Below are 144,179 nucleotides of genomic sequence, written 5' to 3' on the forward strand. Positions count from 1 at the left end.
CTATCATACCCTCTAGTTACAGGAGCCCAACGCTTAACTTCTTAACTATTCCACTCCTACTAGACTGTATGTTAACCACATATTTTATGTCCACACTAAATTAATGCTAAGAAATCAAAGATAAACAAACAAATAAAAATGATTACGAGAACATCTTTAAAAAGTGATCAAAGAGCTTCTTGGTACAAGACCAATGATATGAAACACACAAATACATTTTTACCATACTCTCAATGACCTTACCTGAGGGAAAAAACAGCTCATTATTCAACCAAAGAATGTTTTGAATGTGAGTTGTACTAGATTTTTGAATATGTTTTATTAGATAAGAACTTGTTCTAAATTTATAATGTAAGTGTATAACTGGAAACACTAAACATTGTCATGTGAATCGTCTAAAGTTTCTCTCATTTAAATTTCTACTTGAGAGTTCTACTTTTAAATGAGAAAACCCAATTCATATGTTCAGGGGCTAATGATTCCATTTGTAAAAAATCTCTTGTTTTTATTGCTTCTTCCTCTGCTTGCTTCTCCTCCTTCTCTTCCTCCTCCCCCTCGCCTTCTTCTTCTTCTTTCTTAACCTTTATACTCAGTATAATTTATGTCTAAAGGTAGGAAGAAGAAGTCATAAACCTCAAGCCAGCTCCATCCATTTCACTTTTTTCTAGCTACTTGGGTAGATATTACGATTACCTGTTTCATATAAGGCTTGGAGACCATCTGAAGGTGTAATTCTATGGAGCATATTTGTCTACTGTCCAAAAAATGGAGAACTTTCAATATCTTCCATTTGGAGTTGGCTTTCAGCTAGCTACATAAGAACCATTGCTTAAAGGACAAGAACTACAAATCCCAAATATATACATGTCCTGAAGTCTAATAAATCCACCTCACATGGCTTTTCTCCATCACAAGATTTCAAATGGCAGGTCGTAATTCAAGAGTTTCCATCTTCCTTTTAAGAACTATCCTCTGAAACCCACTTTTGGGCACTGCCCCCAGGAGAAGCAAAATGTAAAACATAAGCTGTTCAAATCGTATCAGGATCAAAATGTGTGTTCATGCTACAAGTTATGACAAAAATAACTACTACTTTAAAACTAGAATTGGGGTGCCTGGGTGGCGCAGTCGGTTAAGCGTCCGACTTCAGCCAGGTCACGATCTCGCGGCCCGTGAGTTCAAGCCCCGCGTCAGGCTCTGGGCTGATGGCTCGGAGCCTGGAGCCTGTTTCTGATTCTGTGTCTCCCTCTCTCTCTGCCCCTCCCCCGTTCATGCTCTGTCTCTCTCTGTCCCAAAAATAAATAAAAAACGTTGAAAAAATAAATAAAACTAGAATGCATGTATTGGTAGCGTACCAATTACAATGTCTTCTGCTATAAACAACAGAAAACACAACTCTAACTAACTCAAACACAAAGAAGAACACCATCATACACAACAGGAAGCCAAGGAGGTGGGTAGATTTCAAGGGTAACTTAGCAGGTACCTCCAGCTTCGTCAGTCTCTCTCCTCTGTCCTTTTATGACGGCTTATTCCCGGGCTGGTAGGAGCATGATTCTATTAGCTGGGATCACACATCCACACACCAAAGGAAGAATGAGCGTCTCTGCCTGTAGTTCTTTCTTTCTCCAGGATGAGAGAACTTTATCCAGAAGCCCTCAGAAATTCTTCCAGTATCGCAGGGGCCCGTGGTAAAGCACGTTTTTTTCCGGTACTAATCTGTCACCTGGGAAAGGCTTATTATTTTTTTTTTTTTTTTTTTTTTGCTCAAGTCTGGATCCCTGAACCAAAAATGAGAAGGTTTTCTGTTAGTGTTTAGCTGTCTTAGCAATACTATAAATGTGGCCTGACATCAGGTTAATACCTATAAAAAGGAAAACTTGGCCGTTCGGGTCCCTCCTTCCAAATTGCCACTCTCCTCCAACCTACTTGGGGTTTTTTCACTTTCCATAGACTTCAGGTAGCTGTTTACTGTAGTTTTATGGTTTGACTTATGTCCCTCCCCCCCAAAAATTCATATGTTGAAGTCCTAACCTCTAATAGCTCAGAATGTGACATCATTTGGATATAACTAGTTAAGACAAGGTCATACTGGAGTTGGGGATGGGGGGGGACCACTATCCCAAAGTGACTTGTACCCTTATAAAAAGGGGAAATTTGAACACAGACATACGCCCAGGGACAAGACCATGTGAATATGAAGGCAGAGGCCAGGATGATGCTTTTACCAACCAAGGAACCGACAGCAAACTCAGAGACAGTCTGGGAACAGATCCTCCCTTACATCCCGCAGAAGGAACCAGCCCTGCTGATACCTTGTTCTCAGACCTGTAGCCTCCAAGATGGTAAAACTGTAAATGTCTGCTGTTCAAGCCACCCAATTTGTGGTACTTCTTAAAGGCCGCCCCAGCAAAGCAACACACATACTATGCCCAGTGTTTATACAGGGAGGTCATCAGATTACTCCCCCAGACCAGGGATGAAACTGTCTTACTTAGAACAAGTTAATGTTTTCTCTACGCTTCTAGTTTTCTTCTCTGCAAAATAGGGGCTATGACAATATGTACCTCATAGCAGTGGTGGGAAACTGAACTAAGCTGATATGCATAAAGCATAGAGAACAGTACATGAAACACGGATGCTCTCAACAGTTACTAGCTATTCTTGGCCTGCACCCATCGGACTATAATCCAGGCTCCGACAGAGGCACTCTAGGTGAGTCACCAAACAGAACAATCTAAACTGTGGCCCTTCTGAGGCTGACATCGTAGCGAAAGGATGCAGACAATAAAACAAATAAGCAAATTATGTAATGCATGGGCCAGTACTAAGTTCCACATGCAGAAAGGAAGCAGAGAATGAGGAGAGGGAGGGCTGGGGTTGGACATGGCAGCTGTTGATAGGCTGGCCCAGAGAGGCATCCCTGGAGGAGGTAAGAGCCTGAGCCAGCACACCAGGCAGACAGAGAAGCAAGTGCAATTGCCCTGTGGTAGGAGCCAGCCTGGAGTACTCAAAGAGCAAGAAGGCCTGTGCGGCTACAGCAGGATGAGCTGGGACGGCGTGGGAGAGGAGGTCACAGATGTAACAGAGGACCGGTGTACGTGTCCCAGGAGGGCTTTTGCTTGCACCCTGAATAACATGGCAAGTCATTGGAGGTTTTGAGCACAGGAATGACATGATCTGACATACATTTTATAGGATCACCCTGGCCACTAGGTGAGAGTAGATTTGAGGAAGAAGAGATCAGAGAGACTAGTAAGGATGCTGTTTCCAGAGTCCAGTCTAGAGATCACACTGGCTCTGACCAGAGTTGGTCAGTGGAGGAGGTAAAACGTAGATAGTCTCTAGATGCTTTGACAAGAGAAGTGCCAAGTTATCCTGATGGATTGAATGTGATATTTGAATGAAAGAGAGGAGTGAAGAATTGCTCTGAGGTTCAGTCCTGAGCAACATTAACCAAATAAGGAACAGACTTTGGAGCAATGGGTTGGGGAAGGAGAGAGTGAAGTTGTTATTACCATTGTCTTATCTCTTACCTTTAGCAATTTTGCCATGATTATTGTTAGAATGACCAAAGTAGTTGCTACTATTGTCCTTCCTCTTCCTGTTACTATTATTGCTGTTGTTACTGTTAGAATTTGTTACTTTTTTGCTGTTATCCTTCCTCTTCCTGTTACTCTTATTGCCATTTTTATTGTTAGAATGAATGAAGTTGTTACTGTGGTCCTTCCTCGTCCCCTTACTATTACTTCAGTTATTGTTATTAAAGTGAGAGGTGGCTTAACCCACACTGTCCTGTTTAGTCTCAGTCCCGTCTCCAATGGCACCTTCTTTTTTCCTTATAGGTAACAAGCCACTTTGGGGTCAGCACATCACATCCAGCTGCCCCTTTTTCCTGCTGAAATCTGGTCCCAAAGGGAAGTCAGTGGACACAGAGTGTGCCCCCCTCTCCTGGGAACATGACCTCATCTCACCCCTGTTCCTCCCATCACACCTTCCCTCTCAATCTCCCAGGACAGTCTTTGTGAAAGGAAATCCCTGCCTTTTCTTCCTTTGGAAATTCCACTGCCCTTTGCTTTTTCTCATTTTAGCCATTTTTCTTCCGCTTTTTCCATTTTCCATTAATCCTTCCCCACACACGGTCCTGGCTGTTCTCGCTCATGAATTCTGCTGTAACCCCTCAGTAAATCTGAATAAATTCTGTGATTCATCTTCCCAGCTTTTCCCTTCCCTCTGGCTGTCAATTCAAGCTCTTGCCCCAGGAATTGTTGCTTGGTGTCTCTGAGTGATAGTTTGCTCCTGTGTCAAATAAAGGAATTAACTAGATCATCTGTAAAGAGCCTATCAGTTGTAACTTCTGAACACCCCGACTCGGTGTTTTTCCTGTGTGGCAAGTTCTCCTTTCTAACTCATCTTCACAGCCTGCCTTTCATACTCTGTTTCCAAGGTCCTAACCACATTTTTTTTTTCATCGTTATTTCACCCACACCTTAAGTTGGTCAAAAAAGGTTTATTTTTCTAGATATTTCCTAATATTACACACAAAATATTTGAGGGACAATGATTCAAGCTTAAAGACGCAAACTTATTTGGACATTTCTTAACCATGAGTGAGATTTTGCTTTTCTTTAAGAAATCTGTGACTGGAAAGTTTGGTTAATGCCAGTGACAAGCAGTTAATGGCACAGTTTCTGCTTTGATTTTCTGTGACACACTTTTGAGGTTTTCATCCTCACTTCTTTGTGGTGCCCTCACCTTTGTCTTCCTTTTGTTCTGTAACTGCCGATTTTCATCAACGACCGAAAAAGTAAGAGTGACAAGGAAAAAACAATTTAGCTCAGCTGACTGTTTCTTCTACAAATAGGGAAACACAGTGTGTTCTCCTGGATTTCAGATTAAATTAATAAAAAATTTTAATCCTATAAACAGAGGTCAAAGCTTATTATTTTGAGAGAGACAGAAAGACAGAGAGAGAGAGAGAGAATCCCAAGCAGGCTCTGCACTCAGCACGGAACCTGATGTGAGGGTCAAACTCATGAACCATGAGATCATGACCTGATCTGAACTCACGAACTGTGATATCACGACCTGAGCTGAAATCAAGAATCTGACGCTTAACCGACTGAGCCACCCACGTGCCCCAATCAGAGGTCATTTTTAATGCTTTTATTTAGCAAAATTCCAGGTGATTTTGAAATACATCAGACATCCATTTATTGAGGACAAGAGAGGTTATTCTAAAACATTCTTTAATAGCACTAAACTGATTTTGCCTATCAGGAGAAAAAGGAAGAAAATCCATCCATGGGGTCTTTCTATAGTGGTGGTTACATAGCTGAACTTCTTAGGCATTAAAGAAATTCTCACACACATGTACACACACACATAATTAGAAATATTCCATTTTTAAGACTGAGTTTTACACAACACATTATGATCATAAATGGGTTACTTGGATACAATAGTTATCTCTAGTTATTTTTAGCAAGGTAGCTAGATTTCATAATACTCAATCCTGCCTTATAAATTTAACTTTGTAAACTTGCAGGAGAAATGTGAGCTGTCTGGCCTTCTCTGACAAATCAAAAGTCATCCCGCGAGTCCCACAGTGAGGACACCCCTCCCTCCTCTGAACTCCAGGGGACTTACCCATGTGTCCCCCATACGTCCTAATTCACAGTCTCTCATATCTATCAATAAATAATTATGGAAGAAAAAAAGGAGCAGAAAAATAAACAGGCATTGTAACTTAATAGAAAAAGCACAGGCATTGAATCAGACAAACCAAGCTTTGTATTTCATTTCCTCTATTTATTCACCGTGTGATGCTGGGCAGTTGATTTAACTATCTGAGCCTTCGTTTCCTCATCTATGTATCAGAAGTAACGAACCGCCCTCATAGGGTACTGTGAAGGTTAAATTAAAATTGTAAAGCACCTGGCACACACGAGGCACCCAATAAAAGTTACTTCTCCTTTCCCCTATTCTGGCATATCATTCGTGGTTCGACCCTGCAGTGTGGTTGACTGAACACACGGCTGTTTCTGTGCCGTGACCTTTCCGAAGGCAAAGTCTTGTTAATCTTTGTATTTCCTACAGAACCTAGGGTAGTGAGCTAGATATCCTGGAGGCACAGTTAACCACGTATTGTTTTAAACTGAGGGCTGAAACAGGATGGCTCCTAAACTGTGCAACAATTATTCATGGATTGGGGCTCTTTTGGTAGGACAGCTCCCCTCTTGAGCGATGGCTCCGGCCACTTGGGTGTTGAGACAGCCCATCATATTTCAAATTAGGTTGCCCAAAACATAACCACTTTCCTAAATTCTCTGGCAACTAATCAGAATGATGTTCCATTTCTCACTGTAGACACTGCTGCAGAAAAACTGACCCTATTCTGAGAGAAACAGAATCCACTATACTGTGCTGAAAAGACAAGTTGTGTTGAAAGCACTGAGTCACCTCAACGTGGGTTTTAAACACCAGCTGGCCCCCGACTAGCCCTCAGACCTCGGGCAAGCCATCAATGCTCCTTGAGCCTCAACTAAAACAAGGAGACAGACAATAACTCTCCTTTGGTTGTCACACAGGGCTGTGGGTAGAGAAGAAAGGTGATTCCCTAGAACCAACTTGAACAACTGTGAAGCAGGATGCCAACACGAAGTCTAGAAAGCCATCACTTTTCAGTCAGTGTGAGCTCTTCCTTCGTCACAGCCCAGGCCTCTCCCCCTATTCCCTTCTCTGGCAACTGACCAGCTCTCATTTTATCATTTCAATTCAGTTGAGCAGGAAAGCGATGCACCTGTGTGTGTGTATGTGTGTATGTGTGTGTGTGTATGTATGTATCAACACACAAGTGATCAAATCTACAATCCTGCCTGTCACATTACAATGCAGCAAGTAGATGTGGTCATTAATTCGCACAACAAATCCAGCAACTGTAAAGCAAAGGGCTGGTCTGCAGGCAGGCAGCAGGAACTTGATGCGTTACTTTTCTGTCTGATGCTAGAACACTGCACAGCGCAATTGCTTGTGGCTTTTTCTCATGTGTCAGTCACAATTTCCACTGTAAAACATTTCAAAGAAAATACAGTCCAACCAAAGCATAATAGAAAGTCAGCCCCAGACTAGAGGGGGCGGGTTGTGGGAAAAGCCAAGTGACCAGTCTTGTTAGTTCTGATGGAATCTTCGTTTCTAGGTCTTTCCACTGACGTCACCTAAGGAAACTGGGTTCCTAAGGACATCGGGAGGGTGGGGAGGCAGATGGGCCATCTACACACTACACACGGAAGAACGAACCTTCCCAAATTTCTGAAAAAAATCTTCTTCTGCTCGGGCCAATGCGTCTTCATCAATGTACACAGCCGGCCTTTTGGCCATGAGGAAGTACTGCACCTTCCTCAGATTCCAGCCCAGCACGTACTGGAGCCAGCCGCACACGGCCGCGGTGGACCGGCCGACCCCGGCGTTGCAGTGAACGTACACGGTGTGTCCATTCTCGAGCAGTGCGTGGAGGAGACAGACAGCCTGAGGCAGCATCTGTACTCGGCCTGGGATTGAGAAAGCACAGCACATACACATGAATAACGAACCCCAATATCGCCACTAATAATAAGTCCTGCAGCGCCTGGTGAAATCAGTGCCATGCAGAGAGAGGCGGGGACGTTAGAGCTGGCTCCATTCCTTTGTTTTGACGGAGAAGGTGAGACGATATCAAAGCCCGCTAATGATAAAGCAGAAAGAGCCCTCCAGAGGCAACGGATCAGCTCTGAACCTTCACTTGCTTTTGCTTTGAGTGACTTCTGCATCGGCGCAACTTTCCTCTCAAAGAACAGTTAACCACTGTCTATAGTCAGAAGAATGGATTTTTACATCTATCAGATTGGCTTGTACAGATTGGGCAGAGATTTAGAGGATTTCACCTGGACTTTCTTTAATCCAAATGGATCTTCGGGATAAATGCAAAACACAGAATTAATCCATGTTCGTCAAAGGAGTCAATCTTCTTCACTCAATATATGCTAATTTTCATTTGGCCAATGAGATGCTAACATTAATTGATACACATGTGATAAACGATCATTCATTTGTTCCCTCATGAACCAGTGAGTATTGAAATGATTCCATTTCTCCTTTGCTGTGCAACTGTGATTATAGTTATTATCACCTCGTGACTATTATTTTGATTACAGGTGATCAAATGTCTTCTCTTTTACACACTGAAAGGATAGGCAATGGTCTGCTCAGGCCTGCTGGACTGTCTTATCTCATGAGAGGCAGGAGCCCCCTAAAGTCATCAAACTCCTAGATGCCTGGAGTTTCTTTTGCACACAGGTTCTCAGAGCAAAGACAGTGAATTTGCAGCCGGGGCGGGGGGGTGGGGGGGCGGTGGATGATGGTCACTATAAATTATTTCAAAGGGGAATGAAAGAAGGAAACTATACGGATTACCTAACTTGGATTATGTGCCTGTGACTTGGCACCTTCTAGCTACTCTGTGTTCTCGAAGTCACAGGGGCACAATGGCGCTTCTCGAAGTCACAGGGGCACAATGGCGCTTCACGTTGCTACCCCCCTGGATAACTGGATAGGTGGGGGAAACTCCCCCCTCAAATGATTTCAATACAGATCCTCATGGAGGCCTGGAATTCCATGGTGGAGTGGAGCTGCGAGGTCATGAGAACCACTGAAGTAAGTTTAGACTTCCCTCTTTAGATGTCCTCTTTTAAAATGCAAGCGCCCCTTAAGAGGCCAACACAACACATGGGAATCAGGGGTCAGCATCTCAGAAGAACAGATAGATGTTACAAGACCCCATCATGGTTTGAAGGCCCTCTCACTTGCCCCTCCGTCTGGGGTGGGTCCACCTTAGCCTCAGGCTCACCTTGCTCTGAGACAGGAGCAGAAACATCTACATGGAAGCCAGTACAATATTCTACGTTTGCTGCTGGCATTCTATTCATCGCTTTCCAAGGCATCTAAAGCTACAGGTCCCACACAGCAGTTTAGGGCCATTTCTGACTGGAATGTCTTTAGTCAGGGCACCCTTCGCAGTTCCTCAGGCTCCAACTCCTCCTACTGCCTGTTGCCATACGTTCGTGCTCCCTGCCTGATCGCCGAGGGCGTCTGAGGTGGGGACACACCAGCTCCTCTGTGCCACTTGAGTTTGCAGGTCCAAACCCAGCCATCAACTGTAACCGATTTGCACTTCCTCACTAGGCTGTGGGGTACTCTGAGGTTAGAGCTGGGGGGGCATCCCATACAGGCAGCTGCTCATGGCACTTCCCCAGAGGCAGTCACATATCACTGGAGATGGAAAGATGCAAAATGTCATACGCACCAGAGAGCTGTCTCATTGCGTGCCTCAGGGAGAGTACTGTGTACTTGACTTACCATGTGAGCTGGGAGATCAGAAGAGGCAAAACTTCCAAAATATGCTTGAGCAGCCCTGCCAACAAGGGTGAGGCCTGCCCACGTGCAAGGCTTTTGTTCTACGGAAGGGGTGTTAGAGGTGTAGCCCAAGTAATACTGGCTGGGAAGGGAATGACCATACAGCAAACTGTGAAGCCGGGCTCTTCCTGCTCCTGCCACAGCTGGCATCACGTGCCAAGCTCCCTGTTACAGCCGCCTCTCCAGCTACCGTGTACTTTGCCAGGAGATGAGCTGAAAACAAATTTATTTTCTTGAAATACAGCTGACATACGATGTTAGTTTCAGGGGTACAACCCAGTAACTGGACAATTCTATATTACATGCTATGCTCAGCACAATAGGTGTAGTTACCATCTGTCACCACACAATATCATAAGATTACTGACTAGGGGAGCCTGGGGTGGCTCAGTCGGTTAAGCATCCGACTTTGGCTCAGGTTCTGAACTCACAGTTCGTGAGTTCAAGCCCTGCATCGGGCTCTGTGCTGACAGCTCAGAGCCTGGAGCCTGCTTCAGATTCTGTGTCTCCCTCTCTCTCTGCCCCTCCCCTGCTCACACTATCTCTCTCTCTTTCTCTCTTTCTTTCTCTTTCTCTCTTTCTTTCTCTCTCTCTTTCCCTCTCAAAAATAGATAGGTTTAAAAAAAATTAATAAAAAAATATAGCCTTGAGAATTATTATTAACATGGATTTTCATTCAGTGTCCAGTGTCCAAATAGTGACCATGTGCTGTAGGAGCTTCTGGAGTCAGAACCCCAGCCCCTGTGTTCAGCTTACACAGCATCGGTGCCACCAACCTGCCCGAGCCCAGGTTCACATGGACCCATCAGGATCCCTTCCCCCAGCGCACTCTCTGGCCAGAGATTCCCGGAGGAAGGGTCTGCATCAAATGGCCCAAATAAGGCAGTATCTCTCCCTTTCCTTTTTATCTGTAAAAGGTTCTTCAAGAGGCATGCATACAGCTTAGAAGTTGAAAAGGGAAATGTGTGAGTTTGGAATTTTGTGACCTCGGACATGTAGTCCTGGAAAGTAAGTGGCAGCTGCCATCGGGAAGCTCCAGAAGGCCCCCCGTTTAATTGCCGGTTTCACCCTGCAGTGGTCTTCTCCTAGAATCACTTAGCCACCTCACTTAAGAACTGCCACACAAATATTTCAATAACATAACAAAAAACTAAATAAGAAGAAAGGACAGCAGACAAGGACCTGGTCCAGGATGTCCACCTGTCTCGGCCTGGCCTCCACCGGAGCTCTCACTTATATTGATGTCTAGGGACTACAAATCAGTCTACTTTGATTAATGACAGCCAACATCTACCTGCCCCTTCTACCTGCCAAGTGCTGTTCTAAGCACTGTGCATGCAATAGTTCATTTACAATCACCTTTTAACAACTATGAAGTTGGTGCTATTATTATCCTCCATTTATACCTGAGGGAACTGAGACGAGGAGATTTGCCCAAGGTGACCATTCAAACCCAGCCAGCACAACTCCAGAGCCTCTGGTCTTAACCACTATACTACTGCCCTTCCCTAACCTGCCTGGTCTGTGGTACTTGCTGGCCCCCATGCTGTCAGTCTGAATTCTCAGCCTCTGACCCCGACCTACCTGGTTACACTGTTGCTCCTAACCCAGGTGAGAGCAACATCCTCGCTGGGGGTTAGGCCTTCTGCCCTACAGGAGCTTTCTGTGCCCAATGGGCCATATCCCTCGATTACAAAACCCATTCTAGGAGCCTGAGCTAATGCAAAACCCACCAAGGAATAAAAAGAGGGTGTCCATAATCAGAGCTTGCACAATAAACCGGTGTCAACAAGGGCCTCTAATTTTTCATGTTTCATATACTTCGGTTCCATATAGAAGTTAATTAGATAAGAAGTTTCCATGCATACAAATGATAATACCTAAAGGCAAGAGAGAAATCCAGATTTTTTATAGCAAGTATTCCAAATTTTAACTGTTGGCAACTAAGTTGAAAATTTTAAACCCTGTGCAGGTCTAACAAAACATTTAACTGTCTGTGGTTCTTACTTTGGAATTTAAAACAGGCCTTGGCTCTCAGTGGATGCTCAAGAAGCATTCATTAAGTGCATGAATAAAAAATAAAATGAAACAAAATCCAATAATACTAATTAGATCTGAGACACTACCAGACCCCTCTAATCTAACTTGTGGTCCACACCTCCTCTAGGCTAATCCGACTCTGTAATGATTAAAAGCTTCTTGAAAGCATGCAGTGAGCAAACAAAGATTGGGAGAAAGGGGACAAGGGCTTGAAATCAGGGAGAAGAGTGGAAAAGGCCCTGAAGATGCCCTTTACCTAAGGTTGACCTTGAAAGAAATTACTTCTGGAACATCTCTCAGCCTTTCCAACACATACACACACACACACACACACACACACACACACACACACACACACTCACTCCCTCCCTTCCTTTTTTACTCCAGGCAGATTTATGGCAGGATATGTGATTATTTTATTTGAGCATATCTCCTTTTTCACCTTTGCAGTGTAATATAGATAAGGTCCGTACTGTCTAGTACATCCTCTGGTAGAAAACTAAGAACTTGGGACTAAAAAATATAGTCCCAACTTTGTGATTTTCAAAGCACTTTCATATCAATCATCTTATTCTATTGTTATAAACCTATGAGGCAGAAATGATTACCCCATTTTCCAAATGCAGGAGCTAGCCTGCTTGATATCACAAAGCTCCGTGGTGGCAACAAGGCCCAAGCCCAAGGTGTTGTGGCCCCAAGGTCAGTGACCGCCTCATGGCAGGGCTGCACACACAGGGTAGCGTTGGACAGAACTGTCCAAACAAAGGGGCAGCTGGGGACTCTGGGAAGCACATTAAGTCGTTTGGGAGGCAAGGGCAGACCATTTGTTATCACCAGCACTGCACTGATAGAGGTCAAAACACAATCGGAGTACTTCCTATGTGAAAGAAAACTGAATTTTAATGAACAGACTTGGGTTTTTTTTCAGGTGACTGCTAGATTTGGGAGCTTTTCATGTCTCAGGTGAAAGACACAAACCAATTTTTTTTAAGAAAAGAAAAGAAAAATCCTAACTAACTCCTCTACATATGACAAAATGTACAAGAGTAAGGATCGATAGTACAATTGATTGTAACAGGCCTGTGACAACCAGTGGTGACAGTCAGGCCTAACACACTGTCTTCTTTCTCAGACTTTATCTGACAGCATTATGCTACAGCTCAAAACACTTCCAGATGGATTTTTCTCTAGAGTTCTAAAAATATTCAGCTAAATTAACCTATATGTTCATTGTGCTAATATTGTGAGCCACACAGATTAATCTATTGGTCCAAACCTCCCCTGCGACTCTGGAATGGTCATTAACCCTTTGATTACTCCCCCAGTTATGCTGAGCCAAAGAAAGCCTTCATTTAACCTTCAGAGTTTGCCAAGTGGGAGCTTTCATTCGCTGTCATTGGTGTTGCCAAACTGCCTCAGTGTAGAAGGTGTTCCCCTGTTGTGGTGGGGATGGGGACCTGGTGACCCTGTGACCCCCCAAAAGAATTTAACACAACTACAGTGGGCCTTTGGGGGTGGAGTTTTCCCTTAGGCTTCTGCATACCCCAAACTATCGAGCAAACACCTATTAGTCACCAGGGCCCTCGGGTAATCAATGCCTGGAATGGAACGGGACGGGGCTACAGTTAGCAGCTCAGCTACTCCAAGCTTGTCTCACGTTACACTCCCAACGGGTAACAATGCTATGAAATCAGAATCAAAGCAGCAAGAATCAGAACGCTCTCTGGAAGCTACAGGCACGTGGTCCTTACAATCTTCTCTGTTTTGAAACCAGAAACACAAAGCACTTTCGTATCAATCATCTTATTCTATTGTTATCGTCTTGTAAGGCAGAAACTATTACCCTATTTTCCAAATGCAGGAACTAGCTTGCTCGATATCACACAGCTACTCAGGGGCTTTCATTCTGCTGTCACCAGTGTTTGTCAAACTGCCCTGGGGTGGAAGGCACTCCACTGTTGTGGCGGGGATGGGGGCCTGGTGACTGCGTGACCCCCACAAAAGATTTTAACACAACTATAGTGGGCCTAGATTCAATGTGCAAGCAAAGTTATTTTGTTTCCTTGAAAAACAGCACAGCTCTAATGGCTCAATCAAGTTTCTTTGGACCAGCATTACCACCAAGAGTAACCAAACAATCTCCTCTTCAGGAAGAAAAATTACACCTCATCCCGAGTGATGGTTCAGTCCAGCCCGGCCATGAGAACCACCTGAGATTCATAAAAAGCCAAGGCAGGCGACAGCCAGGTTCCCAAGTATCCTCAAGGTCTTCTGTCCCCACCTACATCCTGGACTGTTGACTCTGGGGAGACAAGCCATCTCCCTGGCAAATGGTCTTTGTCTAACTCCAGGTCATCATGAGCACAGGGGACTGAAAGTCCACATGAGCACCCAGGGAGTAGTGTCGTAGCGCTGTGTCTGCAGCCATGATCCAAGTCTGACTGCCTGTGTTGAAATCCAGGCTGTGTGTCTTTCTCTATGACCTTGGCCACATTACTTAACATTTTCGTACCTGTCTCTTCTTCTACAAAATGGAGATAACTACATATGCCTGGAGTCTTGTCAGAATTATATGAGTTGGGCACGAAACTGCTTAGGAGAGTGTCTGATACGTTATGTACTTTGGGGGGAAGAGGACTGAGGGTGGAGATATTTCCTGGCTAGGCATCCCTGCCTTCCTTCTTTCCCCCAGAATAGCAGTTCACCAAAGTCCCTTGCCAATGCCATTCCCACAGCCCTCTGCTGCCCCCTGCTGACAGCCGGTTGAACTAGTAGTGTAACTTGGTTCTCTCAGCTTCACTTCCCCTCATTCCTTTCCCAGAGAGAATCTTACTCTACTGCCATGCTGAAATACAGAGCATTCCTGTAAAATGCCATGCCTTAGGCCTTGACTTACACTGTTTCATCCACCTGGCATGCCCTTCCTCCCTCTCCATCAACCTGTCAAAGCCACGCCCACCTCAAATGCCATGACATTGATATAGCCTCCCTGTGCTTTTCTCCCCACCTCATAACCCATGAGGAACATGTGACTCATTACTCGCATCACATTCTTCTCTGCATTGTAATTAGTTTTGAGCTTGTCTTATCACCTCTTGCCATTAGATCAAAACTATGCCTTCTGTCTCTCTCATTTTCCCAGCAGCACGCATATCCTGACCCCTCTTCACAAAGACATGCTCAGCCAGTACTTGTGCAGTAACTACAGCCTCACCATTGCCACCCTGCCCCCAACTGTGTCATCCCTCATTATCTCTCACTTCAACTATCGCAGTAACCTCCTAACTGGTGTCCCCAGATCCACTGAGAGCCCACCTCCATCTTCTGTCCACTGGGCAAACCGCACTTCTGAAGGGGAAAAAAAAAAAAAAGGTGATCTTGGCACTAGCCCAGTCTCCCACCCTTTCAACTGCTTCTTACTGCTTTTAGGAGACAGTCTAAAATCCTTATTGTGGCCCAAATCTGCAAGATCCTCTTCCTTCATTCCCTGACCTGCAGCCATACTGGGCTTCTTTTAGAACATTCTATGTTCTTCTGCAGCAGAGACTTCCTAAGCTGCCCCCTCTTGCTGGAAGCCTCTTTCCCACCTCACCCCCAGCAACCCCATCCTTCGATCTAGCTCAAACATACCTAGGAAAACCTTCCTTGACCCTCTTCCTACATCTGATTTGACTGTGCATATGCTCTCACAGCAGTATCTTTCTAACACAAGTTTCATCGTATTTGTGAATTTCTGTTCGTGGTTATTTGATTAATATGTGTCTTCCCTTTAGGACTATAAGGTCTATGGGGACAGGAGCTATGCCTGCTTTTCCTCACCACTGTGTTCCCAGCTGCCGGCATAATGCCACACATACATCAGGCACACAACAGACATATAGTTAATGAATAAACAAATCAAAGGAGCCATGTTAAACAGAATCTTGGCCAAATTATCAAAATATGTCAAATCTATTAAACCTAAAACCTTATAGTCATTCCATTTCTATCACTCATATTTAAGTCACTCAATTATAGACATAAAGGTAGGTGGGTAGGTAGATAGGTAGGTAGATAGATGATAGATAGATAGATAGATAGATAGATAGATAGATAAGACAGACATACAGACAGACAGACAGCAATGGCTTCTCTGAAACACTTCAACAAGAAGCCAGAAAGATTTTTCTGATGCTTACCTTCAGTGCTCATATCTGGGGTCGGCATCCAGATGTAGACCAAGCCTTCTTCCTTATATAGCTTAATCATGGTGTCTGGAGTCATGGGTTCCGGGTAGCGGTTACAGCCTGAGGAATTCTGTACAATATCCCATTCAGTCTGGAAATTCATTACAGCCGTAATCCCCAATTCGTGCTTCAGTTTGATGGTTACATGCTCCACTTGACGAGGGCAGCTACCCAGCCAGATATTTGGAAGAATTCTAATGAGAATACATAGAGGCAACTATTATTATTGTTACTGTTATGGTTTGAGGTCTGAGGAGCTACAGAAAATATGTGGTAATAAAATGCAATTAACCTTTAAATCTGACACAGGAAAATCTGCATTAACAATATTAGATGTTGTAACAATATTATTGATATAATAATATTATTATTGGAAGAAAAAATACCGTAATGTTGTTTTTAAGGAAACAAACAATTCAATTAACTAAAATGCTAGGAAATAGGCAATAGCAAGACAAATCCAGCAACATATTAAAATAAGTCCACCAAGTTGTATTTATTCCTTGATTGTATATGTGGTTCAACATTTGGAAACTCATCCACATATTTCAAACACTAATAAGTTAAAGGCAAAACTCCCATGATTATGGGAGTAAATCCTGTAAAACATTTACAAAAATCAGCCATCATTCCTGTTTAAAACTCTGCGTAAAAATTTCAAATAGTAAGAGAACTTTTAAACACCAGAAACTAACAAACAATAGTCTTCTTTTAAACAAAATCAAAGTCAAGATTATATCTATTAGTACCCAACGTTGTCTTACATGTTTCACCTAATGCTACAAGTTAAGAAGAAATATAACTATCTGTAAAAAATCAAAAAAGAAAAAGAAAATGTCATTATTTTTCAACTATGTTTCCATATCTAAATATCCCAAAGTCTAGATTCTACCCTCAAAGTTTCTGAGTCAGTAGATCTGGGTTGAGAGTCCAAGAATTTGGACTTCTCTAACAAGTTCCCAAGCAATCCTGATGCTTCTAGTTCAGGGCAAAACTTTGAGAATCACTCACTCCTTAAAAGACTCAATTACAAAGCTATACAAAATATTACAGGTATTAAGATATATGGATTAAGGAGAATGTACCAAAATCAAACAGCTTTTCTGTGTGCCAGCAGTAGCCAGGTAGAAATGGGGAAGTGGACGGGTGCCTGGGTGGCTGTGGCTCAGTCGTCTGACTTCAGCTCAGGTCATGATCACTCAGTTTGAGAGTCTGAGCCCCATTTTGGACTGGCTTCTATCAGCACAAAGTCCACTTGGGATCCTCTATCCCACACTCTCTCTGTGCCTCAAAAATAGACATTAAAAAAAAACAGAGGCGTGCCTGGGTGGCTCAGTCGGTTAAGTGGCCGACTTCAGCTCAGGACATGACCTCACGTTTTGTGGGTTTGAGTCCCATACTGGGCTCTGTGCTGACAGCGCAAAGCCTGGAGCCTGCTTCGGATTCTGTGTCTTCCTGTCTCTCTGCCCTATCCCCCACTAGCGCTCTCTCTCTCTCTCTCGCTCTCTCTCTCTCTCAAAAAACAATTTTACGTTCATTTGTTAATAAACAATAAAAAAAAGAAATGAGGAGGTAGAGGTGAATCTCATTCAAAAATAAAAGCAAAATTATAAAACAACTAGGCAGACATTTAACCAGAAAGATTTATGAAACTTTATTGGACATTAAGAAAAAAGACAATGAATAAATAGATATACTGTGATATTATAATAATATATATTTGGTCTTCATCGCAGTTTCTGGCACAGTTTCCTGAGTGATGAGAGCCATAAGGTGTCTTTTGCTGTGTTAATGAAGTAACTTCTGGATAGCACCTAAGGATGGCCTGGTTGACCAGGGGAACCAACTTTGTGATTAGAGGGACTGAACCTGAAGTCCCACCCCTCGGCTTCCAGGAAGAGAGAGGGCTAGAGGTTGAGCCAATCATCAGTGGCCAATGATTTAATCAATTATCCCTAGATAATGAAGCTTCCATAAAACCCAGGATTCCAAGGTCAGGATTCCAAGAACTTCCAGGTTGGTGACACAGAAAGAGTGGGGCTCCCAGAGAAGGTCTGGAAGCTCCAAGCCATCTCCCACATTCCTTGCCCTGTGCGTCTATTCCATCCATCTGTTCCTGAATTATATCCTCTTAAAGTAAGCCAGTAACCTAGTGAAACATTTCCTGAGTCTGTGAACTGCTCTAGAAAATTAATCAAACCCAAAAAAAGGAAGGGGTCATAGTACCTGTGATTTATAACCAGTCAGAAGCACAGGTAACAACCTGGGCTTGCAACTGACATCTGAAGTGGAGAGTGGGGGACAGTCTTCTAGGACTGAAATCTTAACTTGGGAATCTGATGATACTTCCAGGTAGATAGTATCAGAGTCAGGTCGAATTGTAGGACCCCAAGTTGGTGCCCAGAAAATTGATGACTGTATGGGGAAATCTCCTCACATCATACACATTGAAATTGGGTCCCAGAACCCAAAAGAAATGCCATGCAAATATCATAAAAATGCAAATATTTTCCAAATCAATATATAACTTTAATGAACACTATTATAATTTATTGTGTGTGGTATATATTGTCTTCCACACTAATTATTTCACACGTGTACATTCTCTCCTGAAATAATGGGTAAATACTCTATTTCAACTTTATTTGAATCACGTCACCTAGAACTTTACTAGGTTCAATATGAAGCATTCAGACAACAGTTTATAAATGATGATGGTACATATCACTTGATGCTCACCAGTGCTCCCAGTTATCCTCTTTCAAGTATGGAGGGCTAAATTTCTTCTCTGCCTGAAAGTTAGAGCCATCTGACTTGCTTTTGTCAATAATAAGTGAGCTGAAGTAATACCTGTACCTTCCAGAAGGACATATGTAGGACCTCATGCACAGGTCTCCATGCTCTATCTTTCCCTGCAGCAATGGTCATGAAAACATGTGTGGATAGTGAACTGCTAGAAGACTGAAGTGGTCTAGAATGCTAACTAAGCTCAGGAGGCCAGCTGCCCTGGAGAGCCAGTGGCTTGTTGATTTAAGCCAATTTTGCCATTGTTTGTTACCACAGCATAACCTGACTTGTTCTAACTCAATGCCTAAATAATTAATCCATTAAAGCCCCTGATGTGCAGGAAAGAAATAGAGCAGAGGGACTACACTTTTATTTAGCTACTTTCTAGCTTAAAGCAATCCTTCTCTGTTGGGGAAAATTTTGTTTCCCAAGGGATATTTGGCCACAATTATGGAGATATTTTAGATTATGACACTGGGTGGTGTTAATGGTACCTATTAGATTGAAAGTGGGGATGTTGCCAAACATCCTATAATGCATAGGGTAGCCCGCACAACAAAGAATTAGCAAATCCAAAACATCAATAATGCTGTGATTAAGAAGCCTTGGGCTGGGGGAATAAAAATGGAACTGACCTCCTTACTATGGGAGGGAAGAAAGGGAACCTGGGACAGGGAATAAGACCAACATATCTGACACAGAGTTTGTGGCTCATCAGTTATGCCATTCTGATAATACGATATTCCACGTCATATTTTAAAATATGTATGTATGTGCATAAAGAGAGAGAGTTAGAGAATGAGCAAAAGTCTAATAGTACAGAGTCGAACAGCACTAAACATTTTAAGTGTGGTGTAATGGAAAGGGCATGAAACATAAGCCAGAAACAATGCCAATCATAGCATGATATTTTTTTTAATGTTATTTATTTTTTTAAATTTTTTTTTTCAACGTTTTTATTTTTTTATTTTTGGGACAGAGAGAGACAGAGCATGAACGGGGGTGGGGCAGAGAGAGAGGGAGACACAGAATCGGAAACAGGCTCCAGGCTCCGAGCCATCAGCCCAGAGCCTGACGCGGGGCTCGAACTCATGGACCGCAAGATCGTGACCTGGCTGAAGTCGGACGCTTAACCGACTGCGCCACCCAGGCGCCCCTAATGTTATTTATTTTTGAGAGAAAGAGAGCAAGCAGAGGAGGGGTAGAGAGAGTGGGGGTGGACAGAAGATCCGAAGCAGGCTCTGTGCTGACAGCAGCGAGCCCAATGTGGGGCTCGAACTCGTGAACCGCGAGATCATGACCTGAGCCAAAGTTGGATACTTAACCAACTGAGTCACCCAGGTGACCCCATAGCAAGATAATTTTAAAAGCACTTGGTAATAACTGTGTGACATCAGGGAAAGTTACTTCTCATCTCTAAGCCTTTGGCTGATCATCTTTAAAATGGGTCTAAAAATAACTAATTCATGGGAAGAAAATGCAATGTAATAAGGTATTTGAACAGGACTGATACTAGTGTATGTGCAATAAATCAAGTGGCATTAATGTCTAGTTGTTATAATTTACTTATTTTAGTAATTTACTTTGTATTGTCATGACTATTCAGATAATTTCCCATTGTTCTGTGTATCCTTCATTTGAATGCTGCAGAGTTTGGAATATTCACTCTATTTTCTTAGATGAAATCCAGCTTGTTTTTGTGGGGTTTTTTCCTTATGGCTGTTGCTATTGTAATTGTTAATGTTAATAAGAAGCCAATTGACTAATCCTCAAATATGGGTATTATCCATCCTCACTGAAAATATCTCACAATATCTAGCATCATCTAAAACTTGAATCCTACTTACACTCCAGAAGATAAACCAATTTTTTATTGCTACTTGGGCTCTAACAGGATCTATTCGAGAGACAGTCATAAAGTGGCTGTGGAGTGAGGCCTATGAGTCTGTGGAATTTTTTTTTCAAGAAATTGACTAGGTTATATATATTACATATACAGCCAGATTCCAAAACCACTAGCCTGGCAGATACCAATAAACATGCAGAAGTTTAGTACAGAGATCTCAACACCTTTTAATAGCAGCAAAAAATATGGCAATGAGAGGGAATGAAGTGCTCAGCCCTACACATGCATATGAAAATTAAGTCTGTGCCTTTCTCCAAAAATACTTTCAAGACTATGGGGCACCTGGGTGACTCAATCGGTTAAGCATCTGACTGTTGGTTTGGGCTCAGGTCATGATCTCAAAGTTCATGAGTTCAAGCCCCACATTGGGCTTCAAGCTGACAGAGCAGAGCCTGTTTGGGATTCTCTCCCTCGCTCTCTGCCCCTCTCTTGCTCATTCTCTCTGTCTCTCTCTCAAAATAAATAAATAAAAACTTGAAAAATTAAAAAAAAATACTTCCAAGACTAAAAATGATTCCTAGACATATTGAGGAATGGGAAACTGTTAGGAGAGTGTAGCTACAAGGATATGTGTCTATGTTTAATGTGTAGTATCTTCTAAAAAGTCAAAACTAAATCTTCTTCTGAGTCATGACAAGTATTTAATATAGTTATATTTCTAAGAATAAACTTTTGCAGAAAAAAAAGTTTTATTAATGGGAGTCTTGACTATTGCCACCCTTATTCAACCAAATTGTATTTAAATCAAATCCATCCCATTAATATTGCAACTTAACTAAAGACCAGAGGTGGGGGGACAGGGGATGGATGGATGGATGGCTGACATTCTGGAACCTTACTTTGTTGGACTGCAAATCAAAATCAATTTCATCCATTTGGGTGAATGTGGACCTGTGGTTCCAGGTAATCACATCACAAAACTACACCGTTCGCTTCACCTGTCAGGCTGGGGCCTGTGTTACAACAGCAACTGAAGCGTATGAATGAACCAGTGCCCGCTTGCTGTACCTCAGCTGTCAGTGAACGGAGGCCTTGTTGGCAATGATGAGTGCATCAGACAGAATGAGCATCCAAGCACTTTGCAAAATAAATACCACCGGGCATTGACAGGAGGAGGGGGCATGGGATAAACAGAAGATATCAGCAAAAAAAAAAAAAAAAAAAAAAAAAGCCAGTTATATGGACACCACATCACAAGTTCCATCACTAATGGCCTTGAAAAATGGCAGAATAACCTTTTCCTGAAGGTGAAAATTAGCATTATATTTTGTCCATAAGAAAAAAAAAAGTTAGGAAACATAGAAATCATGCAATCAATGAATGAACATAGGATTTGTTTATCTCTTATCACACTAAGAGACCACCACTGTTGAAGACAGTGCCCAGTTCCTAGCCGTACAAACACAACACCATTTTAAAGAGGAAGAAAATGGATTTTGCTGAGGTTCTTTATAAAACCCAGCTAAGGATTTAAAAGCAAAAAAAAAAAAAAAAAAAGATTAGCACATTTCCTAAGTTGGATAATTTTGCTGCATTTACCTTATTTAATATTTTATGGGCAATTCAATGTTAAATTAAAATGTGATCTGGCTTTTAAATAATACTTGAGAAAAAAAAAAGTCTATCAGTCCTATCATTTAGATCTCATTAGTGGGAAAGCAAGAGAAACGTTAAAATCAACCTCCAGTAAGCTCCAAGCTTCATTAGCACATGTAACTCCTGCTGAAAATCTGTCCTCTGTGTCAACTGCTATGTTATTAATACCAAACTTCTACCCAAAAAAGGGTGCTTCTAATACACTTCAGTTAAGGCTAAATGACTGCGCAAAGACAAGTTTCAACTTAGAGAGTGATGCTAACTAATTTCTTTATTAAAATAGTTTTATTGGGGCGCCTGGGTGGTGCAGTCGGTTAAGCGTCCGACTTCAGCCAGGTCACGATCTCGCGGTCCGTGAGTTCGAGCCCCGCGTCAGGCTCTGGGCTGATGGCTCAGAGCCTGGAGCCTGTTTCCGATTCTGTGTCTCCCTCTCTCTCTGCCCCTCCCCTGTTCATGCTCTGTCTCTCTCTGTCCCAAAAATAAAAAAATAAAATAAAATAAAATAAAATAGTTTTATTATAGTTTGCTTACAGGTTATAGACTACAGTATGTAGATAGCACATTCTAATTTCTACAGGTAGTTAGTTTCTTAGATTTGGGGGAGGGGGGGTGTGCTTGAGTTTAAAGCCACATGAAGCAAATATTTTTGACATATGTTCTTTTTATTTTCTATATAAAAATGACATATAATTAATTATTAAGGTCTGTTATGGGTTGAATTGTATTTCCTCTAAATTTCTAACCCCAGCACCTCTTCTTACTTGGAGATAGGATCTCTACAGGGCAATCAAGTTAAAATGAAGCCCTTAGGGTGGGCTCTAATCCAACATGACTGTTGTTCGTATAAGAAGGGGAGATTTGGACACAGACACGTACAGAGGAAAGATGATGTGAACATAAAAGAAGACAGTCATCTACAAGGCAAGGAGAGAGGCCTGGAACACATTCTTCCCTTGCAGCCCTCAGAATGAGTCAACCCTGTAGATACCTTGATCCTGAACTCCTGGCCTCCAGAACTGAGATAGTAATTTTCTGTTGTTTAAAAGCCACCCAGTTTGTGGCACTTTGTCAGACCAGCCCCAGGAAACTAATACAAAGTCTGAACATTCCAATTTAAAATATATACGTTCAATCATCCAGATTCTTCAAATATCCATATATCAAGTATGCTTAAAGTAAAACATTTTAATAGATTTTTTCAGTTTTCATCCTGATCTCTGAAAGTCTAAATTAACTTTTGATTGTGGCATTCCAATCGTCCTCTCATACACAATACTACTCATCCACATTCCTTAACTCATGTCCTTCAGTCCATCACTTGAGCACCTCCAGCATGGCAGACAAGATCATCAGGCCCCTGTTGGGCTATTTTGGCTTACTTCTTTCATGAATTCATTCTGTTTGTTTGTTTGCTTGTTCTCATTTTCTGAGAGAGAGAGAGAGAGAGAGAGAGAGAGAACACACATGTACATGCAAGTGGGAAAGGGGCAGAGGGAGGAGAGAGAGAATCTTAAACAGGCTCTGCGAACCCAACGCGGGGCTCAGTCTCACAACCATGAGATGGTAACCTGAGCCAAAATCAAGAGTCAGATGCCTGACCAACTGAGTCACCCTGGCGCCCTTGGGTTTCCTTCTTGATCTAATAACTCAGTTCTGAAGTTCTGAGATATCCAGTTTTGGTAACTACAATATAGTCTTGGGCCCCTTTGCTTGGCTTTCAGAAACTGGACCTCAATGGAGACTCACCTGAAATATGTAAGAGCACAGTCTTCAGACTCACAAATTCTTAACCTTGAGTCCAAGAGACTTTGGCTTTCTGAGTTTTGAGAATTTGTCGCCCTGAAATTTGGTTTATAGACCATATCAATAGATTACAGTGGTAAATAAGACAACTGGCATACTTCATTTTCTTAAAGTCAGTCACACGGTAACACAAAGATTGAGACAAATAACTAGGCTAAGCAGCCTCAGTTGGTTACTGTGATACAAATCTCAACAAAATGTTCTATTAAAATATCCTCTTGGCATGTTAATTTTGTTTCCAATATTGAGCACTCCTTGAAAGAGTAAAGTGTCACATTTAATACTTTTTCACATAATGAACTTGAAGGGATTTGTTTAAAATTAATCACTTGCATAATGAACGAGGAACCACTGAAGATCAAAGAAGTAATTAAAAATTAAACATAAGATTTTTTTTAAGATTGTTCTAAAGTCATTCTATCTATTCAACAAATATGTAATGATGCTTGCTTTTTGCTGGGAACTTAATAAATTGTGAGCAAGACAGTACACCCTCATCTGAGCCTACATTCTTTGAGAAAGACAGGCAATTAGCAAATAAATATACAAAATGTATACAATTAATCTGTAATGCGCTACTGAGGACATAAACAGGGAGTTAAAATGGAGGATCATGGGAAAGTTAGACAGTCAGGAAGGCCCTCCCTGAAAAGGTGGCATTAAAACCGAGACCTGATGTGGAAAAAGGAGTGAGACATTTAATGGTCTTATGGTGAGAAGGAGGTATACCTTAGGAACTGACAAGAATCTGGAGACATGGAGTGAGGTGAACAAGAAGGGACTATGGCATGAGATACACTGAGAAGACCATGCCAGGCCTTACTGCTGTGCTAGGGAATTTGTATAACAAAACAAAAGCAATAGAAAAGCAGTGAAGGATTTTTAAGTAGAGGAGTTACACGGACTTATGTCAGCATTTTTAAAGGATGACTCCACCTGTTATGGAGAAAATGGATTGGGCAGAAGATAGAGCAGAAACTATAGAGGAAGAGGGAGGACTTTTGGGATAGTGATGGCCTGGAACACAGCGGTGCAGATAGAGAAAAGTGGATTAACTCAAAATGTACTTTAGCAGTGGAACCAGCAGAACTTGCACATTAACCAGATGAAATAGTTGAGGGGAAGGAAAAATTCAAAAATGACTCCAAATTTACTAATGTGATATCCTAAGCTACAGTTGCTTAACCAGGTCTGCCTTCAGTGAAGCCTACAGCTCTCAGTTTGTGTATTATGTATTTTTACAAGTTTCAGATTAACCAACATTTCACCAGGCATCATGCTAATGGCACCCACATGCCTAAAAGCTTGATGATATCAAACTATTCAAACTTCCTTTCAGTGTTCCACTCAAATCTTTATTCCCATTATAAAAGTGTTAATAACATAGGGTTTTTATTGATGTGAGAACTTTGTACACAGAATAAGTTAAATCAACTAGATTTAACTCATATGAAAGAAATATCCATGTACACAAAGTGGTACACAGGAAACTGATGTATCTACTCAATCAATTCACTAAAGATATTTTTAAAATTTATTTTTTATACCTGTGGGTCTTTATTTCAGCTCTAGAACAAATAAAAATGAATTTAGGAAACATGACAATCAAAAAATGAAAAAAATCATGATTTTTCTTTTTTTATGGTAATTCTTCTTCATTGCCAACCAGTCATTTGAGTGATTAAAATAGGAGTTTCTAGGGGCGCCTGGGTGGCGCAGTCGGTTAAGCGTCCGACTTCAGCCAGGTCACGATCTCGCGGTCCGTGAGTTCGAGCCCCGCGTCGGGCTCTGGGCTGATGGCTCGGAGCCTGGAGCCTGTTTCCGATTCTGTGTCTCCCTCTCTCTCTGCCCCTCCCCCGTTCATGCTCTGTCTCTCTCTGTCCCAAAAATAAATAAACGTTGAAAAAAAAAATTAAAAAAAAATAAAAATAAAAATAAAAAAAAATAAAATAGGAGTTTCTAGTGAGAAAAACAATTCTGTTCAGTACTGTCAGCACAACAGATGTTTCCATTGTAAATTTCTTTTTTCTTTAAGATTTTATTTTTAAATATCCTCTATACCCTGTATGGAAACCAATTTGACAATAAATTTCATATTTAAAAAAATAATAATAAAATAAAATATAAATAAATAAATATCCTCTACACCCAACATGGGGCTCAAACTTATAACCCCAAGATCAAGAGTTGCACACTCTACTGACTGAGCCAGCCAGGTGCCTCTCATTATAAATCTCTTGACAAAAAAATAAAAAAATTAAAAGATGAGATTATTCATCTAGACCAGTGATTTTCAAATATTAATGTGGAGACAAATCACCTAGGGATCACCTTAAGAGGCAGATAAGGATTCAGTCAAATCTGGGTTAGAGCCTAATATTCTGCACTTTCACAGACTCCCCTGTAGTACCAAGGCTGTTGGCCCTTGGAACACACTTTGAGTAGCCAGGAGTACTCTAACAATGGTGTTGACTCTAAAAGTATTATTTTATTAAACGTTACAACAGTTCACTACATTTCAGTACTCAGTACTTCAGTATTTAGGAACTCTGTTAAGTAAATGAAGTAAGATCCTTGTGCTAGAGCAAACAGAAAGACAAGCATTTTATCTCTATTACTGATGCTAATATTAGAGGCCTGATATCAACCATGCAGGGAGGCTGCTATTTTTAAAAAATTTCTCCTAATTACAGAACACTTTAAAATCTCTTTAGCCCTTTTTCTTGATTTTCCAGTGAAGAGCCTGCAGGAAGCCAAATGACTATCTTACATAACAATCTTGCTTGGCTCTAAGACATTCCTCCTTTCTACAGCACTCATTGGCTTCTTGAGAGTGACCTAAAATTCCCTTTTGTGTTATCTTTTAAAAATGCAGTTGGAGATTTTTTACATATAGATGCTGAAAACTGGGGAAATTTCACATAAGGCTTGAATATTACAGGGGAACTAAGGGATTTAAATGGTGGAAAACTCTAATGCAATTAGCAGTGTTGCAGACAAGGGTGTCAGAAACTAGATAAGGTTCCAGAAAGACAAACAATGAACATCTCCCCTTCCCTATTTGATGTGAGTTCTTACGATGGTAAGAACAGAGGAGAGATGTCAAACTATTAATATTCCAATATTGAGACCTACAAAATCCCTGAGAAGCTTTGCTTCTTTCTTTCAGCCTGGAGTCAGGGCACATGGTATATTTCCCAGTGTATAGAGAGAAGACATGATAGGCAATAAACCCTCCTAAGGATGAGCAGATCAAAAAGCCCTCTGTTTTTAGTTACCTGCGGGTCCTGAGGCTCCACAGATATGGGAAAAGAGGCCAGGTATCAGTGATACTTCATCTCCTTGTTATTCCTAAGAAAGGTCTTAAAGAGTCAGACATGCAGTCTAATACAATTCTCAGGGAGGAGAAGTACCACTTATACCCAAACCAAAACTGTCATATTTAAATTGGTAATCTTTAATAACTCTACTCGTTATGAGAGTGCATTCAGTTACGTGGTGCTCTTACTTGCAGCTAATTTGTTCTGGCAAGACCTTCACAATACAGTTTTATTTAAGACCATCCATTCCACCGAGTATTTTATTAATTGAAGTGCTTAATTGGTAGAAATTGGCCTTAATTTTCCATGTTTCATAGCCCAGGACATTGTCGTCTCCACCTTGTGCTACGCAAGCACTTGGGTTTCTTTCAAGACTTTTGAAGATATTTATTCTGCATTCATAACTGGACTTAAGCGTGTGGAGAAATGTTTGGATCTCCAACTTTTGAAATATATCTGATATCTAAAGCGTACGTCCCTTAAACAATATGAACCCATAGACTTCTATTAATAATATTCAGTCTGGTGTCAAAGAGCCAATTCCTATCAAGTCCCATCTAGCACAACTGATATTCACAGAGAGAGTTTAGTGTGTTTCTATCTCAGGTCTATCGCTGTTCAAGATTACATCCCCAGGTGGTCCCATGTATCCTATTAATCACTTCCATTACCACACATACTCTCAGTGTATTCTTACTATGCTTCTGTCTCCTTCACAAACTCTGTATCCTCTACAAGCCTTTCAAGTGTAAATGTTTCTCAGAGTTTCAGAATGTAACTCATCTCCCTAATATACATTGCCATCTATAACTGACATCTACATGCTGGTAAATTCCAAAACCATTGCCTCCAGCTCAGACCTCAATGCTCTGCTGGAATTCTCCAGTCAATGTCCCATAACTATCAACTGAACTCATCTTCACTATCTTCCACTCTTTGCTCCCTACCCACAAACCTAATTTTCCACTGTCATTCTTCATCTCTGTAAATTATCCCACAGCTTCCCAGTCATCTAAGCCAGGTAACTTTACTTAATTCTTCTCTCTTCCCCTTCTTATAGTCATTAATCCATATAAGTCAATCTCTTAAACAGCTGTAGAATCTGTCCCCTATTCTACATTATTATTGCTTCCCTTCAGATCTTAACACTTAAGAAGTGAATTATACGAACAGCCTCCCACGTGACCTCCCAGTCTCTTTCCTTCCACAATGTAGCTAGAGTCATCTTTATAAAACACAAATCTGATCATGTGACTCCCCTGCCTAAAATAGGGAAGTGACTACCCATCACTTTCATGCAGTCTATAAGTCTTTGGCCTGATCTTTGGAATCTGATCCCCACACATATCACTGATTCCACATCCCCATGTGAACCCCACCCTCCAACTTAGGAGAGACATTTGCAATTTTCCTGACTGCTCAGTACTCTTCCCTGCTGCTTAACCTGCTACTCTTCCTCTGGAAATGCATTTTCATGGCTCATCTTAAGCCTATTCAGTCTTCTCTGATCTCCCATGGTCTCACTTAGGTCTTCCTTCTTTGTGTCCCCAAAACATAAACAATCACACACCTTCATTTTGAGCTCTGTCCTCTCTCACTCTGAGATGTTGGTTTTACTGAGCATTTCCTCCTCTGTACTGTGAGCTCCTTAAGAACAAGAATGATCTTATTGATATCATATTCCCATAACTGAACAGTGTATCCAGTACATTGTTAGCACTTAAAGCAAATAGGTGACTGAACAAATAAATGAATAAGTGAATGAACAACTATAGAAATGTCTACCTTTTCATGATATTTGGTTCACTCAACTACGTGAGGATTCATTCAACTATCATAAACTGAACATCATTTCTATGACTTGCAAAACTGTGGTGAAGATATTTTCAGCTGTATTATCCCAAAGATATATGTATTAAATTATTGGTTGAAATTAGTCCAAAATTAACAATTTTCTCTGTGAGTGTGGACGCTGTTTTTATCCAGAATATAAAATTATGTCCTTAGCATGTTTTACTTTTTTGCCTTAACTGCCAGAAAACTTAAAGATAAATTTAATGTTTCACAGTAGTAATTTGACCATCTCAAATCCTGGGAATTTCAACCCCATCACTTTCACACAGTCTATAAGTCTGAATTTTGATCTCCAGATGGTCCACTGCTATGCTAAATTCCTCTAATATACATGCTTTCTTTTCTGAAGTTTTCTATCATAAACAATTATAATATATTTAAGTTGCTGAAGGAAAGTGGCAAAACGTAATCCTCCAAAATACATGATTCTTCTACAAGTCCCAGGCATTAAACAAACACATAAAAGGTAGAGATCAGCCTCTATTTGAGCCATACTGACTTACAGCAACCAATCAGAGTCAGTCTATCCTGCAGCTATGCATGTCAAACCAAAGGCTCCACTCACATAAAACTGATTGAATATTATAGCTGCCAGAACAATCAATCTGCAATAATAAAGTTCCACTCATGCTTGCAATGTGGTCACATTTTTATTAATTATAACCCATGGCCCACATAAGTTTTATTTCATTCCATGTAGTATTTTAAATGTTAGCTGTTAATGTAGGTGTACAATTTATCAGACAATAACAAATGTGACTCTAGACCAGTGATTTGCAACCCTGGATACAGACATCTTTAGAAATACTTAAGCCAGATCCGCAATCAAAACAGAATTTCTAAAGCAGTGGAGTGGGGCTCAGCATCATTTTTTCCAAGCAGCCCAAGTGATTCTGATGTGCATTGAGCCTTGGGAATACTGATTTAGAGCCTGAGAGAGGGATGTGAGTTGGAGATAAAGATCTGTCATCTTCCCCTTGATAGAGGATTGCCTATCCCATTTTTTTAAAGTGACAATAATTCTATCTTTTAAAAATCAAACTGTAAATTCACCCCACTGAAATGGGACTAGTTATAAAAACCTGAGTTAGAAAAAGGAAATTAGAGATGATTACTCATTTTTAAAAGGACTTTTTTATCTTTACAAAGGATTAATTTAAACATTTCTTCCAGTGAAGGGCAGTGATTTAACTGATCTGTAGACTTATCTCAGTTACTAATTATGCTTGTGACCCTTGCAAAGTCACTGAATCTCTCCAGACCTCACTGAGAGAACTGGATTAAAGAAGCACCTTCCCAGCTCACACGGTACCTCACACAGGTGTCTACATGTTATGTAGAGGCACAGGGTGGCCCAGGCCACAGACCCTGGAGCCAGGCTGCCTAACTTTGAATCCCAGCTCCACTAATTACGGCACCTTTGGCAGATTATTACCCTTCCAGTGCCTCAGTTTCATCGACTATAACATGACATTAATAATAACTCTACATCTCACAGGGAGATTAAATGAAATAATATATGTAAGAGCACTGGTAAAGCATTAGTTACCATTCCTGTTACTAATGTTACACTCCTGAAAAAAGTCAGGACCTTTAGTATACCAATCCACTGGAGTCCTTCTAAGAAGGGAAAATATCATATAGCATTTCAAAAATACATTTGACCACTTAACCTTTGATTGTGGGGCTACAGCTCTCCATGGAGCGCCTTTTCAGGACAGCCATACTATGCGATGATGGTTGTGACCCTTTCAAGGTGTGATTCATCTCTATGTCTTGGAGACCCAGAAAACTAGGGCCCATGAACCAAAGCCAGCTCACCATCTGTTTTTGTAAATAAAGTTTTAATGGAACACTGTCGTGTTTGATTACATATTATCTACATTTACTTTCACGTTACAACAAAAGAGTTAAGTACCTACAACAAAAACCATAGAACCTAGCAAGCCTAAAATAGATACTGCCCAACCCTTTACAGAAAAGCTTGCCGATCCCTGCCTTACATATGTAATATATGGGGAAGCCTATAGCTCTACCCAGGGTAACTTAATCACCAAACAAATTATATTTTATGAATGGGCATTTCTAGTCCATCAATGTGCTTGGCTGATGGAACGAAAGAAACACTCATCAATGTGGGATGAAAAGAGATGATGGGAGGCTCTCAATAATTGGCTGGACAGGATAAACAGCGAGGACCACAGAGGAAGAGCTGCTGATGGGGAACAAACAGAAGGCAACTGGAAAAACAGAAAGTGACCTGAAGCCCTTGACCCTGGTTGAAGGTGCTAATGTATGATGGGCACTTTCTCCTATCATCTCCCCAAAAGTCTACACACCCTCCCCAAAATATTACATTTCATTTATAATTACTACTATTAATCAATTACAATCATAACAAAATGTTTTTGTTATTCTACTTGATTCTTACGTATTATTATCCTAATTTTATAATGAATAAACCAAGCCATGCAAAGTTAAAGCAACTTCTGCATATCTAATCAATGGTTGAGCTTGTAGTCACACTGGGATTTTTTTTTTTTTTTTTTTTGGTCTCAGATTTTCCATCATGCCTCAATTGAAGATTTTCAATTCTAGAACTGCTCTTAAGTGCAGAGAAATGCTATCTAAAATTCTGATGACCAGGATTTCTTAGGCACAGTGCTAGATAGTTGTTTATCATTGGGCAAAGTTTTACTAGGTCTACCCATACTAACGATCTGTTGCTCTCCACATGTTTGGCTCTTGGGTGAGGATGAGGAATAATGGGAGATGAAGGGGCAAGGTGATATAAGGCATCTGCCTATATCCTGCATAGATAGCAACCCTGATGAAATTTATCTTACCAAGAAATATAAAGAAGGGGATTCATTCAATAGGAGTAAAAACACAGGAAGTTATTAAAGAACAGACAAAAAAATGCAGTGTTTGAAATGGCAGCTGCAAACCTTATCTTTTATATTCCATTGCTACAAAAACTAGCCAGCTTTTCTTAGCCAAATGTGAATTAGAAGAAACATAATTTAGTGTTTAGAAAATATGCCTAATTTTCCACCAAAGCTATACAATTTGTCTTGAAGTAAGGAATTCAACATCAGCTTTTTAAAATGATGGTGATTAAGTAGACTACAATATACTTCCAATGTTCTGTTCTTTTCATTATTTGTGGCACCCTGATGGAAAGTAATTATGCTTGAGCGAATTTTCCTCTTAGATGTAATTTGGACCACTTATCTGAGATTCTCAGAAGGGAGCTGAGTTGACAACTAAAAGAGAACACCTGTTTCCATCAACGTAAAGGAAGCTTTCCTGAGAGACCTTACCGCTGCCTACCAATGCATAGCATGGCTGCAATGAGAAATAGTGAGTGATGTATTAATGAATTGCCTTCTCTATCCAACAAACAGAATCAGGAATTAAGCTGGTGTATTTTTTATGTTTGCGTAAGGAAAGGAAGAAGAATGGTCATGAATATAAAATAACCAAAAGAGAAGAGGGAGTGTGGTGCTGATTGAGAGCCCTGAGTAATATTGATGCCCATGCTAGTGACCAACACACCTGCCATCGTATGCCCCTCAGCTACTCAGAGCATTTTTTTTTAATTTTCATAATTTAGGATTCTGTTACTTTATTAAATAAGTCAAAGGGATCTGCAGAAAGTGATGGTAAATGTTTTATTGTTTCCAACACAAATTATGGATGTGAAGATTCTATCTATCCTCTTCTCGTTGATATAAAAAGTAGGCAGCTGGCATGATACTTACGGTGCATAAAAGGAGGATGGCCCCATGGCTTTACTGAAACACTAAATAATTCCATTTTCTGACTAGGACCCATGAAGCTTCCAATACACTTTTAAGAGGCGTTGTTTCTTTTATGATCTATAAAAAGCTATCGTGCTATTATGTTGGCTTTTCCAATGTGTTTTAGCAAACAGCAGAAAGCACTTTCACAAACACAACCATTTGGCCTATCACATTCGTGAGATAAACATCAACAAATAAAATTAGTACAGTACAAAAGATCTAAAACACAATTTAAGTGGATCTATTGAAAATCAGTTAATGGATTTCAAAAAAAAATTTTATTTTCCTCTACCCTCTATTTTACCATCCTTACTTGTTTGTTTTTAATGGGAACCTAATTTTCTAATGGAAACTACTGAAGAGAAATGTTACAACCAGTCATTTTGGTTGTTTATCTTTGTAATACATTAGGATTTTTTCACTCTGTCAATTTTTTTTAAGTATTTGCAAGACTGGGTACCTGAGTTTTAAAAACGTTCTATTAAAATAATATACATTAAAAATACACATAAGTAGACTGCTCAATACATCTTTTTACAAACTGAACATAACTGTACAGCCAACACCCAAATCCAGAAACAATTGCTACAAACCCTAGAAGTCTCTCCTCCTATTCCTTTCTAATCATGACAAGGATAGCCACTATCTTATCATTCAGAATAGAAGGAGAAATCCAAGAGTTTCCCAGACAAACAAAGCTAAAGGAGTTCACAACCACTAAACCAGCCCTACCAGAAATGTTAAGGGGGGGTGGAGGGGACTCTTTGAGTGGAAAGAAACAACTATAATAAGAGTATGAATCAAAAAAGCAGACAAAAGGAATTCCTACTCAAAAAGTAGGAATCAAAAAAGCAACCAAAATAAGTATATATGTAAAAACCAGTCAAAGAACTCACAAAATAAAAGGAGGTAAACTATAACACCATGTACCTAAAATGTGGAGGGGGGAGGGGTAAAGAGTAGGCTCAAACTTAAGTGACCATCAATTTAATATGAACTGCTACATGCAGATGTTATACACAAACCTACTAGTAACCATAAATCAAAAACCAATAATAGACACACACAAAATACAAAGAAAGGAATACAAGTATATCACTAAAGAAAGCCAGCAAATGATGCAAGAAGAAGAGAAGAAAGGATGACAGAAGAACTACAAAAATTACCACAAAACAAGTAACAAAATAGCAATAAATAAATGCCTACCAATAATTGCTTTGAAAGTAAATGAACTAAATTCTCTAATAAAAAGACATAGGGTGATGGAATGGATACAAAAAAAGACCCATCTAGGGGCACCTGATTGGCTCAGTTGGTTAAGCATCTGACTTTGGCTCTGGTCGTGATCACATGGTTCATGAGTTCAAGCCCTGAATCAGCTAGGCACTGATGGTTCAGAGCTTGCTTGGGATTCTCTCTCCCTCTCTCTCTGCCTCTCCTCCACTTGCTCTCTTTCTCACGCTCTCTCAAAATAAAGAAATAAACTTTTTTAAAAAAACAAAGACTCGGGGCGCCTGGGTGGCTCGGTCGGTTAAGCGTCCGACTTCGTCTCAGGTCATGATCTCACGGTCCGTGAGTTCGAGCCCTGCGTCGGGCTCTGTGCTGACAGCTCGGAGCCTGGAGCCTGTTTCGGATTCTGTGTCTCCCTCTCTCTCTGCCCCTCCCCTGTTCATGCTCTGCCTCTCTCTGTCTCAAAAATAAATAAACGTTAAAAAAAATTTTTTTAAAACAAAAAAACAAAACAAAGCCAGGGTAGCAATACTTATATCAGACAAAATAGACTTTAAAACAAGACTATAACAAAGAAGGACACTATAAAATAATAAAACAGACAATCCAACAAGAAGATATAGCAATTGTAAATCTTTATCCACACAATATGAGAGCACCCAAATACATAAAACAGTTAATAACAAACATAAAGGAACTAATTGACAGTAATACAATAATAGTAAGGAACTTTAACACACATTTACATCAATGGACAGATCATCCAAACAGAAAATCAACAAGGAACCAGTAGCTTTTAATGACACACTGGATCAGATGGATTTAGCAGATATATTCAGAGCATTCTACCATAAAACTGCAGAATACAAATTCTTTTTAAGTACACATAGAACATCCTTGAAAATACATCACATATTAGGCCACAAAACAAGTCTTCAAAAAGATCAATGTCATACCATGCATCTTTTCTGACCACAATGCTATGAAACTCAAAATCAACCACAATAAAAAATCCAGAAAGAACACAAAATACTTGGGGGGTAAATAACATCCTACTAGACAGTGAACAAGTCAACCAATAAATCAAAGAGGAAATCAAAAACACATGGAAATAAATGAAAATGAAAACACAATGATCCAAAATATTTGGGATGCAGCCAATGCAGTTGTAAGAGGGAAGTTTATAGCAGTTCAGGCTTACCTCAAGAAGCCAGAAAAAATGTCAAACAATCTAACCTTACACGTAAAGAAGCAAGAAAAGGAAAAACACACAAAACCCCAAACCAGCAGAAGAAAGGAAAAAATAAAAATTAGAGCAGAAATAAATGATATAGAAACTGAAAAAAAACAATAGAACATATCAATGAAACCAGGAGCTGGTGTTTGAAAAAAAAATCAACAAAATTAATAAACTTCTAGCCACATGCATCAAAAAACATAAAAAAAAAGAGAGAGGACTCAAACAAAATCATATATGAAAGAGAAGAAATAACAACCAACACCATAGACATACAAATAATTGTAAAACATTATGAAAAATTACATGCCAACAGGTTGGACAACCTAAAAAAACAGATAAATTCCTATAAACATATAACTTATCAAAACTAAATCAGTAAGAAATAGAAAATGTGAACAGACCAATTACCAACAATGAAACTGAATTGGTGATCAAAACACTTCTAGGACCAGATGGCTACACAGGTAAATTCTACCAAATTCTTCCAAAGAGTAGAAGAGGAAGGAAAACTTCCAAATTCATTCCATGAAGCCAGCATTACCCTGTTTCCAAAGTCAAACAAAAACACAACAAAAAAAGAGATATCTTTTTTTCCCTGTTTCCAAAGTCAAACAAAAACACAACAAAAAAGTCAATATCTCTGATGAACATAGACGCAAAATCCTCAAGAATACATTAGCAAACTAAATCCAACAATAAATTCAAAAAATTGTTCACCATGATCAAGTGGGTTTATTTGTGGGATGCAAGGGTAGTTCAACATTCACAAATCAATCAATGGGATACATCACATAAATAAGATAAAGGATAAAAACCATAAGATCATTTCAATAGATGCAGAGAAAGCATTTGACAACGTACAACATCCATTTGTGATAAAAACCCTCAACACAGTAGATTTACAGGGACCATACCTCAACATAATAAAGGCCATATATGAAAAACCCACAGCCAACATCATATGCAATAGTAAAACACACACACACACACACACACACACACACACACACACACGAGAGCTTTTTCCCTAAAGTCAAGAACAAAACAAGGATATCTACCCTCACCATTTTTATTCAACATAAAACTGGAAGTCCTAGCCACAGCAATCAGGCAAGATAAAGGAATAAAAGGCATCCAAACTGGTAAGAAAGAAGTAAAACTTTCACTATTTACCGATGACATGGTACTATATATAGAAAACACTAAAGAGGAGTGCCTGGGTGGCTCAGGTGGTTGAGCATCTGACTTCAGCTCACATCATGATCTCACAGTTCATGGGTTCAAGCCCTGCATCGGGCTCTGTACTGACAGCTCAAAGCCTGGAGCCTGCTTCAGATTCTGTGTCTCCATCTCTCTCTGCCCCTCCCCTGCTCATGCTCTCTCTGTCTCTGTCTCTCAACAATAAATAAAAGTTAAAAAAAAAAAAAGAAAACACTAAAGACTCCACCCCAAAACTGCTAGAACTGATAAACAAATTCAGTAAAGTCACAGGATACAAAATCAATATATAAAAATCCATTGTATCTCTATACACCAATAATTAAGCAGCAAAAAGAAAGATTAAGAAATCAATCCCATTTACAATTGCACCAAAAATAATAAAATTCCTAGGAATAAACTTAACCTAAGAGGTGAAAGACCTATGCTCTGAAAACTGTAAAACACTGATGAAAGAAATTGAAGATGATACAAAGAAACAAAAAGGAATTCCATGCTTAAGCGTTGGAAGTATGAACACTGTTAAAAATGTCTATGCCAGCCAAAGCAATCTACACATTTAATGCAATCCCTACCAAAACACCAACAGCATTTTCACAGAACGAGAACAAACAACGCTAAAATTTGCATGGAGCCACAAAAGACCCTGCATAGCCAAAGTAATCCTGAAAAAGAAAAAGCTGGAGGTATCACAATTCCAAACTTCAAGTTATATTACAAAGCTATAGTAATCAGAACACTATGGTACTGTCACAGAAACAGACACATAGGTCAATAGAACAGAACAGAAAGCCCAGAAATAAATCCATAATTATATGGTCAATTAATCTTTGACAAAGGAGGCAAGAACATGCAACAGGAAAAAGATAGTCTCTTCAACAAACAGCACTAGGAAAACTGGGTAGCTCCATGCAAAAGAATGAAACTGGACCACTTCCTTTTATCACACACACAAAAAAATAAACTTAAAATGGACTAAGGACCTAAAAGACCTGAAACCATAAAAATCCTAGAAGAGAGCACAGGAAGTAATTTCTCTGATATCAGCCATAACATCTTTCTATATATGTTTCCTGAGGCAAAGGAAATGAAAGCAAAAATAAACTATTGAGGCTACATCAAAATAAAAAGTTACTACACAGCAAAGGAAACAATCAACAAAACTAAAAAGACAACCTACTGGATGGGAGAAGATATTTGCAAATGACATATCCAATAAAGGGTTAATATCCAAAATATTTAAGAACTTATACAGCTCACTCAACACCAAGAAACCCCAAATAATTCAATTTAAAAATGGGCAGAAGACATGAACAGACATTTCTCCAAGGAAGACAGGACAGATGGCCAATAGATACATGAAAAGAGGCTCAACATCAGTCATCATCAGGGAAATGCAAATCAAAACCACAGTAAGATATTACCTCACAACTGTCAGAATAGATAAAGTCAAAAATGCAAAAAACAACAAGTGTTGGCAAGGATCTGGAGAAAAAGGAACATTCGTGCACTGTTAGTGGAAATGTAGACTGATGTAGCCACTGTGGAAGACAGTACAGAGTTTCCTCAAAAAGTTAAAAATAGAACTACCTTATGATCCAGTAAGTGCACTACCGGACATTTATGCTAAGAATATGAAAACACTAATTCAAGGGGTGCCGGGGCGGTTCAGTCAGTTAAGTGCCCAATTCTTGGTTTGGGCTCAGGTCATGATCCTATGGTCTCGTGAGTTCAAGGCCCGCATCAGGCTCTGTGCTGACCGCAGGGAGCCTGGTTGGGATTCTCTCTCCCTCTCTCTCTCTGTCCCTCCCCCACTCATGCTCTCAGTCTCTCTCAAATATAAATAAACTTAAAAAAAAACATTAATTCAAAAGGCATATGCACTTCTATGTTTACTGCAGCCAAATTATAGAAGCAGCCCAAGTGTCCATCAATAGATAAATGGATAAAAAAATGTGGTGTGTGTATACATACACACACACACACACACACACACACACACACACACACACACACAGATATGTAAAATGGAATATTATTTGGCCATAAAAAAGAATGAAATTTTGCCATTTGTAACACACAGATGGATCTAGAGAATATAATGCTAAGCAAAATAAGCCAGGGAAAGGCAAATACCATATGATTTGACTCATATATAGAATTTAAGAAACAAAACAAATGGACAAAGGGAAAGAGACACAAACCAAAAACCAAACTCTTAAAAATAGAGAACAGATAGTTACCAAAGGGGAGGGTGGGGGGGAATGGGTGAAATAGTTAAAGGGTATTAAGACATCTATCTTGATGAGCACTGACTAGTGTATAGAATTGTGGAATCACTATATTGTACACCATAAATTAATATAATACTGTATGTTAACTACACTGGAATTAAAGTTTTTTTTTTTTAATTTTGAGGGGTGCCTGGCTGGCCCAGTCAGTAGAGTGTGCGACTCTTGATGTCAGGTTGTAAGTTCGAGCCCCATGTTGGGACAAGAGACTTAAAAATAAAATACTTAAAAAAAATTTTTTTTGAAGACTAACCACTATTTGGACTTTTAATACAAAGATTACTTTTGCCTTTCCAGTGAGTTCATGAACTTCTATTATCTTGGTTAATCTACAGGCAGAAACAGAGGCAAGAACACCTAGGGCAGTTTGTATAATGCCATGCAGATCTTGAAGAGTGAAGTCAAGACTTCTCATCTAATGGTTTCCACAGGACTGCCTGTTCTCTAAACGCCTCCTAACAACCAATGGAGAGTGAAATCCATATGAGAAGTGTAGCCTTTTTGTACATTAATTTCTGACTGCTTTAAATACAGGAATTAAAGGTCACTTTCTCGGCATAATTTATCCCTACTAGCCCTTTGATCTTGTTTGCACTGATCTCTAGGAGCTCATCATCTAGGAAGAAAGATTAAGTATGGGAAAAGGAAGTAAGATATATACGGCACTCAGTCTTTCAGCTCAAGTGACAGTGCTCACCTTCCACCAGTACTGTTATTAGTTGCCAGTCTACAGAGAAACAGAACTAACTATATACATGCAGAGAGAGAAACAGATTTATTCTATGGAATTGGCACAAGCGACTAGAGACTGGCAAGTCCAAAATCGTCAGGGTAGACCAGCAGACTGGAGACCCAGAGACCAGACAATATTGCAGCCAAACTCCAAAGTCACCTGCTGACAGAATTCCCTTTTTGGGGAAGGTCAGTCTTTTTCTATTAAGACCTTCAACTGATTAGAATAGGCCCACCCACATTATGAAAAGTAATATACTTTACTAAAGTCTACTTATTTAAATGTTAATCCCATCTAAGAAATACCTTCACAGAAACCTCGAGAATAACATTTGACCAGATATCTGCATAGTGTGGCCCAACCAAGCTGACACCTAAGATTAGCAATCACATGCTGCCTCTAGAAGCAAGTCTACTGTTCTTTAAACTTGTTTAATTTATACATTATTACTAATATGTTCATGCATTTAATGCTGTACCATTCCAAACAGACAGTGAGTTCTGAAAAGTCAGGGAGCTGTTCCTGCATTTCTTTGATCCTCCACTGTCCTGATCTCAGAATTCATTATATTTGTTGATCAAATGGTGTGTTTTTAAAGTGTCAGTTTTACCATTTTCTGCATAGGCCATGGAATTCTAATATTGCATAAAAGCATAGACAAGCAGAAAATTATTTCAGGACCAGGAAGCAGAAACCAAAAAATAATTAACTTTCTATGTTACTGAAAATTTTGATTGCGGGAAATACAGAAAAGGTTTTGATATGCCATACTCAGAGCTCAACAAAAATTCCCAGTTGCCTTAAGCACTTTACAAAGTCTATCAAGCTTATTACCATCTGACCTAGATTCCAACTCACTTCTTTATTTCCCTAGCATGGGAAGGTATGAGTAATCTGTTCTCACTGATATCACTTCCTGGTTACTCAAAGTTTAAAGTGAAGCAGAGGATTTAGCTTACAGTTTGATAACTAGCTCCTGGGTGGCTAACATTGAACCCAGTTTCTGCTTAGTTTGAGTCTCCCGTGCCAACAGAATGATTTTCTAAAGTTCCTGAAGTTTTGGGCAATCTTCCTGTTTCCAGAATCCCTTGCTTTACTCGTATAATGTTACACCTTTGCCACTAGTAATTGGATCTGTTTATAAGTCTATTTCCTGCTCTACACTGTCAGCTCCGTGAGGATAACATTTGTACTTACCTTTGTGAGTGGCTTTGTCTCGGCCCAAGATTGTACGGCTGGTCTGGTTTATTTGGTTTGGTTGTGTGTGTCTGTGTGTATGTGTGTGTGCATGCACACAAGCAAACACATACATGCCATGTTGACACTAAAGCAAATCTGGACTTTTGGAAGTTCCAAGAACCTGGTATTCCAAACAGCAATATTTTACCGTGAAATGAAAACAGGACTGGTCTTCCTAATGGTTTATTACCATTATATTCTATCATATGGTATGTATTTAAGGGCCTAAACATCTGTTATTTCACATCTTAGAAACCATCCAAAGTTGTTACAGAACTGAAAAACCGCTATCAAGTAAAAGCTACTCGTGTATGGTTACAATGGTCAAGGAAAAAACGATCCGAGGAACTGTGTAGTGACTTTGGACTATGCAGTCCGCCACCCAGTCATTGAAATAAGTTACAAGAATATAGACATAAATAAGATAAATTCCTTAACAACAAAAAAAACACTTCCAAAACAGAGATCCAAGTCCTCTAAAATAATATTTGAGAGGTAGAAGACATCATTTATTTTCAAGTTTGCAAGCATAATTACTTTAAAAATAATAACTTAAAATCTGAAGGACACAAATTTGCAAGAAATGTGCTACTTGATGAAGATGTTGCTTGTTAGGCTTTAGAGCTTCCTAAATCTTTTTAAAAGAGAATTTCTTCAGAGATTGGCATACATAAAAATTTTTTGGTTGGTACGTCTGTTGAAATGGTTCTGATGAGGGGCGCCTGGGTGGCTCAGTCGGTTGGGCAGCCGACTTCGGCTCAGGTCATGATCTCGCGGTCCATGAGTTCGAGCCCCGTGTCGGGCTCTGTGCTGACCCGCTCAGAGCCTGGAGCCTGTTTCGGATTCTGTGTTTCCCTCTCTCTCTGACCCTCCCCCATTCATGCTCTGTCTCTCTCTGTCTCAAAAATAAATAAACGTTAAAAAAAAAAAAGGTTTTTTTAAATAAAAAAAAAGAAATGGTTCTGATGAAACAAAAAAACTACTTTAAAAAAAAAAGGAAAAGAAAAGAACATTGGCATTTACTAATTCAAAAATTGATTTTTAAGTTGCAAATAAAATTTATCTCATTAAAATGTACTACATCATAACACAGGAAACAAGCTTAGTCCTTAGTGTTGGGAAAATGTTTTTAAGAGTTGCTACTGCTGGATATCTTTAAGGTTTTAACCCAAAAACGCAGTCTGAGGGCATAGCTAAGACCTATTTTTCCTGCAATAATTGAAAAGGAAATGCTCAGAGCAAATCTAGAAATCTATTAATATGCAAAAAGGTAGGGAAGTTATCAGCTAAGATGTTAGATTTCAAAATTCTATGATAATGATAAAAATGAAGCCACAGAGGGGTGCCTAGGTGGCTCAGTGGGTTAAGCGTCTGACTTTGGCTCAGGTCATGACCTCGTGGTCCATGGGTTTGAGCCCTGCATTGGGCTCTGTGCTGACAGCTCAGAGCCTGGAGCCTGCTTCGGATTCTGTGTCTCCCTCTCTCTCTGCCCTTCCCCTGCTCACACTGTCTCTCTCTCTCTCTCTCTGTCTCAAAAATAAATAAACATTTAAAAACTTTTTTAAAAACAAATCCATAGAAAACACAACAAATTCTGCCACAAAAAATCTCAAAAAGTATGACTAATTTGGCCATGTTCACGTAGCTAAATACACTTTTAAAAAAGCATATACATAGTAAACATAGGAGTCTTCTTCCTCATCCCCTAATTTTCATTTCTGATAATGAGTATTTATTTTCACTACACTTTTTTTTTTTTCAACGTTTATTTATTTATTTTTGGGACAGAGAAAGACAGAGCATGAACGGGGGAGGGGCAGAGAGAGAGGGAGACACAGAATCGGAAACAGGCTCCAGGCTCTGAGCCATCAGCCCAGAGCCCGACGCGGGGCTCGAACTCACGGACCGCGAGATCGTGACCTGGCCGAAGTCGGACGCTTAACCGACTGCGCCACCCAGGCGCCCCTTCACTACACTTTTTTATAACAGGACAGGATAATTCTTGGACAGTAGTCCTTAAAACCAAGAGTCCTGTGTTTGAATCCCAGTTCTGCAACTTAATGGCTACATTAATGTGGTTAACAGATTTAACTTCTCTATGGTTTAGGGTCCTCATCATTAAAATGTGGATATTAACACCCATATTATAAAGGGCTGAAAGAATAAACTGAATTAGTGCAGGTAGTTAGTTACCCAACATAATACTCAGTAGGTAGGAAATGGCTCAGGAAATTTTTATTTACTTTCTTACTCTCAATGTTGGTTTTTTCTACTGTTTGCAAGTGTTCTCCTGCTACTTGTGATTTATAAAAAAAATACACAAGGAATAGAAGACTAATTAAATCTCAGCAAAAGGCAGCATTGACATAGACTTCCAAAATCTGCCTCCCAGAAGACACCTAACCCGAAGTCAACATCGTGAAGAAGAATATATCACCAGGTCTGCAACAAATAGAAGAGACCAACCCTATACTACCAACCTCAAGAAATGGTCAAAATGTAAAACCACGGAACCAAGTCCAAAGAATCAGCACATTACTTTATCTCATTTAAGCCTGGAAACAGTCTATTAAAGTAAGTTGTACTGCTATCATTATCTTAAGATGATGCACAACAGTAATGTACCCACAGTCCTACTGTTAGGGAGTGGCAAAGCTGGAATTCAAACCTTGGCAGCCCAACTCAGAGAATATGTTTGTTTTTTTGTTTTTTTCTTTAAAAAATTTTTATTTATTTTTTTTTAATATTTATTTATTTTTGAGAGAGATAGAGACAGAATGCAGGTGGGTTAGGGGCAGAGAGAGGGAGACACAGAATCTGAAGTAGGCTCCAGGCTCTGCACTGTCAGCACAGAACCCGACGTGGGGCATGAACCCACAAGCTGTGAGATCATGACCTGAGCCAAAGTCGGATGCTCAACCGACTGAGCCACCCAGGCACCCCAAAAATTTTTATTTTAAGTAGGCTCCACACCCAGTGTGGGACTTGAACTCATGACCCTGAGATCAGGAGTCACCTGTTTTACTGACTGAGCCAGCCAAGCACCGCTCAGAGCATATATGTTTAATGACCACATTACATGAGCAGAAATTAACTTTAGAATATAATGAAAAAACCTGCCCACACATTATAGGCACATATGTACCTTGGATTCATACCAGCTGAACAGACACTGGTCTAAGAGAAAAAGGCTTCCTTCACCCCTACTGATTGGTGATGATGAGCCTTCTGATGGTCTGCAGTCCTGCCTAGGACTGACTCAAGATATTAGCTGGACTGAGTCCTATAGAGTGGATGTGCCATGCAAGACCATCCCAGTTCTATGATTTGCTTGAAGACCTCTTAGGAATAAGCATATGGTTGTACTCATGGCTGAGATTTCTTACAATGAAAGGATAGAAAGCAAAATCAGCAAAGGGAAAAAGTGCATGGGAGAAGTTGGGATTTTAAACCAGTTGCAAGATTCAGAGTCCCCTCCCAGGATGTGCTGAATTCTTCAAGCAGCAAGTTGTGACAATAAATAAGAAGTGTTATCTACCAGAGTGGCTCATTAGAGACACTGTCAATGCTTTTCACTTGGGGCTACCTGAGTAGCATGCACCAAAATTCTGGACTCCCAGAAGGAAGGCAGATTTCTGAAGCATAAATGCATTCTTTGCATATTTTAAGCACAGTGAGCCACCATTACTAGTTAGGGAAAGTTTTCAATTGGTACAGAGTACCATTTACTAGCCAAATTCCCAGACAACACCAGAAGGGCCAATCTTGCAAGCAGGCTTTTCTAAGAAGAGGCAATCTCAGGCTGCTCTACTTTGTGCTGCACAGGAGACATGATCTGAGTTTCCCTCTATGACCCTGTAACACTTCCCTTTTAACATTCTACAATTCTTTATTCATAATTTTCTTATAATTTTGAATTCGTCACCTTTCTCTATCCCCACCTGCACACTTGTCCACTGAAATTTTTACTCATCATAATTAGTTACTTCTGAAAAACATCCCCTCTGAATTGCCAATGACACACGAGCAGACTGGCACTCTAGAGGATCAAAGAGGGGAGAATGCATTGTGTCTGATGGTGGCCAAGCTATGACTTCGTAGCAATCCAGTTGTTTTCCCCTCTACCCCACCCTGTGGCACCACACAAGACCTACCTATGAGTTCCCAAAGTTTTGGGTAAGTTCTAGATGGCAAATACTAATGATCCATGAAAGGTTATGAAGTTCATCATTCAATCCACACATATAACCATCATTTATCTGCAAGGAATTATGTTCAAAGCAGCCAATAAATGTGAAGCTAAATTCAGACATATCCTGCACTGAAAGAATATACTGTCTTCTTGTTAGGATGCATTAGTAAATAACTTTCCCATAAAATAAGAAGTGATCAAAAAGCATACATAAGCAAAGAGCAAGGAATACAAGCAAGGCTGGGAATACAACAGTAGATGAAGTAGATACACTATTACACCACACTAACACTACACTCATTACCAGAGAACGATCCACAGGAAGTGGCATCAGAGAAGAGAACTGGTCAAGACCAGGATATGTCAGTACGATTACGTAATGTCAGTATGATGGAAAATAAACATGGTTACAGTGCTGTTATCAAAGGAGCCACATGAAGCTGGATGGGATAATTTCCTGACCCACCATGACTATTTATTTTCTTATTCACAAAATGCCACGCACAGTATTTGATGTCTCAAAAAAAAAAAAGCTCCTGCTCTACAGAGCTCTTTATCATTCCTTTGATAGCCCGGCAGCATGAAATTTTCCCAGTCTTGTAAATAAAAATGAACACAATTCAATATTGCATGGATAGGGGTAAAAGATCTTCTTGGGTCTTACGTTTATTACCTTATTTATTAGGAAATGCTAGAAATTTTTTCCATGGCTACTAATAAAGGCAGAATTCATTTTAATGTGAGTAACAGGTTTAGAATCAAGAATAAAATTGAAGAGTGATAAATTACAATAAACAAAAGAATATGCTCCATTTTTTTTTATTTGAGAAATTGAAGCCTTCTGATTCTAATTTTCCAGACATGTATAGTAGTTTTGTTTCTTGGGTTTTTTTGCTTGGTTTTGTTGGTTTTGTTTTGCTGTTTTTTGTTTGTTTGTTTGTTTGCTTGTATGGAAGCTGTACTTCCTATCTGACAAGATGTAGTCTCATCATTAGGATATATTTAGTTTTTCTTTCTGACCTTTGCTTTTTCTCATTTACATTCTTCTCTATTCCCTTTCTTCTGTTTGCCCCTTCTCCCCCTATGCTAGCTTTTTTAAAACACTTGATCCATAATCAGGAATCTGTTTCAACATCAGTGGCATTTTTGTAAGAACTTGTTTGGTCAGCTGGGTTCTGAGGCTGCTACAGAGCGGGTTTTTATTAGAAGTTTAGGAACATAAGGCAGCCTTTGTTGAGTTTTTCAAATTCATTTTAAGGACTACTTTCATGTTCTAATCAAAAGACTGTCATTTCACTCTTAAAACATCTGAAGATTTACAATCTCTGTGCCCAGAGTCTGCTGAACTCAAGACATATGAGCACACAGGTAACGCATCTCCTTGAACTGCGCTTTAACTTTCTCCAAAACTGATAATACCAAATTCCCACCTGCTTCATATATCCTAAAACTGTGATTGTTTCCTCAACTGTCTGTTTCATTTCCTTTACTTTTCTCAGTACCCTCGCTGCCTTTATGTACACTCTGTATTTACTGTTTTGATTTTCCAAACAAACAAAAAAATCTATTTGCATTAGCAAGAAAGCAGCCCAAGACAAACATCTTTAAATAAGTTGAAGAAATTAGTCAAGTCACCAAGATGAAATACTTTAAGCCAAAGCTGGATAGTAAATACTGTCTGCATCTGTCCGAGCATGCAGCCATATTTTACTCTTCTCTTTATTTTGCATTTTATTTATAGATATGTTCCATTAAATGACTGACCTGTTCTGCACTCCACAGCATTTTAAAATTTTACTGCCTCCTTATTTTTCATGAAGATCTGCAGTTTGGAGTCACCATTTACAACACAAGAGATGACTTTTGCTCCTAAACTCATTATTTCTCCTTATTATAATTACTAGAACTCTGAGACAGTTTCAACAGATTTAGTTGTTTCTTACTTTTATTTCTAAAAGGAGAAATCCCAGTAGATGCCGTTCCTATTCTTTTCATTTAAAATACAACTGAAAGATCTTATTTCAGTCTCATTCTGTGATGGCACAGTTCACTGAATTCCAGATGACAGTTATGTTGTTTCCATTAAAAGTCAATTCTTGTTTAAGAATAAAAAATTTGCTCTGGGATGACACACACATTATAAGGCTATTTCAAAAACCTAAATAGGTAGAAAAATCTATTTTGCCTTTTATAAGTTAAAGTAGTGAAAAGCTATAACTGCTTTCTAAATTCAAAACCCAGAAGTGGTTTTCATTCTTTTATGTAATTAATGCTAACTGTTAATCTTGCCAATAGATTGGGGTCTTAATTTAATTTTTTAATCCCCATTGTCCTACTGTGTTTAGAAATATTTTCTAAATATTTTCTAGATGTTTCTAGGCTTAGATACTTTTCCCTATACAAGCTCCAGAAAGATCTTTCAGACTGCTGTAGTGGAAGAAAAATTATTTTTCCTACTACCCTTCTAGGTTCTCTGGCTGAGGCTCTGTAAATTAGGCTGCCAAAAGGCAGATGCATAAGAAAAAAGCATACAAATTTATTTATATTAATACATAACTTTATATATTTAATATTATATAACATTTAATATGTTTTTCATGACATAGAAGGCTTCAAAAGGAAATGAGGACCTAAAGAAGAGGTTAAACCTGAGAATTTTTAAGCTAGGTTTGACGAAGAGTGGGAAGTTGTGGGAAAACGTCATGGGGCAAAAGGATATGAGCTATGGGCAGTAAACTGGGAGAAACTTAGCAAGGCCTGTCCATTTGGAGCCTTCTCAGTCTTCAGGGATAAGGATGCTCCTTTCTTCCAGGTATAAGGAAGGTGCCTCTCACACAAGGGTCTCAATATCTGCTTTGGAGGGAGGTCAGAAAGTCCTTTATATACATGCTATTTCTCGTATTCTTTCAGCCTACTATATTCAATATCCCAAGGTGCCATATTTTGGGATAGTGTGTTCTAAACCCCATCAATGTGAAGTTGGATATGCTTGAAGATTAAATAACAGAAGAGGCCTAACTCAATCAGAGTCCCAAAACAGATGTGATGCAGTATCAATCATTTGACTTACAAACTAGAAAAAAACGATCAATAGAGGTAATTTCTTAGAACTCATAACATCTTGGACCACAAGTCTACTATAAAACTTTAAAGTATATATCAACCCAAAAAATTACAATGCCAACAACCAGATTTCTATGTGGTGTCTAAAATTATTACCCAACCAAGCCCTCTACATACAGCAAAGTAGTCTTTGTACTGCACAGAGCAAGTGGGGGTGGGGAAAGGATATCATATAAAATGCCGTAAGAATCATATGTTCTGGAGTTGTGCAAAGCCATGGTCCTCTACCCAACCCTCTATGAAGTTTTATTTTTAAACAATGGTAAGAATCTAAAGCACAATTTTAAGACAGTGTGCTTTACCCAGAAGGCATTTGCTGTAACTCAACAGTGCAATTATTGAAAAGATTTTATTATGATGAGAAAATTAGAATATAAGGTAAATAAAACTTGTACTAATTTCCTTAATTCATAAAATGTTAAATACCATGGACTCTCCCTTTATTAAAAAATTTAAGTTTTTGTAAGCCAAGTCACATTTTATTTTCCTTAAGTTTACTTATTTATTTATTTGAGAAAAAGAGAGAGAGGGCATGAGGAGGGGAGGGGCAGAGAGAGAAGACAAGAGAGAATCCCAAGAGGGCTTGGAACCAAGAACCATGAGATCATGGCCTGACCCAAAACCAAGAGTTGGACACTTAACCAACCGAGCCACCAGGCTCCTCAAGTCACACTTTGAATGTAGAGAGATTTTAACAGGAATTCAAGACCTTACTTCAGTCAGGGACACCTAAAGGAAATAAGTTGAAAAATCACAGAGAAGTAAAAGTAATTTAACTGGATTAATATCTTCATAGTAATATATTTAATTTGTCTCTACCGTGGAGCTATTTATATTTGAACGACAGACACAAGATCGTGTTTAACATTATTCCCCCAGTGTCTAGCTTCTGGCAAAAAAAAAAAAAAAAAGTGGGGGTGCTTAAAAAATAGTTGAATGCATGAATGGAACAAAAACAGACCAAAGTTACCTGATTACCCATATGAAGAACAGGATACAGAAAGTTATTTAAATATGTGTTTAAATATGGACTTCAACCCCATGTTGTGTGTGGCCAGTTAATAAAGTATCAAGAAGAAAATGAAAAAAACAGGAAGCATGATAAATAGGAGAAGACAGAGGAAGGATGAGAGAAAAACAGGGAAACAGAGGCACAGCAGAAGAGACAGTGGAAGACAAAGTGAGTGGGGAGCAGGAGAGAAGCAGACTGGAAATACAGAAGATGGAAGAGAAATAGAAAACATGGCAAAAAACAAGGGCAAAATCTGATCAAAAAGGTGCATTCGTACATTAAGTTTTATAAATGCCATCCCACAATCTGTTCACCCAAGCATGAATTTCAGTTTAAACTTCTCATTACTCATCTTTGAAATGTGAAATAGCTGGTTAATTACTGTTTATAGTTTTAAGATTTGTTTTTTCTTTCTTAATTTGTCCCAGTCATAGTGACGGTGACCAGGACATAAACATTCCTTGGGGTATTATTAATTCAGGCCAGGGACTGATCATGCCTCTCAGCTCTATCCTCAAAATGCTGATTCCTCTAAATGTAAGGACATCTCTTCACGAAGCGAAGAACGCTTCTGTGATATAAGTAAATGCCATAGAACTTCATTATTATTTAAGTACAAAATTTTCAACATCACACAACACAATACAGGGTACATGGTATAGAATCAACATGACACTTCTAAATTAAGCTTTTTAGGTTGTATTTTTTTCATGTAGGGAATGATGGTAAGCTCATGGAACAGGTTTTGAAACTTGGGTGTTCTGATGTTCAAATCTAGTTCTATAATCAACCATAGGGATTTCTAACTTCTGTGATACCATTTTTATTGCCCTTTTTATTCTCTCCTGACTTAACCATATCTGATTTGAATATCCCCAATTAAAGAATAGCTCTCAAAACCCCAGCAACTGCAAATAGTGATTATTCTGGCTGAGGACCATTGACTAAAGCATCGAGAATGCTCCTTTCTCTTTCACTGCATCCCTAGGCTTTGCTTTCTTTGAAAAGATCTGAAGTAGTAAAAAGTCGTCATCATGGCTGTAAGCAACGAGACCCGTGAAGCCCTACTCCCAAATCCCTGATAACACCAGAAACAACAGATAACTCAGAGTGAACTTTCAAGGGACAGAGCATGCTTCAGAAGGAAATGGCATCGAAAAAAATAATCCATGTGACCACCTGCTATCCCAGAAAAACTGAATGACAAGTAGCCCACCACCCACCACCCAAAAAACTCTATATTCCTTCCTCCTTCCCACTATCTTCTCTGTCCTTCCTTCTTTTTTCTTCTTTTCTAATCTTTCTAGGCTATAGTAAACAGACAAGTAGCTTTCCAAATATAGACAAACTCCACTTTGCACAACAAAATGCTCCTCATGATGTGTGTAAACCTTTTATAACAATTTAACAATGCTTCTCATCGATTTGTTGTTTTTGAGATGCTTAAGTTTCACTCCTGATTGATCATTAATTTTAGCTTTAGGTTTCTCTTCCCTCCTAAAACTAGACCCTCCCCCCCTAAAAATGTCTGGAAATAAACCCTTAAATCCTTGGGGAGGTCACCATTTAAACAAATTTTCCAGTGACTTCCTATTGAATGCAAATATGTCTCTTTGAGCTTTGGGACTTTACATACTCAGCAACCATAAAACTAAGCATGAGGAATCAGACCTCAGTAATTAAGCTGGAGTAGCGGTAGAAAACCAATGTGACATAGTTTATACTAAGAAGATCCTCTCATAAAATGCCTTCCTCTAAAACCAATATGCCTATTCATAATGGCAAGTGCAAGAAACATTGTGAGGAAAGGGTGTGGCAATGGAAATGCCAGCGACTAACTTAAGAAGATTAAAAGTAATTGTTAGAGAAAAACAAAACAGGCCTAACAAAGGGATCTTATGGAAGAAAGCATTGTTGGGATAAGATCTACAATCTAGGAAATGAGGAAATGAGACAAGCAACTGGTACAATAGTTCAAATTTATAAGGTGGGAAAGGATAAGCAAGTGAGTTAACTGCAAGGCAAATAACTGAATAAGTAATGCTTTTCAAAAAAAATGGCATGAAGGTCTGGGAGAAAGGAAAAGGTTTCAGGTTCTTATAATTAATTGAACTTATCGAGATTTATGTGGATTATATAAACTTTAAAATTTGATTAGAAAAAATAAGTTGGCTCTTTTTGGTCATTTGTTTGTATTCAGAAATGCATTTGGATCAGAAGCTGGCAGTAAAATACTCTGCTACAAGAAACAGCTCTCCTTGTCTTACGAGGAGAAAACAGAGGCACATGGAGGAGAATCTGGCAATGACGTCAGCTGTTACGTAGCTCTGGTTTTCACTGTGCCCTCTAGAACAGGAGACGATACTTTGTAAGATTCCTTTTCTCCCACACTCAGAAGTAGCAAAGGGTTATGGAGCATTATGTTGGTTTTACTAGCCCAGTACAATCTTGTTCAACATCTAAAATTTGCTCTCATTACCCTGGGTCCTGGAGTAGTCCTGCCCCAGCACTCTGTCAAACACAAGTGGCCTGCGGGTAGAAAACAACCCTTTCATTATAAATGGAGAGCCTTTACAAGTACATGGTGTGTGTGTGTGTGTGTGTGTGTGTGTGTGTGTGTGTGTGTGTGTATACACACCATGTATTTTTTCAGAGTAATGTTTACACATGCTAATCAATTAAGTGAATATGTTTATTGCTATTGATTCACTTATGAAGAACAATAAATCTACATGACATTCAAAGAAAAAACTTCAAAGAACTTAGGAAAAAAAGGATGAGGAAGGCGTTTTATAATTTATCCAAGCATGAAAATGAAGATCTCATTTTTCAAAAAAAAAAGTCTGTGAACAGAAAAGTCACAATAGACTTATGATATAAAAATAACCAATAGCAAAACTGATCTTCATATACAGTAACATATGCATTTTAACTACTATTTCTGAATTGATCCCTCCTCATGGGTTTAATACTTCTATACTGTTCAGCAAAGATGAGGCGATGATCTGAGAAACTCATCAGTTATGGTCATAATGAATGACTGGCAACATGATCTAAATATTCCAACCCTCTGAAAACAAAACAGAATTCCCTGATGTATTCACTTATTCTAATATAAATACATTCACTGGTCTTCCTGAAGTGGACCTTCCATAATGGCTAAGAATAAGAAATTTAATTCTAGCTCTGAAAAACTTGTTATATAATCCCCAACCCTACCCAGACTCTATTTTAATGTGCTACGTAGACTCCTTTCTGATCAGGCTAGAGTCACACAGAAAAACATAGAAAAAGGCTATCTCAGATTGTCAAAAATATTCTGTCTGTCTCCTGTACTCATTTATTATGAGAGAATAACTCTTCTTTGGTTGTCATGGCCACTACATATTGGAATTGAGAAAGTCTTGTAAAAATTAAAATTCATGAGTCAGTACATTTACATTCCATTAGTTACCCAGTCTATATATCTCACTCAAAGCCAAAATTCCTCTCTTGTTACTGTCATCTGATGACCTTGCTTCCTATTTCTCTAAGAAAATAGAAGCAATGAAAAACTGAACTTCCACACTTCTCACTATCACACTGACCTACCTGTAACCATGCCCAAATATTCTGCCTTCCTCCCATGACCTTGGATGAACTGTTTGTTCCGGATTCAGTTCACTCCTGCTTACACAAAGATTTTGCTCCTACAACTCTCCTTTTTCTTAATCATTAATTTTTCTCAACTCTATGTGATGTTCTTCAACATCAAAACATTCTATACTAGCATCCATCTTACAAACTACCGTCCACTACCCTATAGATCCTTATTTCTCTGCTCTCTTTGGTAGTAAAAATCCATATTTATAGAATAATATTTTCACATTTTACCCACATGATGACTTAGGGGTCCAATTTGCTTAATTTATATGATAGAATGCCCCCTCTTTTATACTAAGATTTGGACATAACCTGAGATCTGATCATCAATTTTCCTCCTTCAATCAAGCTTCTCTCTCAATCAGCAGTGACCAAGACATTTCAATCATAATTTAAATAACATGCTGTTGACATTCAAAGCAGCACAGAATCTAGCTACTTTTTTTATACTTGTATGATTCCACAACAGCACGCAAGCAAACACTTATTTCTCCATGAATTTTAGCAGATATTTTAAAGGACTCTTAAGAAACAAGAATTAAGGGGTATGTCTGCATTAGTCCATACTACCATTAGAACGCTGTTATCTATCATTAATATTTTTGGATGTGATATTGAAAATAAATCATCCCAATATAATTATGTATATAATATATAATCTACTTAACATATTTAAATGTTTCATATGAAATATATTTTAATCATATGCAAAAGAGGATATCCATCAATTAATCTGCCTTATAAAATATGAACAACTTTATTTATAGAAAAAAAAAGGAATTCTTTGAGGAATCTCACACATTCAGTTAAACCTCAATAAAAATCACTGCCTAACCAAAAGAATTCAACAAGAAGGAGGATTATGCTGTTTTCTGCTACTAGGATGAACAATTATAATCTTGGCTTCAATGTTTAAAAAAGTCTCAAATCATTCAATCAGATGTAAATGCCAACTGAAATTAGATTCTTCCTTTAACCAATGATATCTTGAATGTGAACTACTGAAGTGGGACAATGTGATTGATTCCTACTGCACACAAAATTTTGTAGCTATTCTTTATTTACTCCAAAAGACATTTCTTGTCAAAATTTGATTATAAATATGAGCAGTGTGAAAATATTATTATATAAGCATACACATACTTACTAAGGCTTATTTGTATACTGGCTATAAAATATGTGTATTTCCAAATATAGCTTCTGGAATTGGACTGAATGTATGTCCTTGGCTACAAAAATGAGAGAAAGTACCATCTAGAGGCAGCACTATGTGGAAGGCATTTAGTCCCTGGATCTGAAATCAGAGAAGCATATATAGAATGTAGTCATTGTTCGGCCAATGTAACATGCCGGCAAAATGTTGCATAAGCCTTTGTTTTTTAAATTAATTTTAATGCTTCATTATTTCCAGAACTGCCTTTAATAGTCATCAAATTCAACCAGCTCACTTTTGCTAATCAGGAAACTGAAATCCAGAATTGTTGTTCTAAGGCTACCCAGCAATAAATGAAAGAGTTGGTTGGTACCCAAAGTCTTTACTCTCTCTCCAAAGTAATTAATTTCATTCATGTTAGAAAATGTGCTAGATACAACAGGATTTATTAATGTGCAAAATTATTGTTCTACAGTCTTTAAAACAATTTTGAGTTTTGAAAATTATTGTATATTGTATTGAAAATATTGTTAATCTTTATAAGCCAAAGGGGCTACAAAGTAAAAGAATGCTTTCATAATACTTTTTATGAACTATAACTTTTTAAAAAGCACATAAAGTGTGATTTTCATGAAGTCTAATTTATGTCTTTTGAAATGTGTTTAGTTAGCAATAGGCCTTCTCAAGATACAGAAATTACAGGGCGCCTGGGTGGCTCAGTCAGTTAAGCGTCCAACTTCGGCTCAGGTCATGATCTCGCGGTCTGTGGGTTCAAGCCCAGTGTTGGGCTCTGTGCTGACAGCTCAGAGCCTGGAGCCTATTTCAGATTCTGTGTCTCCCTCTTTCTCTGACCGTCCCCTGTTCATGCTCTCTCTGTCTCAAAAATAAATAAATGTTAAAAAAAAAATTAAAAAAAGATACAGAAATTACAATCCCTTTCCACTAAAGCCTCATTGAATTAGTTATCAGTTTTTAGCAAACATTTCTTATTTTGCATTAAAAAGCAATCTATTAGGGCACTTGGGTGGCTCAGTTGGTTGAGCATCAGACCCTTGATTGTGGCTCAGGTCATGATCCTAGGGTCATGGTTGGAATTGAGCCCTGTGTCAGGCTCCATGTTGAGTGTGCAACCTGCTTAAGATTCTCTCTCTCTCTCTCTCTCTCTCTCTCTCTCTCTCTCTTTCCCTCTCTTTCTCTGCCCTTCTAGCCTACTAGCACTCTCTCTCTCTTTTTCTCTCTCTCTCTCAAAAAAAAGGGAGACAGAGAGAAAAGAGTCTGTTCAAAAAATATATATTGAAGAGGGAGATGTAGCTTGGTACCAAGTGTAACCTGAATGTGGCTGATTTTTAAAATCTTATTCTAGCACGGTAGAATCTGATCTGGGTCAGAAGAATAGAATACAAGCTAAATGTGAGAAATAAAGAATGAATTGAATATTTACTGAGATACTATTTACCAAGTTTTATGTTAAACAAATTGATTCCACATATTTAATATGAGAATTTCACTAAATCCCTTTCAAAAAACAACCTAAAGAGATTTTGTGAAAAACTAAACACACAAAGCCACAAGAAAGGAGAGGAGAGAGAAAGAAAGAGAGAACAGAAGAAACAGGAGGAAAGAAAGAAAGAAAGAAAGAAAGAAAGAAAGAAAGAAAGAAAGAAAGAAAGAAAGAAGAGAACAGGAGGAAAAATGACAAGATCAAAATTCTGGAAGCTGCAAAGCAAATGACTGATTCCTGAACAGTTTAGCAGACCTGAAAAACCAAATCCTAAGGCCAGGAGTGGAAAACGCTACAAACAGATGGGAATTACATTACAGAATCCCCACCAGGCTCAGACATTGGGTTCACCAGGCAGTAAGTGAAAGGAATAAGGGGAACTGTTTTCAAGTTGTTTAAGAAGCAGCCAGACCCTCAGATTCATTTTCCCACTTTCCTCAGCTGGAAAACCCTTCCCTCCCCAGTCCTGAATAAGACTGGGAGTTTATTCTATGGAGAAAGTTAAACAGTTTCTGGACTGGGGAATACTCCAATAATTAAATGAAGGGCTCCTAAAAAAAAAATAAAGGATGATAACAGAAATAAAAACTAAAATACTGGGGTGCGTAGCTGGCTCAGCAGGTTAAGCATGCAACTTCGGTTCAGGTCATCATCTCACGGTCCATGAATTCAAGCCCTGCATCAGGCTCTGTGCTGACAGCTCAGAGCCTAAAGCCTACTTCAGATTCTGTGTCTCCTTCTTTCTCTGCCCATCTCCCACTCACGCTCTGACTCTCTCTCTCTTTCTCTCTCAAAAATAAACATTAAAAAAAAAACAGTAAAACTAAATAGCAGATGATAAAATGGGTTAAAAAATATGTTAGAGGGAAAAAAGCAAAGATGTCCAAAACAGAAGAGACTGCTAGGAGTTCCAGAAAGAAAGGAGAAAAAAATCATCAAAGAAATAATTCAAGAAATTTACATTCAAAGAAGTATCTGGGTTTATAGAATTTAAAATTCTACTCACTGAGAGCCCAGAAAAATAGACAAAAATACACCCACATCAAGACATACCATCATGAAATTTCATATTAGAAATGAAAATGAAGGCTTCTCTAGAGGGGGGAAAAAAGCAGTTCAAATATAAAGGATCAAGAACCATAATGACTCTGACTTCTCAATAGCAACCCTGGAAACTTTACATTCTTCAAAGGAGATTTAGACATTTGTGAAGAGTTAGGGGTATTAAATAGCATTTACATAGGCATACAAATAAACATGAAAAATACTGATCTCATCAAAATTACTGTATAACTATGTCAAGAAGACTGAACAACAGAAAGGATATCACAGAATTGAAAGGATATCAATGAATTGAATATTTATTGAGCTACTATTTACCAAGTTATGTTAGACAAGTTGATTCCACATATTTAATGTGAGACTCTCACCAAATCCCTTTTAAAAAACAATTTAGGGGAGCCTGGGTGGCTCAGTCAGTTGAGCGTCCAACTTCGGCTCAGGTCATGATCTCGCGGTCTGTGAGTTTGAGCCCCGCATGAGGCTCTGTGCTGACAGCTTGGAGCCCGGAGCCTGCTTTGGATTCTGTGTCTCCCTCTTTCTCTGACCGTCCCCTGTTCATGCTCTGTCCCTCTCTCTGTCAAAAATAAACATTAAAAAAAATAAAATAAACAATTTAAAGAGATTTTGTGAAATCTCTTTCAGAAAAAAAGACCAAAAAAAAAAAAAAAGAGCTAAATCTTCATACTTTGCAGTGTGAGATCAATAGGTAATACCTAAAACTAAAACAAAGAAGTGGGAATATATTCACATTATTTATCATTAAGGTAATTAGCAAATAATCTGCTTAAGATGTGAAAATGGTTGCCCGTGGAAAGACCAAATTTGGGGAGATGTAGGGATGTAGGCAGTCGTCTTCTTTTCAGTACAAGCCTTGCAGATAAACTAAATGTGTTAAATATGTGTATAACTTGACTAAATTTTAAGACTAAAATATACCACACAAACTCTCTAAACACAGTTATATTACCTAATGGGTCTGAATTTCTATAAAAGAATATCCATAAGCCCAGAGTGTTTATCAGCATCTCTCTCTGGATCTGAATCTTAAGAGGGCACCAGAAGGTTCTCTTCTGGACATGGTGTCTAGGTTGCCCTATGTACTGTTGTGTTATTGTAATGCGTTGTGCAGGCTAATTATTAAAAGTATCTCTTTTCACTCTCAAAATTATCCGGATTGAACAAAATTATTTGCTCAGCTAAATATTACTTTCTTACCTCTGTACATTCGCACTTGCTATCTTCCTTACTTGACGTCCCTCTCCCAAATGTCCTCCCTCACATTTCCATTCAAGTTCTATTCATAAAGATTTCCTTGAACTAAACACTTCTCCTCCCAACCCTCATCACACTGCATATACAACTTGAGCATAACAATTTTCACACTGTGTTGCAGCTGCATATGTTTTCACACGAACATGAGTTTCTGAGAGCAGGGATCATTGGTCTCCATCTTCAACCGTCTAGCACTGAAGATGGGGGCTACATGCAGCGATCCACACGATTGTCACTGAGTGACTGAATTTGCCACATTATATAAAATTTAATTGTTGGACATTTGTAGTCTTGAAAGACTTGTCATCATGAAAGATACTGACAGCTCAATTCTGATAAGATTTATCCCAACCATAAAAAAAAAGTGCAGGCATAATTCCACTCCCATATTCAAAGTTAAAGATGATAGTTTGACATTACAAATTATTGGGTGAGTTTGAAGATCTCTATTTTTACATATGTGCAAACATATATATGTATGCATCTATTTCAACAGCTACAGTAAATTCACAACTTATTTTAGCATTATACATAGTCAGATGAATATAGCAAGCAGATAATTAGATGTTCTCAAGTTAATAACGAAATATATGAATGTCTTTACAATTCTTTTCTTAGAAACTTAACTCGCATTTTTATCTGGTCCAGTTCACATGAGGGTGAATTGTTGCTGGAATTAATTCATAATTAATTCAACTCTCTCTGAACAGGACCTGAACACTAGCTGAGCAGCTCTTCTACCACGAAGGATAAAAAAGCCAAACTGAAATGGGTAGGAGGGGCAGAGACACGGTCTCATGGGAACCACACCCTGCACAGCAACCCACAAGCAGATGGGGTCTCACAAATACCAAGCACATCCCTGAGAACTGAGGGGTTCAAGCCCCACCTCAGCCACCCCAGCCCTTGGGATCTTCACTAACATCTTCACCCCCAAACATCTGACTTTGAAACTGAGAGTTACATCCAGGAGACCCAAAAGCCTGTTGTAAAAAGAGACTCTTAAAGGGGTCATGCACAGACTCACTCACTCTCTGAGCCCCTAGTACAAAAGCATCAGGTTGAAACACATCTAGACATATGTGAAGGAGATTCATTGGCTAATCTTAAAAGCATCTGCCAGAGGGGTGAGGGTCTGGTAGAGCTGTCTCCGGGGACAGAGGTGCTATCAGGCACAATTTTTACACTCTCTCTCTACCTCGCTGGCACCACTTGGCAGACCCCTACACTCTCCTGTGACCCTGTCCCTGTGACCCTGGTGGGTTTGCCTTGGCCCAATGCTCCCCTACAACTCTGCCCTGCTAAACCTGGCAGGTGGGCAACCCCAACCCAGTGCTCTCCCATAGCCCTGCCAAAGCCAGCAGGTGCATGCAGTCCACACAGAGGACTCCCCCTGAATGCCTGGTACTGGTGGCAAGGGGGCTTGTGTCTCTGGGCCCCAGAGAACTGAAACATCAGGGAGATAGTGCTTGGCAGATTGCCACCTATAGGTCACTGCACAGACAGCAGACTGAAGCACATCACCAGTCTTCCTGTGACCAATCCTTCAAGACTGAAAAAGATATTCGTTTTACCTACTACATAAAAATGAAACAGCTAAGCAAAATGAAGAAACACAGGAATATGTTCCAAACAAAAGAACAAGATAAAAACCCCAGAAAAAAAAAAACACCTTCATGTGTGCTCGCTTCGGCAGCACATATACTAAAAAAACACCTTCATGAAACAAAGATAAGTAAACTAACTGATAAAGAGGTCACAAAAATGCTCATCAGTCTTGGAAGAAGAATGGATAAACACAGACCTAGAACATAAGAAAGTACCAAACAAAAGTCACAGAGCTGCAGAATACAGTAAGTAAAGTGAAAAATACATGAGCATGGTTCAACAGCAAACTAGATGAAACAAAAGAAAGGATCACTAACATGGAAAACAGGGCAGTGGAACTCACACAAACAGAGCAGCAAAAAGAAAAAAAGAATTTTAAAAAAGTAAAGACAGCTGAAGGTACCTATAGGACAACATCAAGAGGAACAACATTCTTCATACAGTGCTCCCAGAAGGAGAAGGGAGAAAGGGTCAAAAATTTATCTGAAAAAATTGTGACTGAAAACTGCCTTAACCTGGGGAAGGAAACAAACATCCAGATCCAGGAAGTCCAGAAATTTCCAATTAAGAAGAACCCAAAGAGATCCATACCAAGACACATTATGATTAAAATGTCAAAATTTAAAGATAAAAATAGAATCTTAAAAGCAACGAGAGAAAAATAACCCGTGACATACAAGGGTACCCTCCTGACAACACACACACACACACACACACACACACACACACACACACGACTATCAGCAGATTTTTCAGCAGAAACTGAAGGCCAGAAGAAAGTGGAGTAACATATTTAAAATGCTAAAAGAAAAATACTTCCAACTAAGAATACCCTAGGAAAGATTATCATTCAGAATTAAAGGAAAGAGAAGTTTTTCAGACAAGCAAAAACTAAACCAGCTTTACAGTAAATGTTAAAGGGACTTCTTTAAGCTAAAAATAAAGGACACTGATTAATAATAAGAAAACATATGAAAGTAAAAATTTCACAGTTAAAAATAAGTATAGTAGTAAAAGAAGTGGACTAATCACTTAAAAAGGTAGCATAAAGTTAAAAAGACAAAGATAATAATAGTGATAAAAAATTAGTTAAGGGTTACACAAAATAAAAAGATGTCAAATGTGACATCAAAAACATTAAACATGGTGGGGGTAGTAAAAATGTAGTTTTAGAACGCATTCAAACTTAACTTGCTATCAACTTAAAACAGACTGGTACAGATACAGATATAGAAATAGAGAAATATAGATTTGGATATAGATACATATGTAGATAGATTGATATATACAAGCTTCATGGTAACCACAAAGGAAAAACCAATAGCAAATACAGGAAAGATAGTAAGACAGGTATCTAAACATAACACTACAGAAAGTCATCATACCACAAGGGAGGAGACCAAGAAAAGAAAAGGATAGGAAGAAAAAAACTGTCAAACAGCCAGAAAACAATTAAGAAAAGACAACAAATACATACTCATCTATAATTACTTTAAAGGAAATTCTCTAAAAGATATAGTGTGGCTGAAGGAAAAAAGAAAAACAAGACCCATATATTTGCTGCCCACAAGTGACCCACCTCAGACATAAGGACACACAAACACTGAAACTGAAAGGTGGAAAAAGATATTTCACGCAAATGGAAACCACATGAAACCTGTGATAGCTCTCCTGATAGCAGATAAAATGAACTTTAAAACAAATAAATAGTTTATTTATTAAATAAATCAAATAAATTTTATTAAATAAAAATAAAAGAAATAAACAAAAATGGGCATTACATAACGATAAAGGAACAAATCTGGCAAGCATATATAACACTCATAAATATGTATGCACTCAACACAGAAGCACCTAAATATGTAAAGCAAATATTAACAGACCTATGGAGAAATTGAAAGCAATACAATAATAATGAGGGGATTTAATATCCTACTATATACAGAATATTCTCTTCAAAAGCAGCAAAATACATATTCTTCTCAAGTGCACATGAAACATTCTCCAGGATAGATCATAATTCAGCCACAAAACAAGTCTCAATAAATTTAAGAAGACTGAAATCACACAAAACATTTTTTCAGACCACAGTGATATGAAAGTAGAAATCATAAAAAGAAAAATGAAATGTCACAAATATATGAAGAACCAAACTGCTACTGAACAAATGAGTCAACAAAGAAATCAAAGGAGAAATAAAAGAATACCTTGAGACAAATGAAAAATTATAATACAACATACCAAAATCTATTAGATGTAGAAAAACTAAGAGGAAAATTCATAGTGAGATAGGCCAACCTCAAGAAATGAGAATAATAATCTAGGGGTGTCTAGCTGACTGAGTTGAAGAAGCATGCAACTCCTGACCTCAGGGTCGTGAGTTCAAACCCCACATGTGGTGTAAAAGAAGTACTTAAATAAATTAACTAAATTCTTAAAAAAGAAACAAGAAAAATCTCAAGTAAGCAAACATTACACCTAAATGACTAGAAAAGGAGGAAAAAATGAAGCCCCAAGTTAATAGAAGGAAGGAAATAATAAAGCTCAGAACAAAGATAAAGTGAAATAAAAACTGAAATGACAATAGAAAAAATAAAGACACTAAGAGCTGATTCTCTGAAAAGATAAAAAAATGGTAAACCTTTAGCTAGACTCACTTTAAAAGAGAGAATATTAACAAATATATAACATCAGAAATGGAAAAAGAGAAGTTACAACTGATACCAAAGAAATATAAAAAATCATAAAAGACTATTATGATAAATTACATGCCAAGCACAACCTAGGAAAAATGGGTAATTTCCTAGAAACATAGAATCTTTTAAGACTTAATCATGAAGAAACAGAAAATCTGAATAGACTGATTATTGGCAAGGAGAGTGAATCAGTAATCAAAAACCTCCTAACAAATAAAATCCAGGACAAGAGACTTCACTAGTGAACTCTACCAAACATTCAAATAAAACTTGATATCTATCATTTTCAAACTCCTCTAAAATTTTGAATATGAATGAATGCCACCAAAAGCAATTTACAAGGCCAGTATGATTCTAATACCAAAACCAAATAAGAACAACAAAAAAGGAGAATTATGGGCCAATATTTCTGATGAACACACATGCAAAAATCCTCAACAAGGGGCGCCTGGCTAGCTCAGTTGGTTGAGCTTCCGACTCCGGCTCAGGTCATGATCTCACAGTCTATGAGTTCAAGCCCCGCGTCGGGCTCTGTGCTGACAGCTCAGAGCCTGGAGCCTGCTTCAGATTCTGTGTCTCCCTCTCTGACCCTCCCCCGTTCATGCTCTGTCTCTCTCTGTCTCAGAAATAAATAAACATTAAAAAAATTTTTTTTTAAATCCTCAACAAAATATTAACACACCAAACTCAACAATACATTTAAAAAGTCATACACCATGATCAATTGATATTTGTTCTAGGCATGAAAGGATGGTTCAATATCTGCAAATCAATCAATCTGATATTAACAAAATATTAACAAAAACCTGTTATTAACAAAAAATAAATACCATATGATCATCTCAATAGACGTATGAAAAGAATTTGACTAAGTTCAACATCTGTTTATGATAATAACTCTCACCAAAGTAGATAATAAAGGGAATGTACCTCAACATTATAAAGGCCATATATTACAAGCTTATAGCTAACATCATACTCAACAGTGAAAAGCTGAAAGCTTTTCCTCTAAGATCAAGAACAAGACAAGGGTTTCCAACTCTTGCCACCTTTATTAAACATCGTATTGAAAATCCTAACCAGGAAATTAGGCAAGAAAAAGAAATAAAAAGTATCCAAATTAGAAAGGACAAAGTAAAACTGTCATTATTTGCAAACAACATGACTTTATATGGGAAAAACTCTAAAGACTCTACTAAAAAAAAAGTTAGAACTGATAAACAAATTCAGTAAAGCTGCAGGATGCAAAATCAGCACACAAATATCCATTGTTTTTTTACACACTAACAACAAACTATCAGAAAGAAAAGTTAAGAAAACAATCCCATTTACAGTTGTGTCAAAGAGAATAAAATACCCAGGAATAAGTTTAACTAAGGAGGTGAAAGACCTGTACACTAAAAACTACATGACACTGATAAAAGAAATTGAAGAAGACACAAATAAATGGAAAAATATTCTGTGCTCATGGATTAAAAACTTAATATTATGAAAATCTCCATATTATCCAAAGCAATCCATGGATCCAATGTGATCTCTTAAAAATCCCAATAGCAATACAACAATCCTAAAATTTTTATGGAACCACAAAACATCCCAAACAGCCAAAGCAATCTTGAGAAAGAAGAACAAAGCAAAATCACACTCCTTGATTTCAAACTACATCACAAAGCTCTAGTAATCAAAACAGTAGGGTATTGGCATAAAGACAGACACATAGATCAATAGAAGAAAACACAGAGTTCAGAAATAAACTTTTGCATATATAGCCAATTAATTTATGATAAAGAAGTCAAGCATACACAATAGGGATAGGAGAGTCTTTTCAATAAATGATATTGGGAGAACTGGACAGTCTCATGCAAAATAATGAAACTGGAACACTATCTTACACCATACACAAAAATTAACTCAAAATGGATTTAAGACTTGAATGTAAGACCTGGTACCATAAAACTCCTACAGGGAAATATAGGCAGTAAGCTCCTTGACCCTGCTCTTGGCAATATTTTTTTGGATCTGACTCCAAAGATAATATCAACAAAAGCAAAAGTAAACAAATGTGATTACATCAAACTAAAAACCTCTGCACAACAAAGGAAATTATCAACAAAATAAAAAAGGCAACTTACTGAATGGGAGAAGATGTTTGCAAATCATATTTTTGACAAGGAGTTAATATCCAAAATATATAAAGAACTCATACAATAAAATTCAAAAATGGGCAGAAGATCTGAATAGACATTTTTCCAAATAAGACATGTAGATGACCAAAGGTACATGAAAAGATGCTCAGCATCACTAATCATTGGGGAAATGCAAATCAAAACCACAATGAGATATCATTCTAACATGTGTCAGAACGGTTGCTATCAAAATGACAAGAAGTAACAAGTGTTGGTGAGAATGTGGAGAAAAGGGAATCCTCATTCACTGTTGGTGGGAATCCAAATTTATGTCACCACTCTGGAAAACAGTGGAAATTACTCAAAACACTAAAAATAGGGGCACCTGGGTAGCTCAGTTGGTTGAGCATCTGACTCTCCATTTCAGCTTAGGTCATGATCCCAGGGTGGTAAGACTGAGCCCCACGGCAGGCTCCATGCTGAGTAAATTAAATTTTAAATATAAAATTTAAAAAAAAAACTAAAAATAGAACGACCATGTGGTCCAGAAATTCCACTTCTGGTTATTTATCTGAAGAAAAATGAAAACATGAATTCAAAAACACATATGTATCCCTATGTTCATTGCAGTATTATTCACAACAGCCAAGATATGGAAACAACCAGTGTCTGTTGATGGATGAATGGATAAAGATGTGATATCACACACACACAAATACACACACAATGGAATACCACTCAGCCATAAAAAAATAATCAAATATTCATTTGCAACAAGGATGGAACATAACAGTATGCTGAGTGAAATAAGTAAGACAGAGGAAAGGACAAACACCATACGATTTTACTTATATGTGTAATCTAAAAAACAAAACAAACAAATAAAATATAACATAACACATAGATGAAGAGAATAGATTGATAGTTGCCAGATACGAGAGGGCTGGGAGGTGGGGTGAAATGGGAGAAAATTGTTAGAAGTGCAAACTTACAGTCATAAAATAAATAAGCCACAGGGACATCATGTACAGCATGGTGACTACAGTCAATAATATTGTATGTATGCTATGTAACTTTATATAGTGACAGGGGAAGCAAGATTTATTGTGGTGATCATTTCCCAGTGTATATAAATATTAAATCATTATGTTGTACACATGGAAGTCATGTAATGTCATATGTCAAATATGCCTCAATTTAAAAAATTTTTTTTAAATCATACCACTCAACTGATTTTCAAGTAGATGACTCTGGAACTGAAATGTGAGAAATCTTAGAAGTTAAGAGGATGCTTGAAAAGTAAAGATATGGCTCCAGGTCCATTATAAACAATTGTTATTTATTCCCAAGTTTCCAGTTATCTATGTTACAGAGATAAATAAATAGAGGAACAAAGAATACCATTATTTAGTTCTAAACTATCATAATTCTGAAATTGTATCCCATTTATATATGTATCTAGCTATGTGTTTCTGTGTGTATTATATATTACATATATACCTCATGTATAAATATATGTTCTATATTGTATGTGTTACTTATATATTATATGTTTTATATTTTCATATATATATTATGTGTTTTTTCAACCTATTATTATCCTTCTCAGATGTAAATACATACATGTAAAATTCAGGAAAAGCATGATTAAATTCAATATCAATTTATGATAACTCTCAACAGATGGGTATTATATATATATGTGTATATATATATATATACACACACACATATATACACATACAAATGTATATGTATATATCTGAACATATATATACATATATACACAAATATGTATATATATTATATACATATAAATTCTGTGTAATATATATACATACATATATATATACACACACACACCTAAGAAGGATAATAACAAGTGGAATTATCTGAGAATTCAGTAGAATAGAGACTTAGATGTAAAACTAAGTTGCTTTAAAGAAATATTTTGGGGGGCAACTGGGTGGCTCGGTCAGTTAAGTGTCAGATTTCAGCTCAGGTCATGATCTCACAGTTCGTGGGTTCACGCTCCACATTGGGCTCTGTGCTAACAGCTCAGAGCCTGGAGCTTGTTTCGGATTCTGTGTCTCCCTCTCTCTCTGCCCCTCGCTCGCCTTCTGTCTCTCTCACTCTCTAAAATAAATAAACATAAAAAAAATTTAATAAAGAAAAATTTTTAGATGTTTACTTATTTTTGAGAAAGAGAAGTGCAGTGGGGCAGAGAGAGAGAGAGAGAGAAAGACAGAGGATATGAAGCAAGCTTGTGCTGAGAGTGAGAGCCCAATGTGGAGCTCAAATCCATGAACCTGAGAACATGACCTGAGCCAAAGTCAAACAACTGAATGAGCCAATCAGGCGCCCCTAAAGAAAATTTTTTAATTTACCCTTTTTTGTATGAACTGTGAATGAACTGTGAGAATATGATTCATACGCATCCCCCATACAGCTGTGATACTTTATGTGAAGAAATACCTTTTTTAAATGCTGAAACATCCGGGACTCCTGGGTGGCTCAGCTGGTTAAGCATCTGACTCTTGATTTCTGCTCAGGTCATGATCTCACAATTCATGAGATCACCCCTGCATCAGGCTCTGTGCTGACAGCAGTGAGACTCCTTGGGATTCTCTCTCTCCCTTTCTCTCTTCCTCTCTCCCACTCTCCCTCTTCCCCTCTCTCTCTCAAAAAAAAAAAAAATTGAAACATCTATATGGGGAGCAAAGACTCTCAGAGTGAGACATGTGTCCCACACAGGTCCTCCTCATCTTTTCATGCAGAGTAGGGTAGCCATAGTGCCCAAGCTGATTGTCTGCTTCTGTTCTACTCAGGGAGACATGATCTACCCACATGCACACAGCTTGTGCCAACACTGTTATAGGATTAGAAGCTAGTAATGGCAGAGGAAACTCATACCCATCAAATTGAATAATCAACCTACTCTTTCCATTAATAAATGTGAACAACTAAAAATTTCCAGTTATATTTAAAACCAACAACAAACGGGGCACCTGGGTGACTTAGGCAGTTAACGGTCTGACTTCAGTTCAGGTCATGATCTTGTGGTTTGTGACTTCAAGCCCCATGTCAGGCTCTGTGCTGACATCTCAGAGCCTGGAGCGTGTTTCAGATTCTGTGTCTCCCTCTCTCTCTGTCTCTCTGAGGTTTGGGCTCTGTCTCTCTCTCAGGAAAAAAAACAACAACAAACAAACAAACAAACAAAAAACAATGTTTTAAAACTAATGACAAAAAAGAGAAAGGTCAAACGAGAAGAGAACAACTGATTCTGAAGGAAACAAGATAATTCCAGTAAGATAGGAGGACTTCAAATCATTCTTAATAGTATTATAAGAAAAACTCAAGAAGATATCCATTCACAAACTAGAATAAATGAATATGCAATAAGGGAATAACAAAATAAGAGTCCATGAAAATTAAGAATACAATTATCAAAATTAAGGAAAAAAGTTAGCTGAGTTGGAAGAAATAAAATAAAGTCTCCAAAATTTAAATCAATAAAACCAAGAGATGAAAATATTTTTAAAAAGTCCAGAATAAGATATAAATCCAAGATGCAGCAAAGGCAGTCCTAAGGGGAAAATACATTGCAATCCAGGCCTAGCTCAAGAAACAAGAAAAATCCCAAATACAAAACCTAACCGCACACCTAAAGGAACTAGAAGTAGAACAGCAAAGAAACCACAAAGCCAGTGAAGAAGAGAAATAATAAAGATTAGAGCAGAATAAACAATATAGAATCCAATAAAACAGTAGAACAGATCAATGAAACTAAGAGCTGGTTTTTTGAAAAAATAAACAAAATTGATAAACTCCTAGCCAGACGTCTCAGAAAGAAAAGAAAGAGAACCCAAACAGATAAAATCACAAATGAAAGAGGAGACATCACAACCAAAACCACAGATACACAAACAATAATTAGAGAATACTATGAAAAATTATACACCAACAAACTGGACAACCTGCAAGAAATGGACAAATTCCAAGATACTCACATACAACCAAAACTCAAACAGGAAGAAATAGAAAATTTGAACAGACCCATCACCAGGAAAGAAATTGAATCAGTTATCAAAAATCTCTGAATAAATAAGAGTCCTGGGCCAGATGGCTTCCCAGAGGAATTCTACCAGACATTTAAAACAGAGTTAATACCTATCCTTCTCAAGCTGTTCCAGAAAATAGAAATGGAAGGAAAGCTTCCAGACTCATTCTATTAAGCCAGCATTACCTTGATTCCCATACCAGACAGAGACCCCACATAAAAAGAGAATTAGAGGCCAATATCCCTGATGAACACGGATGTAAAATTCTCAACAAGATACTAGCAAACTGAATTCAACAGTATATTAAAAGAATTACTCACATGATCAAGTGGGATTCATTCCTGGAATGCAGGGCTGGTTCAATATTTGCAAATCAATCAATGTGATACATCACATTAATAGAAACATATGATCCTCTCAATAGATGCAGAAAAAGCATTCGACAAAATACAGCATCCTTTCTTAATAAAAACCCTCAAGAAAGTCAGGATAGAAGGAATATACCTTAACATCATAAAAACCATGTATGAAAACCCCACAGTTAATATCATGCTCAACTAAGAGCTTTCCTCCTAAGATCAGGAACACAACAGGGGTGTCTACTCTCACCACTGTTGTTTAACATAGTATTGAAAGTCCTAGCTTCAGCAAAGCAATCAGACAACAAAATGAAATAAAAGAAATCCGAATTGGCAAAGAAGAAATCAAACTTTCACTTTTTACAGATGACATGATACTCTACACGGAAAACCCAAAAGACTCCCATAAGCTGCTAGAACTGATACATGGATTCAGCAGAGTTGCAGAATACAAAATCATGTACAGAAATCAGTTGCATTTCTTAACACCAATAATTAAGCAACAGAAAGAGAAATCAATAAATGGACTCCATTTACAATTGCACCGAGACCATAAAATACCTAGAAATAAACCTAACCAAAGATGTAAAAGATGTGAATGCTGAAAACTTATGAAAAAAATTGAAGAAGACACAAAGAAATGGAAAAACATTCCATGCTCATGGATTGGAAAAACAAATATTGTTAAAATGTCAATACTACCCAAAGCAATCTATACATTCAATGCAATCCCAATCAAAATTGCATGAGCATTCTTCTCAAAGCTAGAACAAACAATCCTAAAATTTATATGGAACCACCAAAGACTCCAAATAGCCAAAGTAATGTTGAAAAAGAAAACAAATCAGGAGACATCACAATCCCGGACTTTATCCTCTACTACAAAGCTGTAATCATCAAGACAGTGTGGTATCGGCACAAAAACACACACATAGACCAATGGAATAGAATAGAGAACCCAGAATTGGACCCACAAATTGCATGGCTAACTAACTACTCTTTGGCAAAGCAGGAAAGAGCATCCAAGGGAAAAAGTCTCTTTAGTAAATGGTGCTGGGAGAACTGGACAGCAACATGCAGATGAATGAAACTGGACCACTTTCTTACACCATACACAAAAATAAATTCAAAACGGATGAGAGACCTAAACGTGAGACAGGAAACCATCAAAACCCTAGAGGAGAAAACAGACAACAACCGTTTGACCTCAGCCACAGCAACCTCTTACTCAAGGTGTCCCCAAAGACAAGGGAAATAAAAGCAAAAATGAACTATTGGGACCTCATCAAGATAAAAAGCTTCTGCACTGCAAAGGAAACAATCAACAGAACTAAAAGGCAACTGACAGAATGGGAGAAGATATTTGCAAATGACATATCGGATACAGAGTTGGCATCCAAAACCTATAAAGAACTTACAAACTCAACACCCAAAAAACATATAATCCACTGAAGAAATGGGCAGAAGACACGAACAACCACTTTTCCAAAGATGACATCCAGATGGCCAACAGACATATGAAAAGATGCTCAACATCACTCCTCATCAGGGAAATACAAATAAAAACCACCCTGAGACACTACCTCACACTGGTCAGAGTGGCTAAAATTAACAACTCAGGAAACAACAGATGTTGGCGAGGATGTAGAGAAACAGGAACCCTCTTGCACTGCTGGTAGGAATGCAAACTGGTGCAGCCACTCTGGAAAACAGTGTGGTGGTTCTTCAAAAAATTAAAAATAGAACTACCCTATGACCCAGCAATAGCACTACTAGGAATTTATCCAAAGGATACAGGAGTGCTGATTCATAGAGCCACATGTACCCCAATGTTTATAGCAGCACTTTCAACAATAGCCAAATTATGGAAAGAACCTAAATGTCCATCAAATGATGAATGGATAAAGAAGATGTGGTTTAAATATACAATGGACTACTACTTGGCAATGAGAAAGAATGAAACCGTGCCATTTGCAGCAACATGGATGTAACTGGAGGGTATAATGCTAAGTGAAATAAGTCAATCAGAGAAAGACAGATGTGATACATTTTTACTCATATGTGGAACTTGAGAAACTTAACAGAAGATCATGGGGGAAGGGAAGGAAAAAATAGTTACAAACAGAGAGAAAGGGAGGCAAACCATAAGAGACTCTTAAATACAGAGAACAAACTGAGGGTTGATGGGGAGGGGGAAGGGGAAAATGGATGATGGGCATTGAGGGTTGCATGTAAGCAATGAATCACGGGAATCTGCTCCTGAAACCAAGAGCACAATGTATACACTGTATGTTAGCTAACTTGACAATAATTGAAAAAAAATTTTCCTATCTAGTTCTGAGATGTTAAATTTAAACAGAAAATGTGATATTCAACAAAAACAACAAAAGATATAAATCCACGAGGTCCAAAATCCATCTAGGGAAGGTTTTTAATGATACAACAAAAACAATGAAGGAAGAGGAATAATCAAATAGTAGAAGAAAATCCCTAGAGCCTAAGACACGACTCTTCAGCAATTGTGGCCCAGGAAAAATGAAAAATAACTCATAAACACATCCTCATTAAAGGTCAGAACATCTCAACAGATGCTTCTTTTCAGTTCTCTTCTCTGGATCCTCTTCTCTTTGATCTCCAAATTGTATGGATCCACAGGCTTATTATTTTCCCTTATTTTCTTTTTCTCTGCTATATTTCACTCATTCACTAAATGATTCCATCTAAACTCATTACTTAGAAGTCACCCAGATAATGATAACCCCAATTTTATCTGTCCACTCCCAACCTCTCCATAAACATCCAGATATCAAATTGATTTCCTTTCTGCAATCTAACCTACATTTCAAATGTAATATGCCAATAACAGAATTGTTATCTCAATCCATACTCTAGTCTTCTCATCTCATCTTCCTCATCTCAATACACAGCAATACCATTAATCCAGTTCTTCAGACCGTAACGCCATAAGTCATGCTTAACTCCTCTCTTCCTCATGCTCTGCCTCCAATCCATCAGCAAGGCCAACATCTAGCATGGATTTACAAAAATGGTGTGTCCAAGAAGAACATGAATTCCCTAATACCATGATGAAATGTTATACTCATATTACCACTCACAACCCTGTTTGTATTAATTATATCTCTCATTCAAAGCAATACAGTTTTTTTTATGTTTTTTTATTAATTTTTGAGAGAGAGAAAGAGAGAAGAGAGTGAGCAGGGGAGGGGCACAGAGAGAGGAAGACACAGAATCTGAAGCAGGGTCCAGGCTCTGAGCTGTCAGCACAGAGCCCAATGTGGGGCTCAAACTCATGAACTGTGAGATCATGACCCAAGCTGAAGTTGGACGCTTAACCAACTGAGCCACCCAGGAGCCCCAAAGCAATAGTTTTTAAGAAGATGAGAATGTCTCTCTTTGTCTATGATACAAACACTGCATGATCCACAGTAAATAGTATTTACATGATATTTTAAATGTTGAATATTGGTTTCCATTTTTAAATCATCAAACTATAAAAGACTTACTTATATTTAGTAAATGAAGTGTAAATTTTATAAACCTCGAGAAGGTGAAAGTAATGCACAGTAGGAGTTAACAGGCGGAAGTAGATGTGGAGGAAAATATGGGGACAATAAATCCCTGACTTATCCAGTAGGAAATCAAGAGGCACTGTCAAAAATGTATGGGTCGAGAAACAGAATTTTTATGAAGTCAAATAACAAAGGAATTTTTTAATGAGCTGGTAGGGATTGGCAGTGGGGAAAGAGAACAAATAGAAGTGAGCTAAATCTCTCTCATGCCACAGATAGGAAATAATAGCTATTTTTAAATTGATACATTATATGAATTGATAACACGATAGGAATATTATTTAAGACTTGGATTTAACCTCCAGAAAAACTAACCATAAAATCATTGGAAATAATTACTTCTGATGAGTGGAAATGAAGGAAAGTGTACCGAACCTTACTTTTTAGTTAGCAGCCTCATTAGTGTTTTTATTATGGCAAATATTGCTGGCCTAACAATTACATACACAAAAAATAAATATATTATTAAATAGTATAGTAAATGATCACATCTGATCTAGTTTTATGTCTGTATTTACACATGTTTATCTGAATAAAACTTTATAAAGAGACACCAGTTTTTGTTTCACTGTTGGTCAGTAGCATAAAAGATATACATGCTGGTCTAGGATCCACTATGTAAGTACAAAGATTGGCCAACTACAGTCTGGTCAAAATACGTTGATGCCTGTTTATGTAATTAATAAAAGAATTCTATAAAAAAGATCCTTCACATCTAGAACCAGAAAAGCTCACACAATGATTCACTTATAATTTATCTCCTTAAAGTACTGCAGGCGCACATGCCTCCCCAAAGGGAGACACTGCTGCTTTGAACACAGTAAACACTTCCATTGTCCTAATACTACCTCTCGTCCTACTTCTATGCTTATAAACATGGCACTATTTTTACCTTGAATAATGCATGGCTTGGTGGCCTGCAATATTAAAATAGAAGTCTGTTGTGTGCTTCATCTCATTGGTGTGCCCAGTGGCCTCAATCCAGTGTCCTATTGGGAGACAATAAACACCATCCACCAAGTTGTTTTCATTATAAGTACAGCAACGGTCGTGGTGAGGTCCATTGCCTGGAACAAGAAGAAATGACAAACAGAGAAATTAAATCAATGTTTTGCTTAAACAGCCACAAAGTAGCTGATGCAAAATTAATAGGAAGAAGAAAATAAATATAAAGCTGCTTAATCTACACATTTCAGTATCAACAAAAATAGGCTACAGTGAGGGGAGAAACAGAAAAAAAAATTTGTAGAGTTACATATAAATTTCACAGAGTTCTGTGCTCCCTTTGAATAAATGCATATTTCCAGAAGCATATTAACTCTCAGACTTTTACGGTTACCTCTCACTGCCCTAACTGCCCGTTGTGAGTCATTTTACAGCCTTTTTATCTTTTGGTATGCAAATTTATAACTAAAATCAGCAATAAAGCATTTTAGTATCATCTCAAACAAATGAATTTTTTTAATAAATACATTAATAAATAATAAAACAAATGATCACACCCAACCTACTTTGCATGTAAATCAGTGGTTAGTACTATTTTCAGATGGGACACATAGCATCATAGAGATTAGCTACCTTGCCCAAGGTCATAAAACTAGTAAATGCAGCACCAGTAGCAAACTGATACTCCTAGTCCCCCATCTTTCAGGCCCCTGTTCAGGACCTTCACCCTGTTTTCTACCTACTTCACAAGCACCAGCACCGCCACCTTCCTTCCATTGAGTAAACCAAAAGAGACAGAGGTGGAAGAACATGTCTCTGAAAACACTATTTGTCTATATCACATTCTGCCCAGTATCTACTACACTTGTAAACAGATCCTTTATTTCTATGAAAATTACAATTCATACATTACTTCTATTCACCCTTCTTGTGTGACCACCCTATTTCAAATCATGCCTTTCCTTAAACAACCTAGTTTCCATATATTGTCTTTAATAAGAAAAACATGTAAGCAAAATAAACATAGGAATAAGTCACATTTGTTACAAATATGAAAATCTGACTCATTTGTTCTTTTCTCTCTCTTACAAAACATTTTACCTAAAGTTATTTGGCATAAAATGTCAAAAACAAAAAGTCCTTAAGTCATTGGGCAATTCTTTGGGATATAATTTCCCCCCCCCAATCCAATAGAAGGTACAAGACAGCTCCTTTAATAAATCATCACTGATCTTCTTAGATCAGACTTCTCTTTTTCTCTTGATGACTACAAGGCACTACACCAATTTCTCCTTTACCCCTGATACTTAATAGATGAGAAACAAACCATACTAGCAGCCCCATTTCTAAAAATATATCAAATAGAAATATAACAAGAGTAAAAAATGATATATAGAGATACATGTATTAACAATACTATTTTAATAGCAAACACTCTAAACTATGTAAGTTCATCTATTCATTTTTCCACAAATACTTACTGATTGTCAAGTACACAATCCACACTATGCTAAGTCATGTTAAGGATTTGGGTATTTACTGTAAGAGCAATAAAAAAAAAATGAAACATTTTAAGTAGCCTGGTAACATGACCAAATTTTTATTTTGAAAGTATCTCTCTTGTTACAGAGTAAAAAATTAATTCAAACGCAATGAGATTAAAGCAGAAAAAGTCCATTTAGGAAAGGACTTCATTAGCCCAGGCAGGAGATGATGAAAGCCTGGAGGTAGAAAAGGGAAGGAGTGGGCAGATTCAGGAAGGAAAAGCCACAGGAATGGTGGATGAACTGGGTATGGGAGGTGAAGGAAAAAGGGAAGCAACAATGACTCTAGGCTTCTGGCAAATATAACTCAATATATAGTTGTACCACTCATTAAGATGTGAAATCTGTAAGAGGCTGGAAGGGAAGATCACTAGTCTGGTTTTTGTATGGGGCTTGAAGTGCCATTTAGATACAAAAGGAGCTGTCACATGCAGAGTTGGCATAATTGGTTTGACACTCAGACCAGAGATCTGAACTAGAAAAATAAGCTTATGAGTCATCGAAGTGGCAACTGAGGCAAGGAGATAGATGAGTGACAAAGAAAAACAATATTGATGTAGAAGAAAAGGTTTCTAGAACAAAGTCTGAAAGCATCCCAACATTTAATAGCTAGATAGAGAAGGATAAGCTTACAAAGGATGTACAGAAATAAGCTGGAGAGAAAGACCAGGAGTGAGTAAATGAGGTGGAAAAACATGAATAAAACTGTAAATAGAGACTAAAAACTGGGTGAAACTGGGTCTGACTGTTAAAGGTAGTTACATCTGGAGAATGGAGTTGGGATGGGGAGGACCATTTTACTCTAAATTATTGTGAATTCACTGGATTTGTCACAGAGCACAAGTATTACTTTCTGGTTTAATAAAGGAATAATACCTATGGCTCCCACTGTTCAGTACAGTAGACTTACAACAATTTAAATATTACAAATTAAATAAAAACAATTATTCAGGAGCTCAAATATACATAAATTAAAATATTCAAGAAAAATTATTTACATAACATCAACCACCTCATCCCTATAATTAATTTTTGGAAATACTCATTTTTACACACACATGTTTCAGGAGAAGTAACAAAACATTTCTATTTCTTTCACCAAGAAGGTATCAGTGGAGGCCACTAGAAAGCTGGGACTCCCACCATACTCAGTAATAATAAGGTCAATCCCTTCAGTTGTCAATGGATGGGGAATCTGGGTAACAAGGCAGCACTCCCACCCTCCTAATGGAGAGTGTTAAAGGAATCCAGTTAAACCCAAAGATTTTAATAAAATCCAGAGTCACATTACATAATTCTCAAACTGGCCACATTTCAACAGAAAGTCATTCCTTACATCAAATATCACAAAGATCTCAAGCTAAATAAAAATTTTAAATGCTTGAAAGATGCCAACATCAAAATGACAGAGATGTGAGAATTATCTGAAAAGGATTTTAAATTTCAACAACCCATTAGAACACATTTGAAACAAATGAAAATATTAGAAAGTCTCTGCACACACACACACACACACACACACACACACAAAATAGATGTAAAGAAGAACCAAATGGAAATTTTAGAACTGAAAAATATAACAATTGAAATAATAACCTCAGTGGATAAGCTCAAGAACACAATGGAGCAGACAAAAGAAAGAATCAGCAAGCTGCAAGACAACAGAAATTAATCAATCAAAGCAACAGAGAGAAAATAGACTGAAAAAAAGAACAGATTTAGAGACCTGTGGGACAGCTGGGTTGTTTCTAGCTTTTGACTATAATAAATAAAACTACTGTAAAATAAATAAAATTGCTGTATACATCTAACATTCATGCAGTTGAATCCTGAAAAGAGAGGAAAGTGTGTGGCTGAAAAATTCTTGAGAAAATAAGGTCTAAAATCTTTCCAAACTTGCCAATAAACATAAACTACAGATTCAAGAAGATAAGCAAATTCCAAACAGGAAAAATAAAGAACTCCATGCCACTACATATCATAATTAAATTTCTGAAAACTAAAAACAAAGAAAAAATCTTGAAAGTAGCCAGAGAAACATAACAATTTAGGAGAACGATTCAAATGTGAGTAGGCTTCTCAAAAGAATGGCTAATAGACGATCTAGAAACAGAAAAGAAATCACTGAACATCAGGAAGGATGAACAGAATAAGCAAATATAGGAGTAAAAACAATAGACTTCCCTTCTCCTCTTGAGTTTCTAACAAAAATTATAATGCTACCTGATATGGTTCTACATGTATAGAGAGGAAATATTTAAGACAATTCTATGAAGAAGGGGAAAAGGATAAAAAGGAAGGTAAGATTTCTCCACTTTATTCAAACTTGCAAAATAATGACACCATCAACTATAATAAGTTATGTATGTATGATGTATGTAAATAAAAATAAAATTCTAAAAAATGTTCAAATATGTACTATACATGGCATATAAAGGTAGGAAAAACACATGGGGCGAAAAAAAACAGAGAAAACTAAAATGAAAAAAATAAAATGACAAACTTAAGTCCTAACATAACCAATAATTACATTAAAGTTAAATAGGCTAAATACACCAATTAAAATAGAGTGGCAGAGTGGACTTTAAAAAAAAAGAACCAATTGTATGATATCTAGAAGAAACTCACTTCAAATTATATACAAGATGGAAAGTAAAAGTGTTGCAAAAGATATACCATGTAAATATTAATCAAAAGAAGGCAGAAGTGATTATGTTAATATTATATAAAGTAGAACCTTCACAGCAAAGAAAATTACTAGAGATAGAGAAGGAAATTATCTGATGTTAAAAAAAAACAATACTACACTGTTTAACTAACTTGAATTTAAATGAATAAAAACAAATCTTAAGTATCAACCTATCAAGAAGCTATAAGAATTCTAACGTGTATGTACCAAAAAATAGAGTTGCAAAATATGTGAAACAAAAACTAAGACCATTAAATGGAGAATAGACAAGTTGGGAATTATATTGGAAATTTCAAAACTCTCTCTCAACAACTGATAGAAAAACTAGGAAGAACATCAGCAAGGAATAAAATAACTCAACAACACCATCAACCAATGGAATTTAATTGACATTTATAGAACGCACCACACAATAATAGCAGAATGCACATTTTCAAGTGTGCACAGAACATATACCAAGCTAAATCATATCCTGGACCATAAGATAATCTCAAAACTTTAGAATTAAATCACACAAAGTGTTTTCTCTGACCTCAATAGAATCAAACTGGAAATCAATAATAGATAATGGGAAAATATTCAAATACTTGAAAACTAATCAACATATTTCTAAATAATCTATGGGTCAAAAAGGAAATCTCAAAGGAATTAAAAATACATTCCAATGAATGAAAATTAAAATAGTATGAATCAAAATACTATGTGTGACATAGCTAAAGCAGTGCTGTGAGGAAAATTTATAGTCCGAAAATGCATACAGTAAAAATAGGAACAGTTTCAAATCAATTATCTAAGCTCCCCCTCGAGAAATTATGAAAAAAAGAGCAAAATAAATCCAAAGCAAATGGAAGTAAAGAAATAATAAAGATAAGAATGGAAATCAATGAAATTGAAAACAGAAAAACATTAGAGAAAATCAATGAAACAAAGAGCTGGTTTGTTGAAAAGATCATTAAGACTGGCAAACCTCTAACAAGACTGGCAAAGAAAAGTGAGAAAAGGCACAAATTACAAAAGAAAGAAAAGGGAGAAAAAGAAAGAGAGAAAGAAAGAAAGAAAGAAAGAAAGAAAGAAAGAAAGAAAGAAAAAGAAAAAGGGGACAGGAAGGAAAGGGAAGGGAAGGAAAGGGAAAGGAAAAGGGAGAGATGTCACTACAGACTTTGCAGGCATCAAAAGTGTAAGAGAATACTATAAAAACTAAAACACACATAAATTTGACAACTTAGATGAATTGGACCATCCTCAAAACACAAATTACCACAACTCATTGAATATGAAATAGGTAATTTGAATATTCCTATAACTCTTAAGGATATTGGATGCATAATTTAAACCCCCCAAAAAGAAGTTTCAAAGCCCAAGTAAGTGGTTTCAATGAATAATTCTACCAAATGTTTAAAGAAGAATCAATACCAATTCTATGCAATCTCAACATAGGCATGAAAAGAAAGAAAGAAAGAAAGAAAGAAAGAAAGAAAGAAAGAAAGAAAGAAAGAAAGAACTGTCCTTATTTGCAGATGACATAACTGTCTAGAAGAAAACCCCAAGGAAACAATAATATTAATTAAAAAAAAAAAACCTCCTAGAATAAGAGAGTTTAGCAAGATCACATGATATAAGGCAATTATGCAAAATAAACTTTATTTCTATATAATAGCAATGAACATTTGACAATTAAAATTAAATACAATACCATGCACTTAGGTATAAATCTAAGAAAAACATGTACACAATTTATATGCTTAAAACCACAAAATGTTAGAAAAGAAATCAAAGCAGATCTAATAAGTGGAGAAGCATACCATGTTCATGGATTGGATAACTCAACCTCTACATCTGATACAAAATTAATTCAAAATGGATCATGGACTTAAATGTAAACTTTCAGAAAAAATTAGGATAAAATGCAATATTTAGGGCTGGACAGAGTTCTAAGACTTCACACTAAACACAATCCAAAAAGCAAAAATTTATAAATTTGATTTCATCAAAATTATATACTTTTGTTCTGCAAAAGACCTTGTGAGAGAAAAATAAGACAAGTCCAGATTAGAATAAAATACTTGCAAACCATATACCCAACAAAGGACTAATATCTAAAATATTAGAGAACTCTCAAAACTCAACAATTAAGTAACAATCTAATTAGAATATGAGGAAAAGACAAGAAGTGGCAGTTCACCAAAAAAGATATACAGATGGCAAATAAGTACTTGAAAAAATGTTCAACATCACTAGCCTTAAGGAAAATTCAAATTAAAGCCACAATGAGATATCACTACACACCTATAAGAATTTTTTTTATTTTTATAAAAGAAAAAATAGGACATCAACTTCTATATACAAAGCTGGGAGAAATTGGATAACTCATACACTGCTAATGGGAATGTAAAATGGTACAATCACTCTGATAAAATGTTGGCAATTTCTTTTAAAAATTAAACTTGCAAGTACTATACTACCCACCTGTACTCCCGGCATTTATCTCAGAGAAACTAAACTTTCCTTCACACAAAAACCTGTAGAAGAATTTTTACGGTAGTTTTATTTATTATGGTCAAAACCTAGAAATAACCCAGATGTTCTTTAGTGTGTGAATGCTTTAACAAATTTGTGATACATCTATACCATGATTAGCCATAAAAAGGAATGATCTATTGATATGTGCAACAACCTAGGCGAATTTCCAAAGAATTATGTTAAGTGGAAAAAATGCCAATCTCAAAAAGGTATACATACTCTAGGATTCCATGTATTTAACATTCCTGAAATGAAAACATTTATAGAAACAGAGAACAGATTAGTGGTTGCCAAATATTGAAGAGGGTTGGAAGGTTGGAGAGGAGGGGGAATGTTGTGGTAATGAAAATATTACCACTGAGGGAAACAATAAAAGTTACACGGGATCTTTCCCTATTACGTCTAACCGTCGCATGTGAATATACAATTACCTCAAAATAAAAGTGAATTATCTTTCCAGATTGGAGCTGGTCATTGCCAGTTATTCATTAGCATTAATTTAGTGTAAGTAAACATACAAATAGCTCACTAAAGTAGGATAAACTAATATGTTATTGGCAGAAAAGTGGGAAAGGATTGATTTAATGAACAATAAACACCTGTTTCCTGGGACCAAATTTGGCTATCATGTTATTTGTTCATCAAGGCAAATTTGGTAAGTTAATATAAAGTGAATAAATGTGAAGGAGTAAGAGGCCTGCTTTCTGACACTCCAGTAAAAACCAGAGAAGAAACCTCAGAATTTAAAATCATAACACATTATTTCAAATAGTTCTACCAGTTTGAAAGTTCAGGTTAAAAGAAGTTTATTCTTTACAAAGTCAAAAGTTTTGAAGTTATATTAGATAAGCGAAAACTATTTGGATAGTGTAGTCTACTTAAGATTAAAATTATAATTATTATGCACATGTTATTTTATGTGAATCTATCCTTTTTGGAATTTGACTACTTTGAAGTTTTTATTTCTAGCACATGAAAATAAATTCTGAACCTAACACATTAATCTCTAATTTTAGCTAGTAATTCACCCAAATCAAATCTCTCTCATGCCCCATCTGTTACTACCTCAAAAGTTATTGGTGCATAAAGTTGTACAAACATGGTATAACCATTACCAACTCTTCAGCATTTTGATATTCTGTTCTTATGGCACAAGTAAAACAAAGTAAAACATAAAAAGTCTTTTTGTTCAGCGAATTGCCTCTTTAAGAGTGGATCCTGTTCCAGTTGAGCCCTTTGATAAATTGCAATATGCAATGGTAGAAAATAGCTGAGTTGGGGGCCAGTGGTGGGAGACAGCTGAACTGCCTCATAGACTAGAGGACTCAGAGGCAATTAAAGGAGAGGATGGGGGCGGGGGATGTAAAGGTTAAGAAGGAAAGGTAAAATGGAGAAAGAGGAAAGAGAAGAGACAGTTCAGGGGTAAGCTACGTAAGGTAAAGTGGATAGTCAAAACAAGCTGGTCATGAGAACACCAAAGGGCAGTTAAAGACAAGCATTTTAATATTATTTTGAAGTTGTTTGCCCTCCTGTAACATCCCTCTCTTCTCTTCTTCCTCAACCCTCAAAATTATCTACTACATTCACACATGAATTTCTTATGTGGACAGAAAGAAGACAGTCCATTAAGAAAAATTTACTTAAAAACTGGATTCCTCGCCTACATTGAGTTCATGTAAAACAGGGCAACATAAGCAAGGCCACAAGGTGCATCTGCTAAGCAGAGCAGAAGCAGGAAAGCAAACTCAAGGATGACCACGAGGATGTAAACCTTCCCTGCTTCCACAGGCATCTTAGAGAGGTTCCAACCTCCCAAATTCACAACAACAGGGACTGGATAGAATCTGTAGTATATATGGGGGTGCCTGGGTGGCTCAGTCAGTTGAGCGCCCAACTCTTGATTTCAGCTCAGGTCATGATCCCAGGGTCATGGGATCGAGCCCCATGTTGGGCTCCATGCTGAGCATAGAGCCTGCTTAAGATTCTCTCTCTCTCTCCCTCTGCCCCTCTCCCCGGCTCGCGCTCTCTCTCTCTCTCTCCAATAGATTAAATAATTAAATAAATAAATATCAGCACCCACACACACACACAACAGAATAAAGTGTTAAGATATAAAACAATAAGATCTAATAAGAAAATGATACATAATACAACACTTACATAGAACATTTTTACTTACAAGATTTTTGTCTTAGTTCATTAAAGAAATGCACAAATCTTAAGTGAAAAATATAAGTAGACAACATTTCATGCTACTGGCAAAAGTAATGTTATTTGGCTAATGAAAGCTAGGAAATCAATGACTACCTGGGGATATGAAGAAATTTCTATACTAACTCAGGCACACAGACAAAACCTCATTCCTGTAGAACAATATTGCATTAAAATAATAGGAAGTTCATACAGTTAAGAGTGTCATACCTATAGTTAGAGCTGAAATAACATCTAAGAAAAATCCAGTAAAAAGCAATCCAACAAATTCAGGAAAGAGCTCCAAGGGTTTTGATTAAAAATGATAATAACTCCAAACACAAAAAAGTGGCCCACTTAGCCATGATAAAAAACAGGAGTTAGACTTAGAGATATGAAAATGCTATTTGTTAAGGAGGCTAGAGTTTGGAGAACCAAGAAAGAAAATATCAAATGTGACAGGATGATTATGGTAATGAGTCAAACATCTGGCTCAGGTATGTATGTATGTGCGTGTGTGTGCACACGTGGGCACATGTGCATGTATGCACTTGTGTGTGTGACTGTCTTTCAAAGTAGAAAACTGAGGATTAATTATGATTCCTATTTTTATGGCAAATAGTAAGTTGAAATGTGGGGTACATCAATATCATCCTTTCTGTATATCTGGACATACAAACCTGTCCATTCCTTTTAGTCAAAAATGAGCCACTCACACTAAGACGTTTACTTGATGGAACTACAAGTCAGCAGGCTCATCCCTAACCTCTGCCCATAATAGATCTGGCCTCACTAATAATCAGACTTAACACCATTCATATATGCTTCCAATCCTATGAGATCATCAACAAAAGTCCTTGAGGCAGTTGTTTAGTGGGTGGGTATGATGTGTTGGTCCCTTCAAGGTGAGCTTGAGGTATACAGAAAAGGGGAGCAGCAGGAGTGATTAACAAAGCTCAGCCTTGGGCCCACTCCCTGCCAAGCCTCCGGGGGGGGGGGGGACCTTTTAGGTAAAACTCCCAGAAGAGTCTTGACCAGTTCCAGCTAAGACTTTAAGGAAAAAAGTTAACACCTGCCAAGCCATAGAAAGCAGAAAACATTACAAGGGAAAACTTCCATGATTATAGAAAAATATAGGTGAAATGGAGGCTTACATCAAGCTAGGTTGAAGAAATATAACAGAAAAAAAAAGAACTTACAGAAAAAGAAAAATTCAATAGTTATTTTCTTAAAATATTTACTAATAACTTAAGAGCTCCTTGTTATGAACTAAATTATGTTTCCCCCAAATTTGTATGTGGAAGTTCTAAAACCCTAATGCGGGCTGTATCTAGATATAGAGCCTTTAAGGAGGTAATTAAGGTTAAATGAGATCATAAGGGTGAGATCCTAAACCAATAGGACTCGTGTCTTTACAAAAAGGGGAAGAGACACCTGAGATCTCTCTCCATGCACATATAGAGGAAAGGCAGTGTGAGGATACAGTGAGAAGGCAGCCAACTCAAGCCAGAAAAAGAGTTCTCACCAGCAACCGAATTTGATGGCTCTCTGATCTGGGACTTTCAGCTTCCAGAACCGTGAGAAAATAAACCTCTGTCGTTTAAGCCACCTAGAATTAAACTGTCGTTTAAGCAATCTAGAATATTTTGCAATAGCAGCATGAGCAGACTAATGCATTCATACCCAAGAAATATCCTTGGGTTTAATACATATCCAAGTATTATTGAGAGCTTATGTATCCAGCTCTGTGGTAAACTGAGGTTGAAAAATGAAATTTAAAACATGATTCCCAATGAATGGACCCTGGTTAGTTACACAAAAGTTACACAAAGCAATTAGTGAATGAAACAAAGCTACCTTAAATTATGAAAATAATTGTAAAACCATATGACAAAATACTAACACATAAACGAAATATTCAAGAATGGCAAACAGGCTTCCTTTCCAATGCGATTTTCAATGTATGGTGACTGAAATGTTATGTTAAGATATATTTTAATGGGCAACTGGCCCACTGGGAAAGAAAACTATGATAGATTTATGATGTGTACATGGATGTGGAAGACTGAAAAGTGGAGACGGCTGTATCCGTGTGGGCCAGAATTACCGAGAAAGGATTTGCAATGGAGGGGATGGCTCTCAAGTTGTGACTGACAACAGGGTATGTTCTGGATACATAACAGAGAGGACAGCAATGTATGAATGAGTATGATTCAAAGCAGGAAGTAGATAACAGCAACAAATGTGTTTATTCCAGTGGGTAGAGTGACAACACAATATAGACTCAGGGGGTTGATCCTACTTACCAAATTCTAAAGTAAGCACAGTAAAACAACTGACTTGAGGGGCGCCTGGGTGGCGCAGTCGGTTAAGCGTCCGACTTCAGCCAGGTCACGATCTCGCGGTCCGTGAGTTCGAGCCCCGCGTTGGGCTCTGGGCTAATGGCTCGGAGCCTGGAGCCTGTTTCCGATTCTGTGTCTCCCTCTCTCTCTGCCCCTCCCCCGTTCATGCTCTGTCTCTCTCTGTCCCAAAAATAAATAAACGTTGAAAAAAAAAATTTTTTTTTTAAATAAAAAAATAAAACAACTGACTTGAAAAAGCAGAGAACAGAACTACCACTTCTCTAGCCATTAGTTAAGAACTCAGATTTTTTTCTAATGCAGAAGATTTACACTAATTAGGGATTCATGATGATACACACATCTCAAAATGGGAAGCATCTCAAGGATTGAAGCCTCTCTTGAAAAGTATCCCAAACAATGGCATAACCAGGCAATTATACTTCCATTTAAATTTAAATATAATAACAGAGCTCTCCTTCTTATAAAATTTTTAGGGAAAATCTAAAACTAAGATTGTTATTAATAGGCTTGACTCAAAGCACCAAGACTGAATTATTAATAATTCATTCAATGTGATGATAGTCTAGAGCAAAGCCAAAAGATTTGACCATCTGATTTGAAGTGATCAAATCTTTTGGTAGCTAATTATGCCTTGACTCAAGGGATTAAACAAGCAGATCAGCATATTAAAATGCTCCATCTCTGCATAATTGGATATATTTTCTGGATATTGCATTTACTTTCTGTGTCACATGCAGAGATGCTTATTCATGTGTTTAATAAATTTTTTCTTAATTGCTCTAATAATTTTTAATGTTGATTTTCCCACTGTCATTTAAACAATTTTTATGGTAGTGTCTAGACTTTTGCTGTTTGTAAATTGGCAGGTCAATTTTTCTCACCATAGCACTCCCAGAATTGAGTAGAAATTTTATCGTGTTTCATCATCTGAACACAAATCCAAGTCACTCTAAAAATAGAGGAAGCATCTATATTAGTATTAGACTCCCTATATAGAAGAATATGCTTCCAACCAGATTTCACCCGTTTGTTTTTCATAGCTCCATGCCCACTACAAAAGCTCCTGGGCCACCTCGTGTACTTTAAAACAAATAATGTTGAGGCAGAAGGTGATAACCTTCCCTAGAAGGCACATCTCAAGAGTGTGAACATTTAGATGCAAAGAACACAAAATAATCATATTCACCCCAGGACTCTGAAGAACATTGAGGATTATTTTACATTTAACCTCCTCCTAACCAAGCAGACATGCATTTTAGCGGTTCCACAGTAAGTAAATGTTTGGCATAAAAATCTCTCTTCAATTAAGATTTTCTAGAGTGTCAATCAAATGGTTTAATAAAGTATTCCCTGATCTAGTTCTGAAGTGAGAACCATCTCTAGTGGCTTTGTGTTTTGCTTTCCTCCACAGAAAAAGTATTTTTTGATATTACGGAGTTGATGCAAACATCATGCAGGCATGACTCTAGTTACTGGAAAGAAACTAGACATGTACAGCTAACTGAAATAGCAAATAGAGTGGTCAAATATAATTTTTAAAGACGAAATTGTTTCTGAAATTGATAAGCCACAGTGTTTTCAATGTGATATTAGTGAGATATTACAGGCTGTAAAAAATAAAAGAGGGCCAATCAGAGACATTATCTTAGAAGTTACCATAGCTATAAACATAAACTACGTCTGTATTAAGAAATAGTTGAAGAAGGGTTTTGCTGGTCTCCGAACTTTGTCTGATTCCAAGCAACAGAAAATCTGACCAACAGGGACTTCAACAAATACAGGTCTATCTCTCTCATAATAAGAGGCATAAAGCCAGGCAGCCCAGAACTGATGTAATACCAAGTGCTTTTTGACGGTCCGCTTTGCCACCCTTCACACATTGATCTTGTTGTCATACTTGTCACCTCATGTTCAAAGACTGACCCCTAGGCATCACGTCCGGACAGACACTCCACTTCCCAGTCATAAAAAGGGGGAGGGACCTAGGTTCCTTTTCATGGGAAAAGTGAGAGCTCTCCTGGGAGCCACACCTAAAAAACTTCTTGCATCTCATTCACCAGAACTAGATGACACAGCTCTCCTGAGACCAACTGCTAGCCCTGGGGGGACAAGAGAACCACACAGATTAAAGCACTAATGATTCATCCCAGTGCAGTCAAGACAAATCAGACAAAGCATGGGGGGACAAATGCTAATTAGGCCACTGATAGTGGCTGTGATGGGCTTGAGCATGTATGTCTCTTTTCCCAGCAAACCATTTTGGAAAAGGAACCACATTGGTTTAGGTATCACGTGTCTCTACTTGATTTTATTCAAAAGTACCCAATGCATTACATTTGAATTGTAAAGTATTTTTAAATAAATCAACAGTAAAACTGAAAGCATTTTAATGCACTTTACAAACTTGAAAATTGCCCAAAAGACAGAGAGAGAGAGGAACAGTCTGTTTGTCCAGTTCTTGATATGTTTGGTTCGTAGAACCTCTTTGCTGTAACACAAAATCTCCTCCCGCTTCTAGCCATACACCTTCTCCTCCTCTTCCGGCTTTCCTGTGGGCTGCCCTGCCATCATCTCTTATAACCTTCTCTTTCCCCTAACTAGCCCTGTCCCCACCAAATATACCCTTCTTCAATATTCAATCTTCAGGGCACTACAATTTGACATCTGCCCTCAACACTCCACTAAAAAGACTTGAAATGAAGTCATCTCCTGTCAGATTCATTTTTTATCTTTCTTTACCTGCCTATAGCATTTAAAGATAGTGACCACTCTCTGTTTAATCTTTCCCCTGTTGGCTCCATAATACTCCTCTTCTGGAAGGCAGTATATTAGAACAGTTAAATGCATGGGCTCATGATCCAGACGGGGACTCCATTCCAAGTTATATGAATTTACCATCTGTAAACAGGAATGAGAAATCCCTTTAAGCAATCTGTGCCTCCATTGTCTCATTTGTGAAAAAGGAATCCTGGTACCAGCTCCTTCACAGGGTTGTTATGAGAGAATTCCATTAGATAACCCATTCAAAGGATTTAACATAGGACCTACCACAGCTGGTGTTCAGTAAGAATTCTTAACTACCATTCCTCTCATATCCCTTCCAGTCCTTCTTGTTAGTTCGCAAACTGTAGGCTGACTTACAAAACAGATGTGCCCCGAAAAGAAGCTCGTATCGTTTTAACAACAGCTTTGTCCAGACCTATATGTTTCAAGACAAAACTATAGCAACAGTGACTCCACATGGGCTCATGTGTTCCAAAGATAGGACCACTGAGTTTTTCAACAACCCACCTAGTTTATAAATGCTGACCAATTTCTGCCCAAATCATGCCAGCTTCTCCCTAAAACTAAAACTAATTGAAACATCCAAATCTTTTCACTTTGAATTGTTCCCAAGGCAAATTTCTCTTAGTTCTCTGTTTAAAAATAGCTCATTGGTGCAAATATAAGACTTGACTTTTATTTTCTTCTTGTTGGTTTATTCCTACTTTGGGGACTTCAAATTTTGAATACTGCTTCTCTCAAACAAAATAGCTACTATCTCACCCAGTTCATCTCTTACCAGGAAACTCGATAAGCATGCGTCCTAAATTACTGATAAAAAGATTTAGCAGGAAAGGATCTAGAATAAAGTGACTTGTAAAAAGCCACTTGCACTCACGCTCATGTTCTACTGGTTCATCAGTCAGCTGTTCAACTAGCGTGAATCCACCTAACTTGTCTATTAGCCAGCCAGTCATTTTCCAATTTGCGGACAAAAAAATTGGGAAATTTTTGTTTTTTTTTTATTTTTTAGTTTTTTTTTTTTTTTAACGTTTTTTTATTTTTGGGACAGAGAGAGACAGAGCATGAACGGGGGAGGGGCAGAGAGAGAGGGAGACACAGAATCAGAAACAGGCTCCAGGCTCTGAGCCATCAGCCCAGAGCCCGACGCGGGGCTCGAACTCTCTGACCGCGAGATCGTGACCTGGCTGAAGTCGGACGCTTAACCGACTGCGCCACCCAGGCGCCCCGGGAAATTTTTCTAAAATTCTTTACTGAAACTAAGATGCAACGTTCCTCCATTTTTCCCCTTGTATAAATGATGATTATTAATTATTTGATGAGGTAAGACTTCTAAAGCAATTTTAAAGCTCCTTAAAAATATGTAATGATGGCGAAATATCAAGGTGGGTTTTTTTTTTATCTTTTTGTGAGTCATAAGTCCCTTTGAGAATCAGTGAAAAGCTATGAATAATCTTCCTCAAAATTAAAAAAAATTAATGTTTATTTATTTTTGAGAGAGAGACAGAGCATGAGCAGGGGAGAGGCACAGAATTGGAAGCAGGCTCCAGGCTCTGAGTTGTCAGCACAGATCCTGACGCGGGCCTCGAACTCATGAGCTGTGAGATCTGACCTGAGCCTAAGTCAGACGCCTGACTGAGCTACCAGGTGCCCCTCAAAAAATGTTTTTAAATGCTCATGCACACAGTGCATACAGCTTATCATTATTATGTATAGTGGAAAAAGGAATTGTGCTTTATAACTATGGCCATCAGAGAAAGAGATGAAATTTTCATTAACATATCAATTCAACTTTAGACATAAATATTTTTTTAACTTATTCTTTTTTTTTTCCTCCCTGAAAACAGCAAAGATCTATTTGACACAAAATTTAAATTAAACATCAAGAATCACCATTTAAAAATGAAGATTTCTCTATCGACATCAAGTTTTATAAACAGCTTTTCAACAGCCTAATTTTTCCAAAGCACCTAGCTGCTTTCGCTTGTACATACAGAATGTAGTCTTTGCGGACGTATAAAAATCATATTGGCGGTCTCTTTACAAGTGAAAACTAGCATTTCACCATGTTGCCAAAGAATTACTTTTTTCCATGCTACAGAACAAGACTACTCCAGGAGACCTAGCCTGCCACTTACATTGAAGCCTCAATATTAACAGAAGTCAGCAAGGAATCACTTACCAAGATTTATAAGGGTACTTGTCTTATTTAACTTATCTTGTAGAATTGATTCTCTAAGAAATTCTGACACAAAGTTAACTGATATAGAACCATGATAAAGTGTTTCTCAAACATGTCATAGACATCAAAGGAATCTGCACAACAACTTTATGATCTTATGATACACAGGATAAAATAAGCAAGCATCCATGATAATATCAGTCAAAAATGTCCAAATGAGTTTATTTAAAAAAAAAAAATCATTGTTAAAGCATTCACAAAAAAGCCAGTGGCAAGATTTTTATAGGTGATTTTCAACTGGTTTTAATTACCTACATCAAAGTAATTTGCTTACATCTGAACAAAATTAAGCTATCTAACACTTCCTCCCAAATGAAGCAGAAGTTCTGGACAAACCTCTCTCTTACGGTGACTGTCCTCACATTTATGTCATTAAATCTTTTTTAAATGAATGGTGACTGTTTCTCAGAATTCTTTTGGGAGATAGGGAGTACACAGGAGGAGAAAGTGGAAAGATAAGTTGGGGAGATAATGAGATTGTGATTAAATTCTTTTTTTTTTTTCCTGAGATTATATACAAACTATAGAATTACAGTAGAGTATAAGTGAAATACTGCCACCCAGTGGAATTATAACATAAATAAAATCTTGAAATTTGAAAAGACTGCAAAAATTCCCTATCAATTTTTAATTGGAATGATAAAGCTTAGTGATTTTCAAAGTACTTTCAAATATATTATTCCTCAAAAATAAAAGTCCAGTGGGACAGACAGCAACTGTGTAAGCACATCTTTTCCTGAGTCTGAGGTTCTAGTGGATTAAGTGACTTGACAGAGCCCTATGTTCACTGGAGCCCAAGGATGCGCTCCCAGGTCAAGGCTGCTTACACCATGGAGCCCCCCTGAAAGACCCTCTGCCTACTCTTGTCCAAACAAGAGTTTTGTTTTCTTTTGTTTTGTTTTTTCTCTGTGTCCCAGTTTTTATGGTTTTGCAGGAGAATGCTGGACATGAAACATAATTGCAAACATTCAGCTGTGCAAAAGAGAACAGTGCTTAAGTACAAACGGAGACATGATTCTTAAATTAAGTGCTTAAACACAACTAAGGTCCCACAAGCACCTGGACTCTAGGGTCAGTGTGGCGAAACTGCCTGTGGACTCACGAAGAGGTCCTAAATCCCCTTCCCACCCCCAGCCTCCACAACCCATACATGGAATCTGGTGCCAATGGTCCATCGCAAAGAGCTCCTTTTAGAACCTTCCCTAGTCCTCTATACGTGATCTGGCCGGGCAAGGACAATGGAATTTCTCGAATATCAGTGGTCCCTAACATAAGTATTCTACGTGATGGCCTTGGTCCCCGTGTCTGGGAAGCACACCGCTATGACTTTCTTCAGCTCGCGTACAGAACCAGCACAAAGGCGCACCCTGGCCCCCAGGACATTGGACCATGTGCCCTTGAATAAGATTTTGCCCCCTTCGTCATGGAAGGTTTCTACCAGCAGTCGAGGGCCCCCTCGTATGTAACGTCAGCTCCTTTGTGCCCCCACTGCATCATCACCCGCAGCTGCACCGTGTCGAAGGGGCAGGAGGGCCCGCATGCCGCGGCTGTCACGGTCTGGGGGTGTTCCTGGGGCCCGGGAGCATGCCTTCGGCTGGGTCGTACACGCCGAAGTAGGCCGCCGAGTGGACGATGGTGATGCCCTGCCCCGAGACACTGAAGCCGTGATCCAGGCCCCGGTGCCTGGTCATCTTTACCGGACAGTCCCCCAGGCCTTTGAACTCCTGCTCGGACTTCCCCATGTCGGCTGCCACTTGGGTTCTGGCAAAATCCAGCGCGGGGGGGGGGGGGGGGGGGGGGGCGGGGAATGAAGCAGAGGGAGGTGGTTCCAGGTGCCCCACCTGAGACCAGATCACCGGCAAAATAACTCCAGAAGTGTGTGCGCTTGTCCACGCCCCTCCCCCCTCCAGGAAGATCTGGTTGTACTTATCCCGGAAGGCCAGGTTGAGGGTGTGTGTGGGGAAGTAGCGAATGACGTTGGCCAGGTCAGGGCAGCACACCCTGCTCCTTGGGGATGCGCTCGATGCAGTCTGCGATGCCCTTGCACCGCTGGTTGGCGGCAATCTGCTCGCACCTGCAGCAGCCACTGAGCCCGCTGATCAGGGTCACGGCCGTCTTAGAGATGGTGGCAGTGAGGTCTCCGGCCAGGAAGTATTTCAGAGAAGAGAAAACAGAGACTCGGCGATTATCAAAGCTTCTCAAACATCTCCAAGGGGTCTTGGGAACATAGCTTGAAGCAGTATCCCATACTGTCATGAAAATTCTTGGAAAACTTGTATTTTTCCCTTAAAAATTCCTGTGAGATTTGTGCTCTATTCTATATTATATGAACGTGTCCTTCAACTTGAAATAATGTTTTTGTCCCCCTGAAATGTCTTTTAGACACTGTTGCTTTAAGACAATAGTGTATTTCTATTATTCACTAGTCCAGGACCACACTGAAGATGAGAAGACAGTTTTAGTATACCAGTTTGAGACACCTGGAAAGTACCTTGCTCAAGTTCATTCATTCATCAAGTATTTAATGAACACCCGCCAAATGCTAGGCATTGTTTTAGATCATAGGGCATGCTATGATAATAAACACCTAAGTTATCAGGTCTCCTAGAAGAGCAAAGGTTTATTTCTTGCCTGGGCTGGAGTTCACTGTGGATTGGCTAAGCAAGGGCCATTCTTCACATTTCATCATCTTCAGGCTGGGATCATCAGACAGAGCAGTCACTATTTGGAACATCAATAGTAATCTCTTGGCAGAGAGAAAGGAGTGCGGCAAAGCAATAGGAAGTGACACACATCATTTCCTCTTATATTTTATTAACCAAAGCAAGCCATATTACAAAGATATTCTTCTTCAACAGAGCAAAGAAGAATAATTCACCCAGAGGGAGAGGATGTGAACATTGGCAAACAATTAACAGTATGCCTTACCCCACCTTTTCCAAATATGCTGAGGAAAGGTGGTTCTGGGTAACATAAAGGACAGAGGTCAGATCTCTCAGTCTGCCAGATGGGAATTCAAGCAGTTTTACTTAAATGTTAAAAGAAAGGGTTATCATAGAAGGCCAGAGGACTTGGAGTATGTAGATGTCAGACACATGAGATCTACACAAGTATGTATTAGACAAGTAGAAACGTATTTCGAACGTTTATAACTCTGAGTTATGGTCCCAAGTCCCAGTACTGACATAGTACTTTATCAGCACAAAGTCCTGAAAGCTGCCTGTTTCTACTGCAGGATACCACATCTGATCAGAAGCAATATGGCAGGGTTGCTCAATGTACCTATAAATAAAACCATAGCCATGGAGGTGGGAGTGGTACACAAATTATATCCAGGATCAACATGTCAGGGTTGCCTAACTCAAATGTATGTCAAACCCACAACCAGTTGAGTGGGGCAACAGAGCCAATACAGGCACTAATTGTATACAGTAAAACCTTGGTTTTCGAGCATAATTCATTCCAGAAACATGCTTGTAATCCAAAACACTTCTATATCAAGGCAAATTTCCCCATAAGAAATAATGGAAACTCAGATGATTCGTTCCACAACCCAAAAATATTCGTATAAAAATCGTTACAATAGGGATACCTGGGTGGCTCAGTCAGTTGATTGTCCAATTTTGACTCAGGTCATGATCTCATAGTTCATGAGTTCAAGCCCCACATTGGGCTTGCTGCTGTCAGCTTGTCAGCACCAGGTCTGCTTTGGATCTTCCGTCCCCCTCTCTCCCTGACACTCCCCACTCATGCTCTCTCAAAAAAGTAAGAAAAAAACACTTAAAAATGATTACAATACTGTAATATAATACAAAATAATAAAAAATACAAAATATAAAGGAAAATAAACAAATTAACCTTCACTTAACTTTGAAAACCTTCGTGGCTGCTGTGAGGGAGACAAGAGAGAGGAGGGTTACTGTGTAGGACAACTTTCTCTATCACTCACAGAAATCACTGCTGTCTACTGGCCCAATGGACTCTTTTTCTTTTCTCGCAACGTTAACAAGGAATCTATCCAACGACATTTGTTTTTGCCTCCTTTTGAGGATTTTGTGAAAATGTGACATTGCATTGTTGTTGAACAGATTCATTGCTCACACTACTACGGCCTTATTCAGGTGGTGCTTTTCTACAAAATTTGGCACTGTTTCCCACATTTTACATATCTCCCTAATCTCATTTGAAGTAAGGGATTCGTCCGCTTTTTTCTCCTCCTCCTCTGCAGACAAGATGCAGATGTGGATTTCTTATAATATCTTGCAATTTCAGCCACTCGCATACCTCATTCGTACTTCTTGATGATTTCTTTCTTCACTTCCACTGTAATCATCTCCTTCTTCTTACTGCCTTTCTTTTCAACCTTTTTCTGCATGAGGGCCATTGTACACGCTCTCATGGATGTTGACTACAGTACAGTATTAATAAACTCCTGTCATATACTGTATTTAATGTAACTGGCAATAAGGCAGCAAAGGTCTGTATCTGCAGGCAGCCTGACATAGAAGGAAGCAAAGCACTCCTAGCTTACTCTTGTCTGGAAAAGCAAAGGACGGTCCATGGGTGCTTTTAAGTGACAGAAAATACACTAGTGCCAGTTGTGGGCACCTTCCAATGTTCTGAAAAATCACTTATTTCTGCCTAACACTGCGGCCTGAGACCAAACATCTGAGCATGGGAGATGATCACTCACAATCCCACAGAGAGAGAGAGAGAGAGAGAGAGAGAGAGAGACAGAGACAGAGAGAGAGAGAAGGAGAGAGGGAGAGAGAGAGAATGAGAACCAGTGGCTCAGTTGTGATCATGTGACATTCAGCATCACATACTACTCATATTGCAAGACATCGCTCATTTATCAAGTTAAAATTTATTAGAAATGTTTGCTCATCTTGCAGAACACTCACAGGACAAATTACTTGCAATCCAAAGTTTTACTGTATATGACTAAAACTATATGAGTTCACTAAAATGTGTGCTACAATTTTCATAGCTCCATAAGATCTCCAGTTGGAAGAGTGCATAGTATTCCTTCCCGTTGCTAATGCTGGAAGGTTGAGCCTCTGACCAGAAGCTCTAATGAAAGCCTTCATACTGAATCCAACCAACACGGATGGCCTCGGCAGCTGCCAGAGAAAAAGAAAGCAATCTGGCCTACAATGCCACCAATGGACCATGGCAGACACCCCATAGAGATTAACATACTAACCCCCTGTATCCCTAATCCAAGGAAATAAGTATATGCCTGTATGGGTGTTGTACCTTAACCAGAGGTTTGGTTTAGATAGATTCAATAATTTCACATCATATAATATTTGTATTTAAGAACTGTATCATAAGTATAAATTATTTGAAGAAGCCGCCTCTGATTTTCATATTATTCCACCAAAGCCAATGGAATAATGTAGCATGGTTCACTGCAGATCTAAGACTGCCACAACTGTGACAGAAATCCAAGAAAAGCGATAGCATTATCAAAGAGTTGCATGAAATGTTGGGGGGAAATAAAGAGTCTGGGTGGCTGGAACTCTCGATTGTTTTCAGCAAGTGGCAGGAGTGCAGACAAAAGTAGATAATTGACAGATTGTGAGGAGCCTCAAAGGTCATAGTAAGAAGTTTGGATTCATTTTGCAGGAAATAAGAAATCATCAAAGAATTTTTAATCATAGATGTGACACTATCCAATTTGTATTTTAGGAAGATAATCCTGGTAGCAGTGTGGAGGAAGGACTGAATAGAGAAGGGACACAAAGGAGTTAGATCTTGTAAAAGGCCACTGAAATGCCAAGAAACCAAACCATAACAGAAGCAGTAGGATGAAAATAAAAAGAGGTGGCTGGGGGTGGGGTATGGGTTGAATGGAACTATTGCAACTTGCAGAATCCCTTACAGTGGTCTCCCAAACCACCTGGTTTTCAAAAGTACCTTGGGAAACTGTAAAATTCTTATTCCCTGGCCAGTCTCAGAACTATTAAATCAAAATCTCTTAAGGATGTAGACTAGGAAATGCTGGTCACACCCCAGGGGTTCATGATGTAATCAGCCCAGCCTAAGAAGTTATGCTTCTACAAACTTACTTAAGTGACTGAGCTAGTGTCTTTAAATCATGAAAGTACGAATGAAGAATGTATAATCAGTTACAAAGAGCCCCATATTGTATGGTTCCATTTATATGAAATATTCAGAATAGGCAAATGAACAGAGACAGAAAATATATTACTGCATTTGCCAGAGGATGGAGGAAGGAGAAATGGGGATTGATTTGTTGTGAAAATGTTGGAGAATTAATGTTAATTACACAACGTTGTAAATATACTAAAAACCACTGAATTTTACGCTTAAAGGGGTGAATCTTATGACATGTAACTTAGATCTCAATAAAACTCCTTTTAAATAAATGAATTTCTAGATTCCACCTTTGGAGATTCCATAAATCTGCAACTGACCCAAGAATCTGTATGTTTAAAAAGCTCACCAGGTTGGGGCACCTCATGGTTCATGGGTTCGAGCCCTGCATTGGGCTCGCTGCTGTCAGCACAAAGCCCACTTCAGATCCTGTTCCCCTCTCTGTCTGCCCCTCCCCTGCTCACTCTCTTGCTCTCTCTCTCTCTCTCTCTCAAAAATAAATAAATAAATAAACAAATAAAAACATTTTTTAAATGTTTTTAACATTTTAAAAGCTCACTAGGTCAATGAAAACAATCAACAAAACTAAAAGGCAACCAACAAAATGGGAAAAGAAATTTGCATTAACATATATGATTTTAGTATCCAAAATCTATAATGAACTTATCAAACTCAACACCCAAAAAATGAACAACCCAGTTAAGAAATGGGCAGAAGATATGAAAGACATTTTTCCAAAGAAGACATCCAGATGGCTAACAGACACATGAAAAGATGCTCAACACTACTCATCATCAGGGAAATACAAATCAAAACCATGATGAGATACCACCTCACACCGGTCAGAATGGCTGAAATTAACAACACAAGAAAAATAGGTGTTGGCAAGGATGCGAAGAAAGGGAAACCCTCTTGCACTGTTGGTGGGAATGCAAACTGGTACAGCCACTCTGGAAAATAGAATGGAGTTTCCTCAAAAAACTAAAAGTAGGGGTGCCTGGGTGGCTCAGTTGGTTAAGCATCTGTCTTCAGCTCAAGTCATGATCTCCTGGTTCATGGGTTCGATCCCTGTGTTGGGCCCTGTGCTGACAGCTCAAAGCCTGGAGCCTGCTTCGGATTCTGTGTGTCTCTCACTCTCTGCTCTTCTCCTGCTCATGCTCTGTCTCTGTGTCTCAAAAATAAATAAATGTAAAAAAAAAAATAGAACAACGCTATGATCCAGCAGTTGCACTATTAGGTATTCACCCAAAGGATACAAAAATACAGATTTGAAGGCATACATGCAGCCCAATGTTTATAGCAGCATTATCAACAATAGCCATACTATGGAGAGAGTACAGATGTCCATCGACTGCTGAATGGATAAAGAAGATGCGTGCGCGCGCGCGTGCGTGCGTGTGTGTGTGTGTGTGTGTATACACACACACATATACATACTGGAAATTAGCCATCAAAAGGAATGAAATCTTGCCATTTGCAATGACATGGATGGAGCTAGAATGTATTAAGCTAAGTGAAATGAGTCAATCAGATAAAGACAAATATCATATGATTTCACTCATATGTGGAATTTATTTTTTAATGTTTATATTTGAGAGAGAGAGAGAGAGAGAGAGAGAGAGAGAGAGAAAATGTGAGCGGGGAGGGGTAAAGAGAGAGGGGAACAGAAGATCTGAAGTGGACTTTGTGCTGACAGCAGAGAGCCCAATGCAGGCCTCAAACTCAGGAACCATGAGATCATGACCTGAGCTGAAGTCAGACACTTAACTGACTGAGCCACCCAGGTATCCCTCCTCATATGTGGAATTTAAAAAACAAAACAGATGAACAGATGGGAAGCGTGGGGGCGGGGGAGGGGGGGAGAAGAGAAGGAAACAAACCACAAGAGACTCAATGATAGAAAACAAACTGAGGGTTGATGGAGGGAAGTAGGTGAGGAATGGGTTAGATGGGTGATGGGTATTAAAAAGGGCACCTGTTGTGATGAGCACTGGGTGTTGTATATAAATGAGGAATCACTGAATTCTACTTCTGAAATCAATATTGCACTGTATATTAACTAATTAATGCACCAGGTGATCCTAATGCTCAGTCAGGTTAGGGAATCACTGATGCATCTAGAAAATTCACTACAGAGTTCCCTGAATTACACTTGCAGAAAAAGAAAAGATGCCAATAGCAGTGGCTCAAAATGAACAAAGCAGAGAGAAAGGCTGTCCCTGCCTCAGTCCTCCAGGCCTCAGGAAAGAAGGCCCTACTCACCCCCCCCAAGAGGATGCCCCCCTCCCTCCTGCAGTCCCCATTCCCACCTCCCTCACCAGCTGCCCCCAAAGCACTCTCCCCTGTACAGCTCAGCCACCCATCACAGGCCTTCCAGGGAGTCCTATCACAAAAGGCCTAACCACTTAAATGCCTTTGAACCCCAGACTTCGGCTTTTCCCTTGTCACTCACTCTAATAAAACCATGATTCTCACATCTGGCTGATTTCTAAAAATAATTCTGATGCTTTTACTTTCACAATTACAGAAAAAAATAATGAGGGAAGATCCTCTTTCTTTAAATACCAGGTTTGTTTAAAACACTATCCCTTCTATAAAGACTTCCCTAACCCCTCTCCCATTCCTGAATTCTTACTGGGATGAACTTCCTCCGCATCACTGCATATAGATTTTCAGATTTCTGTCACGGTCCCTGCTTGATTATAAATCTTTGCCTTCTCAGCTAGAATATAAATCTCTTAAGTTCAAGAGCTGTGAATTTTTCATTGTTGTTTCCAAGCACCTATTACAATTCCAGGTGGATAACTGAGCCTCAAAATTGTGTTGAGTTGAATATGTGAATCAAACACCTATTCTGATTTGTTAGGATTTTTTTCTAATTGAGGAAGGGAAAGTTATATACATCCTTTCTCAATGGCTAATACCAAAATAAGGTTTTAAACAAGACTAAAATGTGAAGTTTAGTGAAATTAATACATTTTTATTTTCATAGTATTTTTTTTCATCTTTGTAATAGCAGAGTACCTAAAAGGGTTCCCTGTTTTAAGTCTGATTTGGATTATGTCTCTCTACATTCCTCACACCTAATTAGATCAATTCACTAATGAATTCTAAGTGCATCTCTCTGAAAAATAATAAAACCTCTTCAACTACAATCAAAAGACATCATCAAGTAAAAATTGCAGATTCAAATTTCCAAACAGAATAAGTAAAGACTGAAGCTTTTGCAAAAATGTATACACAGTTTGGGGGTAAAGTGCTTTTCCAAGAAAATTTTTATAGGATACTCCCTCATTGCAAATAAATGCAAAATATCACTAAAAAACGATAAATATAAATAAGCCAGTGATAAAATCCTGTCAATATTTTAATATAAAATAAGTATTACTTCCATTTACAAAGCATATTCATATGTATTAGCTCAATACTTCTTCATAATTATTCTGAACTGGTGTTAAAGCGATGCTTTAAGCCAATATGTTTCTGTATTCAACATTCAGAATCCGCACAACCTCAGAACTTAATAGACTATATTGAGATTAGCTCTGAATATAAGATCATGGAAATAACAGTGTAACCTCCAAATACAATCTTCGGTGAATGGGAGTCCAAAATTTCTCTAGCTCTGGAATTGTTCTGGGTAACGGTCGTCACGCTCCTCAAATAGATTTTTTAGTGATTTCAGTCAATGATGAAGGTAATAAATTGGTGCTTTATAGCAAAAGACATGAATCTAAATGCTATAGTAACTTTTTTCAAAGGCACAAATAGTTCATAAAATCTACAAATATAGCATCCAGAAATTTTGGCAATCATAAGTGAAATGTTGATAAAAATCTTCTTTGCTCATGGACATAATATAGAATTATGACAACATAATATAATATATTACATCATTATAATTATAATATAATATAATATAATACAATATAATATAATAACTATAATATAAAATTATAGTTTACTAAACTGAAAAGAAAATGATTTCACAGCAACTGTTTATCTAATTCTCTATGGTTTAATTAGCTAAAATTCAGGATAAAGCTCTATGTTATGTTTAACGTGATATTATGATTTAACAGTTAAAAACATGAAGGTCATAGAACTGAAAATGTTAAGCTTCTCACTCGGTGCATACTGGCTGTACTACAGACCTACGCTGGCTGGACGCAGCCCAGGATCCCACCATCAGAGCAAAAAACAGAGAACTGTCCAGATAACAATATTCAAGTTGAGGATCTCGGAATAACAGAACATTTTAATGAGCCTTCCTGTGCAGAAGCCGATAGCAAGACCTAAGCGACGCCCAGCGAGGGGGACCTGACCTGCCAGCAGAGCCTGAGTCTTTTGCAGAAAGTTGAAATCTCCTCTGACGTTTCTCATCTCATTAAGTCCAACTGTAAATCTTTTCCTCACTCCCTCTCGCATCCCAAATACTCATGAGCATTATTTTTACACAAAGAAACACAGTGAAATAGAAAATCTCCACTATATGCATTTTATTTTCCCAAATTAAACAACATAAAGTATGTTATACTTGTTTAAAATTTTTAAATTATTTTCTTATTATTTTTTATTTTGAGAGAGAGAGCAAGCAAGGGAAGGGCAGAGAGATAGGGAGAGAGAGAAAATCCCAAGCAGGCTCCACACTGCCCATGCAGATCCCAACACGGGGCTCAAACTCACAAACCGTGAGATCATGACCTGAGCCAAAATCGAGTCGGATGCTTAACCCTATACTTGTGCCCCTACACTTGTTTAAATTAATGCTTTATCCAACTGATTATTTTGTTTCTTTAGGAGCAGCAAAGAACATTTTTAAGATTGTAGTCAATGTACCACCTTTAAAAAGAAAAAGTTCATAACTTTTCTCCCTCCAGACTGTGTGAGCATGCGACATATTTTTTCTTTAACCTATCCTAAAACTAGAACCTCATTCTGCTTCTAGGGCACATGAACAAATCGTATAAAAGCAGCAAGAATTTTCATTTCAGCTCTCATTAACTCTCTGGAAAATGATAGAGGATCAGGTACTGGGGGAGATTGAATAAGAAACTGCAATAATATCTACTCCTGGATTATTTTCCTCCTGTCTAGTACAACTGGTTTGGATCCACAAGGCAAGGAAATGCTTGCCATTTTGGTTTGAAGATCCTTCTTGATGTTGTTAAAAATTCGGGTCATTTTGGCTGATACAACACAAAAAAGAATGCTCTCAAGAAAAAGGAGTTGGGGAGCCACCGAGAGAATGTCAAGAGAAGGATCATTTGGAGTAAGTAGAGTATCAACTCACTTCCCCATTCCTTCTCATTCTCTGTCAAGTCCCTTCTCGCGGATAATACAGAGATATCCCAGATCTTACACAGCCAGCACGAACTCTTTCTCATCTGTCAAGTCCCACAGTTAAGAGTTTGTAGATGGGATATTAAAATTCATTCACCAAATTCCCATGCCCTGCTTAGTGCTGAATCATGCCTAAAAGAAGCTGTTTCCCACAGCCAGCGTTTCCCATAGGTTAGCACCGTGTGAGCTTAGATTATCCACTAAACCTCTTTGGACCCCACTTTCTCCATCATAAAATGAAATCATCATACAATAATTTCAGGTGACCAAGAAACAGTAAAGTTTCATTATAATTTTTAGGTGGAATTTTTCATTCAACAGTAATAAACTATTACCAAAATAAATCTTTCTTGACCATGTCATATGTCACTCTTCAAAGGTTTCCTTATCCTTGTCATTCATATCTCATTACACTATTCTCCTGTAATGCTCTACCAGGCCCCTCTGTGTGTACTGCCTTTTTAATGATTCCTTAACTTTGATTCCTTCCTTTTTGATGGTTCCTTTGAGTGTAGTAAGCAAAACTATGTTCTTGAAAGACTCTCACCTCATAATGGATGAAACAAAGGACCAAGGTCATACTTAGGAGATTGTTCTTCTACTCAAAGTTTATCCAATTAAAATTGAGTGCACTGTATCCACAAAACTCAGCTGCAACGTGGATGATATCCCTTATTCAGTACATGTCCATCTATCCTCCACTCAAACCAAGTCTTCCCCAAGGTATAGCATAGCTGGAGTAGAAACAGAAGTAGAAATAGGAAAGGCAAGTAATATTGGGAAGATGTAGCATAATCTAGAATATAATCCATTGTATGGATTAGTCAAATATTACACAAAACTGCTGCTTCAATGAACATAAACTTTCTTCAAGATCAATGAATTTTTTATTGAAAATGGAAAGACCAAGGTAATTCAGCTGCTATAAATTGTTGGCTATCTTAAAGTGATAGCTACTACTTTCTTCTAGGCACTTTATGAACTAGTCCTCATAACAACCCTAGTACAGTTTTTAATCATCCCTTTTTAGAAAGGAAGCAAACAAACTTATGGGGTTAAGTAATTTATATAAGGTTATACAAGTCTGTGGCAGAATCTGATGTCTGATCAGAGTTTATCCTATTCCAAACACTTGTTCTTTCCACTGTGCTATGGCATCCCTTCATATTACCTTCTAAATACATGTCTTTTATCTAGAATATAGAAAACAGTGAATTAGGCATACGGCAAGTTTTCCCACCCAAAGACAACTGATAACCTTCTTTAATAATTTAGAATGTTAATAATAATGAATTAGATATTAGAAAAAATTTACTACACGTTGTGGGTTGAATTGTGTCCCCAAAAATTCATATGTTGAGATCCTACCCTTCAGTTCTTCTGAATATTATCTTATTTCGAAACAGTACCTTTATAGTAGTAGTCAACTTTAAAATGAAGTCACTGGGATAGGCATTAATGCAATGTGACTGGTGTCCTCATAAAGAGCAAAAATTTGGACAGAAAGATGCATAGAGAGAAGATCAAGTAAGGATTAGGGAAAAGATGACCATCTACAAGCCACGGAGAAAGGCCTTGGACAGATCTTTCCCTCACACACCTCAGAAGAAACCAATCCTGCTGAAACTCTGATTTGGGACTTCTAGCCTCCAGAACTATGAGAAAATAAATCTGTTGTTTAAGTCATCCAGTCTGTGGTAATTTGTTATGGTACCCCTAGAAAACTAATACGTTATCTTAAAATATAAAGTTATGCATGTTGATTTGTTTAAGCTCCTTAAATTATAATATATGATTATTTAAAAATTAGAAATGTTCATGGCATTTCTACTTTAACATAATCATTGTTGTGGCACAAAAAGTAATATGAAATGAAGATAAATTAATTTTTGAAGAGAAAAAAAGAGTGGAGTAAAAATAGTGATAATTTGAATGTTGAACTTACGGCCATTAACATCTAAAACTATAAACCGAGACAGAGTGTTACTGAATAGGGACAAAATTTAATGCCAGGTTCTAAGTAAAGAGTTAAGGATCTTCAGCATTAAAGAAAACAAGGAGGGGTGCCTGGGTGGCTCAGTCGGTTGGGCGGCCGACTTCAGCTCAGGTCATGATCTTGTGGTCTGTGAGTTCGAGCCCCGCATTGGGCTCCATGCTGACAGCTTGCAGCCCGGAGCCTGCTTTGGATTCTGTGTCTGCCTCTCTCTCTGCCCCTTCCCCATTCGCACTCTCTCTCTGTCTTTCAAAGGTGAATAAATGTTAAAAAAAAAATTTTTTTTTGATTAAAAAAAAAAAAAGAAAACCAGGAAAACAACCTAATTTTAACAAGAAAAATACATATATTAGACTCTGTATGTGTGTGAATCCATGTACATATAAATACACACACACATAAATATATTAGAAATAAACCACAAAATCAAGAATTATTTTGTGGGGCATCTGGGTGGCTCAGTTGGTTAAGCATCTAATTCTTGATTTCAGCTCAGGTCATGATCTCACAGTTCGTGAGTTTGAGCCCCAAGTCGGGCTCTGTGCTGGCTCTTTCTCTCTCTTTCTCAAAAATAAATACACATATTTTAAAAAAGAATTGTTCTGCAAAATTTTTAAAAATATGCTAGAAAAATATCTACCTGCAAACTTTTAAAAATCAGTCCAAGACTTCTTCTCTTTCCTGTTAAAGTAACAACTAAAACAATGGCACAATGTATGAAACAACTGCTTTCAAATGCTGAACAAAAGGCAGCACAGGACTATAATTTCTGAGAGAAGAGAAAGAAACAAGGCGAACAATATGAATGCCATGGATTTCTACTTATAGAGAATTTCTGAACCATGACACAGGGACAGGATTCCAAATAGAACTTAATGGTACCTGTAATTGAGAAAACAGAAATACAAATATGGGGAGAACAGGGTGAGTAGAATTTGTAAGAACAAATGCCAGAAATGAGAAAGCAATGAAGAGAAAGAGTTCGATAAATCTTCACAAAAGTCTCCTAGATTCTTCGGCTTCGTGCCAATCTGTGGATGCATAAAATGAAATTTGATAGAGCCATACAAAGGACAAATGGCAAGCCATACAAAAAACAGAGTAAATTTCTGAATATTGTATGCTAAAGACTTGGCAGAGCTAATACAAAACCGAGAAACATTTGCATTTCCATCAGGGTGAGGAGATCTTATTTAATACATGGGGCATTCAAAAGAGAACATAGAAGGGTCATTGTTTAGTAGTGGGGCTAAATTAGCCCTACACTAAAAACGACTATATACCTACATAAACCTTATAAACCTTCAAGATAAACTTCAAAGGTAACAAACTAATTCACAAATAACTGCCAGAAAAAAATCTGAAATTCTAAAACAATGTAAAACCACAATGTCCAGCATCCAAACAAGTATCAATAGATATGGAAGTCAGTTTCCTTCTATGTATCAGCAACGAACAATTGAAATTTAAAATTGAAAAGTGTTTTGGGGTGCCTGGGTGGCTCGGTCGGTTGAGCGACCAACTTCAGCTCAGGTCATGATCTCATGGTTCATGGGTTCGAGCCCCACTTTGGGCTCTGTGCTAACAGCTCAGAGCCTGGAGCTTGCTTCTGATTCTGTGTCTCCCTCGCTCTCTGCCCCTCCTCTACTCATGCTCTGTCTCTCTCTGTCTCAGAAATAAATAAACATTAAAAAAAATTTTTTAATAAAAAATAAAATAAAATGGAAAAGTTTTTAAATACACCCTTTAAAATAACAACCCTCCCAAAAACAATGTATAAACCTAACAAAACATGTACAGGATCTGTACGTGAACAACCACAAAACACTAATGAAAGAAATCAAAGAAGACCTAATTAAATGGAGACGTATTCCAGGTTCATAGATTAAAAGACTCAGTACTGTTAAGATGTCAGTTTTTCTGAACTTGATATATAGTCAATGCAATCCCAACCAAATCACAGCAAGCTATTTTGTAATAACAACAAATTGATTCTAAAATGTAAGTGAAAAGGCAAAACATCAAAAAGACTCAACACAATACTGAAGAAAACAAAGATGGAGGGCCCATACTATTAATATTTCAAGATTAGCCTAAAACTACCGTAACCAACCCAGTGTGATGTGGGTGAAAGAATGGGCACATAGAGCAGTGCAAATGCAGCCGACTGAGTTTTAAAAGGCACATCAAAAAAAGGAAAGACAAAGTTTTCAACAAATAGGGCTGGAACAATTGGATGCCCACATGAAAACCAAAAAAGAACCTAGACACAGGCTTTGTATCATAAATAAAAATTAACACAAAATGAATTATACACCTACATGTAACATGCCAAACTATAGAAAGCTTCTAGAAGATAACACTGAAGGAAATCTAGATAACCTGGACTTAGAAATGAGTTTTTTATTCAAAACCAAAAGCACAATCCATAAAAGAAAAAAAAAAGATAAGTTGGACTGCATACTGTTAAGAAAATGAAAAGACAGGTGACAGGGAGGAAATATTTGCAAATCACCTATCACTTTAGAATTGTATCCAAATATTCAAAGAACTGTTAAAAGTCAGCAATAAGAAAACAACCTACCTAAAAAGTGGAGAAGAGATCTGAGCAGACACCCAATTAAAGACATTACAGATGACAAATAAGCATATAAAATGATGCTTCACGTCATTTATTACTAGGGAATTGCTAATTTAAAAAATCAGAGGTGTGCCTGGGTGGCTCAATTGGTTAAGCGTCCGACTTCGGCTCAGGTCATGATCTCATGGTTCATGAGTTTGAGCCCTGCATCGGACAGCACAGAGCTTGGGGCCTGCTTCAGATTCTACGTCTCCCTCTCTCTCTCTGCCCCTCCCCTGCTCATGCTCTGTCTCTCTCAAAAATAATAAATAAACATTTTTATTTTCAACTTTTTTTTTTTTTTAATTATTTTTGGGACAGAGAGAGACAGAGCATGAACGGGGGAGGGGCAGAGAGAGAGGGAGACACAGAATCCGAAGCAGGCTCCAGGCTCCGAGCCATCAGCCCAGAGCCTGACGCGGGGCGCGAACTCACGGACCGCGAGATCGTGACCTGGCTGAAGTCGGACGCTTAACCGACTGCGCCACCCAGGCGCCCCAACATTTTTAAAAAATTTAAAAATCAGGGGAGCCTGGGTGGCTCAGTCGGTTAAGCCTCTGACTTCAGCTCAGGTCATGTTCTCGCAGTTTGTGAGTTCGAGCCCCACATGGGGCTCTGTGCCTACGGCTCAGAGCCTGGAGCCTGCTTCAGACTCTGTGTCTCCCTCTTTCTCTCTATGCCCCTCCCCCACTCACGCTCTCTCCCTTTCAAAAATAAACATTAAAAATTTAAAACTCAGAGACTACTGCACACCTGTAAGAATAGTTAAAATCCAAAAAACTAACAAAATCAATTGCCGATGAGGATGTGTAGCAATAGGAAGTCTCATTCATTGCTGGTAGAAATGAAAAATGCTAGGATCACTCTGGAAGATGGTTTGGCAATTTCTTCTAAAGCTCATTCTAGCTTTATATGATTGGCAAACCCATTCTTAAAGATTTTTCAAAATCTTTATTATGTGTATATAAAAACTTGCACATCACTGTTTACGGCAGCTTTACTCACAATCACCAAGTGAAAAGAAGTGTGTGTTCTGGACAGGAGAGGACTGAGCTGAAGTTACAGCTTTCTAGATAAAAGGGATACTCATGGCTGACACTTCCACTCTTCTCTCTCCTCCCATATTCCACTGGATGCAGAGGTGGTGATAAGAGCGGCAGCTGGTGTCTTGAGGAAAAAGCCAAGGAAATATGATGACCCCTCTCCTGACATCCATTAGCTGTGGACCATCACCACCTCCATCTATGTACTTTCTGTAGCGGAAAATTTAACTCTTATGTGTTTAAGCAACTGTTGTGTTTTCCTGATAACCTCCCGTTAACCACCGTATTCTAAACTGTCCCTGAAACACTACACACTTTCGGGGGGACTTGCTCCTCCTCAACTCCAAGAAGGGTTTGCTGTTGACTGTGCTCATTGTACTCCCACCTCCTTGGCAAGAAGGATTGGTTCAAGAAAGGTGAATTCCAGTTTTCTCCCCCCCCAGTTTTCTTTTTTTTCTTTTTAACATTTATTCGTTTTTTGAGAGAGAGAGCTTGAGCCGGGGAGGGGCAGAGAAAGGAGACCCAGAATCCAAAGCAGCTTCAGGCTCTGAGCTGTCAGCACAGAGCCCGACACCAGGCTCCAACTCACGAACTGTGAGATCTATTTTTTTTTTTTTTTTTCAACGTTTATTTATTTTTGGGACAGAGAGAGACAGAGCATGAACGGGGGAGGGGCAGAGAGAGAGGGAGACACAGAATCGGAAACAGGCTCCAGGCTCCGAGCCATCAGCCCAGAGCCCGACGCGGGGCTCGAACTCACCAACCGCGAGATCGTGACCTGGCTGAAGTCGGACGCTTAACCGACTGCGCCACCCAGGCGCCCCACGAACTGTGAGATCTTGACCTGAGCCGAAGTCTGACATTTAACCCACTGAGCCACCCAGGCGCCCCTCCCACACATTTTACTAACTAGAGCTGTCAGGGAAGAACATTTTTTTCTTCTCTGGCTTTGAGTATGTAAGCCTGGAGCTCCCTGTGGGGAAATCTAGCTTGGTAGAGTTTGCTTGAGAGAATGAAGTCCAAACCAGAGTAAAGCAAATCCAAGGGGGAAGAGAGAGAGCTGGAGAGCAAGTGAGGAGAACTCTGTCTGGTTAAATACCATGCTTCTTTTACTTTGGTTATATGAGTTAATAATAATTTCTTTTTTTTTTTTTTTAGGCTCATTTACACTCAGTTTTCTATTACTTGCAATCAAAGAGTCTAGGCCAATATAACTAATGTGATTTTAAATTATAAGATGAAGTATGAGGAAAGGAAGAGGTACTATGAGAAAGATTAAGAGAGGAGTTAGGGAAGATTTCTAAAATAAAGCAACAGGTAAGAAGAGATCTAACAAATAAACAGATGCAAACCTGGAGAAGACTGGAAGGAAAGAAGGTTTCCCACATGGCTCCTCCCAGCCCACCCTATCAGCAACATGAATTCAGTATGCCCTAAACATAGAAAGGAGAGATTTTTCTGGAAAGATCTTGAGACATCTATGGATCCACCCAGTAGAGGTAAAGGTAAAAACAAAACAAAACAAAACCAAAAAAAGAAAACAAAAAAAACAAAAAAAAAAAAAGCAATTCCATTTAGGAATAAATAAGCTAAAATATCTTTCCACATAGTAAAGTTTGGTTTGCTTGTTTGTCTGGTTTTACTTGCTAATTTTAAGGACCTGGAGCTGGCTGGCTCCCCAGCCTCACACCCTAAGGAAGGAAACCTCTCTGTGCAAAATCTGTCAAATTACACAGTATCCCATGCATGACCTCCCATGTAGAGGGGATCTGGGGTAAGCATAAGCAACTTCAAAACAAAACCAGCCCAACTACCCATACTAATCCGCATAGCCTTTATTCATAAAAATGAATGGTCATCCAAGGATTACCAGATATTTGAGGAAAATCTGTAGTATAAAAAAACAATTGCCTATAGAGAAAAATAAATAAATGCAAGACAGAAACAACTTTCAATCAATTCTATCTAATGTCATCATCAGAAAGATTCGGTTATTAATTGTATCCATATAGGAAGAAAAGCAGTTTCTAAAAAAGAAATCAGAGAATAACAGAAAAAATGTGGAAGATTAAAAATATGATTACCAAAAAAAAAAAAAATTCCAGTGTAAGGACTAAATCATGGAATGCCTACTATTAAAAACCAAACAGTGAGGGGCGCCTGGGTGGCTCAGTGGGTTAAGCGGCTGACTTCAGCTCAGGTCATGATCTTGCAGTTCTTGAGTTCAAACCCCACATAGGGCTCTATGCTGACAGCTCAGACCCTGGAGCCTGTTTTGAATTCTGTGTCCCTCTCCCTGCCCCTCCCTCCCCTCTCAAAAATAAATAAACATTAAAAAAAAATTAAAAACCAGGGGCGCCTGGGTGGCTTAGTCAGTTAAGCGTCCGACTTCGGCTCAGGTCATGATCTCGCAGTCCGTGAGTTCAAGCCCCGCGTCGGGCTCTGTGCTGACTGCTCAGAGCCTGGAGCCTGTTTCAGATTCTGTGTCTCCCTCTCTCTCTGACCCTCCCCTGTTCATGCTCTGTCTCTCTCTGTCTCAAAAATAAATAAACGTTAAAAAAAAAATTTTTTTAATTAAAAACCAAACAGTGATCTGAGAAACACTGTCAGGAAAATCCATCCAAACACAAAACATAGAAAATACAAGACAAAATTTAAGAGATGCTTACATATATGCAGAAGGTACAATATATGGGTAACAGATATTTCAGAGGGAAGAACAAAGAAAACAGGGGAGGAAATGAAAAAATAAAAAATTTCCCTGAGTTCAAAGAAAGAATTCCTGAAATTGAAACAGCCAACCAATTAACTGTCAAGGAATATAAACAAAAGAGACTCAGATAAATCCTGGTAAAATAACTTAAGGAAAGCTTCTAAAGTTTCAAAAGGGGAGGAAAAAAATAAAGACTGTCTACAAAGGAACGGGCTTAGTTTGGCATCACAATTGTCAATTACAATGGGTGCTAGAAGGCGCTGAGGCAACGGCTTCTAAGGGAAAATTAATTTGAGACTAGAAAACTCTACCTAATGATCAAGTGTGAGGGCAAAATAAAGATATCCTCGGGCATTTAAGTATTCAGGTATTTAACCTCTCAGGTTATCTCTCATTTACTGTTTCTTCAAAATTATTTTAGGATACAATCCAACAAAATGAGTAAGATATTTAAGAAAGAGGAAGACACGGAATCCCAAACAATGTAACTAACACAGGGGTTCAACTAAGAAAAAAAAAGAAAAAAGTCCCAGATAGCTGTGCTCAGAAAGCTATGTATCAGTGAAAATTAGAATAACCCCAATTTTTCAAGGAAAAATATTTTCAAAGAGTGAGAAATCTGTATCCATCAAATACTTAATCAAGCTGGGAAATTATGATGATCAGTGTGGGTCTTCTGCTAAAAAAAATTAACTAGAAATTTTGAAACAAGTTGTAGAAGAACATTACCACCCAAATACAGTTTAAGTAAACTCTAATCGTAATTTATAGCAGAAGAGCAGAGAATTTCTCCTTCCGGTGGCACAGGTTCCGTGTCACAAAATTATATTTCCTTTTTAATGAGACTAATTGCACTACTCGGTTCTGCAGTAATTATTTCCTAATCATAACAGTAAAGGTAATAATCACTAACACTTACTTAACACTTAATGTAAGTCCTATTCTAATTCCTTTAGATTTTAGTCAGCTTGGTTCTTTCAACAACAGAACAGTAAGGTTTAGTAACTTGCCCAAGGTCACACACAGGTCAGTGAACCCAGGCATTCTGGCTCCAGAATCCTACAACACCTCTCATAATGCTGTTTGTTAATTTACCATTCTTAGAATCAAGTTACCAATCTAAAACAAGAAGGAATAGTAACAATTATAAAACAAAATAAAAATTATACAAAACTTACCAATGTAGAGAAAATAATTAACCAAAGTAAGGAGAGAGGGGAGCATGTGTAAGCCAGTTATTTTTCTTATCCTCTTACACAGGAGTAACTTTCCATATAATAGAATTCTAACACAGAAATTTCTATGTAATAGAAAGACAACAATGATATAAATATATAATTTTTATATCAAAGAATAATATAAAAATCAGCATAATTAAGATAATGAACTTAAATTCTTCATATTTCACAGTATGATGGCTAAATTTATGGGTATACAGTGGCTGTCGATTTCTAATTTTAAAATATTACATGATTTACCTAGTAACTCAGAAAATCTAAGCTCGGAAAAGTTAATACATTAAGAAATAGCAATAATAAGCAAATTATTTCGAACTGTGAAAGGAATATCAGAAAAGCTAAAAACAGAAAAGGAGAGGGACTAGGGAAGGGTAAGTCTTTAATTTTTAATAAAATGACCAGATATTTTACTGGGAAAAAATTATTATATAATGTCATTAATAAAAGTAGTATCCTACTAAAGTAGTATCCTACTGAAGTATCCTATAAAGAAGGGCATATAAACCGGTGAGGCTACCTTTCAATTCTGGCATGGTAATACAAAGTAACAATAAATGCCACCGGGCCATAAAACCCAGTGGGACAAGGATAATATATAAACGTATTACAGAATACTCAAGCTCTTTACTGATTCTTTGTTTCCACACCATTATGACTAAATGGCCCATTTTTGTCATATAAACTTCTACAGAGACATTCATTTCATCATCGTTAGACAGCTCCTGAATCGCCCCTACTCCAATCCTGTACTTTGCACACCACACTTAAGAGAAATTGCCATCTGAATTCACACATCGCCGGCGGGAGTCCACACTGGTAGAACCTTTTCAGGGTATAATTTGGCAGTCCTTTTTGAAACGTAAAATATGGCCACACTTTGACCCAACAATTTCCCTTGGCAGAATCCACCCCACCGCAACACTCCCAAACACTCAAAGACAGCTGCACACATTAAGCTATTACTGTTTATAGCAAAGGAGAAAGAGACAACGTAAATGCACCCAAGTTAGATGCAGACTATCTTGTTGCCGTTTCAAAAACCAGATACATCTCTATGGAGTGACACTAAAAAGCATCCGCAACATATCGTTAGGCGAGAAAAGGCAAGGCGTAGAATCCTCTATTACACGATCTGCGCGTGAGATAGATACATGATAGGTTGACGGACACATATACTGGGCAGTTGGCAGTGGGCTTAAGGTGTGCGGAGGAAACAGTAAGTTTTTACCTTGAAAGTTGGCTGTTTTTACAACTACGTATACTGTGTGTATAGCCTAAGAAACCAGAGTCTGGCCGAAAAGAGAAACACTCAACGTGTTTGCAACTCGCTCACTCTCAGATCTAAGAGGGGAAGGAAGCGCGAGGATGAGCGAGCAGGCCAGCTTCTCCGGTTGGGTGATGTCTCGGCGAACGAGGCGGGAAAGCGAGGACACAGAAACCACTACGGCGGAGCTGACGAGCGAACCCGGGAGCGGCCGGGGCGCGGGGGACACACACTGGGCACCGGGTGCTGGGTGTGCGGGGAAGAGGGCGGAGGGTCGGGGAGCAAAGGCGAAAGGGGCGCGCCGGGCCCCGCTCCGCCGGGCGGCCGCGAAGGGTCAGCCCGGGGCACCCGGGGAGTTCGGGGCGGCTTTCGAAGGCCGGGAGGGGGCGCGCAGCGGGCCCCGGCCGAACGCCCCAGGCCGAGGAGGAGCCCCGAGCCCCCGGTCCGCGCTCGGGGACGGCCGCCGGCTTCCAGTACCTTCCCAGGAGAGCTCTCCTCCCGGCTCCCGCTTCAGGAACTTGTACCAGAAAGTGTCCACGCGGCCCGGCTCCGCCCCGTCCTGCGCCGCCTCCTCGGGCGCCAGCTCCACCTCCCCGAGCCACAGGCCCGGCTCCTGCAGCGCCAGCGCCCCGGCGCCCGCAGCCGTGCCCGCCGGCCTCAGGCGCACGGCCCCGCGCGGCTCCCAGCCCCCCAGCTCGGGCCGCGAGCCCACGACCAGCAGCTCCGGCCCCCGCCCGGCCACCGCGGGCGGCACCACCACCCCGAACCGGAACCGCATGGCGGCGGGCGGCGCGGCTGCGGTCCCCGTGTCCCCGCGGCCGGCGGACGTGGCCCGAGCGCGAGGCGGCCGCGGCGATTGGGCGGCGGCGCTGGGGGCCTGGTCGCCAGGGGCCGGGGCGCCGGCGGGGACACGTGCGAGGATGCACCTTTTTTGGGCTGCATCACGCGGCCCAGGAGCCGGAGCCTGCTCCAGCCCGGCCTGTGGCGGCGGGAGAAGTGGGCTCCGCCGGGGAAGGACGCTTGCCCTGGCCGGCCGCCTGGTCCTGCAGCGCGGCTCCGCCGGGCGGCTGGGGACGCGGCGGAGGGAAGGCAGGGGAGGCCAACCCGGGTTAGGAAACGTATCAGAAGCCCCGCGAGTTTCCAGTCGTCTTTCCCCAGGCCCCAAAATTATCTTTGTGCCGGTCGTAACGAACAAAGGAGTGGCCGGTAGTGAAGTTAGGGGAAGATCCCGGACCAGGTATCTGGAGAGCTCCGGCCCTTAAACTCGCCCTGCGCCTCTGGTTATTTGTAAATCGAAGGTGTAAAATAACTGATGTTGAAAGACGCTGCTAGCTCTTGAAGGTTGATCTGATTGCTGGAAGAGGCGCCATTCGACCCATATAATACCCTCTAGTTCACTTTTTTATCAGCTTTTTATTTGAAAGCTTGTGAATAAGGGGGGGGGGGGAGCCAAAATTTCACGTGTTCATAATAGCCTTAGTAAAACAAAAAAAGTACAAAAATGTTAATCATACAAACTCGGTGTCTTAGTGGAACATCTAGTAAACGAATATGCTTGACTCTTCAATACTGATGTATTCCACTGAGTGGTTGGTTGGTTGCTAAGCTTAACGGTAAACACAAAGAAAAACGTGAAGACAGCCAGGCTGGCCAAACATGGCTGACTCGGTAGCAAAACAGACACTAAATCACAGTGGCATGTGAGTCAGTTTATTCAAATTGCTGTTGCAAAATATTCTTACGCTCATTTTAGGAAATTGAGAGTCATTGGGCCATGCAAGGACCCTGGGAGCTGACAGTTGAGGACTTTCTTGTGTTCTCCTGGGCAGCTTGTGTTGTACACTGTCCAAATGGCATTATTCCTACCAGCTCTTCCAAAGTACTGCCCATTCCGGTATATAAAACAAGGAGAGGAAGAAAAGGAAGGGAGGAAAGGAGAAAGAAAGGAACGAAGGAAGGAAGACGAAACAACATATTTAAGAAGCATTATTTCCTTTTCTCTTATCGTAAAGAAGTTGAGTAATTTTAACAGTTGAAAGTACTCCTTTAATCCCCTGAACAAAATCTGTTCTAGCCTATTTTATGGCATGGATTGAAATATAATACAAATATTATGGCTACACCGTGCACTGAGTAAAATGCAGTCGGAAATCACAAGATCAAAAGGACATACACCAAAGCCTCAGTCGTACTTTGTCAATCATTTGAATGTATTAACCATGAAAATTATAACGGCCATTGCACCATTATTATGAACCAGGCACGTGGTTTTCAAACTCTTATTATCTCATTTAATTCTCTCACCAATCCTATGAGGTAACTAACCTTGTTATCTCCATTTTTATGTGTGAGTAAAAAGGCACAGAAAGTTTCAGTAAGCAGCCCACAGCAAGGAAGGGACAGAGACATTACTAAAATTCATCCATTTACAGTTAAAGATGTGTATACACACACACACACACACACACACACACACACACACACACACACATATATAATTTGATTTCTAGGAGAATCATTTACAGAATGCCTTCAAATCCCAGCGTATTTAAAGGAGTTATTCACCACTAGCTCTGAATGAAAAATGAACTTCCTATAATTATTTCCAATAACCAGTTTCATCCTTAGGAATGATGAAACAGATGAAGCTAAACCAATCAATGAGTCTATAAAGGCATAAATGTCTTGGTACTTAGAGTGGATTTGACCTCAGGCCCCAGAAAATGGTCACTGTTATGCCTTTATACACCTATCTTGTTGACACTGAAATACAAATTTAAAAAGTCGAGGTGAAGAATTTTACCAGGCATTAAGCTGTGTTATTCCCAGCTTTTTTTTCCTGGTTGAGTTCTCCATGTGAGATTTCTTTTTACATTTCAAAGAATCATGGTATTTATTAGAAGGGATTATTTATGGGATCCATTTGAGGTCAGATTCTTGAAGCTATTAAGACCAGCTGAATTTAGAGCAAGAATCAGCTCAGTAAAGAAACATAATTCTGATAATAATTTTTGAAAGACCTAACTAATTTGTTGTCATTGAATTTCATTTGTATAGTGCTATCTCATATATAACCGCAATATTTCTTGAAGAATGGGTGATAAATTCACATTTAGAGTTTCAGGATCCAATTCAAATGTAAATTCTTTGAAAGCTCCCTCAGGGAAAGCTATTATTTGGAACTATGGTAATTTATGTTTTCTGAAACAATCTTTCACTAGTCAGTGAGTTATCATAAATCTTCCCTCATAATATTGTATACGTACAGACACACTCACTGCTGCAAATCATATTTCATTGAAATAGTTCAGGGACCGTTATGAGCATTAGTTTATTGCTTGTCAGAACACACTAAGAATTACACGTGCCACATTTACTATTCCCAATTTTGTGGCTTCAAAAACAAAATAAAAACAAACCCTTCCAGAGAGAATTTGATGATCGCTTAGAAATTTTGCATATTGCAACTGACTTTTCTCTGAGTTGGAAAATTGTACGTTAAGCTACTTGAAATCCCTTGGAGGCTCTGGAACAACAGACTCATTTGATCCACACCAGAGCTTCGTCCCAAAATTCCACATCTCTCAACTATTTTAAAAATGCATGTCCCTTTATGATACATGTAAAAATCTCCTATCTGCAGAAGATTCCAGTAATTCCTCTTCCCACCCCATCCCACCGCAGACAAGTACTGCACTTGTAGTGCGTCACCAACAGTCAGTTTAGTCAAGCATTTTTTCCTGTAATTTATGCCATAGAAAGATTGATTTTTTTTAAATGGTCCGAGTATAATATTAAAAGGAAGCATATGCCTTTTCAAAAGAAATTGCCCTACCCCTTCCCTGACACAGCCCATTCCCACCTGCCGTCAGCATTACAAAACCCACACCCTCTCTCCACACCTCTCAAAGGAGAGACTCTTCCCGACAGGTCAGCCAAGCCTGGGTTCTGTCAGGCAATGACCTCAGCTCACTTTTCCTAGGGACAGTAGAGAGCCAAACCAGGTGACTGGACCTTGAGGGTAGAGACACCAGCTCAGAGCTTCCTTCAGATGTAAGAAGATCCTCCTAGGTCTGGGGGAATTCGAATGGCAGGCCAGTGGACACCTTTCTCAAAAGGGGTAGAGGGCTTGATAACTCAACCAGTAGGAATAAAAGAGTGGTGGCTGGAAGGGATGATTTGAAACTCCCAAGGGAACTTGCAAAGCGTTTGAGAAAGGGGAAAGAGGTTAGCTGAAAGCTGAACTGGTTCATTTAGACTTAAATGGGGAATGGACACTGAGGTGGGGGAAAAGGGGGACAGTAGGGGTGGGACAGGGGGCTGGCAAACGTCACAAGTACTTTTTAAGAATTTGAACAATCTTGGGGTGCCTGGGTGGCTCAGTCAGTTAAGCATCTGACTTCGGCTCAGGTCATGATCTTACCAGTTCATGGGTTCGAACCCCGCGTTGGGCTCTGGGCTGACAGCTCAGAGCCTGGATCTTGCTTGGGATTCTGTCTCCCTCTCTCTCTGCCCTTCCCCAGCTCGCTCGCTGTCTCTGTCTCTGTCTCTGTCTCTCTCTCTCTCCCTTAAAAATAAACATTAAATACTAAGTGGCAATGAGAAAGAATGAAATATGGCCTTTTGTAGCAACGTGGATGGAACTGGAGAATGTTCTGCCAAGTGAAATAAGTCATACACAGAAAGACAGATACCATATGTTTTCACTCTTATGTGGATCCTGAGAAACTTAACAGAAGACCATGGGGGAGGGGAAGGAAAAAAAAAAACGGTTAGAGAGGGAGGGAGCCAAAACATAAGAGACCCTTAAAAACTGAGAACAAACTGAGGGTTGATGGGCAGTAGGAGGGAGGAGAGGGTGGGTGATGGGTATTGAGGAGGGCACCTGTTGGGATGGGCACTGGGTGTTGTATGGAAACCAATTTGACAATAAATCTCATATTAAAAAAATAATAAAATAAACATTAAAAAATTTTTTTAAAGAATTTGAACAATCTGTAATTCACTCTTTGCTTATTTTTCCTAACACTACTATGTGTTTATATCAAGAATAAAAGTATTTTAGGGGTGCCTGGGTGGCTCGGTGGATTGAGCATCCGACTCTTGGGATCAGCTCAGGTCATGGGGTTTGTGGGTATCAGCTCACGGTTTGTGGGATCAGGCCCATGTCGGTCTCTGTGCTGACCCCGTGGAGCCTGCTTGGGATTCTCTCTCTCCCTCTCTTTCTCCCTCTCTGCCCCTCCTCTGCTCATGCGAGCTCTCCCTCTATCTCTCTCTTTCAAAATAAATAAACTTTTGGGGTGCCTTGGTGGCTCAGTTGGTTAAGTGGCTGACTTCAGCTCAGGTCATGATCTCACAGTTGGTGGGTTCAGGCCTCGCATCAGGCTCTGTGCTGACGGCTCGGAGCCTGGAGCCTGCATCGGATTCTGTGTCTCCCTCTCTCTCTGCCCCTCCCCCACTCAAGCTCTATCTCTGTCTCTCTCAAAAATAAATAAACATTAAAAAAATTTTTTTAGGGGCGCCTGGGTGGCGCAGTCGGTTAAGCGTCCGACTTCAGCCAGGTCACGATCTCGCGGTCCGTGAGTTCAAGCCCCGCGTCAGGCTCTGGGCTGATGGCTCGGAGCCTGGAGCCTGTTTCCGATTCTGTGTCTCCCTCTCTCTCTGCCCCTCCCCCGTTCATGCTCTGTCTCTCTCTGTCCCAAAAATAAATAAAAACGTTGAAAAAAAATTAAAAAAAAAAAAATTTTTTTAATTAGTGGAACTAGCCACTTATACAAAAACATAGGGGCGCCTGGGTGGCTCAGTCGGTTGAGCGTCCGACTTCGGCTCAGGTCACGATCTCACGGTCCGTGAGTTCGAGCCCCGCGTCGGGCTCCAGGCTGATGGCTCAGAGCCTGGAGCCTGTTTCCGATTCTGTGTCTCCCTCTCTTTCTGCCCCTCCCCCATTCGTGCTCTGTCTCTCTCAGTCTCAAAAATAAATAAACATTAAAAAAATTTTTGAAAAAAAAAATATATATATACTTGTCCAAGCATGCACTATGGACATTGTCAAAGCCTAATTTTCCAAAATGACTGTCGTATAAATTAATGAGGGAACCAGCAGGATAGTAAAGATGGTTCAAAAAGAACTCAAGATCTAATGTATACAGACTCTGAAAGACTCCTAGAAGATTACTAGGTTAGATACAAAATGGATTCATTTACTACTGGGCAACGAAAGACTTGGGTTTGTCTATCCTACCACATAGAAATCACTTGCATCCTAAATGGATAAAATCTACAATATTGAATTTATAACTTTAGTAGGAGGGTCTGAACCAATAGGAAATAGTAACATCAACTGGGCACGAATATCCTGTAGAGAATGGAATAACTCTGGAATGAACCTGGAGCGCACTGCTCCAGCCTGCGGGACAGGCGGTCACCCTTCCAACCTCAGTTCTAGGTTTTGGATACTTTTTCTTAACAGTGTATGACAATAATTAATAATAATAATATCCCCATTATTGAGCTCCTGTCTATCACGGGCTGGGCACTGTGCTGAGTGTCAAACACACCTTATTTAATCCTGTCCACATTTCCATGAGGTAGTCATGGTCTCCATTATCCAGAAGAAGGACACAAATTGTCTGAACATTACCTGATTTGCCTAAAGCCATACAGAGCTAATAAATGACAGAGCCAAGAATTGCACCCGGAAATGCCAGACCTAGTAACGTCTCCAGGCAGGGATTCAGCACATGGCTGTGCAGCTCAATACTACACAGAAGCACCAGGTTGAAGGGATGAACAGAGGGGGCTGCTGAAACTCCATCCATGCTCCACTTGCAAAGCCTTTTGTTCTGGGTGCCTTTTTCCTCCCGTAAAATATCTGCTCCTTGGTAAGCTTCGTGCTGCATGGCAAACCTACATACAAAGCCATAAGGGCTGTGATTGCTCAAGGGTAACACATTTCACTATTTCCTTCTCCCAGCAGAAAATTTTGCCAATTCTCACAAAGGCATATATAAGCTAAAGCCCTGACTCCAATAGTGTAAGAAAAAAAAATTGATAGCTGTTTAGATACAGTTGGCAAACTTCAATATTTTTACTCTTTGGGACAGATTCTTAGTAAAATTACAGCTGTAAACAGATTATATGCATCAGCCTGGACAAATACAGATGCATCTGACTAGACTTAAAACAGTAACTTAGATTTTATATACAGTCACTGTGTGGAAATTGTCTGTCTTTGGCGTCTGCCATGTGGGAGATTCTGCACTATGACTTAGTTCTGCAGGAATTTCACCAGAAACTCCACAGCCTTTCTTTAGCTCAAGGATCTCTAAGAGATGAATGAAACAGGAAACAAAAATATATACTTCCTTAGAAAGAGGCCAGAGACTGCTACTATGAAACAGTTTTTGTAACCTGACTTAGCACATCTCCCTTCAATTTCAGCCAGAAATGTGACCAAATGGATTGCAGTGTCCTTGTCTCTATGCCTCTACACAGAAAAGGGCTTGCAGAATTTCCAAAGTCACCCTGGGGTGGGGAGAAAGGGATAAGGGTGGGAGGAGCTCCTTCCGATAAAGAAATTGTAACAATAGCACCTGTTGTTCCCTCTGAGGGAAGTAACATGGTTGTTGCAATCTCGTTGGTCTGTGACCTTAGAAGCCTCTGGTACTGTCTATAGCAAAGGACGCAAAACAGCAGACCATACCTGACAGACAGACAGACATGAACTTTTACTTAATTTGCCAAAATATAAATATTGGAAATTTCACAGGAATATCCAAATTTTTGTCTTCTCTTGGAAAAACAAGATTTGGCAAGAAGGTGCCCCAGGCTCCAAGGCATAAAGGGCTGGAACCGAGTAGGAACTGCCGGCCCCTTTGATGGGCTTGAACTCCTGACACTAGGTCTCCACCACACCCACAAAGTCTCCCTGAAACTGGGGCCAAGTTGCTGTTTACCCATGCACTCTGAGAGTTTCTGTTTGTTAGTCTTTATGAATGCATTAAAAACAAAGTAGCAAGTATGTAGAGATGCTGGAAGCTTCATTTATTGTTGATGCAAAGGTAAAATAGTGCAGCCACTTTAGAGAACAATTTGGCAGCTCCTCCAAAGGTTAAACATCATGCTACCATATGACCTAGCAATGCCACTCCTTGAAACATATGAAAACATACGTCCATTTAAAAATCTGTAAACGAATGTGCATGGCAACATTATTCTTAGTAGCCCAAAATTGAAACCAACCCAAATGTCTATTAAGTGATGGCCAGATCAACAAAATGCAATGGAATATAATTTGGCCATAAAAAGGAATGAAGTACTGAGGTATGTTATAACTTGGCCTGACTTTGAAAATATTATGCTAAGTCAAAGGGCTGGTCACAAAAGACCACCTATTGTATGATTCCATTTATATGAAATGTCCAGAACACAGGCAAATCTACAAGATGGAAAGGAGTGGTTGTCTCAGGTTGAAAGAAATCGGGAAAATGAGGACAAATGAAGAGTGATGGTAAAAGGTATGGAGTTTGGGAGAGGGAGTGTTAAAAATATTCTAAAACTGGGGTGGCTTGTTGACTCAGACTGTGGGCATGTGACTCTTGATCTTGGGGCTGTGAGTTCAAGCCCCATGTTAGCTGTAGAGATTGCTTAAAAAAACAATCTTTAAGGAATATATTCTAGGGGTGCCTGGGTGGCTCAGTCAGTTGAGTGTCAGACTTTGGCTCAGGTCATGATCTCACGGTTCCCAAGTTCGAGCCCTATCTTGGGTTCTGTGCTGACAGCTCAGAGCCTGAAGCCTGTTTTGGATTCTGTGTCTCCCTCTCTCTCTGTGTCTCCCTCTCTCTGTGCCTCCCCCACTTGTGCTCTGTCTCTCAAAAATAAATAAACATTAAAAAAAAAATTAAAGGGGCATCTGGGTGGCTCAGTCGGTTAAGCGTCTGACTTCGGCTCAGGTCATGATGTTGCGGTCTAGGAGTTCGAGCCCCTCGTTGGGCTCTGTGCTGACAGCTCAGAGCCTGGAACCTATTTCGGATTCTGTGTCTGCCTCTCTCTCTGCCCCTCCCCTGCTCACACTCTGTCTCTGTCTCTCTTTCAAAATAATAAATAAACATAATTTTTTTTTTCAATTTAAAAATAAATAATATATTCTAAAAGTAATTGTGGGGGCGCCTGGGTGGCTCAGTCAGTTGGGCGGCTGACTCCGGCTCAGGTCATGATCTCGCAGTCCGTGAGTTCGAGCCCCGCGTCGGGCTCTGTGCTGACAGCTCAGAGCCTGGAGCCTGCTTCAGATTCTGTGTCTCCCTCTCTCTGACCCTCCCCGGTTCATGCTCTGTCTCTCTCTCTGTCTCAAAAATAAATAAACGTCAAAAAAAAAATTTTTTTTTTAAATAAATAAATAAATAAAAATAAATGAAAGTGATTGTGGTCATGGTTGCCTGAATCTGTGAATATACTAAAAACCATTGAATTGTACACTTTAAATGATTACTTTTATGAATAATATCTCAATAAAACTGTTACCAAACAGAGCAAGTCAACTATTACACCAGCCGTGGGCCTCTTTAAGTCATTTGAATTTTCAGATTCACAGAGGATAAGGACCCCAGAAATTGTCTTTCTAAGATAACTATATGACAAACATGTTATATATCAATAAATTACATGTTAGACTAGTAATATGCTCTCATGTATATGTTTCACAGTTTTTAATAAAAACAATAAATAAAGTAACAAGTGTATTATGGTAGTTCTATAATTAAAAAATGGAAAATAGAGAAAAGAAAATATCTTGGGTGTTTACTCTCCAAAGAGAGAATATCAAACTTATTTAAAATCAAAAGGTGAACTATTTCGTACACTTTAGTTCAGTATGAAGGAACGAACGAGTGCAATTATGCCATTTCATAACAGCAAAACTTAGTATATTATAAATTGTTACAATCTGTTTGTTTTACCTTTGGCAGTGAGTATGTGAGTGCACCACCCACAAGCTTACCAGGCAAAGAGTATTAATCATGGCAAGGCTAATATATATTTAATAATCTCATTTAGTTATCAAACTCTTTGAAGTATTATGTTAGGTACGTGAGATTGCTTTTTTTAAGTAAATATCTTTGGGATGCAGTAACATTCTTTTGAGAAAGTGTGATTTATTATCACTGGGAGGAAAGAATTGATTTTCCAGAATCTTTAATTTTCACTAAATGTCCAGGCCCAGCACAGTCACTGCAGGACCAGTAAATTCACCTGGAAAACATACTGTGGTTTCATTAAGTGTGTATGTCCCAGGTGGGGTAGCCATTGATTCAATGATCAATTTAGAAATTCCTCCATAGAATAAATGAAAACATAATTTATTTCGCCAGATTAAAGACTTCAACAGTCTTTATTAATAGTTTAATATAGTCTGCTCACCATATTGCCCTGGGTTAGAAAATCCAAAGAAAGAACAATTGCATTTGAAACATCAGAGTTTCAACCGCCAGAAGGAACTCTCTATTTCAGCCTCTTTGTTTGATGTATGAGGAAGCTGAGACTCTTACAAAAACAGCTTTAAGTTTCTCGTTTATTTGTTTTCATCTACAAATCTAAATTTCTAAAACATAAAGGATTATGAAAGAGACACACTTCCCCTTGTTTCCATGCTCGTCCTCCTCCCTCCACGTGGTAACCTCTAGTGTCAATGATACATCCACCAGAACATACACAATCCAAGATTGGTAAAAGTGATTTTCTTTAAGAAAATAGCTATATTAGTGCTATTTTGGTTTTGTGGCCAATATAATTGTAGAACTTTTTAGGAGCATCTTCTACTACTCTTCCAAGAGAACAGTTCCCTATATCATCTGCATTTTAAACCCACGCCATGCCTTGAGATATTCCAAGAAGCTGTGCCGTTCTGGGTTATGTTCAAGAGCCATCTTAAAATTTTTTAGAGTAGAGATATTTATTACACTGCTTTCTTTCCAAGTTAACCCATCTAAAAAAAGGAAAAGTATCTTTGACACTTCGCAATAAAATACAATGTTCTCTGTACTCAGGAGTTGAAGGTGTATCATTCTCAATATATGTTCCTTCACCTCCCAGGCGGACAGACAACCCCCTCACCCCCAAGCACCTCATGGTAAATGGGGATTGATTTTATCTCCTCAGCCAGGAGACAACTAACACACACGCTTAACTTGAGAGCAATTTATTGCTCTCCTAACTTCTAACCTATGAAATATTCCCTATTGTTTTCTCTTTGTCTACATTCCCTTCAAATGTCCTTCTGGGAAAGGCTGAGGCAGTAGGTGTTCAGTCGGGATTAGGTAATGCTTTGGTAACAAATGTCCTCAAAGTATCCATGACCAGAGTTTATGTGTCCATCTCACATGTCCTTCTTGGGTTGGCTGTGTATCTGCCCTACATCACGGTCACTGCAAGACCTCCCACAAAAATTAACAGAAAATGATGTATAAATATCTTAACTTGTTTGCCCCCCCAATAAGTCAATTCTGGTGTGTCCAGAATTCTGGCTCCTTTGAGTTTCCTTAATGGCAGCAAGCTCTAGTCATCCACACTGGTAATTGGCTGGAAAATATACCCTATTTTGTCTGCTTTTGTTCCTTGTCTATTTCCCCATCTCTACTGCTATTTTTCTTTCCTTCCCAGATAAACGATTCCACCGAACCATATTTGCCATTTGTGTAGGTCACAAACTATGGAGTATCAGTAGTTTCATATGTTTCAACTTAATACTTGAACTTGAATCCTTGATTTAGGGTTTGCTTCTGGGACACTTGTACAAAGAAACTTAGTTTCACCTATTTTTTGAATTTTGTATAAATAAAACCACGCTGCATGTTTTCTTTTGTAGCTTAAGTCTTTTGCTCAAGACTATGTTTTTGAAACACATACATGTGGCATGTAAGTATAGCTCAATTATTTTTGTTGATGTGCAGCATTTTGCATTGTTTGAATATCCCATACTTTATAAATCTTACTGTTAATAGTTGGATGAATTATTTTCAGTATGGCCCTATTACAAACATAAAGCTATGAAGAGCCTGGTTTGTACAACCTGAAGTACACTTGCACAAGTTTCTCTGGGATCTGTAACTAAAAGTAGAATTGCGAAACCATAGAGTATGTTCATATTCTATTTGGTTTTTAAATAATATTCAAGATAGGAAACAATAACCTTTACTGGGTTGCAATCCAGTATGTACATCTTCCCAGTCTCTACTTGCTGCACAGTATACCTTCAGTGTAAGAGTTTTAATTCTATGCAGACCTGAGTTGGAAAGAAGGCAGAGGCTTTTGATTCCTCCTAGAGTACCTCCTACATTTTCTTCTTGAAGACTGTACTCTCCCTAATATTTCCTTTTTCTTCAACAGATAAATAAATCCGATTCCTTTAGTCATTGCTTCATAGAAGCTTTCCCTATGCCTTCAATTATTTCCATTACCTTCAACTGAACTGCCTCCAAATATTTCAGATGCAGGATGACCATGTAATTTATTGTCCAAAGCAGATCAATTTTGAGAATGAAAAGGGGTGTTAAAATAATTAACAGTGTTAATTGATTTACAACAGACGTAAACTAGATTCATCCCAGGCAAGCCAGAATGTACTGTTACCTTACTCATATTAGACTTTATTAATGTGTTCTCAAAGCAAATAAGGAAGGCTTCTGGAGGACTGACACATAGTAAGTATTAAAGAGGCGTGCTTGACTACATGACATATTCCCAATTACAGTCCCAGTCTCAGAGACTTTATTATTAATTTATTATGCGTAAGTAACAATACACATGATATTTCTAAACGGGAAGGGTAAAACATTGATCTCTTCGTGGCAGTAAGGTAATATTAGCTATGTTTTCAACCGTGTCCTTCAGGGAAATTGTGATTGCATATTTGATCTTCAGTCTGGCAATAGACACGAATCTCAATGGCAATTTAGTACAAAAAGGAGATTTTTCAAAAGCATTAACTGTTTGCTAAGCAGCATTGGAAAAAAGGTAAAATTGGGAAAATTTTACTAATTTCCCGTATATTTACTGGCTTCAGAAAACAGCTCTCTTTTAGACAGAAACTGTTTGACAATTTGTTCTTGGAAAATGTAGTGTGACATTTTTCTACAAGCAGAAATAGGCAAAACACAGCTATTTTAGCTATTCTTTATTGTGAAATAAAGAAATCTCACAGGGTTAGTATATTTGTTTATATAGAACAGTCTATAACGCACCTCATTGTTCAGATAAGCAAAACGTTTGAATAAAAATGCAAAATATTTAGGAAAAAGCTTAATTGCCTCAAAAATACTTGGATGTTCTCCAGTAGTTTGGTAATAATAATAGAAATGACTGTTTAATGGGAGCTATGTTGTGGCAGTCACTGAGCTTTAGGCTTTGGTCAGATTATCTAATAAAATCCCCTGAACTAAAAATTATGATTCCATTTTGCCGGTTAAAATACTGAAACTTAACTTGTTACTTAAATGTTTTCTCCATCGCAAGTTAGCAAGTGGCTGAGTTGACTTTTGAATCCAAAGCTTTTTGACTCCAAGTCCTTGTGCTTTTCATAAAATATTTAGAGCCTTTGATTTTGTTACCACCTCATTAAAAAATGTTACCGTTCAAATTACATTAAATTAATTGAGACAGCAAATACAGTACTGAGACATGAGGATATTAGGTTTTCAAAGCAATTCAAAATGATATATGAGTAGAGATTTGGGGGCGCTATACCTTCCTTAAAAGTGTATTTCTTTTTTTTTAATTTTTTTTTCAACGTTTTTTATTTATTTTTGGGACAGAGAGAGACAGAGCATGAACGGGGGAGGGGCAGAGAGAGAGGGAGACACAGAATCGGAAACAGGCTCCAGGCTCCGAGCCATCAGCCCAGAGCCTGACGCGGGGCTCGAACTCACGGACCGCGAGATCGTGACCTGGCTGATGTCGGATGCTTAACCGACTGCGCCACCCAGGCGCCCCTTTTTTTTTAATTTTTAAAAATGTTTTATTTTTGAAGAGAGAGACAGAGTACAAGTGGGGAAAGGGCAGAGGGAGAAGGAGACACAGAATCCAAAGCAGGTTCCAGAGCTGCTGTCAGCACAGAGCCCGATGTGGGGCTCGATTTGGTGAACCACGAGATCATGACCTGAGCCAAAGTCGGACACTTAACAACTGAGTCATTCAGGTGCTCCCAAAATGTATTTCTGAATAAAAACAAAGTAATTATTAATATTTAAACACTAAAAAGAGTTTGACTTAATCTAGAAAAAAATAGATACTGTTTTTTAAAAACGTTGAATTTCACATTCTCAGAAAGCCAATTTAAACATTGTACATTTAGGAAAAAATATGTATTAATTAGTATGATAGTGTAGGTAATCTAGTAGGAGGAATTTAACCCCCAAATTCACAGAGGTAAGATATTTTCTGGTTGCCTCTCAACTCTATCCAACTTTTGCTATGATAAAAGTTCACTGTAGTGGAGAAATTTTTAACCCATTTTGTATGAGTATGATATTATTCTGAAGCAGAAAACTTGAAATCTTTGGAGTAGTGTTCCCGTGCAACCTAACCTTTCCAAGGTGCACAGAAAGTAGAAGCTTTAAAAGTATTCTTGCTGATTGTTTCCATTGCCCATCACACACAGGAATTCTTTTGTTTTCTATTTCACTCTTCCATCTAATCCATAAGGGAATCACTATTTTCCTCTACTCTTCTTGCCCTCTGGCCTACCTTCTTTTATTTATCTTAGTTTTTAACTTCTAGCAAATTCTTTTGAAATGCCTGAGCCATGTTAGCTATGTTTCTCCTTTCACAGTACATTAAAAGTGATCCTTTATTAGAAAAAAAAAGTCATACTCTATGGGTCGCATGGGTGGCTCAGTCGGTTAGCGGCTGACTTTGGCTCAGGTCATGATCTCGTGGTTCATGAGTTCAAGCCCCTCATCGGGCTCTTGTGCTGACAGCTCAGAGCCTGAAACTTGCTTCTGATTCTGTGTCTCCCTCTCTCTCTTCCTCTCCCCCCACTCACATTTTGTGTCTCTTTCTCAAAAATAAACTTAAAAAAAAGAAAAGTCATACTTTAAAGATCTCTATGTATTGTGAACTTTAGCCTTGCTGAGAATAAATATAAAATTAATTAGTATGGTATGAGGAAAAAAGTTTTCATTTGTCAAATTACATATAAGTTCCTAAACAGGTATGAGCCACATCTTCAGTGGAAAATATTAAAAATGTCAAGATAACTTTTCTACTCACTATCTAGATATGGTTATTTTGTTGCTAGCTAAGCTAAAGATAACATATGAATAAAACTCTGGACAATATTACTAACTTAGTGTCTCAAAATCAAGAAAGGTATATTTCTAAGAAACTTAATGACTTTAAGAAGAGATGAATGGTAGCATTTTTCTTGATTTCTGAAAACTGTAAAGTAATAAAGTAAATTTAATTGTATAGTTCTGTAAGGAATATCATTCCAATGCCTGATCAGCGAACATTTGATTTTGAATGACTTAAAGATGTGGTTAAACTATAATATCATGAAGTTTGGGATTGACAAATCCTAAAGAGAATTAGTGAGTCTTTTTCAATAAAATGAAAAACTGTATCTATTTAGTATGTGTGAGTAGAAGAAAAAGAAACCATGAGATGAGTAATGAAGTCAGTAATAATTACCTTTCAATGTAGTTTGGCTGTGTGTGTGTGCGTGTGTGTGTGTGTGTGTGTGATCACGAGGAGTGGGTAGGAGCAGTGGCTGCTAGATCATTTCAGGGAAATGATGATAGGAAGATATTTAAAGTCTGAAATAAAAAAAATAGGTGACTCACTGACTTACAGTTATTTATCTGGATTTAAAATATTTGCTAAGCACCAACTAAGTACATAGCCAACGTATCAAAGCACCAATATTCATCAGGATTGCGGAGTCTTTAATCACGGTTGCCAACTACGATTAGTTCAAACTCTGCTTCTATGTTTTAGGTGTTTGCAGACAATGGAAAGGTTTCTGCTACATCGTGGGTCAGGAAACTGGTCAATGGGCTGCTCACTTGTTGTTGTAAATGATGTTTATTGGAACGCGGGAAGGCTCACTCATTTGCATATTGTCTTTGGCTACTTTCACACGCCAATGGCAGAGTTGAGTAGATGCAACAGAAAACAAAGTGTCTCTAAGCCTAAAATGTTTTACTATCTTACCCTTGACAAAAAAGCTGGCTTACCAGGGCTCTCCACCAGGGTCTGTCAGCCAGGGCACTACTGACATTTGGGTCACATAATTCTTTATTTTGCGGTGCTTTTCTGTGCATTGGAGAATATGTAACAGCGTCTGTGCCCTCCACCCACCAGATGCCAGTAGAACTTCTGCAGTTATGCCAACCAAAACGTCTCCAGATGTCACCAAATATTCCCTAGGGAGTAATAGCACCCCCTGATTGAGAACCACTGCTCTAGACAAGGTTTTCCAAACTCCTACAGATTTCTGACACAAATTGCTCTTTCACGTTGACTTATATGGCAACATACGAAAAAGCCAATTTGAAGAATTTTTTCTTGAAAATACAGAAATAATCCAAAAGGAATTACAAGCTCTTGCCTCTACCTCTTCTACCCAATAAAACATACGTGGACCCATACACTCTGCCTTCCCTCTCTCAGAGGACATGCCAGTCATCCTGTCTAAGGCTAACTCCACCATTGCATGATCCCAGCCCCTCTCATCTACTCAAGGGCGTGAGACAACGGCCCCTCCCCACGGTGTCACCAGTTTTTTTCTTTCTTTACTAGACATTTACATCAGTAACATTTATGTTACTATTTCTCTCATCTTGAAACAAACCAGCTCAACCTCTCTCTTTCTCTCATCTCCTTCTGTTCACTGTTCACATGTCTTTGATAACCATTTAAGTACATCTTCTGGAGAGATACAAATCTTCAGATTCAAGAATTATGATGAAGCCCAAATAGGATACGTAAATAATCTGTACCCAGATCTATCATAATGAAAACAAAGGACACTGGGGATAAAGAGTTCATCTTAAAAGCAGGCAGGAAAATAAAAGGTAATGCACAGAGGAAAGATAACTAGACTGACAGCTGCTTTCCCATAGCCAAAATGAAAGCCAGAAGATGGTTGAATATCTTTAAAGTACTTTGTGGGGTACTGCCTACTCATGAGACTTCCTACTAAAGAATTCGCACCTTCTGTCACGTTGATTCAGTTGTATCATCTTTAAAATAAGGACAATGACAGTGTACCGTACCTCCCCTGCCTACCTCACAGCATGAGTAGATACTGATTCCCAGCACTCATTGTCATAAGACTAATTTTGTTCTTTGCTGATCTCGACTTCCTAATTACATAACCACTTTCTGCATCATTTTAGATATATTTCACATTAAATACATGTGTTTGTATAATTACTAACCTTTTAATTTTTAACACTTTGATAGTTTAGTATCAAAGCAAAAAAACCACTGAATAAACAAAAATGTTGTAACTAGTAAAATATTCTAGAACAAATGATATATTAAACTGTTCCTTGTACAAAACTATAAACTGCAAACAAATTTACTATTTACTTAAAGAAGTAAATGGTAAAACTTTGGATATATTAGTATTAAACCAGTGGTTATTTATAATCAATGTCTAAGGTGGGGCACCTGGGTGGCTCAGTGGGTTAAGCATCCAACTTCAGCTCAGGTCTTGATCTCACGACTCGTGACTTCAAGCCCCACATCGGGCTTTGTGCTGACAGCTCATAACCTGGAGTCTGTTTCAGATTCTGTGTCTCCTTCTCTCTCTCTGCCCCTCCCCTGCTCACACTCTGTCTCTCTTTCTCTCAAAACTAGATAAACATTAAAAAAAATTATAATCAATATTTAAGGCGATTCTAGACAAGCAGATAGGTCAATGACATGAAGCTGAATATGTTGCAGAAAGTGAAATTATTAGCAACTGCGAATTATTAGGAGCTAGCAATGTGATTGTAACATAAACTTATTACATTTGTGCTTGATAAATTTAAACATTTTTTGATGCTCAATATCTGTGTCTCTCGATAAATAAAAAGATTTTTTAAATATTTATTTTATGTTATATTTGTGGCAAAATGGAATGTTTTCTCTCTTTTTTCTTATCAAATTTTTTCACGTAATGGGACTCATACACACACGTGCACACACACACACACACACCCCTTTCCCACTGATTCCTTCAGGCTCTAGTTCATCCCAACTAGAATAATCAAAGAGAGAATCTCAGGCTTTGGCAAAGGAAAGATTCAGAGGCCCCATGTAGGTTATGCTATAAAAAAGGCAGTCTATTGGTAAGAAAAAGGTTTGTCTGTCTCCTGAATGTTTTTCTTTGAGAACTAAAGTAACTAAAGCACCCCCACCTAGGGAGCAAGTAAATGAAACAGAAGTAGTCTGACTTCAGCATCTATGTTGCTAACAACTGATCAAAACTCATAGACATAAAGGAGTGCTTTGGGCAGAAGAGACGAAGAAGGCTTTGTGTTGAACTGTGTTGAACTGTGTTGAACTGGTACTGGCAGGCCACCCAGGAGACACTTGGGTCAATCACCGTGGAATTTAGTAGAAGAGGTTTAGATCTGGAGGTCACCAAATCTGGTGTGCCTGAAGGTGAGAAGTAAATGGGATTATCTGGTTAAATGGTCAGAATGAGTGAAGAAGAGGAACAAGGATAAAGCTCTGGTGTCCTCTGGTATTAAGAGAAGAGCCCTGAGACTGAGAAGAAGCATTTTTCATTCATTTGACAAATATCTGTGTGTCTGCTCTGTCTGATGCACGGAGCTTAGTAATGGGAAAACAAATAAGATGTGGTCCATGCCCTTAAGAAGTCCAGCTAAGAGCAGCTAAAATCAACACAAGGAAAAGTAGGAGGATGTAGTCTAAGGGAAGATACAGGAGCAAGAGTTTCAAGTGTCACAGAGAGTTTGAGTAAGATAAGAACAGAAAAATACCCTAATGGAACTGGAAATTCAAAAGGTCTTTGCTGAGAATGATTTCTTTGCCATTGTTGAAGGGAAATCAAATGGCTTAAGATGGCTAATGAACAGACATGAGCTAATACAGAGTGAGAGCAAACTCCTCTTTCAAGAGGCTTGACCTGAAGAGCAGAGAGATAGGATGGGCTGGAGGGAAGTGAGGATGGCAGTGAAGCACATATGGAAGTTTCTGCTTTCAAATAAAATGGAGGAGATGATCATATTTACGCGCTGAGGGGAAGTTAGGATGGAGAAAGAATTTGAATGTACAGAGTAACAAATGCTGATGGATGGAGCACCTTTCCACCAGGGGGTAGGAGAGAAAGATGGAATCCCAGTCACAAGCTACAGGGGATTAGCTCTGTGATCAAGTAGGAATAAGTATTTTAAGGAGAAAATAAAAAGGGAGGAGGAGTAAAGATGAGTAGACACGCAGAAAAAGTTGCAGTAAATATGGGTAGGAAAACACTGGGTAGTCTTATCGAGTCTTCTGTTTTCTGTGACGTGAGAACCAAGTGTCCCCGCTGAGAAGGAAGAGCTGGAGAGACGCTCCAGACAGCTCAGGAATGCAGAGTGGCTGGGTGGCTCCACACTCCTACAGTGTTTTGTCTAGAAAATATGTTTTTGGCATTCAGTCTTATCAGCACCCTGGCAGCGTTCGCGGAGAACCGTGAGCTGCACGCTCAGACCTTCCTAGAGCCTGCCTTTACCTCCCCAAGGTGGTGACTGCAACTCCAAAACACTGATTAAAGGTAAAGCAGAGCTGAATAATGGTAGAGTGGCGATATGAATACAACAATCCAATAAAGAGATACTACTTGGGGGAGGTTATTTTAGGAGGTATATATTTCACTAACCTAAGACTTGCATTGTTCCCAAGTTCCCAGCTCCAGCATCTCTGACAACTAATTTGCTATTAGTGTCAAAGACCCGAATTTTGACAGGAACACACTGTTTAAAGTTCATCCCTGTACAAACATCATTTCCACTCACTGGCTTTCCAGAAATGTTTGCTTGAGTGGGCAAGAAAGGAGAGGAAGTTGCAGTAAACATGAAGAGAATGGTAAATAACCCGTCTATTTCTATGCTGTTCTCATTAATGGATGGCTATTTGCTGCTGAAACATTTACATCGCAGGATTAACGAATTATTGAAAGTGCTTATGAGTTGTGATGTTGTAATCAGTTTTGTTTTATTTTTAATTTTACACATGGATAAATTTTTAATGCAGACAAAAGTAAAGATAAATGAGGAAATTATGAGTGGTAGATCTACCCTACAGCACACAAATGAGTGAGATTAATGCTCCGAACATTTCTGTTTGTAACAGCAGTGTTGATGATCAAATTAAAAGCAGACAACAAGGCACAGGTGAAATTTTTGAAAATTCTCTTTAGGTTAATGATATTAAACTCTGTGAATTTTGCATATTAGATATTTTAAATTGAGAGGTATATGTTAATGTATGCCATAGAGTTCATTCTTTTTAAATGTAAAATTCACTGCTTTATAGTAGATTCACAAAGGGGGCACCTGGGTGGCTTAGTCGGGCAAAATATTTTCGCCATCCCTAAAACCCTATGCCCACAAATAGTAATTCCCCACACCCATTTTTTTTTTTAATTTTTTTTTTTCAACGTTTATTTATTTTTGGGACAGAGAGAGACAGAGCATGAACGGGGGAGGGGCAGAGAGAGAGGGAGACACAGAATCGGAAACAGGCTCCAGGCTCTGAGCCATCAGCCCAGAGCCCGATGCGGGGCTCGAACTCACGGACCGCGAGATCGTGACCTGGCTGAAGTCGGACGCTTAACCGACTGCGCCACCCAGGCGCCCCCCCACACCCATTTTTAACTTCAGCCCTTGGAAACCACTAGCAAACTTTCCTTCTCTATGGATAGGCCTCTTCTGGATACTTCATATAAATGGAATAATGCAACACAGTAAAACCTTGGATTGCAAATAACTTGTTCTATGAGTGCTCCTCAAGACAAGCAAACATTTCTTTCAATGTTTTTATTTTTATTTTTGGGACAGAGAGAGACAGAGCATGAACGAGGGAGGGGCAGAGAGAGAGGGAGACACAGAATCGGAAACAGGCTCCAGGCTCCGAGCCATCAGCCCAGAGCCCGACGCGGGGCTCGAACTCACGGACCGCGAGATCGTGACCTGGCTGAAGTCGGACGCTTAACCGACTGCGCCACCCAGGCGCCCCAAACATTTCTAATAAATTTTAACTTGATAACCAAGCGATGTCTTGCAATGCGAGTAGTACGTGACACTGAATGTCACATGATCACAACTGAGCCATTGGTTCTTCTCTCTCTCTCTCTCTCTCTCCCTGAGGATTGTGGGTGATCATCTCCCATGCTCAGAAGCTCGGTCTCAGGCTGCGGTGTTTGGCAGAAAGCAGTTATTTTTCAGAACTTTGGAAAGTGCCCACAACTGGAACTAGTATATTTTTTGTCACTTCAAAGCACCTGTGGACAGTCCTTTGCTTTCCCATTCAAGAGTAAGCTTAGGAATGCTTTGCTTCATTCTAGGTCAGGCTGCCTGCAGACATAGACCTTTTCTTCTGCTGCCTTATTGCCAGTTACATTAAATAGAGTATATGACAAGAGTTTATTAATACTGTACTGTAGTCAACATCCGTTAGTGATAGTGAAAGTCATCCTACACAATAACCTTCTCTCTCGTCTCCTTCACACCAGCCACGAAGGTTTTCAAAGGTAAGTGTAGGTTAATTTTTCTTTCTATCCTGTATTTTTTTTATTACTTTGCATTATAATAATTTTGTGATAAGTTTTATATGCATATTTTTGGGTTGTGGAACAAATCATCAGAGTTTACATTATGTCTTATGGGGAAATTTGATATACAAGTGCTTTGGATTACAAGCATGTTTCCAGAACAAATTATGCTTGTAAACCAAGGTTTTACTGTATGTATATTTTTAAGACTTCTCTTTTACTGATGACATTGATGACACAGTATTCCCTCTGGGATTTGCTTCCAGATAATTTGCAATGAAGTTGGGGGTAGAGGTGAAACAGAATTGGCCATGATTTGATAATTATTGAAGTGGGTAATGGATACGTATTAGCTTACTCATGTTCTTACTATCATTGTATATGTTTGAAAATTCTTAATAAAATTTTTTTAAAAATAATAACAAAAATAAATGGAATAATGCAGTATGTGGCCTTTTGTGTGTGGCTTCTTTCACATAACACAATGTTTCAAGGTTCAGCCAAGTCATAGAATGTATTAGTAATTCATCCCTTTTTATTGCCAAATAACATTTCATTGTATGGATATACCATATTTTTTTATATAATTTATTGTCAAATTGATTTCCATACAAGACCCAGTGCTCATCCCAACAGGTGCCCTCCTCAATGCCCACCACCTACTTTTCCCTCTCCCAAACCCCCCAATCAACCCTCAGTTTGTTCTCAGTATTTAAGAGTCTCTCATGGTTTGCCTCCTTCCCTCTCTGTAAGTTTTTTTCCACCCTTCCCCTCCCCCCTGGTCTTCTGTTAAATTTCTCAGGATCCACATATGAGTGAAAACATATGATATCTGTCTTTCTCTGCCTGACTTATTTCACTTAGCATAACACTTTCCAGTTCCATCCCCATTGCTACAAATGGCCAGATTTCATTCTTTCTCATTGCCAAGTAGTATTCCATTGTATATATAAACCACATCTTCTTTTTTTAATTATTTTTTAAGGTTTTATTATCCATATTTGAGACAGAGGGAGACAGAGTGTGATCAGGGGAGGGGCAGAGAGACAGAGAGGGAGACACAGAATCTGAAGCAGGCTCCAGGCTCCAAGCTGTCAGCACAGACCCTGTCAGCACAACGCGGGGTTCGAACCCATGAACTGTGGGATCATGATATGAGCCAAAGTTGGACACTTAACCGACTGAGCCACCCAGGCGCCCTAATAAACCACATCTTCTTTATCCATTCATCAGTTGATGGACATTTAAGGTCTTTCCATAATTTGGCTATTGTTGAAAATGCTGCTATAAACATTGGGGTACAAGTGCCCCTATGCATCAGCACTCCTGTATTCCTTGGGTAAATTCCTAGCAGTGCTATTGCTGTGTCATAGGGTAGATCTATTTTTAATTTTTTGAGGAACCTCCACACTGTTTTCCATAGTGGCTGCACCAGTTTGCATTCCCACCAACAGTGCAAGAGGGTTCCCTTTTCTCCACATCCTCTCCAGCATCTATAGTCTCCTGATTTGTTCGTTATAGCCATTCTGACCAGCGTGAGGTGTATCTCAGTGTGGTTTTGATTTGTATTTCCCTGATGAGGAGTGATGTTGAGCATCTTTTCATGTGCCTGTTGGCCATCTGGATGTCTTCTTTAGAGAAGTGTCTATTCATGTTTTCTGCCCATTTCTTCACTGGATTATTTGTTTTTCGGGTGTGGAGTTTGGTGAGTTTTTTTTTTTTTTAATCTTTTATTTATTTTTGAGAGAGAGAGACAGAGATAGAGCATGAGCAGGGGAGGGGCAGAGAGAGGGAGACACAGAATCCGAAGTGGGCTCCGGGCTCTGAGCTGTCAGCACAGAGCCCGACGCGGGGTTCGAACCCACAAGCCATGAGATCATGACCTGAGCTGAAGTCAGACACTTAACCGACTGAGCCACCCAGGCACCCCTGGTGAGTTGTTTATCGATTTTTGGACAAACCATATTTTGTCTATCCATCTATCACTGACAGACATTTGTGTTGATCCCTTTTTGGCAAATATAAATAAAGCTCCCACTAACATCTGTGTACAAGTTTTTGTGTAACCATATGTTTGCAAGTCTCTCAAGTGTGTGCTAGGAGTGGAATTATTGGGCCATAGAGTGGTTCTATTTTTCAGCCTTTTAAAATTAAAAACTTTAAAAAATTAAAATTAAAACAATTGTATTATTTGTGAGGTGGCTGCAGCATTTTCCATTCTCATCAGCAGTGTATGAGGCTTCCAATTTCTCCACATCCTTGCCAACACTTGTTATTTTTCTATTTTTTTTTTTTTTAATTTTAGAGGGAGAGAGAGTGTGAGCAGGAGACAGGGGCAGATGGAGAGAGAGAGAGAGAGATAGAGAGAGAGAGAGAGAGAGAGAGAGAGAGAGAATCATAAGCAGGCTCTGTGCTCAGCACAGAGCTGTGCTCAGCACAGAGCCCAACATAAGGCTCGATCCCATGACCCTGGGAATATGACCTGAGCTGAAATCAAGAGTTGTATGCTCAACCGACTGAGCCCCCCCAGACCCCCCGCTCTACTTTTTAATTATAGCCGGCACTTGTTATTTTTCTACTTTTAAGTATAATTTTTAATTAATTATATAACTTTTCATTAATTTTATGTGTGAAGTGCCATCTCATTGTGGTTTTGATTTGCATTTCCCTAATGGCTAATGACATTAAACAGCTTTTCGTATGCTACTGGCTATTTGTATATGATCTTTGCAGAAGTGTCTATTCAAACCCATTGCCCAGTTTTTTATTTGAGTTGTCTTTTTATAGTTGAGTTTTGAGTTTTTAATATATTCTTTTTTAAAAATTTTTAACGTTTATTTATTTTTGAGAGAGCACTAGTGGGGGAGGGACAGAGCAAGAGACACACAGATTCTGAGGCAGGCTCCAGGCCCTGAGCTGTCAGGACACAGCCTGATGCTGGGCTCAAACCCATGAACCATGAGATCATGACCTAAGCTGAAGTCGGAAGCTTAACTGACTGAGCCACCCAGGTGCCCCAAGTTTTTTAACATTCTTGATAGTGCAGATATCAGATATATAATATGCAAATATTTTCTCCCATTCTGTAGATTGTCTTTTCTCTCTCATGATAGTATACTTTCACATGGCTCTTTAATTTTGGTGAAATTCAATTTTTCTGTTTCTAATGGTATTGCTTGAGTTTTTAATGTCATATGCAAGAAACATTGCCTAATCCAAAATCACAAATATTTGTGCCTGTGCTATTTTTTTCTTCTCAAAGCTTTATAGTTTAGCTCTTTCATTTAGATTGTTGGTCCATTTTGAGTGAATTTTTGGGTGTAGTAAGAGGAAGGTGTTTAACTTCCTTCTATACTATGTGACTATCCAGTTGTCCCAAAACCCTTTATTGAAATCAACTATCTTTATTCCCATTGAATTGTCTTACCATGCTTGTTGAAAATGTATAAATGTAAGAGTTGGTTTCTGGACTCTCAGTTGTACTCTGTTGGTCTATATGTCTATCCTTATGACAGCACCATAGTGTCTTGGTTAATGTAGCTTTATAGTAAGCTTCAAAATTGGAAAAGGTGAGGAAAAAGCTGCTCATTTTCAAGATTGTCTTGGCTATTCTATTTTGGCATTTCCATGTGAATTTTAGGATCCTAGCTTGTCCATTTCTATACCAAAAAAGACATTTTGGAGATTTGATAAGATTGAATTGAATATATATTGAATACATAGATCAATTTGGGGACTACTGCCATCTGAACAATATTAAGTCTTTTGAGATATCTTCTCTTTATTTAGATCTTCTTTCATTTCTTTTTACAATATTTTGTAGCTTTTAGCATACAGGCCAAATTTCTTTGGTTAAATTTATTCTTAAGTATTTTATTGTTTTGATGCCACTATAAATTAAACTGATTTCATCTTTTATTTTCAGATTGGTCATTTGTACTTATAGAAATACAATTGATTTTTTAAAAATGCTTATTTATTTTGAGAGAGAGAGGGAGAGAGAGAGAGAGAGAGAGCACACACAAGTGAAGAAGGGGCAGAGACAGGGAGAGAATCCCAGGCATTGACGTTGCGGAGCCCAATGTGGGCTCCAAACCATGAGATCATGACTTGAGCCAACATGAAGAGACTTGGATGCTTAATTGACTGAGCCACTCAGGCGCCCTTAGAAACACAATGGACTTTTTAAGTTTTTATTCAATTTATTTCAACTTGATCATGTATTCTGCACACTTGGTGAACACAGATCATTAGTCCTAATAGTTCTGCAGTGTACTTCTTAGAATTTTTTATATACTAGATCATATCAGCCTATAAATGGAGAGTTTCACTTTTTCCTTTCAAATTTGGATTTTTTTAACGTGTGTTGTTTTGTTTTGTTTGCCTAATTGCTCTAGTTAGAACCTTTGATATGATGTTGAAGAGAAATGGTGAGAAGAGTCATCCTCATCTTGTTGCTGAACTTAGGAGGAAAAGTTTCAGTCTTTGCCATTAAGTATAATTGTAGATGTGGATTTTCTGTATACACCCTTTGTCAGGTTGAGAGACCTCCCTTCAATTCTTTGTTTGATGAGTGGTTTTATCATGAAAGAGTGCTGGAGTTTGTCAAATGCTTTTTCTGTGGCTATTGAGTTAATCATGTGGGTTTTGTCCTTTATTCTACTAATACGGTGTATCACATAAAATAATTTTTTTATGTTGAAAGAACCTTGTATTCCTGGGATAAATTTCACATGATGTGGTGCGTGTTTTTTATATATTGCTGGAGTTGATTTGCTGGTACTTTCCTGAGGATTTTTGCATTTATATTCATAAAGGATATTGGGCTATAGTTTTCTTATGATGTCTTTATTTGGTTTTGGTGTCAGAGTAATGGTAGCCTCATGATGTTCTCCCCTCTTCTATTTTTTGGAAGAGTTTGTGAAGGATTATTGTCAGTTCTTCTCTATACACTTTATAGAATTCAACAGCATGGCCATATAGTACTGGGTTTTTCCTTGTGGCAAGTTTGAAAATAACTGAGTCAATCCCTTATACTTGTTATAGGTCTGCTCAGATATCCAATTTGTTCTTGAGTCATTTTTAACTTGTGTCTGTCTAGGAGTTTATCCATATCATTTAGGCTATCTAACTTGCCATAAAATTGTTCACAGTGTTGTTTTTATTTCTGTAAGGTGGGTAGCAATGTCCTTTCTTCCACCCCTTGTTCTGGGAATTTGACTCATCTCTCTCTTCTTTTTTTTTTTTTTTTTTTTTTTTTTTCACTTGGTCACTCTAGGTAAAGGTTTGTCAATTTTGTTGATCCTTTTAAAGAACTTTTGGGTTGGTTGATATTTCCTACTTTCTTCTATTTGACATTTCACTTATTTCCCCTCTAGTCTTTATTATTTCCTCCTTTTATTTGCTTTTAGTCTGCTCTTTTTTTTTTTTTTTAATTTTTTTTTTCAACGTTTTTTATTTATTTTTGGGACAGAGAGAGACAGAGCATGAACGGGGGAGGGGCAGAGAGAGAGGGAGACACAGAATCGGAAACAGGCTCCAGGCTCCGAGCCATCAGCCCAGAGCCCGACGCGGGGCTCGAACTCACGGACCGCGAGATCGTGACCTGGCTGATGTCGGACGCCCAACCGACTGCGCCACCCAGGCGCCCCTAGTCTGCTCTTTTTTTGAGTGTGGTTCTTAAGGTAGATTACATTACTAATTTGAGATATTTCTTCTTTTTTAATGTAGACATTTACAGCTATGCATTTCTTTGTAGCACTGCTTTAGCTGCATCCCATATGGTTTAGTATTTCGTGTTTTCATTTTTATTCATCTCAAATATTTTCTAATTTCTTTTTGACTTCTTTCATCCATTGGTTATTTAGTAGTGTGATGTTTGGGGTACCTGGGTGGCTCAGTCAGTTGAGCGTCTGACTTCAGCTCAAGTCATGATCTCACCGTTTGTGAGTTCGAGCCCCACATCAGGCTTATGCTGTCAGCACAGAGCATGCTTCGAATCCTCTGTCCCCTTCTCTTTCTGCCCCTCCCCCACTCATGCTTTCTCTCACTCTCTCAAACATAGACATTAGAAAAAAGAAGGGTGATGTTTGATTTCCATATATTTGTGAATTTTCCAAATCTCCTTCTATTATTGATTTCTAAGTCTATTCCATTGTGGTTAGAGAATATATTATGTATGCTCAGTGACTTAAAATGTATTGCTTGATGTCTAAGATATCATCTATATTGGAGGATGCTCCTGTGCACTTGAGAAAAGGGGGTATTCTGCTATTGCCAGGGGGAATAGTCTATAAATATCTGTTAGGTCTAATTGATTAATAGTGTTAATCAAGTTTTCTATATCCTTGATTTTCTGATACTTGTTCTGTCCATTATTGTAAAAAGATTATTGAAGGTTTAACTATTATTGTTGAATTGTAAATTTCTCCCTTCAATTCTTACAGTTTTTGCTTCATGTATTTTTTCCATCCCTTGTTAAATGCATATATATTTATAGCTGTTACATCTTATTGATGCACTGCCAATTTTATCATTACAAAATTTCCCTCTTTGTATCTCTTAACAATTTTTTTTTTTTTTTCAACGTTCATTTATTTTTGGGACAGAGAGAGACAGAGCATGAACGGGGGAGGGGCAGAGAGAGAGGGAGACACAGAATCGGAAACAGGCTCCAGGCTCTGAGCCATCAGCCCAGAGCCCGACGCGGGGCTCGAACTCACCGACCGCGAGATCGTGACCTGGCTGAAGTCGGACGCTTAACCGACTGCGCCACCCAGGCGCCCCATCTTAACAATTTTTTTAAAATTTAAGTCTATTTTGTCCGATATTAGTATAGCAACTCAGCTCTCTTTTGGTTACTGTTTCCATGGTATATCTTTTTTTTGTACTCTTACCTTTAATCTATGTATTCCTTTAACCTAATAGTGTTTCTTGTAAAGAGCGTATCACTGGATTATATTGATTTTGTCAATTTCTTTCTTCTATTTATGTCTGCCATTTCACTACTTGTTTTGTAAATGTCTTACATCTTTTATGTTTCTCTATTCCTCCATTATTGCCTTTGTTTATAGTGAATATTTTCAGTGTACCATTTCTATTCCATTTTGATCTCTTTTATCATTTTTTTAGCTTTTTTTTTCCCCAACTAAAAGGTTACCTGGCAGATTACAATGAGCATTAGGTTGAATGTCTATCCCGACATTCATGTCTACACAGAATCTCAGAAAATAGAGTCTTTGCAGATGCAATTAGTTTAGTTAAGATGATGTCATACTAGATTGGGATGGGCCCTAAATTGAATGACTGGTGCCTTTGTAAGAAGAGAAGACCCAAGAGATAGACACAGCGAAGAAGACCATGCGATGGCAGAGGCAGGTCTTGAAGTGATGCAGCCATAAGGCAAAGAATTCCAAGGACTCTCAAAAATCACTAGAAGCTCTGATGAGGCAAGGAAGCGTTGTTCTCTATAGCCTTCAAGGGAGCATGACCCTCCTGACACCTTCTAGACTACAGAACTATGAGAGAATAAATTTCTACTGTCTTAAGCCACTCAGTTTGTGGTGATTTGATAAGAAAGCCCTAGGAAACTAATACAACATCATAACTTATAATAGTCTAGTTCAGATTAATACCAATATAATATCAAGAGTATTAAAAACTGTGTTCCCATATATCTCCTTTCTTTCCCCTTCCATTGTGCTGTTATTTTATATAAATCACATTTTTATACATTGTATGCCCATAAACACAGATTTCTAATTATTAATTTATATGGTTGTCTTTTAGGATAAAAAAAAGTTACAAGCAAGAACTGCATTTATACTGTTTTTTTTTTTTTTATATTTACCTAGATAGTTACTTTTACTAGTGCTCTTTATTTCCTCATGTGAATTTGATTTACTCTCTAGGTTCTTCCTCAGAAGTCCACTCTTTCTCAAAGGTCCCCATATGGGTGTTGGGACGTGAGTTCAATATTCAGCCTTCCATGTAAAGCCTCAAAGGCAAAGGTAAGGGTTTATGGCCTTCTTGGGTCTTTATGGAGCATGCACACAGACCTACATGTGCACATAGACTTACAAATTCCCAACAATATATCAGAGCTCTGCAACACCCTCTATGAACTAGCATTTCTCAGCCTTTCCTTTAAAATTTTTTCATTAGACTAAGTTTGCACCAGCTATTATCACTGCCTCACATAGCTACAAAGTTAAGCTACCACTGGTTATTTCCAATAAATGCCCCTGGATGAAGTTTGTTCACCTGGGTGATCTCTCAATCAGATCAAATAAAGATATGCATTGCTAGTGGAGTTTGCCAGGGAACAGCCAGATAGGTTAAATAATTACATTTCTCTGCAAATGGGACTTTGAAGTTCCTCCAAACCGATTCTGACCCCTCCCGGTGCTGCTAGGCTGTCAGTTTTTCACCAGGATTAAAAGCTGTTGGTTTCCAAGATTTCCATGGCGCTTAGGAGAGGAAGATGGGATTGGGGTAGGCCAAAATGCTACAAAGCTTGTTGTTCTTAGTGAGATTTAGCCATTCTTCTTGAATAAATATTCCCTGGATTGTTGCGACTCTTTGGTTAATCTCCTGAGTTCTGAAAGAAGTTTATTTTGACAATATTTGCCAGTATTTTCATTATTCTTATGGAAAAGAGGATATTTGAGGTCCTTATTCTGGCATTCTCAATAATGTCACTCTCATATTTTGAAATTTTAAATAATGAAAGAAACTCATGTGTGCTTATTACTCTAATGGTACCTATTACCTAATTTATAAATGACAAGATCTCTTACTTTCCTCTCTCTTTCCTAATGCTCTTCAATTTTACCATTTCATTGCTCATGTGCACCTCCACTAGAAACAGAGAAAATAAAAGCAAAGGATATAAAACTTCACTTGACCTTTGACTTTTCCTGGCTGGCTGTGGTAAAGAATTTCATAATGATGGAATTGAGTCTGATGACTAAATGAAAGAGTTGAATTTTCTTGATGTATATTTTTTTTATGTTAATGGTATCCTCTGTCATCGTATGTTTTTAAAAAAGGATCAGAGGTATCATAAGTACGATATCTACTACGATAGAGTCTAGTCAAAAATGGTTAATTCAATTTAACTTTGAGTTTCCAGGTAAAACAAGGGATACAGGAAAAGGCAAAATGAGGAAGCAATCAGAGGCAGGAGATGACTCTCACAGAAATCTGGTCTGGATTTTTCAATAAGTCAGTGTCACAAAAAAGGATTGTTAGTTTAAAAAGACACTCATAATATATAACAACCAAATGTAATATGCAGGCTTAGATAAGATACTGCACTGAACAAACCAACTATAAAGCACATTTTGCAGAATTGGATAAAATTGAATATGGCTTGGGTGGTAGGCAGAACAAAAATTTACTGAACTAGAAAATAGAAATCTTTAATTGGAAAAAGTAAATCACAAAATAATATTTATAGTATAGTATCATTTGGGTAAAAAAAAATACATGTAGGAAAAATCTAGAAATATAAAAACTAAAATGTTAAGTGCAGTCATTATTGGGTGATAGAAATTTGATGGTAATATTTCTCATGTTTATCTGTATTATATATTTTCCTATATTTCACATGTACTATTTTCTAACATTTTAAAACATCTACTTCTTAGAATAGCATTTTTATCTCATGTTCTCACATTAACAACAGGTATCTTATGATGTTCACTTCCAAAGCTTCCCATGAATATACCTGGATTATGCATGATGTATCTTCTCTGCAGCACATTAATGAGACTGACTCTTTATAAAGTCCATTATCCTTTGGGTAGTATAATCTGTATGGATTTTAAGGCAATATTACAAATAATAGCATGCGTCTTTGTTACTAATGAAAGAATTCACTTAATTTGTAAGCAATTTTGTTCACATTATGAAATGTTTCCTTTTAAGCATGCCTCTCAGTGCTTCTATCACATTTGACCAAAGACACCCAGTGCCCTTTCCTGGCTGAGAGCCCCAGACACAGCCACCACAACAGCTATTCAAGTTTTTATTTAAATTCCAGTTAAGCAACGACGAATGGATAAAGAAATTGTGGTTTATATACACAATGGAATACTACGTGGCAATGAAAAAGAATGAAATATGGCCTTTTGTAGCAACGTGGATGGAACTAGAGAGTGTTATACTAAGTGAAATAAGCCATACAGAGAAAGACAGATACCATATGTTTTCACTCTTATGTGGATCTTGAGAAACTTAACAGAAGACCATGGGGGAGGGGAAGGAAAAAAAAAAATGGTTAGAGAGGGAGGGAGCCAAAATACAAGAGACTCCTAAAAACTGAGAACAAACTGAGGGTTTATGGGGGGGTGGGAGGGAGGGGTGGGTGAGTGATGGGCATTGAGGAGGACATCTGTTGGGATGAGCACTGGGTGTTGTATGGAAACCAGTTTGACAATAAATTTCATAATATAAATAAATAAATAAATAAATAAATAAATAAATTCCAGTTAAGCAACAGTACAACATGAATTTCAGGAGTAAAATCTAACAACTCATCACTTACATACAACACCCAGTGCTCATTCTAACAAGTGCCCTCACCCATCTGGCCTCCCCACCCCCCGCTTCCCCTCCAGGAACTCGTGAGTTTGTTCTCTACAGTTAATAGTCTGTTTTCTGGGGC

The 144,179-nt window shown here is 38.6% G+C and overlaps 1 protein-coding gene and 1 pseudogene across 2 annotated transcripts; both read right to left on the bottom strand.

Moving 5' to 3' along the window:
- Positions 1-5,132: 5,132 nt before the first annotated feature.
- On the bottom strand, positions 5,133-112,528 carry EPM2A (EPM2A glucan phosphatase, laforin). 2 transcript variants are annotated; one of them, XM_030316524.1, is made up of 4 exons: positions 112,228-112,528; positions 73,029-73,203; positions 15,669-15,910; positions 5,133-7,550 (listed from the first exon to the last, which is right to left on the bottom strand). In XM_030316524.1, exons 1-4 carry the CDS (start codon positions 112,526-112,528, stop codon positions 7,273-7,275), a joined length of 996 nt encoding a protein of 331 aa, XP_030172384.1. In that variant the 3' UTR covers positions 5,133-7,272. The 2 variants fall into 2 exon arrangements, with proteins under 2 accessions (XP_030172384.1, XP_030172385.1); XM_030316525.1 differs by lacking the exon at positions 15,669-15,910 and having other exon boundaries at positions 7,259-7,550.
- LOC115514652 lies at positions 88,954-91,669 on the bottom strand (annotated as a pseudogene).
- Positions 112,529-144,179: the final 31,651 nt, after the last annotated feature.

The sequence above is a fragment of the Lynx canadensis genome, chromosome B2 (genome assembly GCF_007474595.2).
Source record: "Lynx canadensis isolate LIC74 chromosome B2, mLynCan4.pri.v2, whole genome shotgun sequence".
Taxonomy (NCBI): domain Eukaryota; kingdom Metazoa; phylum Chordata; class Mammalia; order Carnivora; family Felidae; genus Lynx; species Lynx canadensis.

Bases quoted from the DNA above. Each gene is read 5' to 3' on its own strand.
- EPM2A (XM_030316524.1), bottom strand. From the start codon at position 112,528: ATGCGGTTCCGGTTCGGGGTGGTGGTGCCGCCCGCGGTGGCCGGGCGG. The intron at 15,911-73,028 runs GTAAAAATAGTG...TATTCTCATTAG, and splicing joins CAAGCCATGCATTATTCAAG to AATTCTTCCAAATATCTGGC. The intron at 7,551-15,668 runs GTAAGCATCAGA...TCTCAATCCCAG, and splicing joins CCCAGATATGAGCACTGAAG to GCCGAGTACAGATGCTGCCT.